General features: G+C 42.9%; 1 protein-coding gene across 3 annotated transcripts; it reads right to left on the reverse strand.

Moving 5' to 3' along the window:
* Positions 1–23096: 23096 nt before the first annotated feature.
* On the reverse strand, positions 23097–86685 carry LOC124006712 (tenascin-like). 3 transcript variants are annotated; one of them, XM_046316820.1, is made up of 23 exons: positions 86668–86685; positions 86220–86477; positions 60364–60919; positions 57560–59524; positions 56873–57136; positions 56433–56548; positions 55410–55563; positions 54137–54406; positions 53749–53934; positions 53449–53538; positions 51597–51860; positions 48238–48513; positions 30819–30941; positions 30317–30460; positions 28383–28502; positions 28061–28204; positions 27574–27704; positions 27354–27486; positions 27063–27214; positions 26704–26800; positions 23918–24079; positions 23588–23751; positions 23097–23319 (listed from the first exon to the last, which is right to left on the reverse strand). In XM_046316820.1, the coding sequence occupies exons 3-23, from the start codon at positions 60845–60847 to the stop codon at positions 23209–23211; spliced, it is 5550 nt and encodes a 1849-aa protein (XP_046172776.1). In that variant the 5' UTR covers positions 60848–60919; positions 86220–86477; positions 86668–86685; the 3' UTR covers positions 23097–23208. The 3 variants fall into 3 exon arrangements, with proteins under 3 accessions (XP_046172776.1, XP_046172777.1, XP_046172778.1); XM_046316821.1 differs by lacking the exon at positions 86668–86685 and having other exon boundaries at positions 57560–58419; positions 58606–59524; positions 86220–86547; XM_046316822.1 differs by lacking the exons at positions 48238–48513; positions 86668–86685 and having other exon boundaries at positions 86220–86546.
* Positions 86686–144179: the final 57494 nt, after the last annotated feature.

The raw sequence follows: 144179 nt of genomic DNA on the forward strand, positions 1-144179 counted from the left end.
TAGCGTCAGGAGTTTCCCTTAACTTGTTCCTGGTCAGTTGACATGGACATGGAAAACAAGAGATCAACGGTAGCCTGGTGGTTAGAGCGTTGGACTAGTAACCGGAAGGTTGCAAGTTCAAACCCCCGAGCTTGACAAGGTACAAATCTGTCGTTCTGCCCCTGAACAGGCAGCTAACCCACTGTTCCTAGGCCGTCATTGAAAATAAGAATTTGTTCTTAACTGACTTGCCTAGTTAAATAAAGGAAAAATAAAAAACGGTCCCTCACTCAAACTGTCGGGCTAGAGTAGAAACTAGCATACATCAGCTCAACCTCTGCTCAACTTTACATCGCTGATGCCCAGATAGCCAACAACCAACTCTGTCACCTGTCATAATAAAATAGAATTAAAAGGGGAATTAAGATGACTTCAGAACCAACTCACATGCTTGTAATAGAACGCATGCTGTAAATGTTCCTATAGAGTGAAGTGTTTATCGTGCTGACATGGCAGCGTTTTCCCGAAGCTGTAGGTTACATAGTGTCTGTCTGGTTGGTGCCGTGATAGGACACACCCCTTTTTGACTGCTAACCATTTCATAGGGCAACAACCCAGGGGAGGACGGCTCATAATAATGGCTGGAATGGAGCCAATGGAATGGCATCAAACCCATGTAAACCATGTTTTCGCTGTGTCCTCCACTATTAACTTTGACGGTTGATGATTGGCAGTTGGACCAGTAGCCACTTGAATAATTGCAGATGGATATTTAAGACAAAAAGAAACATCTATCCAACAATCTTTAGGTTTCTTTGAAATCAAAGCCTTCTGACGGTTACCTAATTTCAATTGCTTGGAGGACATGTCGTTTCAAAGTCAAAGCCACCATGTATCACTTCTCTGAAAAGGAAGTGTTTTGCGGGTCATAGATGAACAAAATAATGATATATGAGCTCTTCGTGGATAATTGATGCCGCGTTTTAATTAGAGATCGATATGGGGGAATAATATCATACTTTCTAAGGGATAAAAATTGTAAACCTCTGTAATGCTGTAATGTAATTTTGGCTACAGGTGATCTCAAGATACCCAGCATTGGTGTTTTTAATTCACTTTCACTGAAAGATTACAGTCCACAAGTGGGCCTGAATATCTAATTGCGCGCGACTGATGGATACAGTACAGCAGGGATCTTTCTCTGGTCTCTGGTAATCAAATAGGCTCTGTGGAAATGACAGAGATGCCATTAGCTCTGATTAGTGAGAGTGAGTTGTAGCACTGTATGAAACACGAGTGTGTCGCCATAAATTACGTTTGGTTATGGCGTAATGCATGCATTTCACAGGGCTGACCCGAGATCAACGTGTGCATTGAACAGGACAGAAGCTTTGCTGTTGTCCTACGGTGTTGTAACGTCTGCTTAACGTCTGCTTCCTGTTTTAAGGGCCGCAAATGATTTTATTGGTCATGTCCGATTTGGAGAATCAACCAGGCTTTTGCAATGACCCTAATTCACAAAGGATCCATAATGTCTAGGAGTAATATAATAAATAATAATATAATAATAATATAATATAATAATATATGCCATTTAGCAGACGCTTTTATCCAAAGCGACTTACAGTCATGTGTGCATACATTCTACGTATGGGAGGAGTGATATCTTAAGGACATAGATCCTTATGTAACCTACCCCAGACACAAACAAATCATCCTACAACACATTTAAGACTGTGTTGAAATTGAACAAAGTAGAATTTCATGATTGCATGGCGTGGGATTTCTTGGCTTTAGTCCCCTGCTGGTTTCATGAATTGAGCGCAGACACGGGTTAAATTGGGATTATGGATTAATCGTAGCTGCCTCCACCCAAAAAGGCTGGTTCTTCAAGATACATTTTGAACTGACAGTTTTGTATTCAACTGTCACCGTAAATCAGTTTTCTCCATCAGAAAGTGGCTCCGGATAGCTATCCTCCCCTCCAAGTCAACCAAGACATGGGGACAGGGCTGGGGCTTAGGCGTTGACTATAGGCAATGGTTCTTCTCTGCATGTACACGTCTAAACTTTTACATTTCTGAGACATTTGCAAATTGCCAAAGGCTGTAGGTCTAACCTTTAAGGAAATGTTGGAACTTTGAATATGAAGGAGGGCGATAGGTCATCAACAGCAGAAGGATCCATGATCAATATACCAACATTCTCCGACCATAACATTAGTATATGGTAAATGATCTCTAAGCAGCTGTCACGAACATCTGAGCTACCCAAAGTCCAATATAGATGTCCTATATTTGCTCTGCAGTATTACAGTATCTCTTACAGAACGGCAGGCAGGCAGGCAGGCAGGCAGGCAGGCAGGCAGGCAGGCAGGCAGGCAGGCAGGCAGGCAGGCGGCAGGCGGCAGGCGGCAGGCGGCAGGCAGGCAGGCAGGCAGGCAGGCAGGCAGGCAGGCAGGCAGGCAGGCAGGCAGGCAGGCAGGCAGGCTCCCCATCGTTATGCACACCCGCGCCCCATCGTTATGCACACCCGCGCCCCATCGTTATGCACACTTCCACTTTATTTAGTCCTCAGTAGCCTCAGTCTTCAGGCAGTATTGCTTTTGTTTCCGTTCAGTACGCTACTCCTGTTTTGATATCTTCACGTTTCTTATTATTAAACTCACCTTCTGCACCTGCTTCCTGACTCCCTGCGTATACGTTACAGTATGTCAGAGCATACAATGCTGTGGAGGTCTATCCCAACCTTCTACCGTGCTTATAGGCAGCAATCTCTACCTACTGAGTAATCAATAATCCCTTCAATGACCAGTCCTCACAGACCTGTTTTACTGAATCCAGTGTTGCCTTGATTGGTCATCTTGTCTCTCAAGGTGAACAATAGCCTTTATAAACTATACCTCAACTTGGCACCTCACATTTGAACCCCTACACACCTATCTGCATTCGTACATGTTTCACCATCACTCAGTATGTTTTCAAATAATTATTTCTTAAAGGGAACGTTACTGCGATTTGAAATGTATTTCTCTTCACTAAGTGCTGTACTATATATCTTTTGGCGTCTTTAAGTGAACATCTCTTATCCTCCATTAACATGGAGACACACTGAAATGTGACCAGTGGCAGAAGGGAGTTAATTGGCTCCTAAAATAAACTAGTTCCGCCATAGTGAGTGCTCATTGGTCAGTCGTCAGTCTCCGTATCCAACCACACCAGCGGAGTCTGCTGAGGGGAAGACGGCTCATAATAATGGCTGAAACGGAGTCAATGGAATAGTATCAAACGCATCAACGACGTGGTTTCTATATGGTTGATACCATTCCATTGACTCCGTTCCAGCTATTATTATGAGCCGTTCTCTCAGCAGACTCCACTGAACCACAACCATTACCGTCAATTACTATCCCTGGGGGGGGAAAGGCAGTGATTATGAGTGTTCAATTTAAAACCAGTAAAAGGTGTAATCAGAAATATGAAACTGCATCTTCTTTATTTATAGATGCAAAGCCTTGAGCCATCGTTAGCTGTGTGTTTAGAAGCCCCCTGAATATGCACTGATTAATATAAAATAGAAATAAAATAAAACTGCATTTATTTTCATCGAACTTAACATGTGTAAATATTTGTTTGAACATAACAAGATTCAACAACCGAGACATAAACTGAACAAGTTCCACAGACATGTGACTAACATAAATGGAATAATGTGTTCCTGAAAAAAAGGGGGTTCAAAATCAAAAGTAACAGTCAGTATCTGGTGTGGCCACCAGCTGCATTAAGTACTGCAGTGCATCTCCTCCTCATGGACTGCACCCGACTTGCCAGTTCTTGCTGTGAGATGTTACCCCACTCTTCCTCCAAGGCACCAGCCAATTTCCTGGAAATTTCTGGGAGGAATGGCCCTAGCCCTCACCCTCCGATCCAACAGGTCCCAGACGTGCCCAATGGGATTGAGATGTTCGGATGTACCGATCCTGTGCAGGTGTTGTTACACGTGGTCGGCCACTGCAAGGACAATCAGCTGTCTGTCCTGTCTCCCTGTAGCGCTGTCTTAGGCGTCTCACATAGCAATTTATTGCCCTGGCCACATCTGCAGTCCTCATGCCTCCTTGCAGCATACCTAAGGCACGTTCACGCAGATGATCAGGGACCCTGGGCATCTTTCTTTTGGTGTTTTTCAGAGTGAGTAGAAAGGCCTCTTTAGTGTCCTAATGATCTTTGAAAGCCAGGCTCCTGAAAAGGGGACATTTCTTTTTTTGCTGAGTTTATATAACAGTGTCCTAGGTCTGAAGACAACTATATCCACAGTTTAACTCAGCAACTACAATACCCCCTAACTAAAGCATTCTTCCCTGATGTCCCAGCTGTATGACAGTTGATCAGATCTATATTTAGCCTGTATCTCTCTCTCCTAGAGCCCATGCTGTTGCAGCTTTTACAGTAGACCTGTAATGTCCCAGCTATAGCTGAGAGAGAGAGCGAGAGAGAGAGAGAGAGAGGAAGAGAGAGAGAGAGAGGAGAGAGAGAAGAGAGAGGAAGAGAGAGAGAGAGAGAGAGAGAGAGAGAGAGAGAGAGAGAGAGAGAGAATGCCTAGATCTTGAGCTAGGTGGGGGCAGAACATTTGTTTTTTTTCCTAATGCTAACGACCCTTTAAAAAAAATCTGCTATGTGGTTCTCGGTAACGGCCGAACGGATCATGACGAGTTGATTTGGGAAGTTTAATCGCCATTGGTGTCATTTTGGCTTAGATGTGATTGAAGGAAGATTTGCTGTTGCCCCCACAATAATGATGGTGTTGAATTAGAGAGCTTGTAATCAGTGGGAATGCTCTAACATGGAAATTAGGTCAGAAAGGTCACTGCCCCAGATGCCAACTGCGGGACACATTCTGTATAGAAACAGATTGAGGTTGTGAGCCTCCAATGGACTAGTTTTCTGTTATTGTTGGACTCGTAACTATCTGCATGTCATGCTCCAGTTGCAATCCTCTTAGGTAGGCTAACTCTATATTATGTGCATCATGTACAACAGTACTTTGAAGGGCACGTCACACGACATAATATTTGCCTGATTTTCCTGATTTCGTATTTTTTTGCACGTCACACTTAAATGTTTCAGATCAAACCCATTTTAATATTACACAAAGATAACCAAAGTAAACACAAAATGCAGTTCTTAAGTGATAATTTGATTTATTATGGGAAAAAAAGCTCTCAGAACTTTCATGGCCCTATGTAACAAAGTAATTGCCCCCCCCCTTCTTAAATCATGCATTTCCCGTGGTTAATCACATTTTTGGGAAAGCTGAGTTCAATTTCACTAGCCACACCCAGGCCGGATTATTGCCAGACCTGTTGAATCAAGAAATCACTTCAATAGAACCTGTCTGACAAAGTGAAGTAGGCCAAAAGATCTCAGAAAGCAAGACGTCATGCCGCGATCCAAAGACATTCAGGAACAGATGAGAAACAAAGTAATTGACACCTATCCATCTGGAAAGGGTTACAAAGCCATTTCTAAAGCGTTGGGACTCCAGCGAACCACGGCCATTATCTGCAAATGGAGAACATTTGGAACAGAACCTTCCCAGGAGTTGCCGGCCAAGAGCACAGCGACGACTCATCCAAGAGGTCACAAAAGAACCCACAACAACATCTAAAGAACTGCAGGCCTCACTTGCCTCAGTTAAGATCCGTGTTCATGACTCAACCATAAGTTCCAAGGCAAAAACCACTGCTGACCAAAAAGAACATAAAGGCTCGTCTCACTGTTGGAGAAAAAAAAAATCTTGATGATCCCCAAGACTTTGGGGAAAAATATTCTGTGGACTGACGAGACAAAAGTTGAACTTTTTGGAAGGTGTGCGTCCCATTACATCTGGTGTAAAAGTAACACAGTATTTTAGAAAAAGAACATCATACCAACAGTCAGATATGGTGGTGGTGGTGTGATGGTCGGGGGGCTGCTTTGCTGCTTCAGGACCTGGACGACTGACTGTGACTGATGGAACCATGAATTCTGCTCTCTACCAAAAAATCCTGAAGGAGAATGTCCGGCCATCCGTTTGTGACCTCAAGCTGAAGCCCACTTGGGTTCTGCAGCAGGACAAGGATCCAAAACACACCGGCAAGTCCACCTCTGAATGGCTTAAAAAAAAAATGAAGGTTTTGGAGAGGCTTAGTCAAAGTCTGGACTTGAATCCGATTGAGATGCTGTGGCGTGACCTTTTTTTGCAGAAGTTAGTGGTTAAATACCAATCGGATTAATGTCATTGTTTATTTCAAGATATGTCTTTATTTTTTCTGAACTGCCCGATCTTTATTTGCAAATATAAAACTTACAGGATATCATGGCAGCCAATGTTTGTTTTAGCCTCTGTACCTTGATTTATTGCTGCTAGAAGTAGCACTCAGGTTAGCATGTGGCTAGCTATAGCTACCAACAACAGAGTTTTAGCCATTTTGGTTATAGACGCTTAATTCGACTATAAATGGTAACGTTTTATCTTGATTTTAGTTGCGCACGCGTTGGTTTTCTTGCTAAACAACCAATCCTGTTTTGTTAGACTTCAGTGCGGCTGTTGACGTTGTCAATCATAATCTGCTACTGGAAAAACATGTGTTGTGGCTTTACATCCCCTGCTATTGTTGCGAAAGAGTGCAATACTTAAGAGCTGCAGGTAGTTTCAGAGTGAGTGGCAAGGAATAAGTTAGTCCTAAATATTTCAAAAACTAAAGACATTGTATTTGGGACAAATCATTCACTAAACCCTAAACCTCAACTAAATCTTGTAATGAAAAATGTGGACATTTGTCATAATCGTTTGCATAGATGGACCAAGGCTATGCATGTATGTTAAGTTCAACATAATTATTTAAGAGTGAAACTTAGCAAAACAAACAAAACAACAAACCCTGACAACAGAGGTGCTACATGCACTAACTCAAAACAACAGAGGTGCTACATGCACTAACTCAAAACAACAGAGGTGCTACATGCACTAACTCAAAACAACAGAGGTGCTACATGCACTAACTCAAAACAACAGAGGTGCTACATGCACTAACTCAAAACAACAGAGGTGCTACATGCACTAACTCAAAACAACAGAGGTGCTACATGCACTAACTCAAAACAACAGAGGTGCTACATGCACTAACTCAAAACAACAGAGGTGCTACATGCACTAACTCAAAACAACAGAGGTGCTACATACACTAACTCAAAACAACAGAGGTGCTACATGCACTAACTCAAAACAACAGAGGTGCTACATACACTAACTCAAAACAACAGAGGTGCTACATGCACTAACTCAAAACAACAAACCCTGACAACAGAGGTGCTACATGCACTAACTCAAAACAACAGAGGTGCTACATACACTAACTCAAAACAACAGAGGTGCTACATGCACTAACTCAAAACAACAAACCCTGACAACAGAGGTGCTACATACACTAACTCAAAACAACAGAGGTGCTACATGCACTAACTCAAAACAACAGAGGTGCTACATGCACTAACTCAAAACAACAGAGGTGCTACATGCACTAACTCAAAACAACAGAGGTGCTACATGCACTAACTCAAAACAACAAACCCTGACAACAGAGGTGCTACATGCACTAACTCAAAACAACAGAGGTGCTACATACACTAACTCAAAACAACAGAGGTGCTACATGCACTAACTCAAAACAACAGAGGTGCTACATGCACTAACTCAAAACAACAGAGGTGCTACATACACTAACTCAAAACAACAGAGGTGCTACATGCACTAACTCAAAACAACAGAGGTGCTACATGCACTAACTCAAAACAACAGAGGTGCTACATGCACTAACTCAAAACAACAGAGGTGCTACATGCACTAACTCAAAACAACAAACCCTGACAGAGGTGCTACATACACTAACTCAAAACAACAGAGGTGCTACATACACTAACTCAAAACAACAGAGGTGCTACATGCACTAACTCAAAACAACAAACCCTGACAGAGGTGCTACATACACTAACTCAAAACAACAGAGGTGCTACATACACTAACTCAAAACAACAAACCCTGACAGAGGTGCTACATGCACTAACTCAAAACAACAGAGGTGCTACATGCACTAACTCAAAACAACAAACCCTGACAACAGAGGTGCTACATGCACTAACTCAAAACAACAAACCCTGACAGAGGTGCTACATGCAATAACTCAAAACAACAAACCCTGACAGAGGTGCTACATGCAATAACTCAAAACAACAAACCCTGACAGAGGTGCTACATGCAATAACTCAAAACAACAAACCCTGACAGAGGTGCTACATGCAATAACTCAAAACAATATCCCATAAACACAGGTGATGAAAAACAGCTACTTAAATATGATCCCCAATTAGAGACAATGATTACCAGCTGCCTCTAATTGGGAATCATACACAAACACAAACATAGATAAACAAACCTAGAACCCCACAGAAATAATAAACCGGACTAACCCCAAGTCACGCCCTGACCTACTCTACCATAGAAAATAAAGGCTTTCTATGGTCAGGACTTGACAAAATTGAGCAAGTTGAGGTGACTCAACTGCTTGGAGTAACCCTGGATTGTAAACTGTCATGGTCAAAACATATTGATACAACAGTAACTAAAAATGGGGAGAAGTCTGTCCATAATAAAGTGTTGCAATGCCTTCTTAACAACACTATGAACAGGGCAGGTCCTAAACGCCCTAGTTTTGTCACATCTGGACTACTGTTCAGTTGTATGGTCCAGGTGCCACAAAGGATTTAGGAGAATTACAATTGGCTCAGAACAGGTCAGCTGGCCCTTAAAAGTAGACGGGGAGCTAATATTAGGGATATGCATGTCAATCTCTCATGGCTCAAAGTGGAAGAGCGATTGACTTCATCACTACTTGTGTTGACAAGCTGAATGTACCGAGCTGTTTGTTTAAACTACTAGCACACAGCTCAGACACGCATGCATACCTCACAAGACATGCCACCAGAGGTCTCTTCACAATCCCCAAGTCCAGAACAGATTATGGGAGGCGCACAGCACAACATAGAGCCACGACTACATGCAATTCTATTCCACATCAGGCAACTGATGCAAGCAGTAGAATCAGATAAATAAAAAAAACTGGTACAAATACATAATTTTGAACAATGGGGACTGTGAAGAGACACACACAAAGGTACAGACAAACACATACACACACAACCGCTAGCACACGCACTCTACACACACGTACATTGCAATGTTGTTGTATGGTGGTATTATACATTTTGTATTGTAGATATGTAGATAATAATGTTATATGATGTGCTGTATTTTATTTTGTTTTATATATAATATAAGTGGGGCGACAGGTAGAGTAGAGGTTAGAGCGTTTGACTGGTAACTGAAAGATTGCAAGATCGACTTCTCAAGCTCACAACATAAAAAAACTGTCATTCTGTGTTATGCAGGTGAGTGAGGACCCAAAAGCGACTTAACAGAAACAGAGTTTATTCAAGTCCAAAACAGAAAACGACAAATCCTGAATCCTTAACAGAAAATGTCCAAACGGGGAATAACAGAAATCCTCTAGTCTGTAGAGGGGAAGGACAGGAGAAGCGGCCATAGACTGCAGGTCCCTTCGGGTAGGCGCAGGCCGTAGCTGACAGAGACACCTGCTCACACGCAGCATCTGATGAAGGCAAAAACACGACAGGACGGAACAAGAACACAGTACAGCAAACAAGGATCCGACAAGGACAGAAGCGGAAACAGAGGGAGAAATAGGGACTTTAATCAGAGGGCAAAATAGGGGACAGGTGTGAAAGAGTAAACGAGGTAGTTAGGAGAATGAGGAACAGCTGGGAGCAGGAACGGAACGATAGAGAGAGAGAGGGATAGAGAGAGGGAAAGAACCTAATAAGACCAGCAGGGGGAAACGAATAGAAGAGAAACCACAGGGACAAGACATGACAATCTATGACAAAACATGACATTCTGCCCCTGAACGTGGCAGTGAACCCACTGTTCCTAGGCTGTTATTGAAAATAAGAATTTGTTCTTAACTGGCTTGCCTAATTAAATAAATGTTTTTTAAAAAGTGTTTGGACCCCAGGAAGAGTACCTGCTGCCTTGGCAACAGCTAATGGGGATCCATAATAAATTCAAATTGGCTGCTTGTGTAGTGTGTCTCTTTACACTTTTCGACATGACTTTGATCAAATTCAGATCAAATAAAACTTGAATAAAATATCAATTTCTCCCAATACTCAAATGTAAAGTGATATGTTGTATTAGGACTTTTAGTTGGAAGGATGAAACAATAAAAATGTTTAACATGCTACTAGCCCTGATATCAATGTGTGGTATAAAGAAATTGTGGTTGTGGCCCTACAGTATACAGTGCATTTTGAAAGTATTCAGACCCTTTTTTTACTTTTTTCAAATGTTTCTATGTTACAGCGTAATTCTCAAATGTATTTTTAAAAAAGTTCAACATCAATCTACACACAATAACCCCAAAAAAACGCAAAAGGTGGCGCTACAAAGTATTAACTTAAGGGGGCTGAATAATTTTGCACGCCCAATTTTTCCGTTTTTTATTTGTTAAAAAAGTTTGAAATATCCAATAAATGTCATTCTACTTCATGATTGTGTCCCACTTGTTGTTGATTCTTCACAAAAAAAATACAGTTTTATATCTTTATGTTTGAAGCCTGAAATGTGGCAAAAGGTCGCAAAGTTCAAGGGGGCCGAATACTTTCGCAAGGCACTGTACCTGCTGGAGTGCCTGCTACGGGTGGGTGTTGTTATCGTGACCAGTGATCTAAAATAAGGTGGTGCTTTACCTAGCATAGACTTATAGATGGCCTGGAGCCAGGGGTTTGGCGACGAATATGTAGTGAGGGCCAGCCAACGAGAGCATACAGGTTGAAGTGGTGGTTAGTATATGGAGCTTTGGTGACAAAACGGATAGCACTGTGATAGACTACATCCAGTTTGCTGAGTAGAGTGTTCGAGGCTATTTTGTAAATGGCATCGTCGAAGTCAAGGATCTGTAGGATAGTCAGTTTTACAATGGCATGTTTGGTGACATGAGTGAAGGAGGCTTTGTTGTTTACAAAGAAAAGAGTCTGCCCGAGAATTGAACCCTGTGGCACCTGAACTCTATCTGAACTCTATCTGAGAAGTAGTTGGTGAACCAGGCGAGGCAGTCATTTGAGAAGCCAAGGCCATTGCGTCTGCTGATAAGAATGTGGTGATTGACAGAGTCTAAAGCCTTAGCCAGGTCGATGAAGACAGCTGCACAGTATTGTCTTTTATCAATGTCAGTTATGATATAATTTAGGTCATTGAGTGTGGCTGAGGTGCACCCATGACCAGCTCTGAAACCAGATTGCATAGTGGAGAAGGTACGGTGGGATTCAAAATGGTCGGTGATCTGTTTCTAAACTTGGCATTTGAAGATTTTAGAAAGGCAGGACAGGATGGTTGTAGGTCTATAAGGGTTTGGGTCTAGAGTGTCTCCCCCTTTTAAGAGGGGGATGACCGCAGCAGCTTTCCAATCTTTGGGGATCTCAGATGATACGAAAGAGAGATTGAATAAGCTAGTAATAGGGGTTGCAACAATTTTTGCAGAGAGGGTCCATATTATCTAGCCCAGATTGTCTAATCCAGATTTTGCAGCTCTTTCAGAACATCAGTTGTCTGGATTTGGGTGAAGGAGTAGCGGGGAGGAGATGGGGACTTGGGCAAGTTGGGGTCGCCAGGTGGAAAGGGGTTGGGGTCGCCAGGTGGAAAGGGGTTGGGGTCGCCAGGTGAAAAAGGGGTTGGGGTCGCCAGGTGGAAAGGGGTTGGGGTCGCCAGGTGGAAAGGGGTTGGGGTCGCCAGGTGGAAAGGGGTTGGGGTCGCCAGATGGAAAGGGGTTGGGGTCGCCAGGTGGAAAGGGGTTGGGGTCGCCAGGTGGAAAGGGGTTGGGGTCGCCAGATGGAAAGGGGTTGGGGTCGCCAGGTGGAAAGGGGTTGGGGTCGCCAGGTGGAAAGGGGTTGGGGTCGCCAGGTGGAAAGGGGTTGGGGTCGCCAGGTGGAAAGGGGTTGGGGTCGCCAGGTGGAAAGGGGTTGGGGTCGCCAGGTGGAAAGGGGTTGGGGTCGCCAGGTGGAAAGGGGTTGGGGTCGCCAGGTGGAAAGGGGTTGGGGTCGCCAGGTGGAAAGGGGTTGGGGTCGCCAGGTGGAAAGCGGTTGGGGTCGCCAGGTGGAAAGGGGTTGGGGTCGCCAGGTGGAAAGGGGTTGGGGTCGCCAGGTGGAAAGGGGTTGGGGTCGCCAGATGGAAAGCATGGCCAGCCGTAGAAAAATGCTTAATGAAATTATCGATTATCGTAGATTTATCGGTGGTGACAGTGTTTCCTATCCTCCAGTGCAGTGGGCAGCTGGGAGGATGTGCTTTTATTCTCCAACTTTTTGGAATTAGTGCTACACGATGCAAATTTCTGTTTGAAAAAGCTAGCCTTAGCTTTCTTAACTGACTGAGTATATTGGTTCCTGACTTTCCTTAAAAGTTGCATATCGCGGGGGCTATTAGATGCTAATACAGAACGCCATAGGATGTTTTTGTGCTGGTCTAGCGCAGTCAAGTCTGGGGTGAACCAAGAGCTATATCTGTTCTAAGTTCTACATTTTTTGAATGGGGCATTCTTATTTAAGATGGTGAGGAAAGCACTTTTAAAGAGCCACCAGGCATCTTCTACTGACGGGATGAGGTCAATATCCTTCAAGGATACCCTGGCTAGATCGATTAGAAAGGCCTGCTCGCTGAAGTGTTTTAGGGAGCATTTGACAGTGATGAGGGGTGGTTGTTTGACCGCGGACCCATTACGCGCGCAATGAGGCAATGATCACTGAGATCCTGGTTGAAGAGAGCAGAGCTGTATTTAGAGGGCATGTTGTCGGGGATGATATCTAAGAGGGTGGCCATGGTTACGGATTTAGGGTTGTACCTGGTAGGTTCCTTGATAATTTGTGTGAGATTGAGGGCATTTAGCTTAGATTGTAGGACGGCTGGAGTGTTAAAAACCTCTTTGGGCAAGGGGGCAGTATTTTCACGTACGGATGAAAAGTGTACCCAAAGTAAACTGCCTGCTACTCAGGCCCAGAAGCTAGAATATGCATATTATTAGTAAATTGGATAGAAAACACTCTGAAGTTTCTAAAACAATAATGTCTGTGAGTATAACAGAACTGATTTGGCAGGTGAACCCCCGAGCACAATCCATCCAGGGAACATTTTTTTTGAGATCAATGTGATTAGTTTTCTATGGTAAGCCCTTTTTAATAGGAATCTGTTTGCAGTTCCTATGGCTTTCACTAGATATCAACAGTCTTTAGAAATTGGTTGTAGTCCTGTTCTTTCCATGTGTCACTCAGATGGACTCAAGTCTTTTGGTGCGTGCAACCTGGAACGCGCTTCACTTTGTTTTCGTCCGGTATTGACCACAGTACATCCCATCTTAAATTTGAGCAATTATTTACATTTTAGGATACCTGAGGTTGGATTAGGAACGTTGTTTGAAATGTTTGGACCAAGTTTACAAGTAGCTACTTTGTAGTCATGTTGAGCAAGTTGGAACCAGTGTAAATTGACATTTTGGGGATATAAAGAAGGGATTTATCGAATAAAAGGACCATTTGTGGTGTTTCCGGGACATCTGGGACAACAGAAGAAGATCTTCAAAGGTAAGGTATAAATTATATTGTTATTTCTGACTTTTGTGTCGCACCTGGCTGGTTGAAATATGATTTTCATGTGTTTGTTTGCGGGGTGCTGTCCTCAGATAATCGCATGGTCTGCTTTCGCCATAAAGCCTTTTTGAAATCTGACACTGCGTCTGGATTAACAAGAAGTTAAGCTTTATTTTGCTGTATTACAAATGTATGTTTTGTGAATTTTTATTAGGAATATTTCTGTTTTTGAATTTGGCACACTGCAATTTCAATGGATGTTGTGAAATCAATCCCGTTACCGGGATTCGAGCGGGAATGGGGGTGAAGTGATCCCTAAGAGTTAAGCATGTACCAATTTAGGTCACCTAACAGTACGAACTCTGAAGATAGATGGGGGGCAATCAATTCACATATGGTGTCCAGACAACAGCTGGGGGCTGAAGGGGGTCTATAAAAGTAGCAATGTTGAGAGACTTGTTTCTGGAAAGGTGTATTTTTTAAAGTAGATGCTCCAATTGTTTGGGCACAGACCTGGATAGTATAACAGATCTCTGCGGGCTATCTCTGCAGTAGATTGCAACTCCATCCCTTTTGGCAGTTCTATCTTGTCGGAAAATGTTATAGTTAGGGATGGAAATTTAGTTAGGGATGTTATAGTTAGGCATGGCCTTCGGAAGCCAGGATTCAGACACGGCTAGGACATCCGGGGTGGCAGAGTGTGCTAAAGCAGTGAATAAAACAAACTTAGGGAGGAGGCTTCTAATGTTAACATGTGTGAAACCAATGCTTTTTCGGTTACAGAAGTCAATAAATGAGAGTGCCTGGGGAATGGGAGTGGTGCTGGGGACTGCAGGGCCTGGGTTAACCTCTACATCACCAGAGGAACAGAGAAGGAGTAGGATAAGGGTACAGCTAAAGGCTAAAAGAACTGGTAGTCTAGTGGGTTCGGAACAGAGTCAAAGGAGCAGATTTCCGGGCGCAGAAGAATAGATTGAAGGCATAGTGTACAGACAAGGGTATGGTAGGAGATAAACCTAGGCATTGAGTGACGATGAGAGAGATTTTGTCTCTAGAGGCACCATTTAAGACAGGTGAGGTCACCGCATGTGTGGGGGACAAAAGGCATATTGAGCAGGGCTGGAGGCTCTACAGTGAAATGAAACCGTAATCACTAACCAAAACAACAATAGACAAGGCATATTGACATTAGGGAGAGGCATGTGTAGCCGAGTGACCATGGAGTCCAGTGAGTAGCTAGGCAATTCAGAAAGCTAGCAGATGGGTCTCCGGGGGACTGGGCCTCCGGGGGACTACCTGCCCTCCAGGACACATGTCACAGGAAGGCCAAAAAGATCATCAAGGACAACAACCACCCGAGCAATGGCATGTTCACCTCACTGTCATCCAGAAGGCGAGGTCAGTACAGGTGGATCAAGACTGAAAAAGACTGCAAAACAGCTTCTATCTCAAGGCCATCAGACTGTTAAATAGCCACCGCTAACACATAGAGGCTGCTGACTATTTACATAGACTTGAAGTCACTGGCCGCTTTAATGCATGGAACACTAGTCACTTTAATCATGTCTACATATCTTGCATTACCCATCTCATATGTATATACTGTATTCTATACTTTTCTACTGCATCTTATTCTATGTCGCTCTGACATTGCTCGTCCATATATTTGTATTTTCTTAATTCTATTCCTTGTATATTGGGTATATATTGTGTAATTGTTTGATATTACTTGTTAGATATTACTGCACTGTCGGAGCTAGAAACACAAGCATTTCACTACACCCGCAGTAACATCTGCTAAACACGTGTATGTGACCTATATCATTTGATTTGATTTGACAGCCCACTTGGAGTTTGCCAAAAGGCACCTAAAGAACTCTCAGACCATGAGAAACAAGATTCTCTGATCTGATGAAACCAAGACTGAACTCTTTGGCCTGAATGCCAAGTGTCACGTCTGGAGGAAACCTGCCACCATCCCTATGTGGTGGTGGCGGCATCATGCTGTGGGTATGTTTTTCAGTGGCAGGGACTGGGAGACTAGTCAGGATTGAGGGAAAGATGAACGGAGCAAAGTACAGAGAGATACTTGATGAAAACCTGCTCCAGACTGGGGCAAAGGTTCACCTTCCAACAGGACAACAACCCTAAGCACACAGCCATGGCAATGCAGGTGTGGCTTTGGGACAAGTCTCTGAATGTCCTTGAGTGGCCCAGCCAGAGGACTTGAACCCGATTGAATATCTCTGGAGAGACCTGAAAATAGCTGTGCAAGCGACACTCCTCGTCCAACCTGACAGAGCTTGAGAGGATCTGCGAATCTGTAGAGAAGAATGAGAGAAACTCCCCAATACAGGTGTGCCAAGCTTGTAACATCATGCCCAAGAAGACTCAAGGCTATAAACGCTGCCAAAGATGCTTCAACAAAGTACTGAGTAAAAGGTCTGAATACTTATGTAAATGTATTATTTCTGTTTTTTTCTTTGTCGTTATGGGATACTGTGTGTAGATTGATGAGGGGAAAAAAACTCTTGAATCCATTTTAGAATAAGGCTGTAACGTAACAAAATGTGTAAAAAGTTAAGGGGTCTGAATACTTTCCGAATGTACTGTATGTATGACCCTCCCATGGACTAGATTCTCATCAGTAGATTGTCATTTAGGCCTACAGTAACTGCATGCCATGCTCTTCTAATACAGTTGTAATCTTCTTAGGCCACAATCCAACATATTCAATTCAAGTACAGCACTTTATATATAATGTACTAGGTCAGCTATGTCATCACCTTAGATTCAATATCGGAAAATGCTTTTATAGAGTCAATGAGTTGAGTCAGGGTACTTTAGGGTACAATGGCATTTAGGTTATGGCCCTGCTGTGTGTAACCCTCAATGGACTGGTTTCTTCATGTACAGCAACTCCATTACACTTTCCTTTGCAAAATGTTTGACTTTATGTGCTCCTTTTTCAGCACATCAAATTTTTTCCATCACCATAGAATATTGGATGTAGTAGTATTAAGGTATTTTATTATCATACATCCTGTAGTACAAGCAGGAATATTACTTTCACTAGTGCTGTTGTACAACCTAACAAAAGGAATATGTATACCAATTCAACCAGAACAAAAAGATGTGTGTGTGTGGTCACTAATACTCTCAGCCACACTGATCATGCAAGGTCTACTCTTATTTTCGTACCCATAATTACGAGCACACATTTGTTATAAATATCCATTTTAAATCTCCAATATGTCAACAGAGGTGATCAGGGGTAATACGTTTGCAATTTTTATAACTAGGCAAGTCAGTTAAGAACAAATTATTTTTTACAATGACTGCATAGGAACAGTGGGTTAAGTGCCTTGTTCAGGGGCAGAACGATTTTTACCTAGTCAGCAAAATAGTCCTGTAAAATATTCCTCATGGCCCTTTGTGTATCGTGGACAAATTGTCTCATGTTCTCTGTTATCGATTCTTAAGTATGGGAATGGAAAAGCCTTGATGAAAGATAGATACTGATCATGAAACGCTAATGAGAGTGTGTATTTTTAATGTAAAATGTCATATCCTAGCATGTTGTCAGATCATCTTTCACCTATGCCAGCCTATTGATTGCATTATTACTGCACTCTGCCCTTGTAAAACACTCAAACCATCACAGATAACCCTGACTATAAAGCTCCTAGAGACCTCTTTATCTCCAAATACTCCCCCCTTTCATCTGGTGTCTGTTTCTGGTTGGACCAGGATGTCTTTGGGTTGAACATGGGCTCCACCCATCAACACAAAGGATGGGCTGGTGATTCTTGGCAGAGACATGTGAATTGAATAAGTGAGTTCCAAGAAGCCAAATAGTCTTCCTAGATGGCAAATAGTGAGTTCCTTGAATGCAATCATTTCCAACTGGATCCCCAGGCTCAGGCTGTCTTCATGCTCAAACCTGCCATCTATGTTATATATCATTTCAAACATGATGGATGTAGTTGTTAAGATTGGGAGATTTAGCTTTGGCTTCAATTCCAACCTAGCCTGTCTAACACTTTCTCGAAGGGGCACGACAGTGTTCTAAATGAAATATTTCGTTTTAAGCCTTTATGAAGGATGAAATGGAGTATTCCCTGTCTTATTTAGATGTCTTAAAAAATGTCTTACAGTAGTGTGGAAAGTGTGGAAGTACAGTGACAGCCCTGTGTCAGATGTGTTGGGCCACAGTGTCAGGGACTCTGGACTGTGAGAGCACAGCCAATTCAAATATAACACAGACATACAACAAACTGTTGGGAAAAGATTTCCTTGGAAAACGTGATTAATGACAATCCAATGAGTTCCACTGAGGACACATGGGATGGCCAATATAAACAGGTTCCCTCCAGACATAAGCTAACCTTTGCACAATGTGGACTAGTACAATGTGGAAATGTGGAACTACTTCTTCATTGCCCATTTGATTCAATAGGATAAACGATGAGAGCGAAATAGCCTTTCATAGCACAACCTCCGGCAATGCATGGGGGGCCCACGAGCTTTTATAGATGAAAACAATTTATTTTGTTGCATTATTTGAGCTTAAAATTTACATTTAGGGGAATTTTATAAGGGAAAAGATTTTCTTTTGGAATTTTCTAAATATTTTAAATATTATTCATTTCCATGTCGGCTCTATGCCTGGAAAGGCCTTTGTCCGGAGCAAAGGATCCCCATTCCAAGCTCTCCAAAAATAATGAATATTAACTGAAAAATGTTCTAATGTAGTTTCTTGTAATAGCCCTCTGTGACTTTAAAGCATATTTCTCTCAAAAACGTGATTCCTAAAAGATGTGTCTGGAGATTTGGTCAACTCTGTCAGATTTGTCTAAAATCCTAAATGAGTCAGGCCTGAGCAGGGTCAGCTATACCATAAGGACCCCTTATTCATGTCCTCAGTACATGAAGCGCAACAGAGTTCTCTACTTTGATAGATTTAAACAAACGATATTGGAATCACCATGGTCATAACCATAAACTGTCAACTCCATCTGCCTGATACATTAAGATAGTTGGACCAAAATTCCTATTCTATGTTACATTAATTGAGGTTTTAGAGTCATAAAGCAACCGAGGAAAGAAACTATTGTACACACCACTTGAACGAAGACATTTTTTTCGTCAACTCCGTAAAACATCAACTCTGTCAGATTTTGTCGAACATCAGAGTGCTGAATTGATCTGGTAGAATGGTTATGGTTTTATTGGGGATTATCAAATGAATCATTTTCCATATTTTACAAATGTTTGAATTGAACTCTTATATTTAGAGGTAAATATATGTCCGTTTTAAGTATCTGTTGTCAATGTTTTTTTTTGGTCAATATTCTGAAAATAGATTTGAATCACTGTTCTGCAACATATGCTTAAACAATTGAAGTATTTGCTGTGCCGGAACTGCATACAAAGTAGTTTACCACCAATGATAATGTCATCACTAATTTGCTTTTGATGAAGAATGGAAAATATGTACATTATTATTTGACATGTGAAAGCAGAACAAACTACCAGGCGTTGAAACTGGGCTTTCTGAAAAAGCACCACTGTTAGGTTGCTTAGGTCATGAATTACATTACATCCGTAGGAACAGCTTGTGTAATAGACTCTTTGAGCAAATAAGGACATAACTCTGAGTTAACATTGACAGGCACAATACGCAGCGGCGCCACCACGGTTCCTAGAATCATTTTTCTAATGTTATATCACATCCGTTGTATATATTGTGTTTTAGAGTGTCCTGAGGGGCCTAGAGCCTTTCAGAGCGAGGCCTGCCTCTGTGAATGACCTAAGGATGACCTTTTGAAGGTGAGACGTTGCCAAACAAATGCGCTTTGTTTCAGGGAATACAGGGTCAATCGGAAATTACACCCTATTTCTCATATAGTTCCTTGTTTGACCACAGCCAAGTCATAAGTAGTGCACTCGATGGGGAATAGGGTGTCATTTGAGCAGCCATTTTTAGTATAATTATCATGTGTACAATATAATAGACATTACTATCAAATTTAAAGACTGCAATTACATACTGCAAATACCATGTTGTTAGTACAGTGTGGCAAGTAGCCTAGCTGTTATCCTTCGTCTGCGTTTCTGGACTGCCCTCTTCAAGTCAAACCACAGATTTCCAATGAGGTTCAAGTCCGGAGACTGAGATGTTGATTTAGTGGTCAATTAACCATTTCTTTGTGGATTTTGATGTTTGCTTGGGGTTTATTGTATTGCTGGGAGATCCACTTGCGGCCAAGTTTCTGGCGCCTGGCAGAGGCAACAAAGTTTTTGGCTAAAATGGCCTAGTACTGGATAAAGTTGTTGATGCCGTTGACCTTAACAAGCAAAATAGCGTCACAACATCAAAGATCCACCCGTACGTAGAATGTATGCACACATGACTGTAAGTCGCTTTGGATAAAAGCGTCTGCTAAATGGCATATATTATTATTATTATCCAGTATGTATGGGGTTCTTTTCTGCATATGATTCCTCTTTTGGACACAAACCCACCACTGTAGTGCGTGGGGCTATTTAGCTTCCACTGGTTCTGGGGCCATTAAGGTCAACGGCATCATGAACTTCCAATCAAAGTGCCAATGCCGTTTATCAAACTCACACAGGCGGTGCTATGGTCAGATTACATGAAAATAGAGGTTTATAGCCACGCAAAACCAATGCAGAAAAGTACCTCATGCTGACTGTAAAATATGATGGCGGATCTTCGATGCAGGATTATATCTTTCTATCTAGCTGGCTGGTCTGAGTGGACTCACATTTCTCATGACCTAGATTGGGATGACAGGAATCAGGTCAGGGCCCAGCTTCACCCAGATTACAATGCAAACACAATGACAAGGATCAAGCAACAGCAGAAGAAAGACATTGGAGGTGATTGAGGCCTGATCAGTAAGTAGGACATGGTGTGGTACAGAAGTTATGACTCTATGAGAACTGACCTGTCCACAAAAAAAAGTATAGTTTTTTTTGTTGTGTGTCCAATTCCTTGTTTGATCTGCCAGTCTGTTGGTATCATCAGAAAGAATAGTGGTTTGGTTCATCACGCTTGCTTCCTAACTCTTTACTAAAGCTTAATTTGCCAATATCTAATTTAATATTGTAATAGTGTCTGGGCCAGTACATATGCCTTCTACATACACAAATTACTCATCATACAAAATACATCTGCAAGACTAACCACCTCCTCTAATGACCTGGTTCCATCTGCACCTTTGTTTGAGAAACTCAATATCTTGTCTAGTTATGACATCATTGTATGCCAATTATTCATTTTCATCTACAAATATTCATACCTCCCAGGCAGTCTACCTAAACCCTTCCATGGATTCTTCCAGGTTCATTCTGAAGTCCATCTATATAACACAAGACACTGTGATAACCTTCACCCTCTCCACTGCTGCACCTCACATAGTCAATTCACTATCAGATACAGAGGTACCATACTCTGGAATTCTTATCTTCAAATTGCAAAACCTCATCATCCCTCAATAACTTTAGTATTTTTTGTATTTTATTATTTAACCTTTATTTAACTCGGCAAGTCAGTTAAGAACAAATTTTTATTTACAATGACGGCCTACCCCGGCCAAACCCGGATGATGCTGGCCCAATTGTGCGCCGCCCTATGGAACTCCCATTCACAGCCGGATTTGATACAGCCTGGATAACTTCAAGCCTTGATGAACCAAACCACACTCACATCCACACATGCACACACACATTTAACATTTTTGGGGTGATTGCTGATTGGTTAATTTGTACATTTAAGATTATCGGGTTTTGTTCTCTGTTTTAACAAACCTTTTATTTAGTTGTTTTTATCTGTATTGTTGTTCAACACTTGTTTTCTTTGGCGCAAATAAATTAAACCTAAACATGAGATGACAGTGATAAATCCTTGGCATGGATATCTTCTGTGGTTCTTAGATTTTTTTTTGCAGTCCCCAAAAATATTTTTCATGTATTTATTCTCCTAAACAATTAATCCTTTTGATTTCCCGCTATTGTTTATTTTTTTTTGTTTTTGTTTATTTTTTATTATGGTTTATTGTTTATTTTTTATTGTTTATTTTCTATTGTTTATTTTTATTGTTTATTGTTTTTTTTATTGTTTATTGTTTATTTTTTTTACTGTTTATTGTTTATTTTTATTGTTTATTTTGACGTCGCACACTGATTAGTACTTTTGTTATGATATAATAATGATATATGCCATTTAGCAGACGCTTTTATCCAAAGCGACTTACAGTCATGTGTGCATACATTCTACGTATGGGTGGTCCCGGGAATCGAACCCACTACCCTGGCGTTACAAGCGCCATGCTTTACCAACTGAGCTACAGGAGGATGAAGATATGACACATGAAGACTTAACACTGCCCTCTGCTGTTAATGGAAAACTGGTACTGTATATAAAGGGTACTGGTATTATGGGTACTGTATATAAAGGGTACTGGTATTATGGGTACTGTATATAAAGGGTACTGTATATAAAGGGTACTGGTATTATGGGTACTGTATATAAAGGGTACTGGTATTATGGGCAGCCCAAAAAAGGGCTGACAGCTTTTAACAAAGTATCTTTTATTGTGTCGAGGGTTTACATATAGACATCTGTTTTTCATTCAGTTGAAAACAAAATCAAAGCATAATTTAAACTGGTATTCAATTATATCCCTGGTTGAAACCCCTACCATGATCTTCTCAAGACCAGTTGTCACACTTTGTTGAATATGTGGACATAATTCAAATCGGTTGGAAATAATAGAAAATGTCATTCTAAATATCAATCACTCAACATGAAACAAATTAGGCCTAATTTAGTCGGTCTTTCCCTCAAGTCTGTTGAAGGATTTACTGTATGAATAGAGGGGAACTTTGTTCACCTGTATAGCTTTATTTTCTACCTCCTTGGGAAGACTGAGGGACGTGGCATCAAGCCACATTATTATTGTCACGTTTCTCTGAAATTTTGCTAGTTCAACTGTGCTGTCCACAGTAATGTACAATGGGTTCTGAATGCTCAGACGGTTTTTCAATCAATTGCCAGAGAAAGAACGTGAAAGTGTGGGAGATTAGCAAAAAGAGTAACTGAAATCCCCTTTCATTGTTTCACATTTCATAATCAATCTGCCTTATTGCTAATTGGTATATTGAAATATCTTTGGACCTATAAGGAGCCATGATTTGCTTGTAAATTTTCCAATGAACACAAACAATGTAATAAATCAAACACACAAAAGTCAGATTGTGACGTTTCTGGTATAACGTATCCATCCCAATATTGACAGCTAGTTGGATAAAAACACATTCAGTAACATGATTGTCCTTGCTTGATGTGTGACTTGGTGAACTGAAGATTGAGGGTCAAAAGAGGGTCAAGGGGTGATGCTCCTGGGAGGGTGGGGGAGGCTTGGAGAGAGCTAGGGGGAGGAGGGCAGTATAAAGTCTATGATCTTTTCCTTCGACTTTCAAAGTTTCTGAAGTTGACTGGTCTAATCTTCATTTCGGCGAACTGTATTGAATGCTCGTGTCCCTTCCAATGGAACCAGTTGATACCCTGAAAAGATAATAATTTTTTTACACACCGCAGTATAACAACAAGCCTGCAATAATCTTGTTTCACACTCTGGCCAGAATATAATACTCCCGCACACACACACACACCCACACACACACACCCACACCCACACACACCCACCCCCACACACCCACACACACCCACACCCACACACCTCCACACACACCCACACACACCCACACACCCACACACCCACACACACCCACACACATGTTGATTTTGTTAAGCAGAAAGCTGGCTTCCGTACCTTGCTGTGGCTATCGTCACCATATCTCCCCATAAGGTTGACACGATGGCAGTTTTTGTACCAGAAGGCACCCTTATAGGACAGGGCACAGTTGGTGACAGCGATGTCATTGTCATTGTCATACGTGGAGAAGGGTCGGCCCTGGTGATAAGTCATAGAGTCACCTAGGAAATAAGTGGCACACAGTGTGAACAAATGTGAATAGGTCAATCAGAGTTGTACAGTTTAAGGTAAAGTGTATTGGGATATTTAAATGGAGTTGAACAAAATCCAGATTATATTAGATGTTCTATTCAGGAACACTAAAGCTATTATCATCATTGTCCTTACCTGCTGTGCCGCTGTACCCTCCTATGTGGATCTTGTAGCGGCTACGGGGTTCTGCGATCGTGAATTTGTCATACTGAGCATAGGCCGACTCCCCGTTGTCCCTCAGGTCCACACGCAGCTCGTACTGGCCTGCTGTTGTCATCTTGTGGAGGTTGGCCAGACCTGCAACAACAGGAAATGACATCACAGTACCGTTCCGTGGTTCCTGGGTTGGGGCCCTAGGTCTGAACCCCACCCTGTGCAACTGGGTCCTGGACTTCTTGACTGGCCGCCCCCAGGTAGTGAAGGTAGGAAACAACATCTCCACTACGCTGATCCTCATCACAGGGGCCCCACAAGGGTGCGTGCTCAGCCCCTTCCTGTACTCTTTGTTCACCCATGACTTCATGGCCACGCATGCCTCCAACTCAATCATCAAGTTTGCAGACGACACAACAGTAATAGGCCTGATTACCAACAATGACAAGACAGCCTACAGGGAGGAGGTGAGGGCCCTGGCGGAGTGGTGCTAGAAAAATAACGACAACAAAACAAAGGAGCTGATCGTGGACTTCAGGAAACAGCAGAGGGAGCACAACCCCATCCACATTGACGGGTCCACAGTGGAGAAGGTGAAAAGCTTCAAGTTCCTTGTTGTACACATCATTGACAATTTGAAATGGTCCACAGATTCAGACAGTGTGGTGAAGAAGTCACAACAGAGCCTCTTCAAACTCAAGAGGCTGAAGAAATTGGCTGGTCCCCTAAGACCCTCACAAACTTTTACAAATGCACCATTGAGATCATCCTGTTGGGCTGTATAACCGCCTGGTACGGCAACTGCATTGCCCGCAACCGCAGGGCTCTCCAGAGGGTGGTGAGGTCTGCCCAACGCATCACCGGGGACACACTGCCTGCCCTCCAGGACACCTATAGCACCCTATGCCACAGGGAGGCCAAAAAGATAATCAAGGGCATCAACCAACCGAGCCACGGCCTGTTCACCCCCCTATCATCCAGAAGGCGAGGTCAGTACAGGTCCATCCATTGTTGTGAATTCTTATACAGTGGGGAGAACAAGTATTTGATACACTGCCGATTTTGCAGGTTTTCCCAGCTGTGAGAGATTGAATCTAAAACAAAAATCCAGAAAATCACATTGTATGATTTTTAAGTAATTAATTTGCATTTTATTGCATGACATAAGTATTTTATTCATCAGAAAAGCAGAACATAATATTTGGTACAGAAACCTTTCTTTGCAATTACAGAGATCATACATTTCCTGTAGTTCTTGACCAGGTCTCTTGACCACTGCAGCAGTGATTTTGGCCCACTCCTCCATACAGACCTTCTCCTGAGCCTTCAGGTTTCAGGGCTGTCGCTGGGCAATACGGATTTTCAGCTCTCTCCAAAGATTTTCTATTGGGTTCAGGTCTGGAGACTGGCTAGGCCACTCCAGGACCTTGAGATGCTTCTTACGGAGGCACTCCTTAGTTGCCCTGGCTGTGTGTTTCGGGTCGTTGTCATGCTGGAAGACCCAGCCACGACCCATCTCCAATGCTCTTACTGAGGGAAGGAGGTTGTTGGCCAAGATCTCGCGATACATGGCCCCATCCATCCTCCCCTCAATACGGTGCAGTCGTCCTGCCCCCTTTACAGAAAAGCATCCCCAAAGAATGATGTTTCCACCTCTATGCTTCACGGTTGGGATGGTGTTCTTGGGGTTGTACTCATCCTTCTTCTTCCTCCAAACACAGCGAGTGGAGTTTAGACCAAAAATCTATATTTTCATCTCATCAGACCACATGACCTTCTCCCATTCCTCCTCTGGATCATCCAGATGGTCATTGGCAAACTTCAGACGGGCCTGGACATGCGCTGCAGGATTTTCATCCATGACGGCGTAGTGTGTTACTAATGGTTTTCTTTGAGACTGTGGTCCCAGCTCTCTTCCGGTCATTGACCAGGTCCTGCCGTGTAGTTCTGGGCTGATCTCTCACCTTCCTCATGATCATTGATGCCCCACGAGGTGAGATCTTGCATGGAGCCCCAGACCGAGGGGGATTGACCGTCATCTTGAACTTCTTCCATTTTCTAATAATTGTGCCAACATTTGTTGCCTTCTCACCAAGCTGCTTGCCTATTGTCATGTAGCCCATCCCAGCCTTGTGCAGGTCTACAATTTTATCCCTGATGTCCTTACACAGCTCCCTGGTCTTGGCCATTGTGGAGAGGTTGGATTCTGTTTGATCGAGTGTGTGGACAGGTGTCTTTTATGCAGGTAACGAGTTCAAACAGGTGCAGTTAATACAGGTAATGAGTGGAGAACAGGAGGGCTTCTTAAATAAAAACTAACAGGTCTGTGAGAGCCAGAATTCTTACTGGTTGGTAGGTGATCAAATACTTATATCATGCAATAAAATGCAAATTAATTACTTAAAAATCATACAATGTGATTTTCTGGATTTTGTTTTAGATTCCGTCTCTCACAGTTGAAGTGTACCGATGATTAAAATTACAGACTTCTACATGCTTTGTAAGTAGGAAACCCTGTAAAATCGGCAGTGTATCAAATACTTGTTCTCCACACTGTATATTACTGCACTGCTAGAGCTAGGAACACAAGCATTTCGCTCTACCCGCATCTGCTAAATTTGTGTATGCGACCAATAACATTTGATTTGATGGCTCAATTGGTTGGAGCATGGCGATGCAACACCAGGACTGTGGTTTGATTCCCGCATGGGCCACAAACGCTGAATAAAAAGAGAAACACAAGGAGGCGTGGAGAGATGTGGACTCACCAAACCAGAATTCAGTAGTAATGTCCCCAAAGCCACCAGTGTAATTCTTCCAGTTCCTGAAGAACTCCAGCTTTCCACTCTGGCGCCTCAGGAACACCTGCAAAGAGAGTTCACAGGACCTGTCATACCCTGGTGTCTTTGGCTTTCACAAACATGTAAAGGTAAATCCAATCGAACCTGGTGTTTAGACCTGTGTGTGTGTGTGTGTGTGTGTGTGTGTGTGTGTGTGTGTGTGTGTGTGTGTGTGTGTGTGTGTGTGTGTGTGTGTGTGTGTGTGTGTGTGTGTGTGTGTGTGTGTGTGTGTGTGTGTGTGTGTGTGTGTGTGTGTGTGTGTGTGTGTGCGCGCGTGTGTTCCTCACCATCCATCCTCCTCCGTCGGTGGTCATGTCACAGTAGACCTGGATGGGCTGACTCTCGTCCCCTCCCAGGTAGATGGTGTAGATGCCAGAGGTGGTGTCTCCATTCAGCAGAGCCTGTGAGCAGTCCTTAGGGTATCTGTACAACAGTCCGCCTACACACGTACGTGCAGGCGTGCACACACACACACACTTGTCAAAAACAGTACACTGGGCAGTTGTCAAATTATATCCTATTTCCTATGCAGTGCAAAGCTGTGAGGAGAAGTAAATGGTGTGTAGCAGTCTACTTACTGGTGGTGAAGACGGTGGTGACGTGGCGGCTCCGCTGGGCTCCAGCGATGGCCTGTAGCCTGACGTTGTAGTCGGTAGTGCCACTCAGCTGAGTCATGCTGTATGATGTGGCTGTAGGGCTCAGGACCACTTCCTGTATTCAATTCAAATCAAATCCATCTTTATTCATCGTGATTGAATTGAAGCCAGAGTGTGCTGACTCATATAAAGACCTACGTACCCGGACTGTGCTGTCAGATGAGGTGAAGGTGAGGACGTATCCGGTGATGTTGGCCCGCGGGGGCTTCCAAGTGAGAGTGGCACTGTCTGTCTGGACGTTACTGGCTACCAGGTCGCGAGGAGAATCCACATCTACAGACAAAAAAAGCGAGGAGGAAGGATCCTATACAGTACGTGATACGTAACACATGTAAAAGGGAACATCCACTCAAAACGATCTTTTGGTATGTTTTTCATTAGTCCACTGTTGACACAGCAGCAAAGTGTTTTGCATGTGAGCAGTCAAGTTTTCAACATATTGGGCTTTCAAGGGGTCAAAATGTCACCAGTCACATCATCGTGTTGCAAAATGCAAAATAATAATTTGAGTGGATTTTATTATTACTTTATTATTGAATTTATGGACAATACAATACTGCACAGAGTTAGATTTTTGATTGAAAATCAAACCCAATGCTCCCGTATAAAGCATCCAATTGGAGCATTACCTGTGGTGAATTCGGTGGTGGTGGTGCCACTCTTCAGTGCCTCCCTCATGGCGTATACCCCAACTGTGTAATGGGTGGCAGGGACCAGAGAGCCCATCTCAAACTCCACTGTGTTCCCAGAAACATGCTCCATCACTGGGGACCCTGCAGACAGCAGAGGACAGAGAACAGTGTTACCACCTGGTTACCACTACCAACACTCCTGTTGTGCTGTGTCTATTTTGGCTAATGATGAGGGATACCTTTGATAGATACATCATGTACACAAATACAGGTCAGCTCCCTGGCAACCTGTGCCTTGGGACTCTTGCGAAACACACACCTGAATCTGCACTGTAGGTGATGACGTAGCCATCGACAGTGGCCCGACTGGGTTGCCATAGCAGCAGGGCGGTCGTGTCAGTGACGTTGACAGCAGAAAGACCCTGAGGTCTGTCCAGAGCTACGGAGGAGGAAAACGACACACAGGCTTGTTACAGACAAGGGCCAGCAGCCACAACAGCTTCAGCAAACAAACGTGTACTGACAATACTGTGACTTGCGACTGCCTGGGCCTGTGGCGGTCATTAAATTTAGTCGGCAGCTTCTTGCCATGCAAACGACTGCCGGTCTCACGCTGATTTACCGTCAATTAACATAAATATGTTTAGCATCTACAGGCCTCCACCCATACAAGTGCCTTTGGAACATCTACATTTAAAGAATATATCATAAATCAATTGAATGTAGACTACATCATCACAATAAATCCATTATTTATTTTTAGTCAACTCTAAAGAAACATTGTGATTGTGAAAATGTATTTCAGAAGAAAATAATATGACTTGGCTTACTATAGGCCTATGTTACAGTATCGGTCTATACTCCATGACATAGGCTGTAGGTGAGTTCATTTAGCTGACAAGATACAGTATGCTTATAAATCCTGCTGCCACCCAGTGCTTAATTTGGGAAACCAAATTAAATCTGTTCGGGATCATCGATAGTAAGATGTTTTCGCAACGAAACATATTTCACGAAACTGTCGACAGCCCGCCTGCGCGCTCGAGAAAGTAATACAGGAGAGAGAGGAAGAGATGAAAACGTATGAAGGTGAGCTATTCCGTAGGCCTATAGCTAACGGTAATGTGTCACTTAATGAATAATGAAAAAAATATATTTTTAAATGCCCTATAAATAGACTATTCATGATCAAATACAAATGCACTAATTGTAGGCTACCTGTAAATCACCCTGCGCAATCAATGAACCAACCGCATGGCCTGGGGCTATACGTTCTCTCACAGACTCATGGATCTACATGTTGGAGCTTAGCACAAGGTAACCAGTCCATCCAGTATGCATAATAACACAGTTCACACTCACAGGCAATTACTCAAATTGGTTTGATTCTGGAGTATAGGCTAGACCAATTATGTGCCAAAGACATCTTAAATCAGTTTTGTTTTCTGTTTTTCTGCCATGCATAATATGCAGTAGGCTATGTATTGTATAACGGCACAATCATCATTTTAATACAGTATTTTTTTTAGGGCTCATAAGCCTATGTATGTGCATAAACTATAATATGCATATGTGTGTGTTTTTGAATGAATCGTTACCTTAGAAAGCGCTGTCCATTACATTGTGTTGGGCTTTGGAACAACATCCACAGCGACCATGTTTTACACCGTTTCAACCTGCTGGTGAACTTCTTTCTTTAAATTGATCGTCACGGCGAGGTGAGTTTTAAAAGCACTGTGGGCCTACTGTGTTGATGATATGTGTTTGATATGATTTTCAAAAGCATTTGCATCGATGTCAGATTGGTTAGAGGGACAATAGAGCCCAGAGTGCCAGGTGATAAGGACCCGATGGTCGTTGGCAAATTGGATACTCACTACAAAAGCATGTCCAGAGTGCATAAAGGAGATTATCGTGACTCAATGGTCACGTGGAATTTTACTGCAGTCATGACTCATGACTGCCTGTGTGTCGGTAATATGGTTTACAGCAATGGCACTACGACCGCCTCTATACAGTGATGTGATACTTTATCATGGAATAATTGACTGGTTGGTACAAGTAGAGAAGTACAATATCTGCTACTGAGTAAGAATGTATGAAAGCTAATGAATTATGAAAGGCTCATAATGTCTATTCTCATCATAGCACTGTGGCTTTAATGTAACTGTATATGTATTTTCATGTATTTAGTAAAAGGTCAATTCAGATTGATATAAATGTAGGCTCAACAGAAGTCACACACACACACACCTGTGGTGATGGTGTCTGTCCCTGGGTCACTCTCCTCCAGGCCCTTCATGGAGAATATGGTCACCTGGTAGGTCACCCCTGGCAACATGTCAGGCAGCAAGGCCTGGGTCTCAGTCCCATCCGCAAGCACCGTCATTGGGCTACCTGTTGATGAGAGAAAATATAGCATTTTTGTCACATTACATTCTTCTACTCAAGAGTCAATCAATTTTCATAAACAGATTTCATTTTTGTTCAATTGTACTGTTAAATCCACTTCAAGTGAATAGTCTCCTTTCTCTCCCTTGGTAGCAGTTGGAGAGACTACTGTGATTGTGTGAAGAAGCCTATGGTCCACTAGAGGGAGTGCTTTGTCCAATTAGAGAGAAAACTAGAGAGACAATTCCTCCTAACCCATCCAACATTAGGCTCTTTTGAGGCCAAAAGTACTATATCAATGCAGTTCAATATCCTTATTAGAATTGGTAGACTTCACTGTCACTATTGAAGCCTGTTCACTCACCTCCTTGGAGGGGCACATAGACGATGCGGTAGCTGTCCACTCTGGCACGAGGCATGGTCCAGTGGACTATGGCCGAGGACTCGGTCACCTCAGAGAAGCGGATGCCCCTTGGAGCGCCCAGGCCTGGCACAGCGATGGGTTCAGGGTTAAAAAAGGCAAGCACAAAAACAACAAAAGTTAGATTGATCTGTTTGAGTTTGGCTTTTGATCAGGAATCGATTCTACTGAGGTCAGTTTATTTATTTGATGCAATAGTCCTATTGCCTGTGGTAAGTCAATATGCGCAGTGAGAAATCAGAAAAGCACACAAATGTACTCAAAGACTTTGCTAAAATGAAAGACATGAAATTCCAGTGAGAAAACACAGTACCTGAAAACGTACAAAGGCCCACCATAATCACCCTCAGTCAGAGTAGGTTTGAAACATGTGCTGCAACCCACAATGTACATATCAACAGTGGTGATATGTGTGATCATACATCCCTATTATAGGCTATGAAGGGGAGTCCATTTAATGAGTACATTTCGATGCATGAATACCAATACATTCAACTTTTTTCGAACATGCAGCAAAAAGCTCATATGTTTGTGTCTTTAACTCTTTAACCAGTTTAATCAGTAAAAATGTATAGGCAATGAAAATGAATCTACAATGGGCATCAAAACACATGGAATTTGATCTGCATTTCAAGTATAAGAAGCACCACAGATCAAATGCAAGATGGTGTCTCCATATTCCTGAAAATAATATCAAATGGGGAAAAAGAAACATGAAAAACCAATGGTCATGCCCCTTAAACCCCGAAGTATGCTCAGCAGGCCTAGGATTATTAGCACATCAAAGTATGATCAGTGGCAATTAAGGCATTTCCCTGAAGGCATATACCTCTTGAGAAAATAAAACCAGTCACAACAAAATGCATGATCAGAAAACCCAGTCAAACAAAGAACAGTAGCCTATTGTTTCTTGTAGACGCCCGTTTCCAGAGAAACCAGACAGTTAAAAGTTGAGATATAGACCACATTGTGCTTTGGCACAATAGATCCTCTATTAAAATATCTGTTCGAGCAACACCGGTAATTTGGAGCTCCCATTCCAATGTAACACCGTACAGCCCAATTTTACACCCGGTGCCTCCGGTGAGTCCTGTTAAATTTAAATCTTTGGTTCCCTCATCACCGAGGACATTTCATTCTCGTGGATGCCCAAACTTTGTGGAGTCCCTAATTTTGATCACAAGTCTATCAAACATTTCTTCATCAGCAATCCAGGCCTGGTGTAAACTGTCTGTGATGTCCGAGACAAACATGTGCTCCACTTCTGGCTCAGGCTCTGGTTGGAAACGCAAAACACTTCAATTTGTCGAGAAACATACATCGAATTACTAGAAAGCATAATTGAGGAAGGCATCCTTTCGGCGATCAGACGGAAAAGGTGAGTACACATACCGGTTGTTGGTTACATTCTCATAAACTTGCCGCCACTCTGCCATGCTTTCAAATCGTTAGCGTGCGGTCACAGTCACGGTGCTTTGCATTCCTTTGATATAGACATAGACACGCTCATGGTTGTGGAGACATTTATTGAAGTCAGTTAGCAAGTTGACATCCACTTACAGGCCCACTATTCTCCATTATTGTTGCATCAAGCCAAGGATGTTGGCTAAACAATCCATCCACACCCGCATGCGTCCATAATGCCAGTTCTACATTCAGTGCATTCGAAGGTAAAGAAACAAATGACTGGATAGGTCAACTGACTTTTCATGCTGAAAATGGCACGTTGATTTGTCTGTGTTTTCCTGGTCCAAAGGCCTAACTAGCTATAAAAAATATTGCCTAGTCAGACCGTTACTCTGTTTAAGCTGGTGAATAGGCATTATTAGATAGGTACTGTTCAGCATAGCACAGATCATTTTCGACCAACCTTAACTTATCGATACTTCCTCAATTCCTGACTTGGAATTACAACCAATGTCTTCCAAATGTCTGTGTCTAATTGCACGGGGTTCGATTGAATTTAGAAAATTGAGAGAAGAGCAACACCGGTTTTGAAGATAGACAAGATGACGGTGTAGACATGGTTGGATTACCTCATGAAGCAAAACATTTATTTCATTTTCTTGGGGGGGAGAAGAAGATGGCGTCGAGTGCAGACAATAATTTGTCTTGCTCGGAGTAACCTTAACTTTTATCCCTCTCAAACTTACTTAAATGTAACAAAACTCGGTTTTTAGGAAACACAACAGAGAACAACGCTCAGTAGACTGCTAATTTGATCTGAAACTTGGTGGAAGAAAATAAAGAGCAAAGGGAGGAGAATGCAGTCACTAGCTGACCACTCATAAACCAGAGAGAAACCGCCACCTGAGTCGTCAGGGGAAGAAATTGAGGTATCTGGAAAGTCAGTTGATTCAGAAACTCCACTCAATAGCCTTGCACCCAAAAATACACAGAAAAAAAATAAAAATAAATGTCTTTGTGCAAACTCCAGGTCAACATAATCGAAGCGGTCACTGCAAAGATAAATGAAAGAGCCGATGGTTTGGAGAAAATCATACACGAAAACACATCAAAAATCGGTGACCTCGAGACCTCTGGATCATGCATAAGAGAGTATCGAAGATCTTAAATGTGTCCTGCACAGGAGAAGACCATGGCTGACATGCAAGAACACTTGTTGGAAGCAGAGCGATACAGGAGAAGGTGGGTGCTATGGCTTTACGGTGTCCCCGAGGACCAGGGTTAGAATGTAAAGCGCAAAGTAAGTGACATTTGTAACCGTGTGGCCCCGGACTTCCCCGAAGGATATATGTACATGGCTGTGAATGTCGCTCATTGTTCGATTTCCGCACAGCAAGAGATGCAGTTTGGAAGAAAGCAAAGGAAAGCACCTTTCTGAAAGAGAGCACTTAAATTCGGTGAGGACCTGACTGCAGTAGACAAGGCAGCAAGGGGAAAGTTGTGGCCTCTCGTCCCGACAGGGCCGAAATCGAGAAAAGGTGGACACTACAGGGGAATCTGACACTTTTTCTGTTGACAGGAAAATGTATTTGACCTGAGTGATTTGATCCGTCATTAGGCTAACAAGGTAGCCCCTTCCCCAACAACAAACAGAGTATTCTAGTTTTGAATTGTGCTGCTATTGTTTACGAGGTAAGACTTCTGTTAATACATTTATGAAGCACCTTTTTATAGGAGAGGGTAGAGTAGAGATTGCATAGGATTTCCCTTTCTATTTTGTATATATGAACATGAAGTTTATGTCAATCAATGCCAGGGGGATACGAAACCTGCTGAAGTGGAACGTATTTATTTATTTTTTGTAAGGACTGCAGCGCAGATCTTGTATTCGTTCAAGAAACACATTCGTGCAAAGAGGACTATCTTCTTTTTTAAAATCTGTGACATTTTCTTGGCCTACGGAACTAATCACTCAGCTGGGGCTATAATTTTACAACACAATTTCACTGGGCCATTTTTGTTTATTCAAATGGACACCAATAGACATTGGGTAGTAGCGTTCATCAACCATATGGACAGATTATTTGTGTTGTGTAATGTATTTGGATTACTGTTCTTGTCTTCCAAATGACTTACATATAGAAGCAATTGAGGAAATTCTTAAAAGTCTTCTGAGAAATTATCCATCCAATCAGATTATAGTTGGTGGGGATTTGAATATGGTTAATTATAATGAGACTGATAGATTGCCCCATAGGCCTAACATTGGTGTGAACAAATTGGGGAATGTCTGCCAAAGCCTGGACATAATTTACTTACGGAGAGTTAAAACCCCTGGAGAGAAACAAACAGTACACATGGAGTAATAGAGATTTTTCAGTACAATCAAGAATTGACTTGTGGGTGATAACCTCTAGCCTTGAGCCCAACACTGTAGAGGTAAAAATAGTGCCTGCAGTCCTGACTGATCATAAAGTCATATGGCTGACTGTAAGAATATGTATTAATGATGAAAATAAATACTCTGGTGGTTATTGGAAATGTAATAACCTATTGTTAGTTCATGATGATAGAATTTTTTAAAATTCAAGAATCAATTGAGTTTTTACTGGAATTTAGCTACCTCTAATGCAGAAATGGGAAATACTGGGAACTGCTGAAATGTAAAATCCGTTCAGCCTGTATTGCTTATGGGAAACGGCTTGCTTTAAGGAGGAGATTAGGTATCTGAGCTTTCTAAGTTCATTGCTGATATCACAGAAATTGAGCATCTTGATCTTAATGAGAAAGCTAAATTGAATGATTTACAGAATCAACTAGATACATTTTATGAGGAAAACGCTAGAGGAGCCTTTATAAGGTCCAGAAAAACTATGGCTTGAAAAAGGCGAAAACAGTAGATACAGTTGAAGTCGGATGTTACATTCACTTAGGTTGGAGTCATTAAAAGTCATTTTTCAACCACTCCACAAATGTCTTGTTAACAAACTATAGTTTTGGCAAGTCGGTTAGGACATCTACTTTGTGCATGACACAAGTCGTTTTTCAACCACTCCACAAATGTCTTGTTAACAAACTATAGTTTTGGCAAGTCGGTTAGGACATCTACTTTGTGCGTGACACAAGTCATTTTTTCAACAATTGTTTACAGACATTCATCTGTACAAACAATAGTACGCAAGTATAAACACCATGAGACTAAGCAGCCGTCATACCGCTCAGGAAGGAGACGTGATGTGTCTCCTAGAGATGAATGTACTTTGGTGTGAAAAGTACAAGTCAATCCCAGAACAACAGCAAAGGACCTTGTGAAGATGCTGGAGGAAACAGGTCCCAAAGGTATATATTTCCACAGTAAAACGAGTCCTATATCGTCCTATACCTATAACCTGAAAGGCCGCTCAGCAAGGAAGAAGCCACTGCTCCAAAACCGCCATAAAAAGGCCAGACTACGATTTGAAACTGCACATGAAGACAAAGGTCATACTTTTTAGAGAAATAGATGGAATCATGAGGGAGGAAAATTCTGTGGAAACAACTCTCAAGAAATCAGTCAGGTAGTTAAAGTTTGGTTGCAAATTGGTCTTCCAAATGGACAATACTTCCATAGTTGTGGCAATATGGCTTAAGGACAACAAAGTCAAGGTATTCATCACAAAGCCCTGACCTCAATCCCGTAGAAAATGTGTGGGCAGAACTGAAAAAGCGTGTGCGAGCAAGGAGGCCTACAAACCTGACTCAGTTACACCAGCTCTGTCAGGAGGAATGGGCCAAAATTCATCCAACTTATTGTGGGAACCTTGTGGAAAGCTACACAAAATATTTGATCCAAGTTAAACAATTTAAAGGCAATGCTACCAAATTTTCATTGAGTGACCCACTGGGACTGTGATGATAGAAAAGAAAAGCTGAAATAAATCATTCTCTCTATTATTTTCACATTCTTAAAATAAAGTGGTGTTCCTAATTGAACTAAGACAGGGAATTTTTAATAGGATTCAATGTCATGAATTGTGAAAAACTGAGTCTTAATTTATTTGGCTAAGGCTATTCTGGAACATCTGCTATTGTAAGCGAAATCCAGGTGAATGGCATAGGTATACTAGATAAGAAATTCAACAATCGTTTTATTAAGGTATATTTTCTTCTGTAATTCTATTCCTTCTGCTATATTTTGTTGAGCTTCATCATTTGTGGACTGGCGCCATGCTTGGCTCACTCCACTCAGATTTATAGTGACGAATAAGGTAAAGGAGATCTCCTTTAAGATTATCCATAGATTATATCCGTGTAATAGCTTGATTGCTAAATATATACCTGATGTTACCAGTTAATTCAGTTTTTGTGAACTAGAAACTGAATCTATTGAACATTTATTTTGTAATTGTTTAAATTGTGAGGTGTTCTGGACTGATCTTGGCAACACGCAGGGTAGCCTAGTGGTTAGAGCGTTGGACTAGTAACCGGAAGGTTGCTAGTTCAAACCCCCGAGCTGACAACGTACAAATCTGTCATTCTGCCCCTGAAGAGGCAGTTAAACCCACAGTTCCTAGGCTTAACTGACTTGCCTGGTTAAATAAAAATGGATACAACCATTGAAATATCAAAGTTTGCCATTTTATTTCACTACACTGATTCCACAATCGAACACCAGTATGCTGTAAATCTCTTTATTTTATTAGAAAAATGTTTCATACATCAACATTTCTGAAGAAAAAACACTTTTTTTCTGATTTTTAAAGCGATTTAAAGTATTTAAAACGTATGTATTTTTTGTTATGTATTTCTGTAATCCCTCTGGCTGTTCTGTTTTTTTGTGTTTTGCATGTTACTGTTTAATAAATACTAATATATATATATATATATATATATATATATATATATATTTAATTTTCTTAATTCAAACGAACCCCCTTCAACTAGACGTGGACGTTTTGAAAATTGAGGTATTGAGGAAGTATCGTTAAGTTTGGTCAGAAATTCTCTGCTATGCCCATAGACATTAAATCCAGGAGATAATGACTCCAAAACAATTGCTAAGAATCATGATGAAAGTGGCCGTAACTAACAAAAGGGTCATGGTCAATGTAGTTGTTTTCATCCTGCCTGAGAGAGCCAACCCGGAGCCTCCTCTTAACCTGCCGGCCCGTGATTGGTCTGTGTCAGCACATTGTCCTCAGAATGGATCATTATTTCATTAAATATCTCAATTTGCATCAAACTTTTAAATAATTCACCATGGGGATCGAACTTGATCATAGTAAACACATTTTAGAGCCCAAAATGGCCTCCTAAAAAATGTTTGAGTCTGTTTTGGCAATCAGAATTTACATAGGCGTTCTAGGGCAGACCAGGACTTCTGGCACCACTAGGTTTCTATGCAGAAGCCAACAAGCAGAATTCCTGACTTCACGCTCCAGACTGGACACTAAGACATGCCTATGCCAAACAGTACCTAACAAAACCTAACCTACCTAAGGTCGTAACGAGCTAACTCCTTACCATCCTCTGACGTTTTCAACTGGAAACAAAGACTGGTTTTGTTAATGCCTTATCAATCTAATATTTACAGGTGAAACTTAGATATTGCTTGATTATGTCAAGCAATTCTTAGTGATGTGACAGTGATGTGTCAGTGATGTGACAGTGATGTGTCAGTGATGTGTCAGTGATGTGACATGTGACATGTGACAGTGATGTGACAGTGATGTGACAGTGATGTGACAGTGATGTGACAGTGATGTGTCAGTGATGTGTCAGTGATGTGTCAGTGATGTGACAGTGATGTGACAGTGATGTTTCAGTGATGTGACAGTGATGTGTCAATGATGTGACAGTGATGTGACATGTGACAGTGATGTGTCAGTGATGTGACATGTGTCAGTGATGTGTCAGTGATGTGACAGTGATGTGACATGTGACAGTGATGTGACAGTGATGTGACATGTGACAGTGATGTGTCAGTGATGTGACATGTGACAGTGATGTGTCAGTGATGTGACATGTGTCAGTGATGTGACAGTGATGTGTGATGTGTCAGTGATGTGACAGTGATGTGTCAGTGATGTGACAGTGATGTGTCAGTGATGTGACAGTGATGTGTCAGTGATGTGACATGTGACAGTGATGTGTCAGTGATGTGTCAGTGATGTGACAGTGATGTGTCAGTGATGTGACATGTGTCAGTGATGTGACAGTGATGTGACAGTGATGTGTCAGTGATGTGACAGTGATGTGTCAGTGATGTGACAGTGATGTGTCAGTGATGTGACATGTGACATTGATGTGTCAGTGATGTGACAGTGATGTGTCAGTGATGTGACATGTGTCAGTGATGTGACAGTGATGTGACAGTGATGTGACAGTGATGTGTCAGTGATGTGACATGTGACAGTGATGTGTCAGTGATGTGTCAGTGATGTGACAGTGATGTGACATGTGTCAGTGATGTGACAGTGATGTGACAGTGATGTGACAGTGATGTGTCAGTGATGTGACAGTGATGTGTCAGTGATGTGACAGTGATGTGTCAGTGATGTGACATGTGTCAGTGATGTGACAGTGATGTGACAGTGATGTGTCAGTGATGTGACAGTGATGTGACAGTGATGTGACAGTGATGTGTCAGTGATGTGACAGTGATGTGTCAGTGATGTGACATGTGTCAGTGATGTGACAGTGATGTGTCAGTGATGTGACAGTGATGTGACAGTGATGTGTCAGTGATGTGTCAGTGATGTGACATGTGTCAGTGATGTGTCAGTGATGTGTCAGTGATGTGACAGTGATGTGTCAGTGATGTGACATGTGACAGTGATGTGTCAGTGATGTGACAGTGATGTGACATGTGTCAGTGATGTGTCAGTGATGTGACAGTGATGTGTCAGTGATGTGACAGTGATGTGATAGTGATGTGACATGTGACAGTGATGTGTCAGTGATGTGACATGTGACAGTGGTGTGTCAGTTATGTGTCAGTGATGTGACAGTGATGTGACATGTGACAGTGATGTGACATGTGACAGTGATGTGACATGTGACAGTGATGTGACATGTGACAGTGATGTGACAGTGATGTGACAGTGATGTGACAGTGATGTGACAGTGATGTGACAGTGATGTGTCAGTGATGTGACAGTGATGTGTCAGTGATGTGACAGTGATGTGACATGTGACAGTGATGTGTCAGTGATGTGACATGTGACAGTGATGTGACAGTGATGTGTCAGTTATGTGTCAGTGATGTGACAGTGATGTGACATGTAATGACAGTGATGTGTCAGTGATGTGACAGTGATGTGTGATGTGTCAGTGATGTGACAGTGATGTGTCAGTGATGTGACAGTGATGTGTCAGTGATGTGTCAGTGATGTGACAGTGATGTGACAGTGATGTGTCAGTGATGTGACAGTAATGTGACAGTGATGTGTCAGTGATGTGTCAGTGATGTGTCAGTGATGTGTCAGTGATGTGACAGTGATGTGACAGTGATGTGTCAGTGATGTGACAGTGATGTGACAGTGATGTGACAGTGATGTGTCAGTGATGTGTCAGTGATGTGACAGTGATGTGACAGTGATGTGTCAGTGATGTGACAGTGATGTGACATGTGACAGTGATGTGTCAGTGATGTGACAGTGATGTGTGATGTGTCAGTGATGTGACAGTGATGTGTCAGTGATGTGACAGTGATGTGTCAGTGATGTGTCAGTGATGTGACAGTGATGTGACAGTGATGTGTCAGTGATGTGACAGTAATGTGACAGTGATGTGACAGTAATGTGTCCACTGAAAACAACATCCTTTAGACCGTAAAGTTTAGCGTCTCATTATGATGAATCTGAGGAAAAACATAGTTTAAAATATAAAAACACGTTTTCATATTTTGGAGAGAGGACAAAGCAGAGCACGTCGCACTTCTTCACTGTAACAATTAAAACTTCAAAATGAAAACACAAGCAAAACCTCGAGGAGAAGGAAGAGGATGAAGAAGAGATTAAGAGTAATCAGATCACTCTGGAAAAGGATGAGAAATGTTGGAGGTCGTGAGTTGGGTTGAGGGTTCTCCACCAAAGCAAGGAATTTATGGCATCAATTTCTTATCCTTTCTCAGAAGATTACAGTGTAAAGGCTACTCATTTTGTGATAGGCCTACAGTAAAAGTTCAAGTTGGGAATCAATCACCCCATTGAATAGGTCAATAAAGTCTAATGACTTAATTGTCATCAGAATCAAAACAGTAGGCTAAGTCAAGTCCACCTGTGTTTTCACTACAACTGAATGGTGACCGATCCCACAAGCTGTCCCAATGACACCTCACTGTGATGGAGAAGCACCTTTGTACAGGGCCAAATCCTCGAGGGATAGGACACCCAAATGACAAAATGACATACTGTACTGGTTTCCTTACCCTGTAAGCAGTCTATAGACAAGGTATAACAGCAATCCATGCCTTGGTTTAGTTTAACTGGCACTGCTTGCAAATGCTAATGTTTTAGCATTTGTGGCACAAATCTCATTGAAGTCATGGGACCGATATTCGTTTTTTTCTCACCAAAGTCACACATGACATCTGAAAAAATGCTAATATCGGTCCCATGACTTGGATGGGATTTGAGCCACAAATGCAAAACCATGTGTCTGTCCTTTTGTAATTTGGGTGAACTATCCTTTCAAGTTACTTGTGTTACTTGAGTGTATCTCAGAATTTGGCCTACAGTGTGTAGTGTGGTCAGAGCACCAAATTCAATGTATTTGATTGAATTGCGTGTGAAATAATCTATATCTTTTTATCCTACAAATTGATCAAATTGGAAGGGGGCTAATAACCCCTAATTTTGAACGGCAATGCCGCCTCTGTGGGTGGTACCAGTCACTGCCACTGTGGTCGGGAGACCAGCCCAGAACTGGACACCCCAGTAAGCCTGACCTCATAGGCTATGCCAGTGATCAGGCCCCAGATGTTCAGGAAGCTCTGCTTGCCAGGGACAGTGAACTCCTTGGGCCTCCAGTAGCCAGCCTGTCTGACAGGCTGTCTGAAGCCAACAGTAGAGGGAGCCCCTTCCTTTTGTCGAGGATGAGGTGGCTCCCAGGACACAAGGAAGCCGAATGAGGTGATCTCTAAAATAGTAAAGTTTTCGACTTTGGGTAATGATGCTAAAGGGAGTGAGAGTTGTTTTGGGGGGGAGGGGTGGTTATGGTCGGGTAGGGGGAAGGATAAGACGTGGTTAGAATACATATGGTAGTTGAAGTGTGCAATGATTGCAAAGGTAACCCAAATTCAATAAGCAGAATTTAGTCATGCACATAGCGTAATTGATTGATATCATGTTTAGAAATGAGTGATACATTCACAATAAAAACTGTCAAATGTCATGCAGACAAGGGGGTGTTGAAACACTAAAGTGAAGATTCTCATCCAAGAATATTGTGTCCAGACAGACCTTTTTGTAATGTTCACTGGAACACTATATCCACATCTTGCATATTAGTCCCTCTTAAACTTGGCTGTGTCCCTGGAGAGGTCATCATCTATTGTTTTGCTACTGGGGCACACATTTCTGCCTTGTCAGTGTTTCAAAAGGTCCAAAGTTTAAAAAAAAAAAATCTCATATCAAATTATTTTTAACAAAAAGGTCCAATTAAAAAAATGCAGCCGTTTAAAAAAAAATCTCATATCAAATTATTTCTGGGTAACAAAAAAGTACCGTACTATGATTGTTTTGCATGTTGAGCAAGGAAAAACAGTTACACCAGCTCTGTCAGGAGGAATGGGCAAAGGGCACCAGCTCTGTCAGGAGGAATGGGTGATTTATCTGTCCTGACTGTTACACCAGCTCTGTTGGGCCAAAAATTCATGAAGCCAATTCAGTTACACCAGCTCCAGGAGGAACCTCCAAACCTGACTCAGCACCATCAGGAGGAATGGGCCAAATTCAGGCTCCAGAATGGGCCAAACCTGACTCAGTTACACCCTCTTCTGGGGGGCTCAGGAGGAATGGGCCCCGACTCAGTTACAATCAAAATGAATGACTGCCCAGCTCTGTCAGGAGGAATGGGCCAAACCGACTCCAGTCTACCAGAATCCCAGCTCTGTCAGGAGAAGCGGCCCGATGCAAATTTAAATAAATATATAAATGTCTAAACTAAAAATGCATGTGTGAGCAAGGAACCTCCAAACCTGACTCAGTTACACCAGCTCTGTCAGGAGGAATGGGCCAAACCTGACTCAGTTACACCAGCTCTGTCAGGAGGAACCTCCAAACCTGACTCAGTTACACCAGCTCTGTCAGGAGGAATGGGCCAAACCTGACTCAGTTACACCAGCTCTGTCAGGAGGAATGGGCCAAACCTGACTCAGTTACACCAGCTCTGTCAGGAGGAATGGGCCAAACCTGACTCAGTTACACCAGCTCTGTCAGGAGGAATCTGTCAGCTCTGGAGGAATGGGCCAAACCTGACTCAGTTACACCAGCTCTGTCAGGAGGAATGGGCCAAACCTGACTCAGTTACACCAGCTCTGTCAGGAGGAATGGGCCAAACCTGACTCAGTTACACCAGCTCTGTCAGGAGGAATGGGAGGAACCTCCAAACCTGACTCAGTTACACCAGCTCCAGCTCTGTACACCAGCTCTGTCAGGAGGAATGGGCCAAACCTGACTCAGTTACACCAGCTCTGTCAGGAGGAATGGGCCAAACCTGACTCAGTTACACCAGCTCTGTCAGGAGGAACCTCCAAACCTGACTCAGTTACACCAGCTCTGTCAGGAGGAACCTCCAAACCTGACTCAGTTACACCAGCTCTGTCAGGAGGAATGGGCCAAACCTGACTCAGTTACACCAGCTCTGTCAGGAGGAATGGGCCAAACCTGACTCAGTTACACCAGCTCTGTCAGGAGGAATGGGCCAAACCTGACTCAGTTACACCAGCTCTGTCAGGAGGAACCTCCAAACCTGACCCAGTTACACCAGCTCTGTCAGGAGGAATGGGCCAAACCTGACTCAGTTACCAGCTCCAGCTCTGTCAGCTCTGTCAGGAGGAATGGGCCAAACCTGACTCAGTTACACCAGCTCTGTCAGGAGGAATGGGCCAAACCAGGAGGAATGGGCCAAACCTCAGTTACACCAGCTCTGTCAGGAGGAATGGGCCAAACCTGACTCAGTTACACCAGCTCTGTCAGGAGGAATGGGCCAAACCTGACTCAGTTACACCAGCTCTGTCAGGAGGAATGGGCCAAACCTGACTCAGTTACACCAGCTCTGTCAGGAGGAATGGGCCAAACCTGACTCAGTTACACCAGCTCTGTCAGGAGGAATGGGCCAACATTCACCCAACTTATTGTGGGAAGCTTGTGGAAGGCTACCTGAAACATTTGACCCAAGTTAAACAATGTAAAGGCAATGCTACCAAATACTAATTGAGTGTATGTAAACTTCTGACCCACTGGGACTGTGATGAAAGAAATAAAAGCTGAAATAAATCATTCTCATTCTCTCTACTATTATTCTGACATTTCACATTCTTAAAATAAAGTGGTGATCCTAACTGACCTAAGACAGGGAATTTCTATTAGGATTAAATGTCAGGAATTGTGAAAAACTGAGTTTAAATGTATTTGGCTAAGGTGTATGTAAACTTCCGACTTCAACTGTATATAGTCAGTACTGGGCCTTAGCCCGGTGATTACATGGGACATTGCATTCTGGGAAATGCTATATTCATCTGGCTTCCTCAACCAGTTAGAATCAATCATATCCAGGACATAACCGGCAAACTCTCCCTCAGTGCCAGTCCAGGAGATGGAGAAAGTCTCAGATGTTAAGTAAGATACATACAGATTGCCAACCGCTTGTTCGCTCACTAAAGGGAGAAACACTTATTGGATTTCCAAATAAGCTCAAATGTGCAATACAATATGCCTATGTCACACTGTTGGCTATAACATACTCAATTATCTATTTAAGGTGAGGAAAACAGATTGTAGATGATTTTGCATATCAAAGATATGAGAATAATAAGTGCAATTTCACATGGCACTCGCCTCCCACCTGCCATTCTCTATAGCCTTTGAATATATATACAAAAATGTATTACATGAACATTTTCATTTTGACAATACAACAGGCAAGCTTTTGGGGGATGTGGTGAAGAATGACGATCATGCAGTGGTCCTTCTGTAGCTCAGTTGGTAGAGCATGGCGCTTGTAACGCCAGGGTAGTGGGTTCGATCCCCGGGACCACCCATACGTAGAATGTATGCACACATGACTGTAAGTCGCTTTGGATAAAAGCGTCTGCTAAATGGCATATATTATTATTATTATTATTATTATTGTCGTGAAACAAATCAGAACTGATCATAATGTGTCACATGAATAACAATGACATGTGGCATATAAGTGCATCATCATTATCCCAATTTGAGCCAGGTCAGGACCAGCTTCTATTCTAGCATTTCGCTACACTCGCGTTAACATCTGCTAACCATGTGTATGTGACAAATACAATTGGATTTGATTTGATTTGAGAATCGATTTGTAGCCTAGGTTTTGTTCAGTGCACAGACAAGACACAGAGGAAGACACTTGACACAAACCGGGAGAGTGACAGATAGACAAAGAGTCGGAGAGAGAAAGAGGACAGGACAGGGAATCAATGACAGTAAAAGTGTGCTTTGGATTTGCTAGACTTGAGGATTATGGTTGACAAAACTGTACCGTTGAATTCAGGAAAGGGTTTCCAACTTCAGCGCTGGACGGCTGCTGAGTGTGTAATGTCGGGTTTTGTTCCAGTACAACACATCAGTTTCAAATAATTAACTATTCACCTGTCCTTAGTGCTGGACTGGAACAAAAGCCGGCAAGCCCACTAGCTCACCATGACAGGATTTGGATATTTGTTGTTGACATTTTTGGTTTTACGCCTCCTGACCAATTACGCTATTTACATATTTTTTTGCAATGATCTTAACTTTATTTGTACACAATGTTTCCGCCTTTGTTTAATCGGCAGAACAGAACGGCAGCTCTTTGTTCACAACACCTGATGCACAATCTATAATATTAAGGAAGTCTTGAGGTTCTGCTCGTCCGAGTTATAATACCTCTTGATAAGCCGTAGACCATTATATTTACCAAAATAGTTTTCATCTATATTTTTAATAGTTGTCTATTTACCACCACAAACCTATGCTGGCACTAAGACCGCACTCAACCATCTCTATAAGGCCATAAGCAAACAAGAAAATGCTCATCCAGAAGTGGCACTCCTAGACGCCGGTGATTTTAATGCAGGAAAACTCAAATCTGTCTTACCTCATTTATAACAGCATGTCACCTGTGGAACTAGAGGTGAAAAAAACTCTAGATCACCTTTACTCCACACATAGAAACACATACAAAACTCTCCCTCACCCTCCCATTTCTGACCATAACTCTAGACTCCTGATTCCTGCTTACAAGCAAAAACTTAAGCAGGAGGTACAAGCGCTCAATACAGAAGTGGCCCAATGAAGTGGATGCTAAAACCACAGGACTGTTTCACTGGCATAGACTTGAATATGATCCGGGATTCATTCGACGGCATTGAGGAGTTTACCACATCAATCACCGGCTTCATTAATAAGTGCGTCAACGATGACGTCCCCATAGTGACCGTACATACATATCACAACCAGATGCCATGGATTGCAATCAACATCCGCACTGAGCTAAAGGCTAGAGTTGCCACTTTCAAGTATTGTGACACTAATCAAGATGCTTATATGAAATCCTGCTACGCCCTCCGACAAACCATCAAAAACAAAGCATCATGACAGGACAAAGATTGAATCCTACTTTACTGGCTCTCATGCTTGTCAGATGTGGCAGGGCTTGCAAACTATCACGGAGTATTAAGGGAAACCTAGCCATGATGTGCCCAGTGACATAAGTCTACCAGATGAGCTTAATGCCTTTTATGCTCTCTTTGAGGCAAGCAACACTGAACCATGCATGAGAGCACCAGCCGTTCTGGACGATTGTATGATCACGCTCTCCATAGCCGATGTGAGTAAGACCTATAGACAGGTTAACATTCACAAGGCTACAGGGCCAGACTGATTACCAGGACATGTACTCAGAGCATGTGCTGACCAACTGGCAAGTGACAATGATATTTTCAACCCCTCCCTGACCCCGTCTATAATACCTTCATGTTTCAACCAGACCACCAAAGTCCCTGTGTTACCAAGAATGCGAAGGTAACCTGTCTAAATGACTATCGCCCCCCGTAGCATTAACCTTGATAGCTAATTTGCCTGTTGGAGTCATGCCTTAACTGAGTGACCAACATGTCCCAGGTTACTCAGTCGCTCTGTCCACTCAGTTAAGGCATGGACTCCAGCAGGCAAATGAGCTATCAAGGTTAATGACTCAGTCTATGAAGATTGGGGATGTTGATGGTATAAGGATGAATGGACGCTGTTTAAGGTGGAGGGGTGGGATGTTGATGGTATAAGGATGAATAGACTCTGTTTAAGGTGGAGGGGTGGGATGTTGATGGTATAAGGATGAATAGACTCTGTTTAAGGTGGAGGGGTGGGATGTTGATGGTATAAGGATGAATGGACGCTGTTTAAGGTGGAGGGGTGGGATGTTGATGGTATAAGGATGAATAGACTCTGTTTAAGGTGGAGGGGTGGGATGTTGATGGTATAAGGATGAATAGACTCTGTTTAAGGTGGAGGGGTGGGATGTTGATGGTATAAGGATGAATGGACGCTGTTTAAGGTGGAGGGGTGGGATGTTGATGGTATAAGGATGAATAGACTCTGTTTAAGGTGGAGGGGTGGGATGTTGATGGTATAAGGATGAATAGACTCTGTGGTATAAGGATGAATAGACTCTTAAGGTGGAGGGGTGGGATGTTGATGGTATAAGGATGAATAGATGCTGTTTAAGGTGGAGGGGTGGGATGTTGATGGTATAAGGATGAATGGATGCTGTTTAAGGTGGAGGGGTGGGATGTTGATGGTATAAGGATGAATGGATGCTGTTTAAGGTGGAGGGGTGGGATGTTGATGGTATAAGGATGAATGGACGCTGTTTAAGGTGGAGGGGTGGGATGTTGATGGTATAAGGATGAATAGACTCTGTTTAAGGTGGAGGGGTGGGATGTTGATGGTATAAGGATGAATGGACTCTGTTTAAGGTGGAGGGGTGGGATGTTGATGGTATAAGGATGAATAGACTCTGTTTAAGGTGGAGGGGTGGGATGTTGATGGTATAAGGATGAATAGACTCTGTTTAAGGTAGAGGGGTGGGATGTTGATGGTATAAGGATGAATAGACTCTGTTTAAGGTGGAGGGGTGGGATGTTGGTTGTTTTTCTTTTGCATTTATTGCAGCACATCAAAACTCACCACAATACATCTAATGGGAGGAGGGGAGGGCTTCATGCATGAAATGTGAGGATGGGGCAAGGAGAGACAGGGTCAGGTTGGTAACTTGCGGGCAGCTTGTCTGTTTTGGTTAAAGGGTTTGTGTGGGTGATGCCCAGAACCCTGCCCTGTGGTGACAAGACTGACACAGTGGCTGGAGCGTAAGAAGGGCACATGGCATGGTGTTGGTAGAATGGAGCATTGTCATTGGTGATAAAAAGCTCAATTGAAGGGGGTTATGTCAGTGATCTCGCTTGCTTGCTAGGTACAGTGCTGTGTGTGTGTGTGTGTGTGTGTGTGTGTGTGTGTGTGTGTGTGTGTGTGTGTGTGTGTGTGTGTGTGTGTGTGTGTGTGTGTGTGTGTGTGTGTGTGTGTGTGTGTGTGTGTGTGTGTGTGTGTGTGTGTGTGTGGCTCACCACAGATCCCAACTGGAATAGATAAAAACCGGTCAAAAGGCACAGGGAAGAAAGATAAAGAAGTAAGAAAGAAAGAGCGATAAGGACAGAACCCTGGGGAACACCTCCATTCGCAGGTACCTGTAGTGACTTCGGTATACACTGGCTCCTGGAAGGAGCCCTTGTGGAGCCCGTACAGGCCAATCCTATACGAGGTGTTAGGACTCAGGCCAGAAATGCCCAGGCTGAAGGCATCACCAGACAAGGTGAGGTTCTCGCTCTCTAAACCTTCCTGTAAGTTTGTCACCTCAATGACAAAGCTCTCAAACTCCCCGTCCTCGGGAGTCCAGGACACATTGAAGCTGTCCCATGTCACGCCAGAGACTGTGAGGTTGGCCACCACAGGCCTCAGGTCCTCTAGCAGAGAAACAGATCATGGTAGAGTCAATTAAATATATGTGAAATATATCCTAAATAGATTTTTCACATCATATTATATTGTATATCCCATATACAGTATGTTATATTAACATTTCACATCAACTATACAATGTATTGCAGGGATTAAACTGTCATGTGTTTCAGCAGAACATTCTTAGTCAGTTTGGATGACATGGAACACATGAATACAAAGGCATGTGGATGAATCAGAGGATGTATGAAATGAATACGGATGGGATGGGATGGAGAGAGCGAGAGATGACCAATGGCTATGGATGACTATAGCAAAGAATCACTGCTATGTGTACCTGTATTGACATAAGCATGACGAGGTAGAGACTGCTCCCCCTCCAACTTCCCATACAATGAAACCTAATATCGTGTCCAAGGGGACAAGCCTTCTATATCGGCCATCTTGGCACTTCCTGGTACCTTGGTCACATGAAATTGTGCCATCCCTGACAGAGCATTCACCTCCACCAAAAAGCTATCAATGGCTTCATCTGGGGTTGACCAGGCGGTCCCCTAGAATCTCCAGGCTGGAGCTGCAGCCCTCTGGTTCAGGTTCAGCCCCAGAGAGGAGGTCCCCTGTGGAGAACAGAGATGGAGATGGAGGCCCCTCTGTGATCAGAGGAGCCAGGGGGAGGACTGTTGGAGGAACAGCTCCTGTGTCAGGAGGCTGTGTCGCCTGAGCACTTTTGACATTCAGAGCGACTACATCAGGTTGAGGTAGACTTGGGTGGTAAATCAAAGTACATCCAAAATGATTAAAAGTGTAACCTGTAACCTCTAGAGGGGCAGAAGAAAAACAAAAAGAGTGGTTAACCTGTGTGAAGAAGATCTGGATAGAGGAAATAACTGGTGGCGTAAAAGCTGAAACATAAATAGCCACACAAACACAATGATTGATTACAGTAACAAAAGGTTCATTACCTTTTGTCTAACTTTCTCCTATTGAGGTTTGGAAGTGATAATTCTGCCTTCATCACCATGTTCTCTCTATGGCACTGTGCAGGTTCCTTTGTTGTCAGGGACCATAAACATCCACATGCATCAGAGATGTACGTTTACACCGAGCAGCTAATGCATTAATGGGCCCATGAACGAGGGCCATTAATTGTTGAAGGTTCCGAGTAGTCCACCGTAGTGACAGTACCCAGTACACTTCAAACAGATGAAGAAGCCATGCACTGCCAAGGTTATCCTACGGCTATGTCTGCGTTCCAATATCTATACATACAGTGAGCACTATGTGGTATGCTAATGTCGATAATGCAACAGGACCCTGGTCAAACACCGCAGGGTTCAATTTGAGTCTTGTTGCCGCAGGTCCTGTACAGTTGGTTCAAGATGCAAAGGACACTATAACATTATTCTTCGCAAGTAATACCATGAACATTTCTGGATGAAAATGTCATGTGAATGGGGGCGCAAGCAATGACAATGAAGTGGATGGATTTTTCCAGAACTTGGCATATACCTACAGAGAGCAAGTGGTTGCTTTTGAAATTGCAAATGAAGGAGTAAATTGGTGTGCAAATGTAGTCTACTCAACTTTTGTGAATGACATGCTGATCTGCAGGGAAACAGTGGACCACTGAAATAGCCATCCCGGGGAAGACGGGTTTTCTTAATGTCTCTTCAGCTAAGGTGTCAACTTTTCTACTTTCACAAGGTGTTTTTAAACAACCCATACGTATTATTGTTGCTGACATTAAGTTGTAAAAAATGATGCCCTGCGAATTACAGCATGTACAGTCACGGTATGCATTGCTATATTTGCTATTACCAATTTTAGTGATACCCTTCATCTGAATTTCTATGGAATAGAAATGGCATGGATTCCTCTTCATAGTTTGAAAGCAACACTCTCTGTTTAAGGAATGCCACCCTCAGCATGCAAGAAGTGACTAGATGGAATGAAGCCAAATGGCCATTTTGTAAAGAATTGCCATGCGCACTGTCTGCTCCATTGCAGTTCAAAATTGCAATACCATCATGCAAAACACAAAAGGATTGATTTTGAACTTCGCAAATTTTTCGTTCAAATCCTAACTTTGTTATCCAAGGTAGACTTAAAATGAGAGATCTTTCAACAACAAAAGGATATCTATCAGTACTGAAGGCATGCAGACCAAAAGAAAAGCACACAGTATACCTGTAACTGTGACTGCTTCAAGTGTCAAGGATCTTTGCTTCCTCCATATGGATTCCCTCAGGCCTCGATTTTTCTAGAACCGGTGGCATCTCCACAGAGATGGACCTCTTTTAATACCCATAATCCCAGAGTGTCTCTATATTCTACAGTATAACTATCATATACAACATGTGCCTTTGGTTCCCACCAGAAATCAAATCCTTTGGACGTTACAACTGAGACGGCCAGATCCTCCAGCTCAACCCCACATCCCTGAGGTCTGTCGGTCTGGGTTTCTGGTGTCTAACAGACACAAAGCTAATGATATTGTCCTCCGAACATATGAGAGTGGTAAACTCAGGGACCGGGTAACTAAAATGTTAAAGATGCCTCAACAAAAACAAAAAGGCACAAATTCAGATAAGGGAGCTTTTAGCGGTTGTGTCTTACTGTACTGTTGACCTCAGTGTCTCACTGCACTGTTAACCTCAGTGTCTTACTGCACTGCTACTGTTGACGGCAGTGCTGTCCATTTCTACCCTCCAATTAAAGTAAGTTACAGCCTACATCTTCCGGACCGTTGCCCTCAGTAATTCCACATTTTTCTGTCAAATATTGGTATGTATCTGAGAAAGAGCTTGCGTTCTGACATATGTTTGGATTGGTGAAGCTAGTGCATCCCAAGCCAGAAGAGCAGACATCTTTCTTTTAGGATTATAAAATGCCATTCAAAACTGTTAGCGGGTGTAAAAGGATCCTTACATTTAGCACTCAGTATGTTGAATGTTTGCCACCTGATACTATGGTTTTATCCATGCCTGGAACAGAACTAAAACTATTTTCTTGGCGGATCACCCACACATATTTAAGCCTTGCAATATGAGGGTGGAGTCAGTTGTAGAGATCTTGTTTGAACCCTCACCTGTAGATGCGGACAGGGTTACGGGTGTGCTCTTCTTTGAGCCCCTCTCAGCGACCAGGGAAATGGTGTACAGCATACCGGGGGTCAGGTTGGACAGGACATAGGTGGTGGCAGTTCCAGGGACATCCACCTCCTCCCTTCGACCGTCCCTGGAGATGTACACCAGCCTGTAGATGGTGATCTTGGCTCTGGGTCTCCTCCACACCAGGGTCATGCTTGTCTCTGTGGACTCGCTCACTTCCATGTCCTTGGGCCCATCGAGATCTGTGGGGGAAAGTGGTGAAGTTATCAATCAGCAATGATCAAGCCTTTAGTAAAACGTATAGGATAGTGAAAGGCAAAGTGTTAGTGTTGGATAGCACAGTTCTTTCATATTTCATATCTGCTCCATGTATTCCTGAGGTTTTAACTTTCTTTTTACAAGTTTCTTTGCCAAACCACGTGGAAATATCAGAACCTTCAAAATCACCAATGTTTGCCTCATATTGCCTCAAATTGTTGCCTAACTTTCACCACCTACATCCTGACCAACCTGACTAAACACCTCCCTCTGCAACTGGATCCTGGACTTCCTGACGGGCCGCCCCCAGGTGGTAAGGGTAGGTTACAACACATCAACACAGGGGCCCCTCAGGGGTGCATGCTCAGTCCCCTCCTGTACTCACTCATGACTGCACGGCCAGCCATGACTCCAACACCATCATTAAGTTTGCCAGTGACACAACAGTGGTTGTCCTGATCACCGACAATGACGAGACAGCCTATAGGGAGGTCAGAGACCTAGCCATATGGTGCCAGGACAACAACCGCTCCCTCAACATGATCATGACAAAGGAGATGATTGTGGTCTACAGGAAAAGGAGGACTGAACACACCCCCATTCTCATCAAAGGGGCTGTAGTGGAGCAGGTTGGGAGCTTCAAGTTCCTTGGTGTCCACATCACCAACAAACTAACATGTTCCAAGCACACCAAGACAGTTGTGAAGAGGGCACGACAAATCTTACCCTCAGGAGACAGAAAATATTTGGCATGGGTTTTCAGATTCTCAAAATGGTTCTACAGCTGCACCATCGAGAGCATCCTGACTGGTTGCATCACTGCCTGGTATGGCAACTGCTCGGCCTTCGACCGCAAGGCACTACAGAGGGTCGTGCATGCAGCCCAGTACATCACTGGGGCCAAGCCTCCTGCCATCCAGGACCTCTATACCAGGTGGTTGCAGAGGAAGGCCCAATAATTGTCAAAGACTCCAGCCACCCTATTTATAGACGGTTCTCTCTTCTACAGCACGGCAAGCGGTTCTGGAGCACCGAGTCTAGGTCCAAGAGGCTTCTAAACAGTGTCTACCCCCATGCCATGAGACTCCTGAACAATTAATCAAATGTCTACCCAGACGGTTTGCATTGCCCCCTCCCCCCTCTTTTGCGCCGCTGCTACTCTCTGTTATTATCTATGTATAGTCGCTTTAATAACTCTACCTACATGTACATATTACCTCAATTACCTCAACTAACCGGTGCCCGCGCACATTGACTCTGTACCGGTACACCCTGTGTATAGTCTCTCTATTGTTATTTTAGTGCGGCTCTTTAACTACTTGTTACTTTTATTTCTAATTCTTATTCATATTTTGTAAACTACATTGTTGGTTAGGGGCTCGTAAGTCATCATACACCTGTTGCATTCAGCGCATGTGACTAATATAATCTGATTTGATTTGATCATGATGTGTTTGTATTGAAAGTTGAACCTACAGCTGCAGAGTGTGTGTGGCCACTGTGGTGGTGGGTCCCTTGGACAGCTGTTGAACAGTGGCTATCCAATGAGAATGTGTTGGCGTACGCTCTCACCAGTGGCTGCGTTTGTAGTGGCAGGCAGGCTCTCCCTCTCGTTCTTCACGGCAGTCACGCCTATCCCGTATTCTGTACCCGGTTTCATTCCTATAATTGGGGAGAACAAATATGGATTTGACTACATGATTAGTTTCAGCCCAGTAATCGAGAAGAACATAGATGGATTTCAGTACCTGATTTGATTGACATTAAGAACAACAGTGTTGTGATTGTCATAGCAAATCCTAACGTGCGAAAACCCTTAAACCTTCTACTGACATAATTGCATGTTAGGATTTGGACATGGTTAACCCTCACCAGTGATGGTGGCCTGAGTGCTGTCTCCTGACCCACGGGAGAACACCTCCTCGCCATGGGAACCCCCAGAGATGGGGCTGTACTTCACCCTGTAGCTGTCAACATCTGCCCGGCTGTTCATCCACTCCAGTGTGACACTGTCGTCTGTCTGGCCCAAGGGCTTCAGGTCTTTGGGGGCGTCCAGGTCTGTAATAATTCAAGAAGAAGAAAGGAGTATAAAAGGGACTGTTTACAGTCAACCCTTGACAAATCCAAGCACTAAACCAGAGCATGCTGTCATCAGGAACACTTTAAAAAAGGGACTTGGAAGTGGAATTGGGACTGTTAAAATGTTGTTTAATCAAACACAGTTTACACTTATCAGGATTGGATATAATCATGCCCCTACCTGTGGTGAATATCTCAGAGACTGGCTCACTGGTGTAGTCTCCCCTCCTGGAGATCAGGGACACCTGGTACTCAGTGTCTGGGCTGAGGCTGTCGATGCTGTACTGTTTGTCTGAGGTGGACAGGTCCACGCTGGTCCTCTCTGTGGGGTGGGAGCTGGGGCCGTAGGACACGGTGACACCGTCCACCTGGGCCACGGGCTGGAACCAGGTGACCAAGCCTGAGCAGTCCGTCACATCACGCACCTCTACCTGTCTGGGGCCATCAATCCCTGGGGAAGAGACACAAGGAGGATGACCGATCTGTGCGTAGGCTGTTATGTTCTCTTTGTTATGGACAATAATCCCATGAATTTTTAAGTGATCACTTAGGGCAAAAGACACATATTTTAAATACATTTAAAGACCGGCACAACATGTTATAATTATGGCATAACAAATATCATTAAGTTTGGTTCCTCTGACTGTTTGGTTGTGATGTCACTGTTCTGTGTTCTGATTGGACCTTTGGTAAGTTCATGTACTTATTTTCACAGTAGAAATTGCGAAATTCTGTGCTGTGGTGACATCAGTGTGTGGTACAGGCCATATAGGTTTATATAGCCTAAATCACCAACTCTATTATTCATTATTCCTGAAAACTGTGCTGATCTTAAGCCTGCAAATACATTATGGAGGAGTCAAAAGGAGAAGATATTTACAGGGTCCATCCATCATTGAAGAATTGTAAATTAAATTAATTTTCCATGCACAAGTTGGTAGTTCATGATAGAAAGAAATTCCTTTTCCATGAGTTAAGAGGAGAATTTGACCGTAATGTATGGAGTAACAGTGTGCAGGAACTGCTACGGTAACCCCCCATCAAGAGTTTATGGCAGGGCTCCTTGAAAAATACAAAGACTCTATTGCAAAATGTTGGTTGGCCTGAAATTCAGCGTATTTCACTTCTGAAAAAATGCTTACATTTAACTGTGTAAAATGACAATGGGAGTTTAGCCACTTTTTCCATATAGACCTAATACTATGACGGAAAGTTAAATTCATCGATTCAGTTGTTCCTTTGTCTGCTTGTGTGTTTGGTGAGGTGTAAGGATTTTCCTTATCTAACCCATGGGATATGTGTAGTCGCCAGGATGAATGGGAGTAGCCTGGTCCAGATTCATTCATGTAAGGCATGACAATATCAGAAGAGTTAAGTCTTCAGCTGGGAAATGCAGATTTACACCGGGCTGGGAAAAAGCACATCACACACATTCAAATGTGGTGTAAGCTTACTGGTGGTAATGATTTTAGTAGACTGAGGTCCTCTGGTATTGTTCTTGATGACGCCCACTGAGACCTCGTACTCCTGACCAGGACCAAGCCCTGACTGCTCATACATAGTCTGGGAGGATGGAAGGGTTGTCAGGATCTTACCATTCTCCTCTTTCTGAAAGGTCAAAGACATATACGCTGTTAACACAACACTACTACTGGAATCATACACAGCCTACTTACATACCCAACAGTCTGAGGTAAGCCACATCAATTTTTCCTTCGGATCAAGGAAATAAATCTTTCACACAGTTAATGTTGACTTAAACAATACCAATTATTACAGTATTTCATTTTTTTTGCAGCAGAATTTTTCGTAAGTCTTTGATTGCTTCACATAAGAATGCTGCAGACAAAACCCATTTGGCCCATGGGGATAGTGATTAAGTGCTGACCATCGATTACAGGTCCTTCCATTTGATGTATGGGGGCAATAAAGCCAAAGTGCACGGGAGAATGGGTTAAGGACAGTGAAAGGAATAAACACCACTGAGAATGTCCTGGCGTCCCGAGACCTCCACGAGGAGTGTTAAAATGAGGTTTACACAGCCCTTCGTAAAAATGTACTCATGGACAATAAGAAGGGCTTTATGGTTGCACAGACCTTTGCCATATTGCAGCTAAGAAGATTTGTGATTTGTTATTTTCCATGTACCGGTTCACATCAACATCATTGTGTAATGTGTAAAGTACAGCACACTTTGGTGGTGTGATGGCAATTTGTGGTTTGTTGTGTGTGTTACATTTTTTGACTTTGTTATTCTGAGTTTGCTGAATTGAAAACTGAACTGACCTCGACCCTGATAGCTATTGCTACTTTGCTGGACACGATAACTAGCCAAGCATGCCAAGATCTCACTAAAAGAGCAGCTTGTGCATATCTGTTGTCTTGTCCCTGAGGTTTAGGAAAATCCTAGGCAAGACCTAGCAGGGATCTCTTGCATAGAGATGGATAAATTGCCAGAGAGAGAAGGACAGACTGACCGTGTTACGGACATAGAGCTCCCAGGCATCAAAGGGAATGTCCAGCTGATCCCACAACACCTCGACTGAGGTGTCCCTCACCGATTTGAACTTCAAGCCGTCTGGCTCCGGTAGATCTGACAGGACAGAGTGAGACAAAGGAATATATTATAACTGATCCCAAAATATTGTATGTTGAGACAGTGTTGGGTTTTAAACGTTGTGAAGCATCAATGAAATGTCGTATTTATTTTATTTATTTGATCACCTATTCTAAAAGGAAAGCCTTGTGTTAACATTGTGCTGTGAAAGTTTCTCCACTGTACCGGATAGCATTTTGATTATGGTTAATATGTGCAAATGGTCTTTTCCTGACAGTTTAAAGAGGAACACATTCCCATGAACGCAGGCTGCTCAGCGAAGTCTTCAGATCTGAGCTCCATTAAGAAGGTATGACCTACTTGTGGCCACCCTGGCACTGATTGGGATGCTCTTCTTGTTGCTGAGGATGGCATAGACGTTGATCAGGTACTCGATGCCGGGCTCCAGCTCGCTGACTGTGGCAGCAGTCTTGTCTCCGGGCACTCTGAACTCCTGGTACAGACCCCCAGGACTAGTGGGCACATATGCAATCAGATACTCTGTCACCAGCATCTCATTGTTCCAGGTCAGATCCACTGTCTCAGTGGTGACCTCTGTTACAGACAGGTCCTTTGGAGGTGAAACTAGAGAGAGCGAGAAAGAAAGAAAAAGAGAGAGACAGGAAATAGTCTGACCTTTCTATTGTCTCAGACACTTGGTTTCCCATGCCCTCATCCACTAACAGTCCTCTACACAAAGAAAATGCATTCCCCAGACTTACATCTGGCAGTGGTCTGGACTGCCAAAGATCTTTAAGACAGAGATAGAGACTTAAATGCACAGCTTTTGGAATCAGAGGAAATCATAATGGAACTTTTAATCCTTTTCTCAATCTCTTTTAAAATAATTGAAACCGTTTCTCATTATTTTGAGATTTGATTAAGGTTTGGATTTAATGTGTCATTCAGCAAGCACTGGGAATATCAAACAGAACAATTAGTGAAATGAACTGAACTCAATTATCCATACATAGTTTATTTTTCTCAGTTGAAAGAAACCGTTCTTACCTTCTGAGCAGTCTTCTCCGATGTATCCCTCATCACAGAGACATTGTCCATTCACACAGCGGCCCATGTCCTGGCAGTTGTTGAGGCAGCTCAGCTCTCCACAGTTGTCTCCCATGTATCGCTCCTCACACATGCACTTCCCATTAACACAGTGCCCCTTGTTGTTGCAGTTATCAGGGCAGGTGAGTTCAGAGCAGTCGACACCCGCATAGCCCTCCAGGCAGACACATTTGCCATCCACGCAGTATCCCCTGTCCAGGCAGTCATTGGGACAGTGCTTCTCAGTGCAGTCTTCCCCTGTGAAGCCCTCGTCGCAGACGCACTGCCCGTCAATGCAGCGTCCGCGGTTCAGGCAGTTGTTGGGGCAGCTCAGCTCGCTGCAGTCCTTACCGGTGAAGCCAGCATAGCAGACACACTGGCCATCCACACAATCTCCACTGCCATAGCAGTCTGAGGGGCAGATCTTGATGCTGCAGTCCTCACCACCGAACCCTTCATCGCACACACACTGTCCGTTGACACAGCGGCCCCGGTTGAGGCAGTTGTTGGGGCAGGAGAGCTCAGAGCAGTCCTCTCCCTGGTAGCCTACATTGCAGATGCACTGCCCGTTGACACACTGTCCCCTGTTGTGGCAGTTGTTGGGACAAGCCAGCTGGCTACAATCCTCTCCTTGGTAGCCAGCATTACAGATACACATGCCGTTGAAGCAGACACCTCTATCGTTGCAGTCACTGGGGCAGGTGAGCTTGGAGCAGTCCTCTCCAGTGTAGCCAGCGCTGCAGACACACTGGCCGTCCACACAGAAACCATTTCCCAGGCAGTCACTTGGGCAGGTTTTTTCCCCACAGTCCTCCCCGGTGAATCCTTCTTCGCAGTAGCAGGTTCCATTGACGCAGCGGCCGCGGTCGTAGCAGTCGTTAGGGCAGATGAGTTCAGAGCAGTCGTAGCCCGTCCAGGGCTCTTCACACACACACTCCCCGTCCACACACTTTCCATGGCTTAGGCAGTTGTTCAGGCAGTCTGTCTGAGAACAGTCCTCTCCAGTGTAACCCTTGGCACAGACACAGACCCCACCAATACATTGTCCGTTCCCACCGCAGTCCACTTTGCAAACCTTGAGTGAACAGTCATCCGTGCCAAAGCCCTCAAAGCAGATGCACTTCCCATCGACACAGCGACCTTGGTCCTGGCAGTTGTTGGGGCAGGAGAGTTCAGAGCAGTCCTCTCCCTGGTAGCCTACATTGCAGACGCACTGCCCGTTGACACACTGTCCCCTGTTGTGGCAGTTGTTGGGACAAGTCAGCTGGCTACAATCCTCTCCTTGGTAGCCAGCATTACAGATACACATGCCGTTGAAGCAGACACCTCTATCGTTGCAGTCACTGGGGCAGGTGAGCTTGGAGCAGTCCTCTCCAGTGTAGCCAGCGCTGCAGACACACTGGCCGTCCACACAGAAACCATTTCCCAGGCAGTCACTTGGGCACGTTTTCTCCCCACAGTCCTCCCCGGTGAATCCTTCTTCGCAGTAGCAGGTTCCATTGACGCAGCGGCCGCGGTCGTAGCAGTCGTTGGGGCAGATGAGTTCAGAGCAGTCGTAGCCCGTCCAGGGCTCTTCACACACACACTCCCCGTCCACACACTTTCCATGGCTTAGGCAGTTGTTCAGGCAGTCTGTCTGAGAACAGTCCTCTCCAGTGTAACCCTTGGCACAGACACAGACCCCACCAATACATTGTCCGTTCCCACCGCAGTCCACTTTGCAAACCTTGAGTGAACAGTCATCCCTGCCAAAGCCCTCAAAGCAGACGCACTTCCCATCCACGCAGCGACCTTGGTCCTGGCAGTTGTTGGGGCATTCAGACTCGGTGCAGTTGGGTCCCTTCCAGCCAGGTTCGCAAATGCAACCACAGGTGTCAGCACTGTAGTTGCCATGGCCATTGCAATAAGGCTTGGTCCCCACCTCACCTAAAAGAGCAGAGTTTAGAGATTATAACCCTCTGAATCATAATCCCTGTCTTCCTCCTTTTCACTAAAGACATTTCATTTTAAAATATTGTAATCAAGACAGGACTGTAATCATAGTCAGGACACCCACTTATGTTCTGAATAACGCCCTACAGTACTAATCCGTACAGAATATGTCTATGCCTCTATGTTCATTCCCTTTCCCTGTGGTGTAAAAGAGAAAGTACTGTTAAACCCAATCCCACATTCAATTCCATTGATGCTTCCTAGAGGTTGAGTAAAATAGATGTGCCTCTGAAGGAAGGAGAGGTGATGTGTATAGAACGACAGATGACTCTAGTGCCAAAAAGTCCATTGCAGCTTTGTAGGGCTGTGCCATTCAAGACATTCACCATTTTGAAGTAGTCAACTGGGTGGGACTTCCTATGGGTTAAGGAAGGACCACATAATTCCATCCAGGTCATCAGGAGGGATCAGCCAATTAATTATACTTGTGAGCAAACATTCCATAACTGCAGGTAGCAGTAAATCACTGGCTTTATAACTGTTGAAACACACTCCAGGTGGCAGTATGCACCATTTCAGTTTGTTTACCAACTCATAGAAGTAGTAGAAGAAGAACATGTACTACTTCAAAATGGAGATGGCATCAATGGCACTGCCCTTGTGCTCACAGATGCCATAATGGGACAGATGCCATAATGGGACAGATTCCGTAGTTGTCCTTAGTTTTGAGTCTTCTATCATTCTCTATAGCATACTAAGTATGCTATACTAGGAGAGGGGATGAATGAGCCAATCAGAAGCTGGGTTTGGTTAGGTTGACATGTATACAGTACCTGTGACTGGCTGAACGCTGCAGCAGCCAGCGTCTCCACTAGCGCATTGGTCTCTCAGCGTGGACACCTCTCCCTCCAGCATCTCCAATCTGCTCAGGAGGTCCTTCAGATCCGGGAGCCCATCAGTGCATGCACACTCCTGCTGAGGAATGTTAATGCGGTGAGTGAAAACTATCTGGTTCTGCCCATCCAGGGTATGTTCGGTGGTGCGGAGGCTTGAAGGCGGAGCTGCGTCCTGGGGCTCGAGGCTGGTGCTTCCTAGGGCGTCCAGGTCCACTGAGCATAGTGAGCTGGAAGGGACGTTGATGTTGTAGACGTGGTTGAAGACCACTGGTTGCTCAGCGCTGGTCAGGGTCACATTGTTTCCGCCAGGGGTTGTCAAGGTCGCCCGTTTATCCCTAAGCAATTTTCTCACCAGCCCAGCTTGGCAGAGGTTGAGAAGGAGAGTCAGGAAGACACACCCTAAAATGCTTTTAGTTCCCATTTTTGTCTTTCTCAACTGGACTCCTCGGACAAAGCTTGGAAGTCTGGCCAAATCTGGATAAGTGTAGGGGCCCTGGAAGTTAAACAAAAAGACATCGAGTCAAAGACAGCCCCAGTAATGCACGTGGATAACTACAGTGGGGCAAAAAAGTATTTAGTCAGCCACCAATTGTGCAAGTTCTCCCACTTAAAAAGATTAGAAAGGTCTGTAATTTTCATCATAGGTACACTTCAACTATGACAGACAAATTGAGAAAAAAAATCCTGAAAATCACATTGTAGGATTTTCTATTAATTTATTTGCAAATTATGGTGGAAAGTACATTTTCACACAGTCACTCTGGGGAGACGTCCATGCCTGTAAAATTTGCAAAGGCAGACAATAACCTGTGAATTACAAGATGGCAAAATGGGTCAGCATACATAGTCAACAAAACGTTATAACTTCAAGCGTTCAGACTAACACCCTCAGTATATTTTCCCGCCCAGAAATGTGACCACACACTTACTGTGAGCCACAGTAAGCAATTGAAAGTCAGTGAATTTGTACCTAAACCCTAATATACTATACATACTGAAGGTTGCTTTCGTCTTTGGAGACTTTATGAAAAATGGAGTGTCAGCTGGATGTTAAACGATTGTGGGGCGGCAGCGTAGCCTATTGGTTAGACCGTTGGACTAGTAACCGGAAGGTTGCGAGTTCAAACCCCTGAGCTGACAAGGTACAAATCTGTCGTTCTGCCCCTGAACGGGCAGTTAACCCACTGTTCCCAGGCCGTCATTGAAAATAAGAATATGTTCTTAACTGACTTGCCTGGTTAAATAAAGGTTAAAAAATAAAATTAAAAAAAACCTACCCATAGCACTCTGGTAATTGACATCACAAACTAATAATATAAGCCATTTAGCAGACGCTTTTATCCAAAGCGACTTACAGTCATGTGTGCATACATTCTACGTATGGGTGGTCCCGGGGATCGAACCCACTACCCTGGCATTACAAGCGCCATGCTCTACCAACTGAGCTACAGAAGGACCACAACTGAGCTCCATGTAGCCATTAGCCCTTGAAAGACTGTCCTACAAAGCACCATTTCCTTGCATCAACAATTATATATATACTTCAATAAATATATACACTTGGCCTATGTTTTTGGCACTCTGAACCCCTGCTACGTGTGTTCCTGTGCAATATATTTTGTGTGCAGTCCGTTATGGCCACACTGCCCCACAGAGATTAGAACCTGCTTTTTCCTACAAAACAGTTCAAGAAAAGATTATATGTGTTAACATATGCAGATATATATAATGTTATTACTAGTATGGCCTCAAAAAATGACATCACCCTACCTGAGCCCTAAAATAACTCCCCCCTGCTGAGCCAAAGACCCTGACCGTTTCTAGTTTTATGTTGCACCTCTGTACCCATCAAAAATGAATATGTAGCAGGCATTGTCACAGCAAATAGCTAAATATACAGTGAGCTCCAAAATGATTGGAACAGTGACACGTTTTCCGTAGTTTTCATAATAAATAATAATAATATGCCATTTAGCAGACGCTTTTATCCAAAGCGACTTACAGTCATGTGTGCATACATTCTACGTATGGGTGGTCCCGGGAATCGAACCCACTACCCTGGCGTTACAAGCGCCATGCTCTACCAACTGAGCTACAGAAGGACCACATTCGCTATCTCCTTGCTTATTTTACGGTCAAGATATAAAGATAGAGCACCATATGTTAGTCTAGAGATACCTTCAGCCTTGGTTATTAGGACTCTACCTTTTAAAGATAAGTCTGTACTGAAGTACTTTGGATTTGGAATTATACAATGACTACGAGGTTAAAGTACAGGGTATTTTTATTCATATCGTGTGAACCGTTTACAAATGAGAGCACTTTTTGTACATAATCCCCCCATTTCAGGGGACCAAAAGTACCGGGATAAATACACTTAAAGTGCCTTTGGGAAAGTATTCAGATCCCTTGACTTTGTCCACATTTTGTTACGTTACAGCCCTATTCTAAAATGTATAACATAAAACATTTTCCTCATCAATCTAACCACAATATCCCATAATAACAAAGCAAAAACAGGTTTGTAGAAGTTTTAGCAAATGTACTCAAAATAAAAACTGAAATACCTTATTTACATAAGTATTCAGACCTGTTGTTATAAGACTCATAACTGAGCTCAAATGCATCCTGTTTCCATTGATCATCCTTGAGATGTTTCTAAAACTTGATTGAAGTACATTCAATTGATTGGACATGATTTGGAAAGACACACACCTGTCTATATGAGATCCCACAGTTGACAGTGTTAGTGTGAGCAAAAACCAAGCCATGAGGTCGAAGGAATTGCCCGTAGAGCTCCGAGACAGGATTGTGTCGAGGCACAAATCTGGGGAAGGGTACAAAAAAAATGTCTGCAGCATTGAAGTTCCCCAAGAACACAGTGGCCTCCATCATTCCTAAATGGAAGATGTTTTGATCCACCAAGACCTGGCCAAACTGAACAATCTGGGGGAAAGGGCCTTGGTCAGGGAGATGACCAAGAACCCGATGGTCACGCTGACAGAGTTCCAGAATTACTCTGAAGGACACCCATCTCTGCAGCACTCCACCAATCAGGCCTTTATCAAATCAAATCAAATCAAATTTATTTATATAGCCCTTCGTACATCAGCTGATATCTCAAAGTGCTGTACAGAAACCCAGCCTAAAACCCCAAACAGCAAACAATGCAGGTGTAAAAGCACGGTGGCTAGGAAAAACTCCCTAGAAAGGCCAAAACCTAGGAAGAAACCTAGAGAGGAACCGGGCTATGTGGGGTGGCCAGTCCTCTTCTGGCTGTGCCGGGTAGAGATTATAACAGAAAATGACCAAGATGTTCAAATGTTCATAAATGACCAGCATGGTCAAATAATAATAAGGCAGAACAGTTGAAACTGGAGCAGCAGCACAGTCAGGTGGACTGGGGACAGCAAGGAGCCATCATATCAGGTAGTCCTGGGGCACGGTCCTAGGGCTCAGGTCCTCCGAGAGAGAGAAAGAAAGAGAGAATTAGAGAGAGCATATGTGGGGTGGCCAGTCCTCTTCTGGCTGTGCCGGGTGGAGATTATAACAGAACGTGGCCAAGATGTTCAAATGTTCATAAATGACCAGCATGGTTGAATAATAGTAAGGCAGAACAGTTGAAACTGGAGCAGGAGCATGGCCAGGTGGACTGGGGACAGCAAGGAGTCCTCATGTCAGGTAGTCCTGGGACATGGTCCTAGGGCCCAGGCCAGTTGAAACTGGAGCAGCAGCATGGCCTTTATGGTAGATTGGCCAGATGGAAGCCACTCCTCAGTGAGGATCTGCAGAGAAGAATGGGAGAAACTCCCAAATACAGGTGTACAAAGTTTGTAGTGTCATACCCAAGAAGACTCGGGGCTGTAATCTCTGCTAAAGGTGCTTCAACAAAGTATTGAGTAAAGGATAATTATGTAAATTTACTTATGTAAATTTGATATTTCAGTTTGATATTTTTTATACATTTGCAAAAATTTCAAAAAACATTATTGGGTTTTGTGTGTAGATTGATGAGGGGGAAAAAAACAAGTTAATATATTTTAGAATAAGTCTATAATGCAAAAAAATGTGGAAAAGGTCAAGGGGTCTGAATACATTATGAATGCACTGTATATGCTTATTAAAGTAGTAAAAAGTTAAGTATTTAGTCCAATATTCATAGCACGCAATGACTACATCAAGCTTGTGACAAACTTGTTGGAAGGATTTGCTATTTGTTTTGTGTTTCAGATAATTTTGTGCCAATAGAAATGAATAGTAAATCATGTATTGTGTCATTTTGGATTCACTTTAGTTGGAGAATAACAAATAATAGAACATGTTTCTAAACACTTCTGCATTAATGTGGATGTTACCGTGATGATGAATAACCCTTAATGAATCATGTAGAATTGTGAGTGAGAAAGTTACAGACAAATATCATACCCCAAGACATGCTAACCTCTCATCATTACAATAACAGGGGAGGTTAACATTTTTTTTTTGGGGGGGGGGGGGGGTATGATATTCGTGAGTCTGTAACTTTCTCACTCGTCATTATTTGACATCAGACAAGACAGGACATAACTGACGTTTTTATCTGACACGGCTGAGATGCTCCCTGCGTTACTCCTGTCCCTCTGACACCAATATCATTCTAGAGTGTCGATAACGGGTTTGTATGAAACATTTCCCTCCACACTGTACATTACATGTTGAAGTCTAACCAGCTGTTTCATGCATTAAACCGATAACTCATGAACAATGCATACCCGCACACAACCCACACATAACTTGAGAAATGCATGTGTAACCGAACTTGAGTTAATCATGCATTGGGAAGATAGCCAAAGACTGCCAGAAGTGGAGTTCCTTTGTTGCTGGCCTATCCACCAGCTGCCGTGATGGGTATGAGCGAATGAGTGGTGCATTGGGAGCTATAAGCAACAGTTTGTTACTTGTACACATTATCCCATGTTAGGATTCAGCCAAAACTCAACATTTCCACCGGGCCCATTCAGATCACTCTGATGACTTCATGCAAGAGCCCTGTAATTTGTGGGAGACACGGCGTGGGAAACAAGTCAGGGATGACTCTGAGTTTGGGGTTTCCAATGGTTTGATGGGTGGGTGTGAGAGGAGACACAAATGTAGCAAGACCCTGGTTGATCCATTGAATGTATGTGATACCACAGATCTGGTAGGATGAATAATGCCCAGCCCTATATCTCCTAATTCACAATAGACTGCACATTCTGCAGGTGACAAGGAGAGTTACATTCTCCCCCACTGATTTCCACTTTAACATAATAAACCGTACTTGGCAACAACGGGTTAAGTTACAGCCCACATGCTTTCACAGCATTCCTGATCTAAGACAGGTAAATTTTATATGTACCTATAAAAAGCCCTCAGGTGAAGCAGAAGAGGCCTGACTAATCAATCAATGGTATAGTGGCTATCAAATCCCTACAGGTTTGAAAAGAATTGAAGAGAAAACATCCATTGCAACTGCGTATCCCATCAGCGATACGTAGCACAGTAGACTCTGCAAAGTTGACACCTCATATGACAAGGGAACAAAGGTTCACACAGAGTGGCCAACCAATGTAAGCTTACTTTACACTCCCTCTTTTAGCTCTTTTGAGAAAGACCATTCCAGAGCATCTCTTTTGCTACTCTCTGGTTTCAGTGGAAATAAAGTTATAGCAGGCCCATGGTCCAGTCAGCAGTCCACGTGTAATGACTATTCCATCTCTCCTTTTCCATTCCTACCTTACCTGCATCTCCAGTTCTCTCATCTCACTGTCTTGCAATGTCATGAGCTACAGTGGCCATTTCTCCGCACTCCAGCTCATTGGAGGACTCATTGTATTTTGGGTGATGTTAGTAGTGGATGTCCTGTATACTATTTTAGAATAGCAGGTTAGTATACACACATCACAAATTGACCCCATAGCTTGCTAGTGTCATTTACCACATTTTTAGGTAAATCCTTCACCCCTTTAGTTTACCCAGAGATTGTGAAACCAATGACCTCTGCTTCAATATGGAGTCTGTGTTGGTCAGTTCCCAACTCCAACATGCAGTTTATCTATTATGGGCGTGTGATTACAATGACCTTTATTATTCCCTGGAGACAGGGATAGTCTTTCATCTAAGACTCGTGATGAATAGCCTCGGTGGATGATGAGTGGCCCACATACACTGTATATATAGTTTCCTAGTTTGTACGTCCTAAATACCCAGAAATCTCAGAGTTTAGCAACTGACAGCTGGAGTGTTACCTATCTTGGTTGCTTTTCTAGAAAGGGTTAGGCACCTGTGATGGATGACCTCTTCCCTGGTGAGGGTGATAATGGTGGATGAAATGGGGAAGTCCCCATTAGCTGCTTGCTTTCCATCAGGTACTCATTTACTCCCTGGGGCACATTTCTCTCCTTCTTTTCCTCCCTCGTTCATGAGGGATGACCTCAATTTTACCATCGTGCCGTCTGCAACTCCCAAAGGACTGGATGATCCACAACATCTAACATCTCTCTTTCTATCTCCCTCATCCTGTCCCTCCCATTGATGTCCTCAGTCTGCCTCCCCTTTGCTTTTGAAGCACAGGTATAAAATCCAGCTTGGGTTTCATTTTCTGTCTCACATTTGGTGGGAAGCTAGATAAAGGTGGGTCAGGGTTTGGGTCGTAAAGGGCTTGGGAGAAATAGGCTTGCAACCTGTTTCTGACTTTTCTCCAATAGACTTTACGGAGAAGAGTGAGTCAGCACGTCTCTAGACATAGGATAAAAGAAGTAGTAACTGGTTTTTAATCAACCAAAGATATATTTTCTATTTAGTTTCTGACAGCATGTCTCATCAAAATTAAACCATGGGTTTCATATTATAGGATTTGATTCATTAGTAGAGTGGGGTTTCGGTGTGTTTGTGTATGAGCAGCGGAGAGCTGCGGAGAGGTTTTCCCTGTCCTTGGTCCTAATCTCTTGGAGATTATGGGAGGATGTTCAAAGCAGTAAATATTCAAAGTATTTGTGTGTGTGTGTGCGTGTGTGTGTGTGTGTGTGTGTGTGTGTGTGTGTGTGTGTGTGTGTGTGTGTGTGTGTGTGTGTGTGTGTGTGTGTGTGTGTGTGTGTGTGTGTGTGTGTGTGTGTGTGTGTGTGTGTGTGTTTGTGTGCGTGTGCAGTGTGTGTGTGTGCGTGCGTCAGTGTATGTGTGTGTGTGTGTGTGTGTGTGTGCGTGCGTGCGTGCATCAGTGTGTGTGTGTGTGTGTGTGTGTGTGTGTGTGTGTGTGTGTGTGTGTGTGTGTGTGTGTGTGTGTGTGTGTGTGTGTGTGTGTGTGTGTGTGTGTGTGTGTGTGTGTGTGTGTGTGTGTGTGTGTGTGTGTGTGTGTGTGTGTGAGAGAGTCGTGTGTGAGTGCGAGTGTGAGTGCGAGTGTATGTCGGTATGTGTGCGCATGTGTGTTTTGGGTTTGAAATTGTTTGCAGATCTAAAAATGTAATGGATTCCATTTCTACCTTCTAGGATAGAATCTCAGTGGAAGGCTTGAAGTTAACTTCAAGAGTTGGGCAGAAATGTTACTGATATTCACAGCCACTGAAAAAAAACTTGAACAAACTATATTATAAGAGTTTTATCATTTGGACATGGGACACCTAGCCGCGATAAAGGACACATAATTCAGTTCAGAATGGGGTTGATCAAGGACATCTCGTTTCACAATGGGACTTTGGGAGACATTTGTTGAGAAAAAAAAGGAAAAAAATCTGTGTTTCTTTCAACTCTAATCCAGAATTACTTTAGCTTTATTACTCTTCCCCCGTCCTGGCATGGTCAGGGAACTTTCCCACATGGAAAACGGGGACGAGGAATCTTGGCGCTAGATTCGGGACATCTGTTTTGTCTAGCCCAAGCCCAAGGCATTGATGGATGAGCCAAATGTCCAGACTGGGGCAGCCTTTAAGCGCAAGAGGAACTTTCTCTGCAGGTCCAGAGGGGTATACTATGAATATAGCTAGATGGACACATGATTTTCTGAAATTAGCTAGCTTCAGTTAGCTTTACATTCCAGCTCAGGATACATCCATATTACCAAGGTGGATATATTGATTGTGCACCTGCCGCTTACTCAAGCCTGCTCGACCTAGGCTTTACAACTGCACGTTCATTTTGCACTTGTCTAGTCGAATGCCGAACTCTTCGTTGAGACAAAGCTAAAACATAAATCGATGTGCGAATCAGTGATATGTTTTCATTTGTGGCTGTAAGGGGGACCGCCCTAGTGGTGGATTGGTCTGTGAAGAGGCAATAATGCAGAGCTGATTATCTTGTCCAGGGTGAGGCTGGAGATAATAGCTGGTGACTACAATATATATATATATTTAAAAAAAGACAAAAAGCGTGATGAACAAACTTAACTTAATCAACTAGAACAAATCAAAAGAAACACCAGGCTTCGGTAAATCCCTTTTAAACCGGCAACATACAAACCTTACCTTACCTTGTCTCTTTCCCAAAAATTGGGAAAGCAATGTTTAAATAGTCTACCCATCATGCCTCTGACCAATGAGAAGAATACATAACACAATGATCAATTAACATTGAAAGGGAATAATTACAATACACACATGTTCAGGTCATAAACATACAGTTGAAGTCGGAAGTTTACATAAGTTTACACTTAGGTCACAAGTCATGAAAACTCGTTTTACAACAACTCCACAAATTTCTTGTTAACAAACTATAGTTTTGTCAAGTCGGTTAAGACATCTACTTTGTGCATGACACAAGTAATTTTTCCAACAATTGTTTAACTTCTAATTCACGATATCACAATTCCAGTGGGTCAGAAGTTCGCATACTCTAAGTTGACTGTGCCTTTAAACAGCTTGGAAAATTCCAGAAAATTATGTCATGGCTTTAGAAGCTTCTTATAGGCTAATTGACATCATTTGATTCAATTGGTGGTGTACCTGTGGATGTATTCCAAGGCTTACCTTCAAACTCAGTGCCTCTTTGCTTGACATCATGGGAAAATAAAAAGAAATCAGCCAAGATTTCAGAAAAAAAATTGTAGACCTCCACAAGTCTGGTTCATCCTTGGGAGCAATTTCCAAACGCCTGAAGGTACCACGTTCATCTGTACAAACAATAGTACGCAAGTATAAACACCATGGGACGACACAGCCGTCATAACGCTCAGGAAGGAGACGCGTTCTGTCTCCGAGAGATGAATGTACTTTGGTGTGAAAAGTACAAATCAATCCCAGAACAACAGCAAAGGACCACAGTATATCCACAGTAAAACGAGTCCTATATCGACATAACCTGAAAGGCCGCTCAGCAAGGAAGAAGCCACTGCTCCAAAAACACCATAAAAAGCCAGGATTACGATTTGCAACTGCACATGGGGACAAAGATCATACTTTTTGGAGAAATGTCCTCTGGTCTGATAAAACAAAATTTGACCGTTTGAAGGAAAAAGGGGGGAGGCTTGTAAGCAGAAGAACACCATCCCAACCGTGAAGCACAGGGGTGGCAGCATTATGTTGTGGGGGTGCTTTGCTGCATGAGGGACTGGTGCACTTCACAAAATAGATGGCATCATGAGAGAGTAAAATTATGTGGATATATTAAAGCAACATCTCAAGACATCAGTCAGGAAGTTAAAGCTTGGTCGCAAATGGGTCTTCCAAATGGACAATGACCCCAAGCATACTTCCAAAGTTGTGGCAAAATGGCTTAAAGACAACAAAGTCAAGGTATTGGGAGTGGCCATCACAAAGCCCTGACCTCAATCCTATAGAAAATTTGTTGGCAGAACTGAAAAAGTGTGTGCGAGCAAGGAGGCCTACAAACATGACTCAGTTACACCAGCTCTGTCAGGAGGAATGGGCCAAAATTCACCCAACGTATTGAGTGTATGTAAACTTCTGACCCACTGGGAATGTGATGAAGGAAATAAAAGCTGAAATAAAGCATTCTCTCTATTATTATTCTGACATTTCACATTCTTAAAATAAAGTGGTCATCCTAACTGACCTAAAACAGAGCATTTTTACTAAGATTAAATGTCAGGAATTGTGAAAATCTGAGTTTTTAAATGTACATGGCTAAGGTGTCTTCAACCCTACATATTACCATTTGCAACCACTTCAATAACGGTGCTCACATGTTTTAAGAATAGATAGAACATGGGATAAACACACACTGAATGTACAAAACATTAGAAACACCTGCTCTTTCCATGACATTGACCAGGTGAATCCAGGTGAAAGCTATGATCCCTTATTAATATCACCTGCTAAATCCACTTCAATCAGTGAAGATGAAGGGGAGGAGGCAGGTTAAAGAAGGATTTTTAAGCCTTGAGGCATGGATTGTGTATGTGTACCATTCAGAGGGTCAATGGACAAGACAAAAGATGAAAGTGCCTTTGAACGGGGTATGGTAGTAGGTGTCAGGCACACTGATTTGAGTGTGTCAAGAACTGCAACACATCTGGGTTTTTCACCCTCAACAGTTTCCTGTGTGTATTAAGAATGGTCCACCACCCAAAGGCCATCCAGCCAACTTGACACAACTGAGGGAAGCATGGTACTTTTGACACCATGTAGAGTCCATGCCTCCACAAATTGAGTCTGTACTGAGGGAAAAAGGTGGTGCAACTCAATATTAGGAAGGTGTTCCGCATTTTTTGTACAGTATGTGTATACTTTACAATCAAAAAACTATGCTCTCAAATGCACCCACTGTTTAACTATATCTAATATCCGACCAGGGAGCAAGACAGACCCCTTTTGAATTATTAATAATAATTATTATAAACAAGGAAAACATTTCTTTAGATTTGCCTTCACGTTTTTTTTCTATTCTTTTTTTTTTTTTTTCTTACATTTTTTATGTTACAATTTTTTTGTAATTATTTAATTGAATATCCAAAACATACAATATACTTGCAGTGAAGCCGCTCAACAACTACACCACACCAGTCATCCAACAGACTCCCATTCAGAGCGACACACAGAAGCATCCAGGGTCAATGCCCTGCTCAAGGGCACGTTGACAGATCTCCCATCAGGCCCAAAAAACTGGGACCCGAACCCTCCAAGATCCCCCCCACAGTTCCCCAATAGCTGTCCCTCAACCATCCGAGACCTCTCCCACAGCCCCCCCCGAAGAAAAATTGATTTAAAAAATCTATTTATTTCCATTTCCCAGCCCCAAGAATCCCCCAATGCACCAACAACCAAGAAAATGAACTAAAGAGAAAAAAGGAAAAGACAAAAGAAAACAGCAAAAAACAAAGCAAAAAACAAACAAACAAAGGACATCAAGGACAACTTAAATCATAACAGCAATGCCAACTGTATATGTTTGAGTGCATGTCTGGCACTATTACATGTGTGTGAGTCCGTGTATGTGTGTATTTGAAAGAGTGTGTGTGTATACGCATGTGTACCAACACCTGCATGACATCAGCCTCAGGCAAACCGGCATTAGCTGTAAAAACACTGCCCCTCAGTGTCATTCAAACTTACTCTTTATTATGTTTTAGTTTGACTTTATTTGTAACTTTATATTACCTCAGTCACAGGCTTCATCAATAAGTACATTGACAATGATCGTCACAGTGACCGTACATCCATACCTCAACCAGAAGCCATGAATTACAAGCAACATCCGCACCGAGCGAAAGGCTAAAGCTGCCGCTTTCAAGGAGCGGGACACTAATCCGGACACTTATAAGAAATCCCGCTATAACCTCAGACGAACCATCAAATAGGCAAAGCGTCGATACAGGATTAAGATTGAATCATACTACACTGGCTCCGACGCTCGTCGGATGTGGCAGGGCTTGCGGAATACAACTATTACGGACTACAAAGGGAAACCCAGCCGCGAGCTACCCAGCGATGCGAGCTCACCAGACGAACTAAATGCCTTTTATGCTTGCTGCGAGGCAAGCAACACTGAAGCATGTATGAGAGCAACAGCTGTTCCGGATGACTGTGACCACGCTCTCCGTAGCCCATGTGAGGAAGACCTTTAAACAGGTCAACATTCACAAAGCAGAGGGGTCAGACGGATTACCAGGACGTGTACTCAAAGCATGCGTGGACCAACTGCCAAGTGTCTTCACTGACATTTTAACCTCTTCCTGACTGAGACTGTAATGTTTCAAGGTGACCACCATAGTCCCTGGGCCCAAGAAAGCATAGGTAACACGTAACGCTCACATCGGTAGCCAGGAACTGCTTTGAAAGGCTGGTCATGGCTCACATCAACACAATCATGTTGTGGAAACCCTCCAATTTGCATACTGCCCCAACAGATCCACAGATGACGCAATCTCAATCTCACTCCATATCTTTTCCCACCTGGACAAAAGGAACACCTGTTCATTGACTGCTGAATGCTGTTCATTGACTACAGCTCAGCATTAAAAAGCTCATCACTAAGCTAAGGACCCTGGGACTAAACACCTCCAACTGCCACTGGATCCTGCACTTCCCAACGGGCCGCCCCCAGGTGGTAAGGGGAGGCAACAACACATCTGCCAAGCAGATGCTCAACACTGGGGCCCCTCAGGGGTGCGTGCTTAGTCCCCTCCTGTACTCCCTGTTCACCCACAACTCTGTGGCCAAGCACGACTCCAACACCATCATTAAGTTTACTGACGACACAACAGTGGTAGTCCTGATCACTGACAACGATGAGACAGCCTATAGGGAGGAGGTCAGAGACCTGTCAGTGTAGTGCCAGGACAGCAACCTCTCCCTCAATGTGAGCAAGATAAAGGAGCTGATCGTGGACTACAGGAAAAGGAGGGGCGAACAGACCCCCATTAACATTAGAGCAGGAGCAGGTTGAGAGCTTCAAGTTCCTTGGTGTCCACATAACCAACAAACTAACATGGTCCAAGCACACCAAGACAGTTGTGAATAGGGCACGACAAAACCTATGCCCCTTCAGAAGACTGAAAAGATTTGGCATGGGTCCTCAGATCTTCAAAACGGTTCTACAGCTGCATCATCGGGAGCATTCTGACTGTTTGCATCACTGCCTGGCATGGAAACTGCTTGGACTCCGACCGCAAGGCACTATAGAGGGTAGTGCATACAGCCCAGTATGTCACTGGGACCAAGCTTCCTGCCATCCAATACCTCTATACCAGGTGGTGTCAGAGAAAGGCCCTAAAAATTGTCAAAGACTCCAGCCACCCTAGTCATAGACTGTTCTCTCTGCTACCACACGGCAAGCGGTACTGGAGTGCCAAGTTTAGGTCCAAGAGGCTTCTAAACAGCTTATACCCCCAAGCAATATGACTCCTGAACATCTAATCACATGGCCACCCAGACTCTTTGCATTGCCCCCCTCCCCCCTTTCTTTTACACTGCTGCTACTGTCTATTATTATCTTCGCATAGTCACTTTAATAACTCTACATACATGTGCATATTACCTCAAATGACTCTGTACCGGTGCCCCCTGTATATATCCTCGCTATTGTTATTTTACTGCTGCTCTTTAATTATTTGTTACTTTTATTTTTTTATTCTTATTCCCTTTTAATTTAATTTAATTAAAAGTTTTAAACTGCATTGCTGGTTAGGGGCTTGTAAGTAAGTATTTCACTGTAAGGTCTAACCCTGTTGTATTTGGCGCATGTGACAAATAAAATGTTATTATTAATATTTATTTATTATTATACATTTTATTTTATGTTGATTTACCTGCTTTAAGGAATACTTAGGATAGGATAAAGTAATCCTTCTCACCCCCCCTTAAAATATTTAGATTCACTATTGTAAAGTGGCTGTTCCACTGGATGTCATAAGGTGAATGCACCAATTTGTAAGTCGCTCTGGATAAGAGCGTCTGCTAAATGACTTAAATGTAATGTAAATGTAAAGTATGGTGGCGGATCTTTGATGTTATGGGGCTATTTTGCTTACACTGTTCCTGGGGCTCTTGTTAAGGTCAACGACATCATTAACTTTACCGAGTACCAAGTCATTTTTAGCTAAAAACCTGGGAGCTTGGCCGCAAGTGCATCTTCCAGGAATGCAATAACCCCAAGCAATAATCAAATTCCCCACAGTAAGAAAATATTTGTTATTAATTTGCCAGTTGACTTTCTTTGTCTCAGACTGTATATATTATTTTTCTGAGCAAATTAATCCATATGTGCAGCCTTGTAGCAGAAGAAGCATTTTGTCTTTCAGCTTGTCCAAAATAACAGTTGGTCAACACTTCAAATGTGCCGTCACGGGAGATCTAGATATCACGACCCTTCTCTTTTTATTCCCGTCTCATTATCCAGTAGACACTGTAACACTGTCTTTTGTATCTCTAACTCTATTAATTGATTCATTGGAAGTTGAGAGAGTCCATTGTCACTAATCCCTACCCCATACACACAGACACAGTCGATTTACTGTATATCGCACAAAGAAACGAAGAAAATTTAAAGAAAATCAAGCCAGTATGATCTGGTGTCTATAGCGTCTTCAGTACTAGCACGGAAATTCATAACATCATATAACCATTGGAAATGTTGGATGCAGCGTGGGAAGGTGTACCTCTTATGGAAAATGGTCACGAGAGGCGTAAACAGCGTGTCAGGACTTTAAAAAATTATAATTGTGATGCCATTAAGTAGTAGTAAACTTAACTCTACTTCACCCTAAGGTGAGTTTGAGATATGGCCTGCATTGCAGGGTCATATTGTAATGAAACAGCAGGTCTCGAAACCTCAACCTTCGAGCCCGAGGTCCGGCGCGCTATCGACTGTGCCGCAAAAGCATGCTCAAGCGGCAGAGTCGATTTCCTCGCTTATAAACCCAGGGTCGTCACAATATATTTCCTATATGATCTGAGAGGTCACATTATGTTCACAATGCACACCCAATGCAATTGAAAACCTTCACCTCTGAATTGTATCAATTTACAAATATCCACAAAATAAATCCCACAAAGAAGTGACAAAATAATATGGAAGCTCAACTGCAGTTGACAATAATGAGGATGCACATTGCCTCATGCGTTTTGTTTTAGTAACGTGTCTTTTTTTTTCTCTGCAGTAGATTTACTACTATTTGCCTCATTGGCAGATCCTCAAGAAAGTGAGAACAGTGAATAAAAAAGCTGGACATTTTCACTGGCCATTTGGAATCGTCTGCACCATGAGTCCCACGCGCAACTCGTTCCACAACCCCGTCTAGATGCCCCAGCAGATTTGTAGTGCAAAGCCCTGATATCAAAGTCTGTATGCGCTCGCTCTCTGACACAGATTCTGCATATGTAGGCAAAACTCCTGCCCCACACATGGCTGCATGGGTATTTTTAGATTATCAAATAAAATCAATGAATCCCTCCTCGTTATATCAGTTCATATGAGTAGTGCAGTCACGTTTTGTGTTTTTCCATACAGTGATGTCATTACATTATTCATTAGGATGTTGATCACAGTGACAAGCAGTCAGGGTAAGTAGGGTAGGCAGTGCTTACACTGTGATAATCTAAATAAACAAAGCTGATAGAAAATGTGTGTATACAGTTGAAGTCGGAAGTTTACATACACCTTAGCCAAATACTTTTAAACTCAGTTTTTCACAATTCCTGACATTTAATCCTAGTAAACATTCCCCGTCTTAGGTCAGTTAGGATGAACACTTCATTTTAAGAATGTGAAATATCAGAATAATAGTAGAGAGAATTACTTAGTTCAGCTTTTATTTCTTTCATCACATTCCCAGTGGGTCAGAAATGTACATACACTCAATTAATATTTGGTAGCGTTGCCTTTAAATTGATTAACTTGGGTCAAACATTTCAGGTAGCTTTCCACAAGCTTCCAACAAAAGGTTGGGTGAATTTTGGCCCATTCCTCCTGACAGAGCTGGTGTAACTGAGTCAGGTTTGTAGGCCTCCTTGCTCGCACACACTTTTTCAGTTCTGCCCACACATTTTTTTATATGACTGAGGTCAGGGCTTTGTGATGGCCACTCCAATACCTTGACATTGTTGTCCGTAAGCCATTTTGCCACAACTTTGGAAGTATGCTTGGGGTCATTGTCCATTTGGAAGACCCATTTGCAACCAAGCTTTAACTTCCTGACTGATGTCTTGAGATGTTGTTTCAATGTATGCACATAATTTTACTCCCTCATGATGCCATCTATTTTGTGAAGTGCATCAGTCCTTCCTGCAGCAAAGCACCCCCACAACATGATGCTGCCACCCCCTGTGCTTCATGGATGGGATGGTGTTCTTCGGCTTGCAAGCATCCCCCTTTTTCCTCCAAACATAACGATGGTCATTATGGCCAAACAGTTCTATTTCTGACCAGAGGACACGTGAATCAGACCTTCATGGTCGAATTGCTGCAAAGAAACCACTACTAAAGGACTCCAATAAGAAGCACGGAGGAGGTGTAATGTGTGGGGTTGCTGTAATGTGTGGGGGTGCTTTTCTGGTGAATTCTAAATAAATCAGTGATTTATTTAGAATTCAAGGCACACTTAACCAGCATGGCTACCACAGCATTCTGCAGTGATACACCATCCCATCTGGTTTGCGCTTAGTGGGACTATCATTTATTTTTCAACGGGACAATGACCCAACACACCTCCGGGCTGTGTAAGGGCTATTTGACTGAGAAGGAGAGTGATGGAGTGCTGCATCAGATGACCTGGCCTCCACAGTCACCCGACCACAACCCAATTGAGTTGGTTTGGGATGAGTGAAGGAAAAGCAACCAAAAGGGCTCAGCATATGTGGAAACTCCTTCAACACTGCTGGAAAAGCATTCCAGGTGAAGCTGGTTGAGAGAAGAGTGTGCAAAGCCGTCATCAAGGCAAAGGGTGGCTACTTTGAAGAATCTCAAATATAAAATATATTTTGATTTGTTTTATCACTTTCTTGGTTACTAAATGATTCAAACCAAATCGGGGTGGCAGGGTGGCCTAGTGGTTAGAGCATTGGACTAGTATCCGGAAGGTTGCAAGTTCAAATCCCGAGCTGACAAGGTACAAATCTGTCGTTCTACCCCTGAACAGGCAGTTAACCCACTGTTCCTAGGCTGCCATTGAAAAATAAGAATTTGTTCTTAACTGACTTGCCTAGTTAAATAAAGGTGTAGACCTTAGAGTGAAATGCTTACTTACAAGCCCCTAAACAACAAAGCAGTTAAAAGAATAAGAAATAAAAGGAACAATTAATTAATTCTAGAGCAGCAGTAAAATAACAATTGTGAGACTATATACAGGGGGTGTACTGGTTCAGTGTGTGGGGGCACTGGTTAGTCAAGGTAATATGTAGGTTGAGCTATTAAAGTCACTATGCATAGCTTTTAACAGAGAATAGCAGTGGTGTGAAAGAGGGCGTGGGCAATGCAAATAGTCTGGGTTGCCATTTGATTCAGGAGAAGCTGATTAGAAGCCTCTTGGATGTAGACTTGGCACTCCAGTACTGCTTGCCGTGTGGTAGCAGAGAGAAAGTCTATGACTAGGGTGGCTGGAGTCTTTGACCATTTTTAGGGCCTTCCTCTGACACTGCCTGGTACAGAGGTCCTGGATGGCAGGATGCTTGACCCTAGTGATGTACTGGGTCGTCGCACTATCCTCTGTAGTGCGTTGCGGTCGAAGGCCGAGCAGTTACCAAACCAGTCAGGATGCTCTTGATAGTGCAGCTGTAGAACCTTTTGAGGATCTGAGTCTAGGTCCAAGAGGCTTCTAAACATATTTCATATGTGTTATTTCATAGTTTTGATGTCTTTACTATTATTCTACAATGAAGAAAATAGTAAAAATAAAGAAAAACCCTTGAATGGTACTCTGTATAATAAAAAAATCTTTATTTTTTTTATGCTCAAAATCCCAAAATGTGCTGAAACAGCATTAAAACTTCAGGACAGGCACCAGGGAATTCATGTCTTCATTTCCATCCATTCAAATCTTTCACGCATGCGTCTGTTCCTGACTCCAGTCATTGTTAATGGACAGGGTCAGCACAGGCTGCTTTGCGTGTCTTGATGTAGATTCATTTGTTGCATTGTGTCGATTTCATATTTTGCGCATGCATATTGCCTAAACATGTTGCGTTGGTAGACTTGGGGAAAGCTCTGCACATTTGGGCATGTCTACATCATTTTGAACTTGCATCCCTTGAACTCAAAACAACCAGACAAATGTCCACTATACTGCACCTCAAACAATTTTCCAAGTTGGAATTATGTAAAACGCCGTTTGGAGGGTTCGAAGATTGGAACGTCAACTATAATGACAGTTAAGACCAGACAGAGGCAGCGAATCTACAAGATTCAACTTTATTCATGACAGACAACCACCATCTCCCTCACTGCTAGCTGTCGGGAGAACAGTGAGTACTGGACTGTCCACTTAAACGTCTTTACCAATTAGTACTTTTTACCAGGACTTTTGCACATCTTGGACATTTACTTTTGTATTTACGTAACGGTAATGGGGCTTCTCCCGCCACTCAATGTGGGCCCAAGCCTTGGCTTCTACAAGATGGCTGCGACTAACAACAACGATTCTCTAAGTGTGTGACTGCATGAGGGTGCATGAGGATTCTGCTCTCCGACCGTCTGAATGCCCTAATGGGTGGAGCTGCCTGTATTTTGCATGGGAGAACTCTGCTACCAGCTACTGTTTGTGTGTGTATGACTTTTAGTGAAAATGAAACCAAAGGAGACCTTGGGAATGCGTCTCCCACACGACCGTGGGCCGTGTCCATGCAGAATAAAATAACGGACGTGGTTCCGCTGTGACTTCTACATTGCTGTCAGCAAGAGGTTCACCCTGAAGGACAGACGAATGGACTTCATTTACCTAAATTCATTTTCCTTTGCAATTTGCGGGTTAGTTGTTGAATGAACATGAGAATAGACAACACCCCTTTGATGCATTTCATTTATCTATAGTTACATTTGAACGAGACACCTTTTTGACGTTTTGATTGGCATTTTTCAGTCATTTTGATTGTTGATATGGACATTTCGTTAGAACGTTATTTATTATTATATGTGTGTAAGAATATTTCACATAATATTATTGTGTGTGTGTCATTCTGGTTGTTGGGGCTATCTGTTCTATGGTGAACTTGGGTTTCATCAAGGTTTATTTGTGTGTAAATCTGACTTTGCAATTCAGCCACCAACATCACCGCACGTCACTGGTATATCAAAGGTTCCGGTTTCGTTCTCTGGTAAATCTAAGGCGGATAAACAGTAGAGAAGGATGAGATGAATTAAAAATACCGATTTTCACCTGAATTGTGTTCGCCTGAATCTACATGTTGAACAATAGTTTGAAAGAGAGCATACAGCAGGCTAGACATGATTGCATATGTACCAAAAATCTAAAGCACCACTCACCAAAAATGTTTAGCTCATCTAACAGATTTACACTGCTAATGGTAAGTAATGGTAACCAGAGACAAAAACTGCATATTTGAGGTGTCAAGTTATACCGTACCTATTCTCTCTTCTGTACTGAGTGGAGTTCAAACTGAGAGGGTAATACCTTCTCCAAAGGCAGGACGGACCCTGAGGCAAGGGGCCGGTCACTAAACCAGCTGTCTCCCTTGCAGAGGTCTGTCCATCCCCATCACCCATCCCGCCCAACAGAGGAATTTCCCCATTCTCTCTGTTATAGGCTGACAGCAAGGATTTTGAAATGTACTAAACAGTTAATTGACTACTGTAAAACTTAAATTAAACACGTAAATTAAATGCAGTCTGTCCCCTTTAATAGCCAGGTGACGGCACACATTTAAGCAAATAAATGCCTGTTTCAAATAAATGCAGAGTTTAAAGGAATTGTTTATGAGATTACCATTAATTACCATGCATTGTTTACAATGTTTCATGTTTGATTTATTACATTAAATAATTCAGTATTGACACACAAAAAAAGATGTCAATCATCTGTTTTTATCAAGAAACTGCTAGCTATAGGCTGCTAACAGAGGAGAACTGCTAGCTATTGGCTGCTAACAGAGGAGAACTGCTAGCTATTGGCTGCTAACAGAGGAGAACTGCTAGCTATTGGCTGCTAACAGAGGAGAACTGCTAGCTATTGGCTGCTAACAGAGGAGAACTGCTAGCTATTGGCTGCTAACAGAGGAGAACTGCTAGCTATTGGCTGCTAACAGAGGAGAACTGCTAGCTATTGGCTGCTAACAGAGGAGAACTGCTAGCTATTGGCTGCTAACAGAGGAGAACTGCTAGCTAACTGTCAAGCACATAAACAGTCAACTTCGGAAGTACAGACCCCCAGAAAAAGTATGATTACTCGAATGGCTAAAGTAAGAACTGTCGAAAATGCACAGGCTTCTGTCAAGGATTATTATTATTTTTAAATAGAAGCCTACTAAGACTAAAATAAATGTGACAAAGTGTGTAAACGATGACAAATTAGTGCAGGAAATGAAGAAATTGTTTAAAATGCCGGAAGTGAATGCTGGAATTAGACAATTAACTATGCAAATGAGCAAAAGCTGTGTGCATTAAGCCAAGGAAATAGACGCCTACCTCAAATAGAAGCCTGTCTCTAATAAGCACCTGTTGTGTTCAGTGATTTAGTAAATAAACACCTGGGCTATTATTTAAAGTTTTATGTTAATAAAGCGATTATAGTGGATATAGTGGAGTGATTAGTAGATTATTTAGAACACTGCTGAGAACAGTTCGTATTATTATTACACAGCCTTAATGTGTCCATCAGGACCACAGAGTGTAAACCCGAGAGGAGCTGTAGTTCATGAAAATCAACCACTCACACAGCATGGAGGGATTTCAATTAAGCGGAGCAAATGGATTTGGAAATAAATGGACAAGCGGTGTGCCTGTTTTTATCTCACAACTCACACTGGAAAAGAGAGCATCAAAGGCTGCTGCTCATGCTGCGTAATCTAATATAAAATTAGACCATCATTGCGTCGCCCACAGATGGACAATTATTCACAAGACAGCAAAGATTGTATTCAATTGTATTTTTTTGATGCATGGGAATTATAATAATGGTAGGCTAAGAAAAACATTAAAACATAGGCCTAATGATAAAACCGATGCATTTGCCGTTGGTAAGGAGTTCCCATAGCAGCATGTAGCCTAATATGTTTCTTTAACTTGTATTATTCAGACCTTTAGCAGGATATGTCTCTCCTTTTCTGACATTATTGGTTTATTCGCGCTACTCAACAACTATTAGGCTACCGTTTATCCATCGCTCATTCAATAGACAAGCATGCTCGAAAGTAAACAGACTGGTAGCCTATTTAAAACATGTGACAGTGTGGGTAGGCTACAGAATTGCTGTGCGATAGGAGCGCGACATCATACCCTATTTAATCTCAGATCTTATTTTTTATATTTTTTATTTCACCTTTATTTAACCACGTAGGCCAGTTGAGAACAAGTTCTCATTTACAACTGCGACCTGGCCAAGATAAAATCAAAGCAGTGCGACAAAAACAACAACACAGTTACACATGGGATAAACAAACGTACAGTCAATAACACTATAGAACATCTGTAAACAGTGTGTGCAAATGGAGTAAGGAGGTAAGGCAATAAATAGGCCAATAGTGGCGAAGTAATTACAATTTAGCAATTAACACAGGAGTGATAGATGTGCAGATGAGGATGTGCAAGTAGAAATGCTGGTGTGCAAAAGAGCAGAAAAAGCAAAAAAAACAAATATGGGGATGAGGCAGATAGTTGGTTGGATGGGCAATTTACAGATGGGCTGTGTACAGCTGCAGCGATCGATAAGATGCTCTGACAGCTTGAAGTTAGTGATGGAGATAAATATCCAGATTCAGTGATTTTTGCAATTTGTTCCAGTCATTGGCAGCAGGCAACTGGAAGGAAAGGCGGCCAAAGTAGGTGATGGCTTTGGGGATGACCAGTGAAATATGCCTGCTGGAGTGCGTGCTACGGGTGGGTGTTGCTATGGTGACCAGTGAGCTGAGATAAGGCGGAGCTTTACCTAGCAAAGACTTATAGATGATCTGGAGTCAGTGGGTTTGGCGACGAATATGTAGCGAGGACCAGCCAACGAGAGCTTACAGGTCGCAATGGTGGGTAGTATATAGGGCTTTGGTGACAAAACGGAATGCACTGTGATAGACTGCGCCCAATTTGCTGAGTAGAGTGTTGGAGGCTATTTAATAAATGACTTCGCCAAAGTCAAGGATCCGCAGGATAGTCAGTTTTACAAGGGTATGTTTGACAGCATGAGTGAAGGAGGCTTTGTTGTGAAATAGGAAGCCGATTCTAGATTTAATTTTGGATTGGAGATGCTTAATATGAGTCTGGAAGGAGAGTTTACAGTCTTGCCAGACACCTAGGTATTTACAGTTGTCCACATATTCTAAGTCCGAACCGTCCAGAGTAGGGATGCCAGTTGGGCGGGTGCGGGCTGCAATCGTTGGAAGAGCATGCATTTAGTTTTACTAGCATTTAAGAGCAGTTGGAGGCCATGGAAGGAGTGTTGCATGGCATTGCAACTCATTTAGAGGTTTGTTAACACGGTGTCCAAAGAAGGGCCAGATGTATACAGAATGGTGTCGTCTGCATAGAGATGGATCAAAGAATCACCCGCAGCAAGAGCGATATCATTGATATATACAGAGAAAAGAGTCGGCCCGAGAATTGAACCCTGTGGCACCCCCATAGAGACTGCCAGAGGTCCGGACAACAGGCCCTCTGATTTGACACACTGAACTCTATCTGAGGAGTAGTTGGTGAACCAGGCGAGGCAGTCATTTGAGAAACCAAGGCAGTTGAGTCTGCCGATAAGAATGCGGTGATTGACAGAGTCGAAAGCCTTGGCCAGGTCGATGAAGACGGCTGCACAGTATTGTTTTTTATTGATGGTGGTTATGATATCGTTTAGGACCGTGAGCGTGGCTGAGGTTCACCTGTGACCAGCTCAGAAACCTGATTGCATAGCGGAGAAGGTATGGTGGGATTTGAGATGGTCGGTGATCTGTTTGTTGACTTGACTTTCGAAGACTTTAGAAAGGCAGGGCAGGATGGATGTAGGTCTGTAACAGTTTGGGTCTTGAGTGTCTCCCCCTTTGAAGAGGGGGATGACCGTGCCGCTTTCCAATCTTTGGGAATCTCAGACGATACAAACGAGAGGTTGAACAGGCTGGTAATAGGGGTTACGACAATGGCGGCGGATAATTTTAGGAGGAGATGGTCCAGATTGTCTAGCTCAGCTGATTTGGAGGGATCCAGATTCTGCAGCTCTTTCAGGACATCAGCTTTTTGGATTTGGGTGAAGGAGAAGTGGGGCGGGAGGGCATTGAGTTGTGGACTGCTGTAGCCTTTCATCTACATTTAAATAGTTCAAGGAGACAATCAATCTTGCAGAGTGAGTGGCCAGTGTTTGGGACTCTCTACAGGTGGGTTCATGCATTTCCTGTTTGAAAAAGTCACTGCAAAATATGAAAACATTCTGCCCACACCTCTAAAAACGCTTTTGTTTAAAAACTGTCACGGCCCTGTTCCAACATCTCCAAATCATACAGCAAATGAGGACGTTTTTGTTACCACAAAAGGTGAATGGAGGGCGCTTTCCAGGCGGGTTGTAAATGCCTGTTCACGAGCGCACAAATATAATATGGCTTTGATTTATCAATGAAAACATGTGTATACTAAATGTTGTGTGCAACTGTTTGATCAATCCCATTAATATGTTGTACACTCAAATCTTAGAATCTCCACTTACGCCAGAATTTAGTGAGAAATGTACGGTTGCTAAATGAGTCCCCAGGTGATCAAAGGTGTGCATGTTCTATCACTCATCAGTCAGTCAACGCAGCTAATGCTCTCCTCATTCTGTCTGTCTTCCAATCCTCCATCTCTATCACGCAGACCCAGCCTTGGTTAAAACTGGTAAACCCAGAAGTTGCAGCATGCATAAGGAATGTTAATATCATTCCCTATAAACCATAATCGGTGCCCTTTAGCGAGCAATGAGAGCCGTCTTTCACTAAATAAAGAACAGAGCCCGGCAGAAGGAAAACAATAAAGCTGCAGTTTTTGGATAAATATTATCACAGGACTGAATACTTATTGAGTTCATTCTGCTTCTTGCCCATTTATTGCCAAAGTACATTGGCTTCATAGAATGAATTAGTAAATGTATGATAAATTCATTATTCCACATCTGTTTATTCATATTCCATACACAACGTGCAGGTAGCCTATCAATTGGAGCATTGGACCAGTGGCCTAAAGGTTGGTAGTTTGAATCCCAGAAGCAACTAGGTGAAACATCTGTCGATCTGCCCTTGAGCAAGGCACCTCACCCTAATTGCTGCAGGGTTGTCGTTAATAATGGCTAATCGCCAGTGCTGGAATAAGTACCCAACTGTCATACTTGAGAAAAAGTAAAATGACCTTAATAGAAAATGACTCAAGTAAAAGTAAAAGTCACTTGAGTAAAAGTCCAAAGTATTTGGTTTTAAATATAGTTAAGTACCAAATGTAAATGTAATTTATGCAATATACTTAAGTATCAACATATAAATCATTTCAAATTCCTTATATTAATAAATCAATTAGGCACATTTGGGGAGTCTTGACTCAACATTTTGAACAGATATGCAATGGTTCATTGGATCAGTCTAAAACTTTGCAAGTACACTGCTGCCATCTAGTGGCCAAAATCAAAATTACGCCTGGGCTGGAATAATACATTATGGCCTTTCTCTTCCATTTCAAAGATGATGGTCAAAAAAACACGTTTTTTTCTTTTACCAGATCTAATGTGTTATATTCTCCTACATTAATTTCACATTTCCACAAACTTCAAAGTATTTATTTTAAATGGTATCAAGAATATGCATACTCTTGCTTCAGGTCCTGAGCTACAGGCAGTTAAATTTGGGTATGTTATTTTAGGCGAAAATTGAAAAAAAGGGTCAGATTCTTAAGAGCAAACCAGACGGCACCATTTTCTTGTTTTTTAAATTTACGGATAGCCAGGGGCACGTTCCAACACTCAGAGATCGTTTACATTTTTATTTATATTTTTTATTCTTCCGTTATTTAGAGGCAGATCAGAGGCAGTAGCGATGACCAGGGATGTTCTCTTAATAAGCTTGTGAATTAGACCATTTTCCTGTCCTGCTACGCATTTAAAATGTAACGAGTACTTTTGGGTACCATGGAAAATTTATGGAGTAAAAAGTACATGATTTTCTTTAGGAATGTAGTGAAGTAAAAGGAATGTTGTGAAGTAAAAGTAAAAGTAAAAGTAAAACTAGTCAAAAATATAAATAGTAAACATAAGTAGTACTTTCAAGTATTTTTACTTAGGTACTTTACACCACTGCTAATCCCTGGCCATGACCCCCCTCTCTGAAAGTGTCTCGGGGGAGTAGGATATGCAAAAAATTCAACATTTCCATTTCACACCACACACTTGTACTTTTTGACGTTATTCAAATACCTTTAAAGACGTCAAAATGAATTAGACAATTTAATTGAGTATGATATGAAGGGTTTGACCTTAATAACCCCCCAAAAAATCAACAAATAATGTAATCTAATCTCCAGGAACAATTAAACACATTCCTTTTAAATCTCACATGGTTTGAGCACGTCATCAATAACCACAACTGTCAAGAAGATGGAAAAGATCTCATTTGCAATTTCAAAATAAGGACACAGTAATCATTAGTCACAAACTATCCAAATAATAGCAGCAACTCATTCAAAGATCCAAGATCAGTTTCATGCAGATAAATCAATCAATCTCTCATTCTTACCTTTAGCAGACCAGACAGTTCAGAGCTACTACACCACAGCCTTTGGCAGCTCACACGAATTGCCTCATTGGAACCCAACACTTTCAGCAAAGGGGGATGAAAGGATGTCCACCTTGAAGGCAGTTCCGCCACCTCTCTCCTTGTTTTCTAACCAGATGACACTTCTATTCCAAAAAAAAATCAATTTTCTCACTGTTTCTTCTGCCCTGACAGCTCAGCCTACTGCTCTTGTCACCGAGTCTGAGCACCGAATCAGAGCTAAAGAGAGAGAGAGTGGGAAAGAAAGAGAGAGGAGGAGAAAATGCCTTTTAAACTGAGAGAGGAGCCTTCTGTTCAAACCCCCATTCCTCAACTACAGCCCTTAAATAGCAGACACGTTCCCTCCCTCCCTCCCTCCCTCCCTCCCTCCCTCCCTCCCTCCCTCCCTCCCTCCCTCCCTCTTTCTTACTGTTGGATGTAGCTGGACTGCTGCCTTGAAGTGGGATGCCGTTGTTCCTACTGGCAACGCCATACAAAGAGTGAAAAAGAGGGAGAGAGTGACTGTGTGGAAGAGAAAATTAGACGGAGCAAGACAGGGGAATGAGGGAAGGAGGGAGGAAGTCATTATTTTGAGGGGTCACAGTAAAGACGTAGAGCAGTACTACTGTATAGGCAAAGTTAGTCCAAATTCAATCTGGTAACAAATACAAAGGGGTTATTAAACGTGTCTGATGAATATCTAAGACACAAAGCAACACATCTATGAATGCATGATTGTCCTCCATTCATTATGTTGAAAATCCTACCCATGACACACCAACTGCCTCATTGACCTGTGACAAAGCAGGGCTTTCAATGGCGCCGTGGCAACTAGTGTCCATTCCCACTGACCACAGGTCGCCAGGCAATTCCTCAAACACAAAAACAGACAGACAAACCGGCCGACAGACACACCAGGCGGCAGCCAAGGTTGGTTCTCCCTCTGACACGCCCACTGCTCATCTTCTCCCTCCTTGGTGTGTAGCTGCCCCTTATAAAACAACCAAAATCTATCAGGACAAAATCAGGTTAAAATTATAGGTGATTTTCTTCCCTCGTCATCTCTGGTCCTGAGGTGTTTTCTGTCTGACAGAGTTAGACTTTCATTAATTTAACAGATGCTGTGTGACTGAAGAAGGCAGGAAACAGACACATTTCTAGCTGTTTTGTCGAAGCATCGGGGAATGGGGTAAAAGCCGAGTTTATGGGAATATGACTGGTGTTTGGTGTCGGTGATTTGGGCTGTAAAATGCAACCCAGCCAACCCCCATATACTGTATAAGTCCACATCCGATGGACACAGTTAGTTGACATGTAAAATGCTGGGTAGGTCACATGCCATTAGGACAGTATATAGTATTGTAAATGTAGGCTAAGTCTTAGGAGGGTCACTGTAGTTCATTTATACTGTAGTTTATTTATTTATACAGTATATTTAGGAGGGAGACATTAGGCAAAAGGAGATTGAAATGTAATTGATAACTTTTACTTGTGTATTGGGTGTACACATCTCATCATCATCCACTCCTATAGGTATATACTGTATAATAATTATTATGGCAGTATGCTGCTCTTGTACAGTAAAGCTTCACATTTTTGATATGGTAAAAAAAAAAAAAAGCTGTCTCAAATTGACACGCTTGTTAACAGAGGACTTCTGCGTGTAACGCCAAGCCAAGGGAAACAGCGAATGCCCCAATAATGATCTCCAAAAAGGGAGCCAAATTCCACACTTCACATTATATTGTGCATTTATTCTCCGTAATTAACATAACAAAGTCGGTAGCAGAACACATCCCTGAGGATTTATTTTTCCCTCGGGTTCATCTGATAATCGTAGTATCCAAAAGCATTGTGATCTAATCAATGGCACCTTTTTGAACGTAAACGCTGCAGCAATTGATCATGAAAAAAGACCCCGTCAACCTGCTAACGATAACTGACTGACTGTCATAGGTCTCGAATAGCCATTGTCATAAACTTGACATCTTTATTTGGATAAGATGTTCATATATGAAGACAGATTGACATTGTTTCCATAGACTCAGACAGACGTTTCCATCCACTCTAGATACAAACCTCTGTCCGGTTCCTCATCAAATAAAACCGAGTCATTCACAGCTGGGTGCCCATGGCATTGACCCATTTTCCACAACCATGTCTGGTTGAGAGGTATGGACAGAGAGATCTATATAGTCATCGGAATTATGCCACATGCAGTTCTCCATTCAAAGCACAAGGTCTCAGTGAACTTGTATATAGAGTTTCATTTCAAAATGAAGCATTGCAAAGAAAACCTGGTCAACTAGACATGAATTGATGGCTTGTGATTTATGTACCACTTAAAAGATCCCAAATGCACCACTATGGCTGCATTTACATGGGCAGCATAATTCAGATATTTTTTTTTCACTAATTAGTGTTTTAACTAATCAGAATAGCTCTGAAAAAGATCTGGGCCCATATCCACAAAGCATCTCAGAGTAGGAGTGCTGATCTAGGATAAGTTTAGCCTTTTTGATCATAATTAATAAGATTATATAGAAACATCCTAGACCACACTCCTACTCTGAGACTCTTTGTGGATACGGGCCCTGATGTGAAAAGATCTGATGTGATTGGTAAAAAAAGAAAATCAAAATTGGGCGGACGGTGTAAACGCAGCCTATTTACTTGCACAATTAGCTGCTGTCGCTCCTCACAGGGTTCAGTAAGTCGCCCTAATGCCCATCACACTGTAGGGGGCAACACAATAGAGAGGTGTCATCAATCATCTTTTAAACCTATCCAACTCCTACCATCTCCTACCTGGGTGTCATGTTGTAGCATTTGAGACTTCCAACATGTCACGTCCTGCTAATCTCCAACAGTTAGCCCGATTAGTTCTGTATGTTGACAAATTTACAACACACACACACTTTTTTCTTACAGTATCTTCTCACAAACGATATAAAGAAGCCATTCATTTAAACATATGCTGTAGAGTATAACCTTTTTTAAGTGCTACAATTAACGAGAACACATTACTTCCATTGCCAAACTGGACCTCCTAGTGGCTATCAAGTGGAGATCTGTCACTGCATTTTACTCAACCTTCTCTCTCATAGATACAAGTCTCTCAACTCTTTGGGGACGACCTTTTCCTCAGTATTTAATGGAGCTTCTATTAATGCACTGTCACTACGTAAACTCAAACAAACTTCAATTAGACACATGACTTGTCTCTGCACCCAACTACCCTCTTTTCTGCAAGTGGAAGCATTGGATGCGTGTATCACAAACGCAAACACAACATTGGAAACAGAAGCTTTAACCCAAGACCGCAGAGGACGCTGACACATGTAATCTTATAGTAGTTTTGCTCGATTCCAACTAAAGAAAAACACATTGGGCTCTGGATGTGCTTTTCTTTTGTGTATGTTTAGGATTTGTCTGGAATTACTGTAAACTACAGTATAGTATTGCAAAAGAGTTTGACATTGGGCCATAATAAACATTTACATGTAATAAACAAACAGTGTCACATAAATTATGTCCCCCTTGGCTGCCTCAGCACAATGGGGATACAGTCTGTTGGAGAGACCTAGAGAGGGGGACGGTCCCTGTGGACATGGGAAGTTTATTTGGTGATGAGGTTAGGGGGTTACGCCGTGGCCTCTTTTACTGAACAGAGGTGAAGGCTCCGTTGACATCACAACAGTCAAGACCCTTGTTGTATGTATTTTCAAGGTGAGCATGAAACAAACCCTCATACCACTACAATAACTGATATCATTGAATGTTGGTTGCTATCCAAGGTTTGGGATTCATTGGGGACCCCCACGGTGTGCACACGTTGGTTCCCACACATTTTTGTTTTAGCCCAGCACTAACTGACTTGATTAAGCTCATCACCGCTTGATTGGTCGAATCAGATGCGGGAGTGCTGGGTTAAAACAAACATGTGTGGCGTTTTCTTCCCCCCTAATTCCAATGAGGCGTAATTCCAATGAGTGTGATTGTTTCAAAAGAGATTGCCACTCTATTTATTATTTTTAAAACATCAACTGCTGGTATTGTTTGCGTTAAACAATCATTACTAAAACAAATTATTATGCTGTACAATTATATATACAGTACCTGTCAAAAGTTTGGACACAACTTTTCATTCCAGGGTTTTTCTTTATTTGTACTATTTTCTTCATTGTGAAATAACACATATGGAATTATATAGTAACCAAAAAAGTGTTAAACAAATCAAAATAGATTTGAGATTTGAGATACTTCAAAATAGCCACCCTTTGCCTTGATGACAGCTTTGTACATTATTAGCATTCTCTCAACCAGCTTCATGAGGTAGTCACCTGGAATGCATTTCAATTAACAGGCGTGTCTTGTTAAAGGTTTGTGGACTTTCTTTCGTTCTTAATGTGTTAAAGCCATCAGTTGTGTTGTGACAAGGTATGGGGGTGATATACAGAAGATAGCCCTATTTGGTAAATACCAAGTCCACATTATGGCAAGAACTGCTCAAATAAGCAAAGAGAAATGACAGCCCTACATTACTTTGTCATAAAGGTCAGCCAATCCAGAACATTTCAAGAACTTTGAAAGTTTCTTCAAGTGCAGTCAAAAAAACCATCAAGCGTTATGATGAAACTGGCTCTCATGAGGACCACCACAGGAAAGGAAGACCTAGAGTTAACTCTGCTGCAGAGAGTAAGTTCATTAGAGCTACCAGCCTCAGAAATTCAAGTAACAGACACATCAACTGTTCAGAGGAGACACCATGAGTCAGGCCTCATGGTCAAATTTCTGCAAAGAAACCACTTCTAAAGTATACAAATAATAAGAAGAGACTTGCTTGGGCCAAGAAACACGAGCAATGGACATTGGACAGGTGGAAATCTGTCCTTTGGCCTGATGAGTGGGTGGCAGGCAAGCCTGGAGGAATATGCCCTCTCCAGAACGTCGAGTGGACAGCGTCAAGCACAAACATCTGGTTATCTTGGGCCCCCCCGGTGTTCGGATGGGACCGTTGCACCTCCCGGACCTGTTTCTCTATATCCCGGCTGAGTGTTGTCACCAGCTGGAAGGATGGTCTCAGGGGTGGTAACTGTGGTGCAATATCGGTGACACTGGGCATCCGGCTTGATGTTCTTGGACCCCGGCCGGTAAGAGAGAGAAAAGTTGAACCGGGTAAACAGCAGGACCCATCTCACTTGCCTGGAGTTGAGGCGGTTGGCAGTGCGGAGATACTCCAGGTTTTTGTGGTCGGTCCATACAATGAATAGATGTTCAGCCCCTACCAGCCATTGCCTCCATTCCTCCAATGCCATCTTCACCGTGAGAAGCTCTCGATTCCCCACACCATAGTTCCTCTCCGTAGCATTGAGGCGATGGGAGAAGGAGGCGCAGGGATGCAGATTAAGGTCCAGGTCAGAACGTTGGGACAGGACAGCCCCCACTCCGACATCCGAAGCATCGGCCTCCACCACAAACTGACGGGAAAGGTCAGGAAGAACCAAGATGGGAGCAGCGGTGAAACGGTGTTTGAGGTCCCGGAACGCCCGGTCAGTGGCAGAGGAACATGTGAACGGAACCTCGGCCCGGAACGCCCGGTCAGCGGCAGAGGACCATGTGAACGGAGGCCTTGGCCCGGAACGCCCGGTCAGCGGCAGAAGACCATGTGAACGGAACCTTGGCCCGGAACGCCCGGTCAGAGGCAGAGGACCATGTGAACGGAACCTTGGCCCGGAACGCCCAGTCAGCGGCAGAGGACCATGTGAACGGAACCTTGGCCCGGAACGCCCGGTCAGCGGCAGAGGGCCATGTGAACGGAACCTTGGCCCGGAACGCCCGGTCAGCGGCAGAGGACCATGTGAACAGAACCTTGGCCCGGAACGCCCGGTCAGCGGCAGAGGACCATGTGAACGGAGCCTTGGCCCGGAACGCCCGGTCAGCGGCAAAAGACCATGTGAACGGAACCTTGGCCCGGAACGCCCGGTCAGCGGCAGAGGACCATGTGAATGGAACCTTGGTAGAGGTGAATGGGAAGCCAGGGTGCTGTAACCCCAGATAAAGAGAAAATAAAAGTTGGCAAACCCCAGAGAACATTGCAGATGCACCCTGGATGTAGGCTGAGGCAAATCCACCACCTCTCTCACCTTCCCGGGGTCCATCTTCAAATCAAATCAAACTTTATTTGTCACATGCGCCGAATACAACAAGTGTAGACTTTACCGTGAAATGCTTACTTACAAGCCCTTAACCAACAGTGCAGTTCAAGAAGAGTTAAGAAAATGTATTTACCAAGTAGACTAAAATAAAAAGTCAAAACAAAAAGTAACACAATAAGAATAAAAATAACGAGGCTATATACAGGGGGCACCGGTACCGAGTCAGTGTGCAGGGGTACAGGTTAGTTGAGGTCATTTGTACATGTAGGTAGGGGTGAAGTGACTATGTATAGATAATAAACAGTGAGTAGCAGCAGTGTACAAAAGGGAGAGGGGTCAATGTACATTTTCCGGTGGCGATTTTATTAATGGTTCAGCAGACTTATGGCTTGGGTGTAGAAGATGTAGAGGATACTTTTGGTCCTAGACTAGGCGTTCTGGTACCGCTTGCCATGCAGTAGCAGAGATAACTTGGGTGACTGGAGTGTCTGACAATTTTAAGGGCTTTCCTCTGACACCGCCTATTGTATAGGTCCTGGATGGCAGAAAGCCTAGCCCCAGTGATGTACTGGGCCATTCACACTACCCTCTGTAGCGCTTTATGGTCAGATGCCGAGCATTTGCCATACCAGACGGTGATGCAACCCGTCAGGATGCTCTCGGTGGTGCAGCTGTAGAACCTTTTGAGGATCTGGGGACCCATGCCAAATCTTTTCAGTCTCCTGAGGGGGAAAAGGTTTTGTCGTGCCCTCTTCACGACAGTCTTGGTATGTTTGGACCATGATTGTTTGTTGGTGATGTGGACACCAAGGAACTTGAAACTCTCGACCCGTTCCACTACAGCCCCGTACATGTTAATGGGGGCCTGTTCGGCCCGCCTTTTCCTGTAGTCCACGATCAGCTCCTTTATCTTGATCACATTGAGGGAGAGGATGTTGACCTGGTCTCTCACCTCCTCTTTATAGCCCGTCTCATCGTTGTCGGTGATTACTGTTGTGTCATCAGCAAACTTAATGATGGTGTTGGAGTCGTGTTTTGGCTACGCCGTCGTGGGTGAACAGGGAATACAGGAGGGGACTAAGTACACACCCCAGTGTTAAGGATCAGCGTGGCAGACGTGTTATTGCCTACTCTTACCACCTGGAGGCGGCCCGTCAGAAAGTCCAGTCCCGTTGCAGAGGGAGGTGTTCAGTCCCAGGGTCCTTAGCAATGAGCTTTGTGGGCACTATGGTGTTGAACGCTGAGTTGTAGTCAATGAACAGCATTCTCACATAGGTGTTCCTTTCGTCCAGTTGCGTAGGTGTCACAGGTGAGAAAGGGCAGTGTGGAGTGCGATTGAGATTGCGTCATCTGTGGATCTGTTGGGGCGGTATGCGAAGTGGAGTGGGTCTAGGGTGTCCGAGAGGATGCTGTTGATGTGAGCCATGATCAGCCTTTCGAAGCAGTTCATGGCTACCGACGTGAGTGCTACAGGGCGGTAATCCTTTAGGCAGGTTACCTTCGCTTCCTTGGGCACAGGGACCATGGTGGTCTGCTTGAAACATGTAGGTATTACAGTAGAGGTCGACCGACCAATCGGAATGGCCGATTTCAAGTTTTCATAACAATCGGATATCGTTATTTTTGGACGCCGATTTAGCCGATTTTTGGGGAATTTATTATTAGAATATTTTTTAATACCTTTATTTAACTAGGCAAGTCAGTTAAGAATGCATTCTTATTTTCAATGACGGCCTAGGAACGGTGGGTTAACTGCCTTGTTCAGGAGCAGAACGACAGATTTTCACCTTGTCAGCTCGGGGGATTCAATCCTGCAACCTTACATTTAACTAGTCCAACGCTATAACCACCTGCCTCTCGTTGTGGAGGCTGCCTATTACGTGAATTCAGTAGAATCCGAGGTAAGTTGCTAGCTAGTATTAAACTTATCTTATAAAAAACAATCAATCATAAAGACTAGTTATAACTACACATGGTTGATGATATTACTCGTTTATCTAGTTTGTCCTGTGTTGCATATAATCGATGCAACGCTGGGGGATGATTTAACAAAAGCGCATTTGCGAAAAAAGCACAATCGTTGGACGACTGTACCTAACCATAAACACCAATGCCTTTCTTAAAATCAATACACAGAAGTATATATTTTTAAACCTTTATATTAAGCTAAAATAAATCCTAGCAGGTAATATTAACCAGGTGAAATTGTGTCACTTCTCTTGCGTTCATCCCATGCCGTTAGATAAAATACCAAACGGTTCCGTATTTCACTGAAATAATAAACGTTTTGTTTTTGAAATGATAGTTTCCGGATTCGACCATATTAATGACCAAAGGCTCGTATTTCTGTGTGTTATGTTATAATTAAGTCTATAATTTGACAGAGCAGTCTGACGGAGCGATGGTAGACAGCAGCAGGCTTGTAAGTATTCATTCAAACAGCACTTTCGTGCGTTTTGCAAGCAGCTCTTCGCAAGCACAGCGCTGTTTATGACTTCAAGCCTATCAGCCTAATGGCTGGTGTAGCCGATGTGAAATGGCTAGCTAGTTAGCGTGGTGCGCGCTAACAGCGTTTCAAACGTCACTCGCTCTGAGACTTGGAGTAGTTATTCCCCTTGCTCTGCAAGGACCGCGGCTTTTGTGGAGCGATGGGTAACACTGCTTTGAGTGTGGCTGTTGTCGATGTGTTCCTGGTTCGAGCCCAGGTAGGGGCGAGGAGAGGAACGGAAGCTATACTTTTACACTGGCAATACTATAGTGCCTATAAGAACATCCAATAGTCAAAGGTATATGAAATACAAATGGTATAGAGAGAAATAGTCCTACTATATTAACTACAACCTAAAACCTCTTACCTTGGAATATTGACGTCTCATGTTAAAAGGAACCACCAACTTTCATTTGTTCTCATGTTCTGAGCAAGAAACTCAAACGTTAGCTTTTTTACATGGCACATATTGCACTTTTACTTCTCCAACACTTTGTTTTTGCACTATTTAAACCAAATTGAACATGTTTCATTATTTATTGGAGGCTAAATAGATTTTTATTGATGTATTATATTAAGTTAAAATAAGTGTTCATCCAGTATTGTTGTAATAGTCATTATTACAAATAAATAAATACAAATCGTACGATTATGCAGTATCGGCTTTTTTTGGTCCTCCAATAATCGGTATCGGTGTCGGCGTTGAAAAATCATATCCGGTCGACCTCTATATTACAGACTCGGTCAGGGAGTGGTTGAAAATGTCAGTGAAGAAACTTGACAGAGCATGCTTTGAGTTCACGTCCTGGTAATCCGCCTGGCCCAGCGGCTTTGTGAATGTTGACCTGTTTAAAGGTTTTGTTCACATCAGCTACCAAGAGCGTTATCACACAGTCATCCAGAACAGCTGGTGCTCTCATGAATGCCTCAGTGTTGCTTTCCTTGAAGCGAGCCTTGAAGGCATTTAGCTTGTCTGGTGGGCTCACATCACTGGGCATCTTGCGTCTGGGTTTCCCTTTGTAATCCGTAATGGTTTTCAAGCCCTGCCACATCCAACGAGCGTCACAGCTGGTGTAGTAGGATTCAATCTTAGTCCTGTATTGATGCTAAGCATCCGGATTAGTCTCCTGCTCCTTGAAAGCGGCAGCTCCACCCTTTAGCTCGATGCAGATGTTTCCTGTAATCCATGGCTTCTGGTTGGGATATGTACGTACTCTTCACTGTGAGGACGACGTCGTCGATGCACTTATTGATGAAGCCGATGACTGAGGTGGTGTACTCCTCAAAGCCATTGGATGAATTCTGGAACATATTCCAGTCTGTGCTAGCAAAAAAGGCCTGTAGTGTACCATCTGCGTTATCTGACCACTTCCTAATTGAGCAAGTCACTGGTATTTCCCGCTTTAATTTTAGCTTGTAAGCAGGAATCAGGAGGATATAATTATGGTCAGATTTGCCAAATGGAGGGCGGGGAGAGAGCTTTGTATTTTCATCTCTGTGTGTGGTCTAGGATTTTTTCTCTGGTTGCACATGTGACATGCTGGTAAAAATGTGGTAAAATGGATTTAAGTCTGCCTGCATTAATGTCCCCGGCCACGAGGAGCACCATTTCTGGGTTAGCATTCTCTTCTTCGCTTATATACAGATGAGATCTCTTGGTAGATAGTGTGGTCAACAGCTTATCATAAGGTGCTCTACCTCAGGCGAGCAATACCTCGAGACTTCTTTATATTAGACTTTCCACACCAGCTGTTATTGACACCCCTCGTCTTACCAGAGGTAGCATCTCTCTTAATATAATAATAATAATAATATAATAATAATATATGCCATTTAGCAGACGCTTTTATCCAAAGCGACTTACAGTCATGTGTGCATACATTCTACGTATGGGTGGTCCCGGGGATCGAACCCACTAACCTGGCGTTACAAGCGCCATGCTTGGAAAATCCCGCTAGCTCTATATTGTCTGTATCATCGTTCAGCCACGTCTCGTGAAACATAAGATGTTACAATTGTTGATGTCCCATTGGTAGGATAATCTTAATCGTAGGTCATCCATTTTTCCCCCAATGATTGCACGTTAGCAAGAAGAACACATGGAAGTGGGAGTTTACTCGCTCGCCTATGGATTCTCAGAAGGCTGCCCATCAGTGTCCCCTTTTCCTGTGTCTTTTCTTCACGCAGAAGGCGTGGCTCTGGGCCTGTTCCAGTGAAAGCAGGATATCCTTCTCATCGGACTCATTAAAGGAAAAATATTATTTCAGTCCACGGTGAGTAATCGCTGTTCTCATGTCCAGAAGATATTTTCTGTCATAAGAGACGGTAGTAGCAGCATTATGTACACAATAAGTCAAAAATAAATTCCACAAAAGGCTAAAAAACGACCAAAATATCACAATTGGTTGGGAGAATGTAAAACGTCAGCCATGATCTTTGGCCGTCTTCAAAACTCTTGACACTCCCAGCAGAGATGATGTAACCCAGAAAGGGGATGGTGGAGCAATGGAACTCGCACTTCTCCTCCTTCACAAACAGCTGATTCTCCAGATGGCGTTGAAGAACCTGCTGGACGTGGCACATGTGTTCTTGGGGGCAGCAGGAGAAGATGAGGATGTCATCAATGTAGACAATGTCATCAATGTAGACGAAGACGAACCGGTTCAACATGTCGCAGAGAACATCATTTTCCAGATCCTGGAACACAGCAGGGGCGTTGGTGAGGCCAAAAGATATGACCAGATACTCATAGTGGCCGCTGGCCATTTTGAAGGCGGTCTTCCACTCGTCCCCCGCACCATGTGGTAGATGTTCCGTAGATCCAGCTTGGAAGAAGACAAAGAGTACAGTCGTCCTCAAGGTGGTGTGGTGCTAGGGAGAAGGTTAATCCCGCAGTCATAGGGTCGGTGTGGTGAAGCGAAGTGGCACTGGCCTTGCTGAACACCTTCCAAAGGTCCTGGTACTTCGCAGAAATGGCGGAGAAGTCCGGCGCACCTTTCCGAGCCCCCAGGAAGACGTCTCGGGGCAGGTGGCGCTGACTTCAGACAATGGGCGTGGCAGAACAAACTCCAGCCCATGATGGCACCCGTGGACCAGTTGATGAGGGGATTATGTCGCTGGAGCCAGGATAATCCCAAAACCATGGGAATTTGAGGAGACTTGATGAGCAGAAATGTAATAGTCTCGCTGTGATTCCATGACACACGTAAGTTGATGGGAGTGGTATTATGAGTGACCGTCCAGCACTCTAACATCCATAGGAATGGAGAGGGGTTGAGTGGGGATGTTTAGCTCGGAAGCCAGGGTAGCGTCCAAAAAGCTCTCATCGGCCCCAGAGTCAATGAGGACTCGGAGAGATTTAGATAAAAGAGGTGCAAGCAAGTGAAGCAAAAATGCTTTCCATGTGGCCCACCAGAGTAATCACTCCTACCGTTTAGCCTGATCTTTTTAAAGGACACAAAATGACCAAGAGTCCCGCAATACAGACAACTCTTTGTGTTGACCCTGTATTGCCGTTCCGCTGGCGACAGCCCAGCTCTGCCTAGTTGCATAGGCTCGGGAAGTGGTGACTCGGCTATCTTCGGCGACTTTAAGGGGGTGGTCAGGAAATCTTGGGTTGTCTCGGCAACGGGCCCGTCAGGGACTTCCGGGATGACTTGGAGGCAAAGGTGGAATCCCTGGACATGCGAGTGAAATCGAACTTGCTCTCCCTCCATCGTTCCCGTAACCGCACATCAACGCGATGAGGGCATCGAGATCCGTAGGTAACTCCCGAGCAGCAACCTCGTCCTTGTCCTCATCCGAGACGCCATTCAGGAACGTATTGAACAGCACTTCTCGCTGCCAACATGTGGAAATCCACTGCATCAACTGCCACGCTGTGGGAGTCCTGCCGAAGCTGGATTAGCTTCCGGGCAGCTTCTCTCCCAGAGAATGGGGCATCAAAAACCTTCTTCATCTCTTCCACGAACCCCTTCAGCTGTTATTCCCATACAACAGTAGCCCACCATCCGTGTGATGATTTGGGCTATCATGGAGCAATCCGTGTAGGGAAGGAGGATTACTGAAGCTCGAAGACGAGGGCACACTGAGATAGAAAAGCCTGACAGGTGCTCAGCTCTCCATTGAAGCGTTCCGGGGGAGGCAAGCTGGGTTCCCGAGAAGGTGGAGGGACCGGTGAGGCGGCGCTGCTAACTGCTGAGTTACTGTGAGGCCTGGGGGGTTACCACCGTAGTAGGCTGTCTCCCAGACAACCCGCAGAACTGCTCCAGCAAAATGTCCAACGCCCAGGCATGGCGTTCAGCCAACGTTATAAGGCCACGAAGCAATTCCTCGTGCATACCGATGGTGGCTTCCTGGGAGTAGATGGCGTTGCTCAGCTGGCCTGGGTCTGTTGGGTCAGTCATGGCCAGTTTGTACTATCACATTTAGGCTAGGACCCAGATGCAATCAACGTCGAATTAACAGTTTAATAATCCAAAAAACAGACAGATAAGTGGACGGCAGGCAGGCTCAGGGTAGGCAGAGGTCAGTAATCCAGATACAGTTGAAGTCGGAAGTTTACATACACTTAGGTTGGAGTCATTAAAACTCATTTTTCAACCACTCCACAAATTTCTTTTAACAAACTATAGTTTTGGCAAATCAGTTAGGACATCTACTTTGTGCATGTCACAAGTCATTTTTCCAACTATTTTTTGCAGATTATTTCACTTATAATTCACTGTATCACAATTCCAGTGGGTCAGAAGTTTACATATGGGAGCAATTTCCAAACGCCTGAAGGTACCACGCTCATCTGTACAAACAATAGTACGCAAGTATAAACACCATGGGACCACGCAGCCGTCATACCGCTCAGGAAGGAGATGCATTCTGTCTCCTAGAGATGAATGTACTTTTGTGCGAAAAGTGTAAATCAATCCCAGAACAACAGCAAAGGACCTTGTGAAGATGCTGGAGGAAACAGGTACAAAAGTATCTATATCCACAGTAAAACGAGTCCTATATCGACATAACCTGAAAGGCGGATCAGCAAGGAAGAAGCCACTGCTCCAAAACAGCCATAAAAAAGCCAAACTACAGTTTCTAACTGCACAGACAAAGATCACACTTTCTGGGGAAATGTCCTCTGATCAGATGAAACAAAAATAGAACTGTTTGGCCATAATAACCATCGTTATGTTTGGAGGAAAAAGGGGGTGGCTTGCAAGCCGAATAACACCATCCCAACCGTGAAGCACGGGGGTGGCAGCATCATGTTGTGGGGGTGCTTTGCTGCTGGAGGGACTGGTGCACTTCACAATATAGATGGCATCATGAGGGAGTAAAATGATGTGGATATATTGAAGCAACATCTCAAGACATCAGTCAAGAAGTTAAAGCTTAGTCACAAATGGGCCTTCCAAATGGACAATGACCCCAAGCATACTTCCAAAGTTGTGGCAAAATGGCTTAAGGACAACAAAGTCAAGGTATTGGAGTGGCCATCACAAAGCCCTGACCTCAGTCCTATAGAAAAGTTGTGGGCAGAACTGAAAAAGTGTGTGCGATCAAGGAGGACTACAATCCTGAATGTCAGGAATTGTGAAAAACTGAGTTTAAATGTATTTGGCTAATGTGTATGTAAACTTCCGAATTCAACTGTAGGTTGTGCAAAGGTGCAGCACAACAGTCAGGCTCAGGGTCATGGCAGGCAGAAAAGGTCAAAACCAGGAAAACTAGAAAACAGGAATAATTGAGAGACAGGAACAGATGGGAACCGCTGGTAGGCTTGACGAAGGAAAACAATCTGTCAACAGACAAACAGAGAACACAGGTATAAATACACATGGGATAATGGGGAAGATGGGCGACACATAGAGGGGGTGGAGACAACCACAAAGACAGGTGAAAAAGATCAGGCTGTGAAACTAACTATTAAGGGATATTAACATCTTAGTGTTGTTACATGGAATTACACCATAACAACAGCACTACACTTGGAACACTTATATAGTTCCAACTCTAATAAACAAATACAAATGTTTGTCTACAGTAGCAGGCAGATAAATTGCTCTAGCCACTTTATGTTCAGCATAAACACATGCAATTGAAGTAGCATTCGCTCAGATACATTTCTCATTGACTTTGAGGACATGGTCGGAAGGCTACGTTGACAGAGACCAGATGTTTTAAGTATAGAGTGCGAAAACGAATACTTTGGCCAATTGAGTTCCAGCTCCAGTCTTTCAATCACCAACACACTGCAATTAGAACAGTGGAAACAAAAGGCATCTGACACAACCTCAGGACCAAGTTGTCATTATCAAGCAGCATTGGTCGTACAGGGTGTTCCACTCCTGTCATTGGTCGAATGAGGAGATACTGAACACCTGTACGACTTGTGGTAAAACAGTGCAACATAAAGGATTTATTAACACAACCAGCATAGATTATCTGTGAAAACAGTTGACTCTTGAAACACAGAGTTTTGCCAGATTCTTGGCCAATGACTCTGTCCAGAAGGAAGACTAACTGTAAATTACCAAAAAAATAACCAGTTATTCATGAACAATGTGACACAGGGAGTCAGATAGAGAGAAATCACCTTGCCAAGAAGCAAGTCATACAACAATATAAGGAACATGTAGAGAAAGAGACAAATCTCAAACTTGGTATCTGTATTAGATGTGCGACATGATGGATTTTAGAAAGTTCTAATAACTAAGACAAATTGTTGAAATGTTGAGATTACAATTGGGTGAGGTCCAAAATCCTCAGTGTGTCACTTTCATAGTAAAGACAAAGAAATATGACACACATTCCCAGAAACCTGTTATGACATCATATCGAGAACACAACACATAAATCTCATTATCAAAATTTACTGTGGGTCATAAAACTGTAGCAGGAAGGAGCAGAGGGAAAAAGAACGAGCAAGGGGAGCTTCAACGTGTGAAAAACTAACAAAAGTGCCTTCCTGGAAGGGGGAATATACTATAAAGTGCATTCGGAAAGTAATCAGACCCCTTGACTTTTTCCACATATATTTTACGTTACAGTCTTATTCTAAAATGGGTCAAATACATGTTTTCCCGCATCAATCTACACACAATACCCCGTAATGAGGAATTGAAAACAGCTTTTTAGAAATTTTAGCAAATGTATTAAAAGAAAAACATAAATTCCTTATATACATAAGTACTCAGACACTTTGCTATGAGTCTCAAAATTGATCTCAGGTGCATCCTGTGTCAATTGATCATCCTTGAGATGTTTCTACAACTTGATTGGAATCCACATGTGGTAAATTCAATTGATTGGGTATGATTTGGAAAGGCACGCACCAGTCTATAAAAAGTCCTTACAGTTAATAGTACATGTCAGAGCAAAAACCAAGCCATGAGGTTGAAGGAATTGTCCATAGAGCTCCGAGACAGGATTGTGTCAAGGCACAGATCTGGGGAAGGGTACCAAAACATTTTTGCAGCTTTGAAGTTCCCCAAGAACACAGTGGCCTCCAACATTCTTAAATAAAAATACGTTTGGAACCACTGAGCTGGCAATCAGGGGAGAAGGGCCTTGGTCAGGGAGGTGACCAAGAACCTGGGCCAAGATTCACAAAACCTTCTTAATTACACTCAGGGCAGTGAGAGAAAAAATCTCATGAAAGCAATTGAACATGTTTAATTCACACACAAACTTCATCTGAACATTTCAGTATGGACTTTTTTCAACCCAAGAACATGTTTTAGAACAGTAATCTCAGTTGGAAATTTGCTAACATGATTGCCATTGCCAGCTAGATAGCTAGCTAAATCGGTTGCCTAGCAACAAACAGCTTAAGAAGATACATAAGAATATATTTGAGGAGTTCATAAGAAAAATATTACATCTTAAGATATTGTTGAGGAATTGCACTTTTTTTTCTTAAGCAGCTTCTTATGTTTTTGCGTAAGAAGTGTTTTGTGAATCTAGGCCCAGATGGTCCCTCCGACAGAGCTCTAGAGTTCCTCTGTGGAGATGGGAGAACCTTCCAGAAGGACAACCATATCTGTAGCACTCCACCAATCAGGCCTTTATGGTAGAGTGGCCAGAAGGAACTCACCCCTCTGTAAAAGGCACATGACAGCCCGCTTGGAGTTTTCCAAAAGGCACCTAAAGACTCTCAGAAACAAGGTTCTCTGGTCTGATGAAACCAAGAACTCCTTAAATTATATGTTTTTAATTTAACTAGGCAAGGCAGTTAAGAATAAATTCCTATTTACAATGACTGCCTACCTACTCCAGCCAAACCCGGACGATGCTGGGCCAATTGTGCACCAGATGTGATACAGCCGGGATTCAAACCAGGGAATGTAGTGACACCATTTGCACTGAGATGCAGTGCCTTAGACCGCTGGGCCACTCGGGAGCCAATGAGTGTATGATGTATGTATAAATATGGAGGAAGTGGGCGTAAGGGAAATAGAAAGTTAACGTAAAGGAGAGAGAACGACAAAGATAGAGAGCAAAAGCTGAATTGAGTGAGAGCGAAAGATACACAAAAGGAGAGACGAGGCATTCTTGCATTATGACGATTCAACTACAACAGTCAAACACACTGACTCATCTGCAGATGCTGAGCAGAGCAGTGGTGACAGAACCTGCATAAACATGAACAAATATGGGTCTGAAGCCACCAGTCTCCCTCCCTCCCAGGTCACACCCAGACCTGTAAACGTGCCAGCACGTTTACTTCCCATTTCCACCAATGGCTTCTGGTACCCAAGACTGGCATGCTGTCTAACCACCCTCCAAAACAAAAACAATGAGTTTGAAATGGGCACAAAAGTTCCTCTGAGCTTGGCATGATTACAGTTGAGGTCGGAAGTTTACATACACCATGCCAAATGCATTTAAACTCAGTTTATCACAATTCCTGACATTGAATCCTCGTAAAAATTCATTGTTAGGTCAGTTAGGATCACCACTTTATTTTAAGACTTATTTCAGCTTTTATTTCTTTCATCACGTTCCCTGTGGGTCAGACATTTACATACACTCAATTAGTATTCGGTAGCATTGACTTTAAATTGTTTAACTTGGGTCAAACATTTTGTGTAGCCTTCCACAAGCTTCCCACAATAAGTTGGGTGAATTTTGGCCCATTCCTCCTGACAGAGCTGGCATAACTGAGTCAGGTTTGTAGGCCTCCTTGCTCGCACATGCTTTTTCAGTTCTGCCCACACATTTTTTATAGGACTGAGGTCAGGGCTTTGTGATGGCCACTCCAATACCTTGACTTATTGTCCTTAACCCATTTTGCCACAACTTTGGAAGTATGCTTGGTGTCATTGTCCATTTGGAAGACCCATATCTGACCAAGCTTTAACTCCCTGCCTGATGTCTTGAGATGTTGCTTCAATATATCCACATAATTTTACTCCCTCATGATGCCATCTATTTTGTGAAGTGCACCAGTCCCTCCTGCAACAAAGCACCCCCACAACACGATGTTGCCACCCCCATGCTTCATGGTTGGGATGGTGTTCTTCAGCTTGCAAGCCTCCCCTTTTTCCTCCAAACATAACAATGGTCATTATGGCCAAACTGTTCTATTTTTGTTTCATCAGATCAGAGGACATTTCTCCAGAAAGTATGATCTTTGTCCCCATGTGCAGTTGCAAATCGTAGTCTTGGCTTTTTATGGTGGTTTTGGAGCAGTGGCTTCTTCCTTGCAGAGGTCTTTCAGGTTATGTCGATATAGGACTCGTTTTTACAGTGGATATATATACTTTTGCACCCGTTTCCTCCAGCATCTTCACAAAGTCCTTTGTTATTATTCTGGGATTGATTCTCACTTTTCGCACCAAAGTACGTTCATTTCTAGGAGACAGAACGCATCTTCTTCCTGAGCGGTATGGCTGTTTAACGGCACAGTCAACTTAGTGTATGTAAATGTCTGACCCACTGGAACTGTGATGCAGTGAAACAAGTGAAATAATCGGTCTGTAAACAATTGTTGGAAAAATGACTCGTGTCATGCTCAGAGTAGATGTCCTAACCGACTTGCCAAAACTATAGTTTGTTAACAAGAAATTTGTGGAGTGGTTGAAGAACGAGTTTTAATGACTCCAATTTAACTGTATGTCAACTAAGGTCATTGTATTCCTAAAGTGAGAGCTGCTTGATCACAGCTCCTTCCAAGACTACTCTTCATTAGTTCTAAGAATATTACAAAGCAAACTCTCTACCAAGTCTTTCCTTAAACACCAAATCAGTGACACTCATGACTGGCAAAGTTTGGCTATGAAATGTGGTGCATTAATTGTCTGAAAGCCACACCTCACATCTGTTCCTCTGTACTTTGGATGGCCTGGTCTTTCCTGTAAATAAACACTTCCATTTTCCATAGTAATTACTGTACATGTTCAACATCTTCCCACAGTCCCAAATAGAAGGTTTGGACATCATCTCTCGGAGTCTCTGTCATTGGTCACCAGTAACATAACACCAAGGCTGTGCACAGACCTTTCAAGGGGACCTTGTGCTAAAAATGAAAAAAGGGGATTTTTTACTGATTGTGATTTATCTTCAACGCTCTTAAAAAATAACTTCTTAATAATATTTGCATAATCTTACAACTCAGGATATACAGTGAGTATCTTAAAAGTATTCAACCCCTTGGATTTTTAAAAACATTTTGTTGCTTTACAAAGTGGGATTGAAATGGATTTAATTGGAGAAAAAATATTGTCATGGATCTACAAAAAATTTGCCACAATGTCAAAATGAATATAACTCTCCATATGTTTACAAATGAATACAAATGAAAATGAAATAACTAAAATATAGCTGTTGCATAAGAATTCACCCCTTTCTTTAGGCAAGCCTAAATTAGTTTAGGAGTAAAATGTGGCTTAACAAATCACATAATAAGTTACATGGACTCTCTGTGTGAAATGATAGCCCCATAAAGAATGGCAGTGATTGGTAGATGGGTAGCAATAAAAACAATCTGACATTGAATATCTCTTTGCTGTATTAAACTATCAAGACACAACAAAGACACAGTCGTCCTTCTGAACTGAGTGGCAGGACAGGAAGGAAACTGCTCAGGGCTGTGACCTTGAGGCCATTGCTGATTTTACAATAGCTACAGTTTAGAAGCTGACGTATATAATTGTTTTAAGAATTTTAGCACCCCTTCGGGTATCAAAATAATATATAGAAAAAATGGTGGTCATATTAGTTTGCAGGCCAAACCATTCGGACGCCACAGCCATTTTTCGCAATGTTTCACAGTCTGACAAACACAGCTGTGGCTCGGCCACCTTCCACCACTGCCACCATAGGTGGATGCGTTGGATTGAGATGCCGCCCTCGCAAAAGATATCTCTAGCTTCAAATTACAGATTTCTACCAGGATGTTTTAATTGTATTACTTAGATTGACGCACCTGTGGTCTGGGCACCGTCAATAGACTCTACTGCGTTTTGACAGCTGTGATAGGAGAAAACTGAGGACAGATCCACAACATTGTAGTTACTCCACAATAACAATACAAATATAAAGAATACTATAATACTATATTCCAAAACATCCGTCCTATATGCAACAGTATAACGTGGCAAAGGAATACCCTTAAGACAAAGCCTTATGTTTGGGGCAAATACAACAGAACACATCACTGAGTAACTGCTTCCTTATTTTGCAGCTTGGTGGTGGCTGCATCACGGTATGGGTATGCTTGACATCGGCAAAGACTGGGTCGTTTTTCCGGATAAAATAAATGAGATTGAAGCTAAGCACACGTAAAATCCTAGAGAAAACACGATTCAGTCTGCTTTACACTAGACACTGGGAGAGGAATTCACCTTTCAGCAGTACAATAACCTACAACACAAGGCCAAATCTACACTGGACATACAGAGAATGTTCCTTATTGGCCAAGTTACAGTTTCGACTTAAATCTGCTTGAAAATGTATGGCAAGACTTGAACATTGCTATCGAGCCGTGACCCACAATACTTTGACAGAGCTTGAAGAATTTTGAAAAGAATAAATGGTAAAATACTGCACAATCCAGGTGTGCAAAGTTCTTTGAGATTAAACCAAGAAGACTCACAGCTGTAATCGCTGCCAAAGGTGTTTATAACATGTACGGTGCATTCAGAAAGTATTCAGACCCCTTTACTTTTTCCACATTTTGTTACGTCACATCCTTGTTCTAAAATTGATTAAATTGGGTTTTCTCCTCATCAATATACACAACATACCCCATAATGACAATGCAAAACATGTTTTTAGACATATTAGCAAATGTATTAAAAATAACATTTACATAATTATTCAGACCCTTTACTTAGCACTTTGTTGAAGCACCTTTGACAGCGATTACAGCCTTGAGCCACTACAAGCTTGGCACACCTGTATTTGGGGAGTTTCTCCCAGATCAGGTTGAATGAGGAGTGTTGCTGCACAGCTATTTTCAGGTCGTTCAATCGGGTTCAAGTCTGGGCTCAGGCTGGGCCACTCAAGGACATTCATAGACTTGTCCTGAAGCCACTCCTGTGTTGTCTTGGCTGTGAGCTTAGGGTTGTTGCCCTGTTGGAATGTGAACCTTCGCCCCAGTCTGAGGTCCTGAGCGCTTTGGAGATGGTTTTTATCAAGGATCTCTCTGCACTTTGTTCCCTTCATCTTTCCTTCGATCCTGACTAGTCTCCCAGTCCCTTCCGCTGAAAAACATCCAAACATCATGATGCTTCCACCACCATGCTTCACCATAGGGACGGTGCCAGGTTTCCTCCAGACGTGATGGTTGACATTCAGGCCAATGAGTTCAATCTTGATTTCATCAAACCAAAAAATCTAGCTTCTCATGGTCTGAGAGTCCTTTAGGTGCGTTTTGGCAAACTCCAAGTGGGCTGTCGTGCCTTTTACTGTCGTGCCTTTGGCCTCCATCTGGCGATTTTACCATAAAGACCTTATTGGTGGAGTGCTGCAGATATGCGTGTCCTTCTGGAATGTTCTCCCATCTCCACAAAGGAACTCTGGAGCTCTGTCAGAGTGACCATCGGATTCTCGGTCACCTCCCTGACCAAGGCCCTTCTCTCCTGATTGCTCAGTTTGGCCAGCTCTAGGAAGTAGCTTGGTGGTTCCAAACTTCTTCCATTTAAGAATGATGGAGGCCACTGTATTCTTGGGGACCTTCAATGCTGCAGCACTTTATTTTTACCCCTCCCCAGATCTGTTTCTTGACACAATCCTGTCTCGGAGCTCTACGGACAATTCCTTCAACCGCAAGGCTTGGTTTTTCTTCTGACATGCACTGTCAACTGTGGGACCTTATATAGACGGGTGTGTGTCTTTCCAAATCATGTCCAATAAATGTAATTTATCACAGGTGGACTTCAATCTCAAGTTGTAGAAACATCTCAAGGATGATCAATGGAAACAGGATGCACCTGAGCTCAATTTCAAGTCTCGTAGCAAAGGGTGTGAATACTTATGTAAATAAGGTGTTTATTTATTTAGAACAAATTCTAAAAGCCTGTCTTCGCTTTGGGGTATTTTGATGAGAGAAAAATGTATTTCATCCATTTTAGAATAAGGCTGTAACGTAACAAAATGTGGAAGAAATCAAGGGGTCTGAATACTTTCTGAATGCACTGCATTCAGAAACTATTCACACCCCTTGACTTTTTCCACACTTTGTTGACTTACAGCCTTTATTCAAATTCAGGCTGTAAGGCTGTTCTAGGACATTTGTGGCCAGGCCTGTGTTTACATACACTGTGGCTGGTGTTTGCATTTGTTTGTGCTCTGCTGTTGATAGTGCAGTTCTGGACAGGAAGTCAGCTACATTTAGTTATTTGCCTTGTTTGTATTGCAGATGGAGTTGGTATCTTTGTAGCCTTAGCAACATTCTCTGCAGTCGCTTGGGTGTTGTGAGTAAGGATTTCTTGAAGATTGTCCCGAGCGGTTTGTGGTTGCTGTGCAGATACTGGTCAAACTTGTCACATGCAAAAACAATGTGATTTGTGCATATCTCTGTTCGGGATATGCACTTAAATTGGATATTCCTTCTGTAGATGCTCTACAGACTATCATATACATGTCAACTATCTACTAACCATAACCATAACTTATACTAAACCCTTATTCTAAACCTAACCCTAACCTTGGCAAGCAGTTGCTTATCAACAGATAGTTTGTTGATAGTATGACCATCTGTAAAGCATCTACAGATGAAAAATCTGAACCATCCAAATAAAGTGTGGCCCCCTGTTCTGTCTGAGTCAATGTTTTGGAGGCAAATGCCACAGGTTGTCCTTTCTGTAGAAGGGCTGTGTCCAGATCTGCCTCACTGGCGTCACATTGCAGTGTGAGTTCATCATTCAGGTCGTAATATTTGAGCACTGGTTGTTCTGCGACTAACTGTTTTATAGTCTCAACTTCTGCTTTATGCTGTGGTAGCCACGTCCATGCAAATACATTCAATGTCTTTGTCTGTCAGCCTTGTTATTGGCTCGCACACATCACATAGGTGGGGCATGAATTTTGCAAGATAGTTCACAAACCCCAACATCCGCTGTAGTGACTTGATGTCGGTCGGTGTCCCCACTTTCTGAACGGCTGTTATCGTCTTTGGTTGGTGTGGTGAGAAGATGACCCATGTAAGTCACGCTAGATAGCTTTATCCTGAGTTTCTTTTTGTTCAGCTCCAGGTTGGATAGCTCTTGCACTCTGCAGGAGAGCTGTACGGTTTTTGTCATGATCTGCCATCGCCTCTTCGTTTGTGTCGCCACATACGTAGAGTAGAATGTCATCTGCGATCACACTCACTCCAATTTGTACCTTTAGCGCTTCACACTGTCTGTGCTGGTATTCTTCAGCTGCTTGCTTGATTCCAAATGGCATTCACAGCCATCTATACCTGCCCACAGGTGTGCTGAAAGTTAGATAGCTACTCGCTTCATCAAGTTTGACTTGTCAATATCTATCTTTAGCGTTGAGTACAGAGAATACCTTTCAGTTGGATATCTCTGGTAGAATCTCTTCTAAGGTGGGAGAATCTGGAAGTGCGATCTCAGTAAGGCTTTGTTGAGTGCGCTGGGGTCCATGCATACTCAATGACGACCATGTTGCTGATCCACAGGGTTGGCTCTGTGACTTTCGTGATGACGTCTGCATTGTCCATTGAATGTATGGCCTTTGTGATCCTTTTCTTCAGTGGAATATAGGTATCAGTCTTGGTGGCTACTGCACAGACTGGGCTGCGGTGTCTACTTCTAGGTGTAGCTCTCCAGGAAGGCAGCCAAGCCTGTCTAACCTGTCACTGTACTTGGAGATAGCTGTGGCTGTAGTTTACGTGTAGTAGGTTGGGTCTCTTACACGTGTCAACTGACAACAGAGGAATATGGGATGTCTCCATGACCTGAAACTTGAGATTACATTTTTTTCCATCATGATCTGCTTTGAGATTGCATTCTCCTGTTGGCTTTATCAGTTTGCCATCATATATCCGTATCCGTATCCGTACCCATTGGATGCAGTGATCACAATATAGTGGCTATATGCAGGAAAGCCAAAGTTCCAACAGCTGGGCCTAAAATAGTGTATAAGAGATCATACAAAATATTTTGTTGTGACTCTTATGTGGATGATGTTAAAAATATTTGTTGGTCTGATGTGATTAACGAGGATCATCCAGACGCTGCACTTGATGAATTTCTGAAATTGCTTCTTCCAATTATTGCTAAACATGCACCTGTTAAGAAACTGACTGTTCGAACTGTTAAGGCACCATGGATTGATGAGGAATTGAAAAACTGTATGGTTGAAAGAGATGGGGCAAAAGGAGTGGCTAATAACTCCGGCTCCACATCTGACTGGCTTACTGACTGCAAATTGAGACATTATGTGACTAAATTCAACAAAAAGAAGACGAAACATTACTATGAAGCCAAGATCAATGATACAAAGAACGATGGGAAGAAACTTTGGAGAACTTTAAATGAAATTATGGACAGAAAGTCAAATTCAACTCCCATCTTTCATCCAATCAGATGGCTTATACGTCACAAAACCGTTTGATGTTGCCAATTATTTTAATTATTATTTCATTGGCAAAGTGGGCAAACTTAGGCAGGAAATGCCAACAACGAACAGTGAGCAATTGTATTCATGCATTAAAAAAAATGTATGGAAGGAAAGCATTGCAAGTTGAATTTTGTAAAGTTAGTGTGGGAGAGGTGGAACATTTATTGTTATCGATCAACAACGACAAACCTGGCATGGACAACTTAGATGGAAAGCTACTGAGGATGGTAGCTGACTCTATAGTAATTCTGCTACCTAAGAGTGGTAAAGCGGTCTTTACAGGTTCTAACAGCATACCTATACGTTTGCTGCCAGCAAACTGTTGGAAAAAATTGTGTTTGATACAATACAATGCTATTTCTCTGTAAACATATTAACAACTGACTTTCAGCATGCTTATGGAGAAGGGCACTCAACATGTACAACTGACACAAATTACTGATGATTGGTTGAAAGATTGTGGGAGCTGCCCTTTTAAATTTCAGTGCATTCTTTGATATTATTGACCATAACCTGATGTTGAAAAAACGTATGTGCTATGGCTTTTCAACCTCTGCCATAATGTGAATTCAGAGCTATCTATCTAATAGAACTCAAAGAGTTTTCTTAAATGGAAGCTTCTCTAATGTCAAACATGTAAAGTGTGGTGTACCGCAGGGAAACTCTCTCGGCCCTCTACTCTTTTCTATTTTTACCAATGACCTGCCACTGGCATTAAACAAAGTATGTGTGTCCATGTATGCTGATGATTCAACCATATACGCATCAGCAACCACTACTAATGCAGTCACTGAAACCTTAACAAAGAGTTGCAGTCTGTTTTGCAATGGGTGGCCAGTAATAAACTGGTCTTGAACATCTCTAAAACTAAGAGCATTGTATTTGGTACAAATCATTCCTTAACTGCTAGACCTCAGCTGAATCTGGTAATGAATTGTGTGGCTGTTGACCAAGTTGAGGAGACTAAATTACTTGGCGTTACCTTAGATTGTAAACTGTCATGATCAAAACATTGTAAAGATGGGGAGAGGTCTAGCCGTAATGAAGAGATGCTCTGCTTTTTTGACACCACACCCAAAAAAGCAAGTTCTGCAGGCTCTAGTTTTGTCTAATCTTGATTATTATCCAGGCGTGGTCCAGTGCTGCAAGGAAAGACCTAGTTAAGCTGCAGCTGGCCCAGAACAGAGCGGCACGTTTTGCTCTTAATTGTAATCAGAGGGCTGATATAAATACTATACATGCCAGTCTCTCTTGGCCAAGAGTTAAGCAGAGACTGACTGCATCACTTCTTTTTATAAGAAACATCAATGTGTTGAAAATCCCAAATTGTTTTCATAGTCAACCTACACACAGCTCTGACACACACACTTATCCCACCAGACATGCCACCAGGGGATCCAGAACAAATTCAAGAAAGCGTACAGTATTATATAGAGCCCTTATTGCATGGAACTTCCTTCCATCTCATATTGCTCAAATAAACAGCAAACTTGGTTTCAAAAAACAGATATAGCAATCTCGCGGCACAACGCCTCTCCCCTATTTGACCTAGATAGTTTGTGTGTATGCATTGATATGTAGGCTACAAGTGCCTTTACAAAAATGTTATGTAGTAGTGTCCTTGAGCTGTTCTCGTCTATTTATGTTCTGTATTATGCCATTTTGTATTATGTTTCATGTTTTGTGTGGATCCCAGGAAGAGTAGCTGCTGCTTTTGCAACAGCTAATGGAGATCCTACTCCAAATACCAAATACCACATTGCGTCTGTTGTTTAGTTATCTGACTCATTGTCTTCCTTGACTAGATTGAGTTGAGGTTTGTGCTGTGCTTGTTTACAAACTCTGGCAAAATGGTTTTGTTTGCCGCATGTTTTGTAGGTGATACTGTGCATTTGGCTTTGGCATGTACTGAACTACAGAAATGACGGGGTAGGTTTTTTTGGCAATCTATTTGTATTAGTATCCCCTGTAAACTCTGTCTGTTTACAACCATATGTTTGGCTTTTTGATTCTGAAAGTTGCTCACGGTAGTTAAAATGTACAGCCTCTGGTTCACCTCCACCAATTTTCTTGATTTGCATTTGTGGTTGTTCACTTGAACAACATGTCTATGGCTTAGTTCAGAGTGAGGTTCGGTTCTCTGAGCATGCTCATTAACAGGTGGCATTCCTTTCCAATCACTGTTAGCAGAGTTGCTAAGCGGACTACTGCCTCCTTGTTGTCGAGACCGGTACCGATCTCATAGTTTTCTCCTTGTGCTTAACTTGTTTTCCAGTTGTTATTGTATGTGTCACCTTTCATGTCCCTCTGGGCACAGACATCATATCAACATCTAGTTTTGATATGCGTGACGACCCTCCCACTCTGTCTGCCGAATTCTCTCTCTTTTGCTCTTGTTTTCCTTAATAGGATGTCGGTGGAATGAGCCGGGAGGGTCGTCAGTGAAATGTGAATTCCACATGAAATCAACCAAAAATATGAAATTCCCTTACGTTGATGACTTTTTGCAAATCCAATCAGTTTTTTCACTTTCATTGAAAGTCATTGCATTCAAACAGTTTTAGCCCAGTGGATAGGCTCCGGCACGGGAATTAACAGGTAAGCCATATTTTTTGCTTTCGTCGTAGCTGGCTAGCTAGTGGGCAAGTCTGTTCCTAGAGAGTGCTCTTCTCGGTGTATTCTTTTGATTCAACGACATACCTATTTGGTTCTGACTTCTGACATGTTTTATGGACTGAATATTCAATACAGAGCAAGGTAATGTTTATAAGAATGTATTTACTTCAGCATCATTGGTTAGCATGCATACAGCTCCCTTAAGTGCATAGTAGGTAATGCCTAAGTTGGCTCATTGATACAGAGAGTACCACAACAGCAGCGCCATCCATTGGCTTGGTGACATCTCATCACATAGTCCAAGATGGCGTAGCAGTCAGACGTCTTGTCGTGTCGTGTCCCTTGTATATATCGTTTTTTTACATATTTTTCTTCGCATATCTTTTAAAACATTTTGCTAAACCTCAACATCTAAATACTCTCCTGCAACCCACCTCACCCAATGTAGCGTGGGTCTGCTTTTTTAATTTAAAAAAAAGTATTTATATTTACTTCGGATCCGGAACCCCTCAACTGAAGCTAGCCAGCTAACTACCAGCTACCAGTCAGCAAACCATTGCTAGCGGTCATCAGCTAACCGTTCATCAGCTAACCTTTAGCTCGGAAAGCTCTCGCCGGTGCGAACAACGCAACTCTAACCAGAGCATAACGGACCTATTATTTTTATCCCGGATTCCCACCGCAAACGGAAAATTTTCATCTGGATCTTCACAACTAGCTAACTAGCTAACCGCAACCCCGGATGACTACTCCTGGCTAGTGTTTCCATCCACTTAGCTTGAAGCTAGCCTGGCCAGAGCTCCTGTGCTACCACCGAAGCATACTCCTGGGCTACAATATCCGGACCCACGACCGGTCTATTGATGTTACCGCATGAAGAGGCATAAACAGACTTAACCCCATTGCGACATCCCCCAAAGGCTAACTTTCTAGCCCTTGCTATCTGCTTGCTTGCTAATTCGGCCTGCTAACTGCTAGCTTGTTTAGCCCCGGTCTGCTAACTGCTAGCTTGTTTAGCCCCGGCCTACTAACTGTTAGCTTGTTAGCACAGGCCTGCTAACTGTTTGAATCTGCGTCCCCAGCCAGCCCAACCACTCACTGGACCCATATTTACTGTCAATCTCTTTTCGATTTTTAATTCGATTATACCTTCCGGTAACCTGCCTCACCCAATGTGATACGGAATTGCTATTATTTTTAATTTTTAGAACGCATTCAAGAACCTCCAGAAGCTAACCAGCTACAAGCTATTTAGTCATTGTTAGCCACTGCTAGCGGCTTTTACCTTATGCACAGCCAGCCAGTTTTTTTTAGCCTGGATAATACTCGCCAGTCTAGCTTCCCTGTCCCATCCACCACCGACCCCTGGACACTGTGATCACTTGGCTACATAGCTGATGCCTGGACTGTCCATTAATCACGGTACTCCATTCTGTTTGTTTATGTTTTATCTGTCGGCCCCAGCCGCACTCAGGCTCTGTGTGTAGTTAATCCGACTCTCTCTGCCTAGTCAACGTCATTTTACCTGCTGTTGTTGTGCTAGCTGATTAGCTGTTGTTGTCTCACCTACTGTTTTAGCTAGCTCTCCCAATCAACACCTGTGATTACTGTATGCCTCGCTGTATGTCTCTCTCAAATGTCAATATGCCTTGTATACTGTTGTTCAGGTTAGTTATCATTGTTTTAGTTTACAATGGAGCCCCTAGTTCCACTCTTCATACCCCTGATACCTCCTTTGTCCCACCTCCCACACATGCGGTGAACTCACTCATTACAACCAGCATGTCCAGAGATACAACCTCTCTTATCATCACCCAGTGCCTGGGCTTACCTCCGCTGTACCCGCACCCCACCATACCCCTGTCTGCGCATTATGCCCTGAATATATTCTACCATGCCCAGAAATCTGCTCCTTTTATTATTTCTCCCCAACGCTCTAGGCGACCAGTTTTGATAGCCTTTAGCCGCACCCTCATACTACTCCTCCTCTGTTCCGCGGGTGATGTGGAGGTAAACCCAGGCCCTGCATGCCCCCAGGCACCCTCATTTGTTGACTTCTGTGATCGAAAAAGCCTTGGTTTCATGCATGTCAACATCAGAAGCCTCCTCCCTAAGTTTGTTTTACTCACTGCTTTAGCACACTCTGCTAACCCTGATGTCCTTGCCGTGTCTGAATCCTGGCTCAGGAAGGCCACCAAAAATTAAGAGATTTCCATACCCAACTATAACATTTTCCGTCAAGATAGAACTGCCAAAGGGGGAGGAGTTGCAGTCTACTGCAGAGATAGCCTGCAAAGTAATGTCATACTTTCCAGGTCCATACCCAAACAGTTCGATCTACTAATTTTAAAAATGACTCTCTCCAGAAATAAGTCTCTCACTGTTGCCGCCTGCTACCGACCCCCCTCAGCTCCCAGCTATGCCGTGGACACCATTTTTGAATTGATCGCCCCCCATCTAGCTTCAGAGTTTATTCTATTAGGTGACCTAAATTGGATATGCTTAACACCCCGGCAGTCCTACAATCTAAGCTAGATGCCCTCAATCTCACACAAATCATCAAGGAACCCACCAGGTACAACCCTAAATCTGTAAACAAGGGCACCCTCATAGACGTCATCCTGACCAACTGGCCCTCCAAATACACCTCCGCTGTCTTCAACCAGGATCTCAGCGATCACTGCTTCATTGCCTGTATCGGCTACGGATCCGCAGTCAAACGACCACCCCTCATCACTGTCAAACGTTTCCTAAAACACTTCTGTGAGCAGGCCTTTCTAATCGACCTGGCCCGGGTATCCTGGAAGGATATTGACCTCATACCGTCAGTTGAGGATGCCTGGTCCTTCTTTAAAAGTAACTTCCTCACCATTTTAGATAAGCATGCTCTGTTCAAAAAATGCAGAACTAAGAACAGATATAGCCCTTGGTTCACTCCAGACCTGACTGCCCTCGACCAGCACAAAAACATCCTGTGGCGGACTGCAATAGCATCGAATAGTCCCCGCAATATGCAAATATTCAGGGAAGTCAGGAACCAATACACGCAGTCAGTCAGGAAAGCCAAGGCCAGCTTCTTCAGGCAGAAATTTTCATCCTGTAGCTCCAACTCCAAAAGGTTCTGGGACACTGTGAAGTCCATGGAGAACAAGAGCACCTCCTCCCAGCTGCCCACTGCACTGAGGCCAGGTAACACGGTCACCACCGATAAATCCATGATTATCGAAAACTTCAACAAGCATTTCTCAACGGCTGGCCATGCCTTCCTCCTGGCTACTCCAACCTCGGCCAACAGCTCCACCCCCCTGCAGCTACTCGCCCAAGCCTCTCCAGGTTCTCCTTTACTCAAATCCAGATAACAGATGTTCTGAAAGAGCTGCAAAACCTGGACCCGTACAAATCAGATGGGCTTGGCAATCTGGACCCTCTATTTCTGAAACTATCCGCCGTCATTGTCATAACCCCTATTACCAGCCAGTTCAACCTCTCTTTCATATTGTCTGAGATCCCCAAAGATTGGAAAGCTGCCGCAGTCATCCCCCTTTTCAAAGGGGGAGACACCCTGGACCCAAACTGTTACAGACCTATATCCATCCTGCCCTGCCTATCTAAGGTCTTCGAAAGCCAAGTCAACAAACAGGTCACTGACCATCTCGAATCCCACCGTACCTTCTCCGCTGTGCAATCTGGTTTTCCGAGCCGGTCACGGGTGCACCTCAGCCACGCTCAAGGTACTAAACGATATCATAACCGCCATCGATAAAAGACAGTGCTGTGCAGCCGTCTTCATCGACCTTGCCAAGGCTTTCGACTCTGTCAATCACCATATTCTTTTCGGCAGACTCAGTAGCCTCGGTTTTTCGGATGACTGCCTTGCCTGGTTCAGCAACTACTTTGCAGACAGAGTTCAGTGTGTCAAATCGGAGGGCATGCTGTCCGCTCCTCTGGCAGTCTCTATGGGGGTGCCACAGGGTTCAATTCTCGGGCCGACTCTTTTCTCTGTATATATCAATGATGTTGCTCTTGCTGCGGGCGTTTCCCTGATCCACCTCTACGCAGATGACACCATTCTGTATACTTCCGGCCCGTCCTTGGACACTGTGCTATCTAACCTCCAAACGAGCTTCAACGCCATACAACACTCCTTCCGTGGCCTCCAACTGCTCTTAAACGCTAGTAAAACCAAATGCATGCTTTTCAACCATTCGCTGCCTGCACCCGCACGCCCGACTACCATCACCACCCTGGATGGTTCCGACCTAGAATATAGGTACCTAGGTGTCTGGCTAGAGTGTAAACTCTCCTTCAAGACTCATATCAAACATCTCCAATCTAAAATCAAATCTAGAGTCGGCTTTCTATTCCGCAACAAAGCCTCCTTCACTCACGCCACCAAACTTACCCTAGTAAAACTGACTATCCTACCGATCCTCGACATCGGCGATGTCATCTACAAAATAGCTTCCAACACTCTACTCAGCAAACTGGATGCAGTTTATCACAGTGCCATCCGTTTTGTTACTAAAGCACCTTATACCACCCACCACTGCGACCTGTATGCTCTAGTCGGCTGGCCCTCGCTACATATTCGTCGCCAGACCCACTGGCTCCAGGTCATCTACAAGTCCATGCTAGGTAAAGCTCCGCCTTATCTCAGTTCACTGGTCACGATGGCAACACCCAACCGTAGCACGCGCTCCAGCAGGTGTATCTCACTGATCATCCCTAAAGCCAACACCTCATTTTCCGCCTTTCCTTCCAGTTCTCTGCTGCCTGTGACTGGAACGAATTGCAAAAATCGCTGAAGTTGGAGACTTATCTCCCTCACCAATTTCAGACATCTGCTATCTGAGCAGCTAACCGATCGCTGCAGCTGTACATAGTCTATCGGTAAATAGCCCACCCAATTTTACCTACCTCATCCCCATACTGTTTTTATTTATTTACTTTTCTGCTCTTTTGCACACCAATATCTCTACCTGTACATGACCATCTGATCATGTATCACTCCTGTGTTAATCTACAAAATTGTAATTATTCGCCTACCTCCTCATGTCTTTTGCACACAATGTATATAGACTCTCTTTTTTATACTGTGTTATTGACTTGTTAATTGTTTACTCCATGTGTAACTCTGTGTTGTCTGTTCACACTGCTATGCTTTATCTTGGCCAGGTCACAGTTGCAAATGAGAACTTGTTCTCAACTAGCCTACCTGGTTAAATTAAAGTGAAATGAAAAAACAAGTACCAACACAATACTATAAACCTCTGCAACCGTATTTTATTGCCATAATCAGAGAGGGTATAACTGAAGAAATGTAACAATTTTGGCTGTATTCACTGCTTATCTAAATTATCTTTGTTGTTTGAGAAGCAAAGTTCTGTGAGAAAACTGTTATAAGTTGGATTCAATTTGACCGATGTGCAAAAATACATGGACGAATTCTATAACCCTAGTTATGTGATAGTGTGTTAAGACATGGCCAGAGGGCAGAGACTTACTTGGGGCAAAGTAAAGAACTGTCTCAGTGTCATGTGTGACAAATTGATATAATTGGATTGTCTACTGCAGTGACATGTGGCGTGGCGTCGCTGTGACAATGTGCTTTTTAAGGTATGAGCAGAAGTAGTTGGCTGTAGTCATGGTTACAGTGCATCACATTTGTGTGTGGGACCGTTAACAAGAGAAAGAAATCTGGCCATAGAATGCATTTTTCTAGGAAGTTTTTTGCATGCAATTGCGGGTGTTAGACATCTTGCAGGTGATAGATTGTGTTGAGTGATGCCTCCCTCGGTCCCCTACTAGCACACAAGCTGTGCTGTTTCCTACCACTTAATGTTTACCACATTTACTTCTCTCTGAATTTGCTAATCAAGCACCCTGGTGAACAAAGACTTTTAAGTATAAGTGAAGTATATTAAGTGTTCATATGTTAAAGTGTTCAAGTGTTCATCTCCTCTTTTTATTATTCGCTGTGCTGTACAATCATGCATCTTCTTGTGTTGAACATCATAGACCCAGACAAGATGATGATGATTCCCAGGAGTCTACTGTAAGTCTATCCTGCTGTCTACGGAAACAATGTTCCCTCGCCATCTTTTGACAGCTAGAAATACATCTGCACTCTGTGTTTATCTTAACTTGATATATGTCCTATTTACATATTTTGCATTCAAGGGAGCTTTGCCATATACAAATCAGCTAACACAATATTGTTTGGAATAAAAATGATTTACCAGTGGCCTTTCCCACAGACACAAGCGCACAACCTTTACCCACGCTTTGTGTACAGTGTGTTTACCCTCTCCCCGATTGTATTACATCTTAAACGCCATTAAATTCACCCAAATCAATCTTTCATGCTACCTAAATAACCCTGTTACCATGACATGAAAAGCCCTGTCTCACAGAGTTTAGCCCTTTCACAACCTCTACATGTTCTAACATATGCTTCTCTGGATGCTCATAATAATATTCCTCTTCGTTCCATTGTGATCTTACATTTAAGAAGTTAGACAAATGTCCTCGGCTTGGGGCACGAGGACAGGCCTAACTCTGTGTACCATAATTCTCCACATACAGTATGCATGAGTCTTGTTTAATTAGACTTCCGACAGTGTTTCATAACGTTCCAGCAGACCTCCACAGTTTCTCCTAGCTGCTGTGGTACAGTACTCTGCAAGATTGGGAACTCCTTGTAAAAGACCTCACTTCAGTGAGAAGGTCCCGTCTTTCACTCCCACACATTTTCCATCCATATGTCCAGGTCTCCGAGTAGTGTTACTGCAGCTGCGAGCGTAAAAGTGCTGAGTAGCTGCTAACCACAGCCATGTTGTGGAGCCTTCTCTGAAGGCCGGCCATCTCTCAGTGTAGGGAAATGTCAGATGGATGGTATTAACTAAGCAGGCCTGGAGCAACCTGGGATGGAATACAGAGAGGCCTGCCTATACAACAGAGCACACTAGAGAGCTGCATAGACTTGTGGTTACAACCAAACTGTATGGTGCCGCAACCCACCCTGAAGCTTCTTGAATTGTTTGTTACAAAACAAACAATCAAAGTTTCAGGACAGAATTTATATTGGTTTATGGCAAGACCTGGTCCCGAATCACTGTTTGGGAAGCACTGCTGTAAACCACCATAATTCAGACCTTCATCTAAAAGTGCTCAGTATATGTGGGAACTCATTCAAGACTGTTGGAAAAGCATTCCAGGTGGAGCTGGATGAGAGAATGCCAACAGTGTGCACAGCTGTCATCAATGCAAAGGGTGACGATCACAAATATAAAGTATATTTTGATTTGTTTAACACTTTTTTGGTTACTATATGATTCCATATGTGTTATTTCATAGTTTCCATGTCTTCATTATTATTCTACAATGTAGAAAACAGTTTCTTTTAAACACAAAATAAGCTTGAATGAGTAGGTGTTTTAAAACTATTGACCAGTAGTATATATCAGAAAATACTATCATTAATATGACCCATGGACAAATAACTTCACCATTTCCATACTTCAAAAGCTGAATGGAGTTTTAAATTCACATTGTTAATGGATAAATCCGAATCGTAATTTTCTTTAAACCTGACAGACATCACAGCATGGGTTCATGTGTAGATCAGATGTTAGTCAATGCAGAAAATACAATAAAATAGCAGATGAACGCATGTTCCGGCCACCATGGATCAATACAGTATGTTTTGTTTTAAGTTCATTCAAATTTAGTCATTGTACCACTGTTCCGCAATGTACCATATCAGTGTTGTACCATTCATTCCAGATGCGTCTTCTTACAAGCAGATGTGGATACAGTGAGGTCACCCACAAAGACACTGCTGGTGCTATTAAATGTGGGGAACTGCATTGTGGCAGAGAATACCACAAAGATGAAAGATAAAGTCATAGTAAGATTCAAGTGGACATGAACGTCATCCACACCCAATTGATGGATTATGGTCCCGTGCATCGATTTAAAAACAAATAGTCTTGAAAGCGTACCACAAGACAACCATGTTGACACATTCTTCTTCTGATCATGCTGACAGTTTCCTGTCTTGGGGGAATTAGTGGGATATAACCGCGTGGATGGCGCTGTCCAACACTTTCAAGGGGACAATACCCATCCTTTGTCTTGTTCAGAGCCCAAAGCTAAAAGATTCCTCAGAGGAAAACCCCATGTTGTCTCCGTGCTTTGGGTAAACTTGGATTCTGCTTGTCAGCTACAAGGCATCAAAAGGGAATCCATAACAATAGTCAAGAAACTGGACATTTCAATAGGGATCACACTTGAATGTGACTGTGTTGAATGAATGTTATTCATTCTTTGCCTTCAGGGCGTTAGCGTTTGGAAACGCTACCGTATGGTTGCCGTCTTGTGATCTCCGACCTAACTTTTGTATATTTGTGACTTTTTGGGCATTTATCTTAACTTTCTTTTGCACGAAATGTATCCGTTATCATTTCTTATGATCGACAAGAACTTTTGAACATCGGATTGGCAGTTTCTAACCTCTATTCCGGCTTCAAATTCGACTCATCTGCTCTGGGCTCAATCATGAAGTTCTTTGAATGGCTGGTTATGGCATACATCAACTCCATCATCCCAGACACCCTAGACCCACTTCAAATTGCAAACTTCCCTAACAGATCCATAGGTGGCGCTCAATTGGCCCAGCGTCATCCGGGTTTGGCCGAGGTAGGCCGTCATTGTAAATAAGAGTTCTTAACTGACTTGCCTTGTTAAAGGTTAAATACATGTTTGTTTTTTAAATAGACGATGCAATCTCACTCCACACTGCCCTCACCCACCTAGATAAGAGGAATAACTATGTAAGAATGCTGTTCGATGACTACAGTTCTGCGTTCTACACCATAGTCCCCTTCAAGCTAGTCACCAAGCTTGGGGCCCTGGGACTGAACACCTCCCTCTGCAACTGGTTCCTGGACATCCTGATGGGCCGACCCCAGGTGGTGAGGGCAGGCAACATCACCTCCCCATGCTGACCCTCAACATGTGGGCCCCACATGGGTGTGTGCTTAGTCCCCTCCTGTACTCCCTGTTCACCAATGACTGCATGGCCACGCACAACTCCAACACCATCAAGTTTGCTGATGACAAGATGGTGGTAGGCCTATTTTCACAGATTCTAGCTCAAACAATATGGCCACCAATGATCTTGTATTAATGTTTTTTTTCTCGTCCAACAGCACCACCATGGGGCTGTGCACCTCCCAGAGAAAGTGTGCCAAATTCCATGACTTTGAGTCAAACAAATCAGGAGAAAATAAATATGTGCCCGATATAGTGCCCCCCATATGGTCAATCTGAATGTGTTTGTATATATTGAGTCTTGACAGTTTTTTTTGTATGTGTATCAAGTTTTGTTACAGTAAAAAGTAACTTTGATTTATATGACTTTTTTTGCCAGCCTACGTGAATGTTCATTGGTCCATAGTGGCCCTATTGTTTGAGATACTAAGCTGGAAAATATTGAGTTGAGAGACCTTGGCCAATAAATGTTATATATCAAGTTGCGTGCACATCAGTCTTTCTGAGTTTTAAGAGTAGCATATTAAAAATAGTGGAAAATCTATCTTGGCGGACCTTCTGGGTCCTTGAGGCAAATTTGTTCCAAGTGAAGAGAGGTGCATCGAATATCATGACTTTAAGTCTCATGGGTTGAGGGGCGAGACCTTTCAAAGTTTCCATCTTCAATTATTTGTTATTGTTCAGGACCGACGCTGGAGATGGGAAGCAAGAACAAGGAATTAACATTTAATGGAAAACTGACAACAAAACAACAGTGATGACAATAATGCTGACACGGGGAACATAAGTGAGGAACAGACAGATAGAGGGAGCAATCAACAACGTGAAGGAGTCCAGGTGAGTTCAATGAGCGCAGATGCGTGTAATGATGGTGACAGGTGTGCGTAATGAAGGGCAGCCTAGAGCCCTTGAGCACCAGAGAGGGGAAGCAGGAGCAGGCGTGACAGTCTCTCCCCCCACCCAGGGGCACCTGGGCGAGTCTGACGGGCTAGCCGTGGCATGGGAGCTGGACTGGCCGGCTGAGGCGTAGAAGCACGACAAGTTGGCTAAAGCATGGGAGCCCGACGAGCCGTCTGAAGCGTGGGAGCCCGACGAGCCGTCTGAAGCATGACAGCCCGACGAGCCATCTGAGATGTGGGAGCGTGACGAGCCGGCTGTGGTGTGAAAGCCTGACGATCCCGCTGAGGCGTGGGAGCCTGAAGAGCCAGCTGAGGCGTGGGAGCCTGAAGAACCAGCTGAGGCGTGGAAGCCCGACGTGCCAGCTAAGGCGTGGAAGCCCGACGTGCCAGCTAAGGCACCCCCTGTTCCATCGGCGGAAGCACCCGGACCAAACATCACCACCAAAAACAAAAAACAAGAACTCCCTGATGCTTCAAATAGTGGTGTCAGCATTCTGTCAGGACCAACGCTGGAGACGAGAAGTAAGTACAGGGAGTGAGCGTAGCCTAGTGGCGGCAGCGTAGCCTAGTGGCGGCAGCGCAGCCTAGTGGTTAGAGCATTGGACTAGTAACCGAAAGGTTGCTCGATCAAATTCCCGAGCTGACAAGGTACAAATCTGTCATTCTGCCCCTGAACACGGTAGTTAACCCACTGTTCCTAGGCCATCATTGAAAATAAGAATTTGTTCTTAACTGACTTGCCTAGTTAAATAAAGGTAAAAAAAAAATGTAATAGAAAACGGACATCAAACAAAACAAGAACAGCATCTGGACAAGGGGAACAAAACGACATGATGACAATAATGCTGACAAGGAGAACATAACTGAGGAACAGACCGATATAGAGGGAGTAATCAACAGCGTGAAGGAGTCCAGGTGAGTACAATGAGCGCAGATGCGCATAATGATGGTGACAGGTGTTCGTAATGAAGGGCATCCTCGAGCGCCAGAGAGGGGAAACAGGAGCAGGTTTGACAGTTCGAGCCACCATATGGCTAATTGACATGGCATTGCATCAGAGGGTTTGGCCCTTGGCACTTTAGCATCATGCAAGGTTGCATCCTCTTAGGCGTTATCTCACAGCAATTAGCATTTTCCCTGAATTGGCGGAAGAAGGAAGATAATGAACACAAACAAATACAATAGGGTTTCTCCGAGCATTGCTTCTTGTACCCCGCTAATATTCCCAACCCCACTAACACTCATTCGCCTGCCTGTCTGTCTGGTTAGCCTTTTTATGAACTTAATTTATATGGTGTCTGAGAGACCATATGAAGGCTAATTTATCTCTTCTCCCCTTTTGGTTTGTAATTAAATGTTGCCCCTGGGAATATATTTTAATTAGTGGCACGCTTGGTTTTCTGGCTACGGTTGTCCTTAAGCAGAGGTTTAGGATCAGTTTACCCTGCCCAGTTTCTAAACGTAACCATTAGGTAGACAAACAGAAACCAGCCTTAGATCCGTGTCTGGGCCCTAGGGGAATCTAGTTAACGTTAGCTGGCTGGCTCCCTAGCTGACGTTATTATTTGTTTCCGATAGCTGTTTGCTTTTCTAGTCAGGGCATTGTTGCCATTTTGTTCATTGTTGTTTAAGTAGCTAACTTTAGCTGGCTGGCTCGTTAGCTAACGTTACGTGACATGTGTGATCTTAAATGTTATTTACCTAGCTAGGTTCATTGTTTAGCTAGCTAGCTAACGTTGGCTGACTGGCTCTCTAGAGGACTTTATTATTTGTTTCCCAGAGCAGTTTGCTTTTCTAGTTTGCTTTTCTAGCTAGCTAACATTGAACCTGGTTGGTTAGCTCCCAGCACTGTGGCATTGTTGGCATTTTGTTCATTGTTGTTTAACTCGCTAACGTTACCTGACTACCTCATTAGTTAACGTTATGTGACGTGTGTACAACGCCCATTGAATATGGCCGGTGTCAGTAAGCGTCTGCAAAAAAACGTGTGCGCTCCGAGGGCGAAACGAGTTGGCTGGGGCTAAAGTTTAAGAGAGTGTGAACGATGCTGAATGGCTGTAAGGAGATTTTCTTAAAAGTTAGTTTACAAGTTGATAAGCTTTCAAAGCAGAATTACTTTCCCATTGTTCCTCAAATGCAGTGTATGATATACCATTCTGTAGCTCTGAGTCTCCACTTTTTATCGAATGTAAAAAAACACTTTCACATTTCACAAAATCAAATCCAGGTGGTAAGTCACATGGTTTGCACTAGAAATATTTGGCTTTGTCAGTTCTATGATGAACAGTCCAGTATCCCCATTGGAAAATTACTTGGATGGGATGGATGGGATCTTAAAAAACAGTCCAGGGGGAGGTAGCTTCTCCTCAAATCCCTTCTAATATCTATTTAACTTTTATTTATCCAGGTTAGTCTCTTTGAGATTACATATATTTTGCAAGAAAAACCTGATCCAAGATATTAGATCTGGTCCAAGATAGTCAACCTCTAAACCATTGCCATAAGAGCACCAGGGTCAGCAGTGTTACAAATACTTTACTACTCAATCCTCCTAGGTCACTTAGGTTCTCCCAGCTTCTGCGGATGTACGGACTATGGAGAGGACATGGCTTTTGTTTTAGAGAGACAGGAGAAAGTGGGCTCTTTCTGACAGAGCTGTCCAAAATCCAGGGCCCTGTCAACAACGCACGCTCCATAGCTGCTCTGTTGTCTAAACAGCACCACTCCATACATCGGAGAGGATGGTGATGTCATCATTGTTAAGCTACTGTATCTCAGAGGTTGGTCAGAGTTGGAATGAGATAGACATAACACTTTCAATGTATCTATTTCAATGTCCCCCTACTTTTTCCATAACTTTCGAATGAGCGACTAAACCTAAAAGAACCTTGACAATTTTCAATGCTAACATTTCTCTGAGCCAAACCATGCCGCTTTGAAAGGAAGGAAATGCAGCTGAACCAGGATACTGCGTATCATGCGTTGCGGCGAGCACCAAACCCACTTTTCCACATTTCACTCTCTCGAACACGAGTGAGGCTTCTCCAGAGATGATGTCAGCCTGCTGAGTAACCAGCCCTGCAGTCCTCGTGGTGTGCCTCAGCTTCACCATGGCCAACTAGCTCAAACGGTGACATTACAAACAGCTGGCACATCACACACTCTCCTGCTGGCACAGGGTGCCCATGGCAGTATCCCCTCCTCACTGAATTCTCCAAGTGACTGAGAGCAGAGCGGAGCAGGCTGGCGAGGAGAGAAAAAGGTACAGGCACCAGACATCGCAGTGGAACACACACTTTGCAAATATAAATTCTATGAATACTGACAAAGTGAGACCTGACGGACAATCATATCTGTTCTAAATAATACATCTATATCTGATCAGTCTTCTGAATAGGCCACAGGTCATAAGTGTAGTCTGTACAAAACAGAGCATCCAAGGAGGTGGGTTTTATCTGTGGAGTCAGCAGAGTAGATGTGAATAGTGGCTCTGCAAAACAAGCCAATGAAAGTTGTGCCATGGAAACTTCACCCTGCAAATTAAACCATTGCCATGAATCTCTTTCTATGAGGTAGCCTACTATTTGGATTGATATACTGTACATGCTAAATTCAAAAATCTTATATATTGCTATCTATATGCATCTGTACATTATATCCTTGAGACAGATATAGTGAGGTCGAGCAGACCTGTTTCCAAGACTACTAAACTCCCTCTGCCTCTCTATCCAGTCTCTGTCAGAAGAACCTATATCCTCACATTTCCTCTCCCCCCTCTAGCAGTAACACATATTTTTGAGAGATGCCAGAAAACACTTGATTTCTGCTTTACCTTCGGAACCCAGATCAGGTCCAATCGTGGGATGTCAAGTGGAGATGTCTTGACTAGGGCTGTGGCAGTCATGAAATTCTGTCTGCCGGTGATTGTCAAGCAAATAATTGCCGGTCTCATGGTAATTGTCCGTTAATTAACATAAACACATTTAGCATCTCCTGGCTGCCACGTGTAGTCGACAAGCCACTGATGTAAGACCTTTGGAACATCTACATTTTAAAAAGTCTAATAAAACCATGTAATATAGCCAACACCATCAGAATAAATCCATTACTTATTTTAGACAGCTCTAAAGAAACATATGAAAACAATGTAATCTATTTCAGAAGAACAGAATACTCTCAGTTGTCCTTAAATTAGGCCACAATCTGGCTATGCCATGTGGCTGTGGGCTACACTAGTTCATTTAGCAGACAAGGTTTGCTTAGAATTATGTGGCATTATTTTATAGTATGAAGAATACAATTGAACATAACTGAAAAAAATAGAAAGGTGTCACGGGCGTTGTAAGAAAGGGACAAAGGTGCAGCGTGGTCAGCGTACATATTCCTTTTTATTAGAATGTCGCCAACAAAAACAATACAAAACGACCGTGAAGCTTAACAGGGCTATGATGCCTCTAACAAAGTTAACTACCCACACTGAAAGGAGGGAAAAAGGGTACCTAAGTATGATTCCCAATCAGAGACAACAATAGACAGCTGTCCCTGATTGAGGACCATACCTGGCCAAAACATAGAAATAAAGAAGCATAGAAAACAAAACATAGAATGCCCACCCCACATCACACCCTGACCTGAACCTATAGGGGAGGGTCAGGGTGGGCATCTATCTGTGGTGGCAGATCTGGTGCAGGACGTAGACCCCGCTCCACCTCTGACTGGGGACAGAGTGGGCCCCGGACTAAGGACCCTTGTTGCGGGCCCCGGACTGGGGGCCCTCGTTGCGGGCCTTGGACTGGGCACCCTCGTTGCTGGGCCCGGACTGGGCACCATCGTTGCTTAGCCCGGACTGGGCACCCTCGTTGCTGGGCCCGGACTGGGCACCCTCGCTGCGGACCCCGGACTGGGCACCCTCACTGCGGGCCCCGACCTGGAGGCCGTCGCTGGAGGCTCCAGACTGGAGACCGTCGCTGGAGGCTCCGGACCGGAGGCCGTCGCTGGAGGCTTCATGCCATGACTCCTCACTGGAGGCTTCATGTCATGGATCATCACTGGAGGCTTCTTAACATGGATCATCACTGGAGACTTCGTGCCATGGACCATCACTGGAGGCTTCATGCCATGGATCCTCACTGGACCGTGGAGACGCACTGGAGGTCTGGAGAGCAGAGCTGGCACAACCCATCCTGGCTGGATGCTCACCCTAGACCGGCAACTGCAGGGGGTTGGCACAGGACGCACTTTGTTTCTCCTTAGCTGTGCCGTCAATGCCCTCTCCACGGAACCCACACTGCCTTTCCAATCCAGACTGCCTCAACTTCGTCACCGACCCACCGCGACTTTCCATCTCCATCAGTTACATTTTTGCTTGTTTGTTGTTTTACTTTTTTTTATGTGAGATTCTTTAAAAAGCACTATACAGGTTAAAAACTATTATTAGTTCTGTAACCCGAAGTATGCTTTTTTGTCATCCTCGATGATTTTAAAAGTGTGGCTGTATTATTGTGTTTTAAATGATCTATCTATCAAATCTATCATATCTATCTTATCTTATCTTATCATCCATTGTTCTGGGAGGCTGCTGCCATAGTGATAACCTGTGTACGGCACAATTGGAACGCCGTGGCTGTACAGTAACATGCTATAAACCAATCTGTTCCCTTTCAATTGATACCATGCTTATGCATATGCATTTCATATTTCTTCTGTAAGAAACATTTCATATAGTGTGTAAAGGGTTCAAAAGGAAAGACACAGGGGTCATTGTCCTCTGGCACGGTGCTTTATTGAAATCTTGCCAGCAGAATGCTCTTAAGCGTACACACCAGGGCAAGAGACAATGAATGTAATATGGTCAGAAGATGGTTTGAGTTACAAAAGATTAGGCTGAGTCCTATTTGAGAACTCAAACTGACATCAATGCAAGATGTAGCCTGCGTGAAAGGCTGAGTCCAAGAATAAGTATACTGACAAGTTAGATTATTCCAAATTGGAGCTAAAAGGCTGCTATACTGTGGGTCATTCCGAGGAAAGACAGCTTGAACCGATTCTGGTGTTATTACATCATGCAGAGTGAAATCATGCCAAAACAAGGATTTGATTGGATAACAGAGGAAACTATCTTTAGTTCATGAAGTGACTCATCCCTCTCAGTATTTCGCGCACGTTGTTTCAAGGTGAGACATTCTCCACTACATCCAACTCAACGGACAATTAAACTGAGATTTCAGACAGAATTATTGGAGTCCACAGGGTTTCAAACCAATAAACGTAACCCATTTTTTCTAAACATACATATTCACTGTTCTGGTATGGTTATTGAGGCAGTTGAACATAATGGATTTGATAAGAGGCAATTATTCCAATGGGTGTAAGTACTGTTTAATTGCAATGAAGCACTTTCCATTGCAACAACCAAGACGCTGAATGAACAATAGAAATGGGTCCTCTTGTTGCTTCAGGAGGGAGAGGGAAAAATCTGATGACAAAGCAGAGAAGCCACCGCTCGTAAAGAAGGAAGCCTAAAACCAAAACCAACCAAAACAATTTGGTGTCTCTATGGTAACTGCACCATCGCCCCTTAGATGTGGAGACCAGAGGGAGGTGGAACATTTATGAAGGTCTAGCTCATGGTTTATCCTCCTCACTTATATGCCCTCGGTGTGAACACGCACAGAAAATGTGCAGAGAAATTTGGTGTATTCTATTACCTCCAAATGGTTTCCCTCTCTTACAGAGATGAGTCAAATCTGGCAGGCTATATCAAGCCAACTCCATTGAGTGCTTTCCAGAAGTATACTTAAACCTGGTTCTAAATCCTTTACAGATGGTACTGTACCTAAACGTAACGTTTCACCCAACCTACTTGTATTGTTCTCCATCACTGAGTTAAAGATGTGTATTAGTCTAGACTACTGAGAGGTCTGGAGGCAACCGTCCAGTGACCTCTAACCCGTGTCAGTCTTTGTCAAAGACACACTTCTCTGGTGGTAGTTAGCGTCCATCTTTGTCTAGAGCAAGTGGCTCCTGTCTTTATCATTTTGTCCCCCAGCCAGCCAGCCTGACAGATGGCCAGGCGGACGACTACACAAACCTGCCAGCTGCCGTTCTGGCTTTACCTCAACAATCCTGTCTGACAAAAGCTGGGAAAACACTTGACTGGGTCACCTACTTTTCACCTTGTCGTTGATAAATTATTATTGACACTAAAAACATAGTGAGAACAACACATTCAATGTCCGATAAGGGAAATATAATTATGAATGATGAAATAAGCTATTTGTAATCTGAATCACAGACATATTTGGTAGTATTCTGCCAGAACAACGAGGTTTTGCTTGTACACTGACAGTTACATGAATTTGGCTGCCACATGAGGTCTTCATTTGAAATATTACATGTGAATTCACTGTCTCTTTGTGATTGTACAAGTTTAGTCCAGCCTGCCTAGCTCCACGAATAATTCACTAACAAGGCAGTAATAGGGACATACGTTTTTCCTGGCCAAGTGACCAGAGTAGAAAAACAGTAACTACGCTATAGGACCCAGCATTTTTCATAGTCAGATGACACTGTCAGTAAAAACCTCTGGCCCTTTAATTACTGATCTGAAGTATTTTAATATTCAATACTGTTCCAGTCCCTGTAAAGTGAGTCACAAATCACCTTTTCAGTAGCCATGTTTCCCCATCCACCATGATCATTGTGTCAATCATGGGCGGACTGGCCATCTGTCATTTCGGGCAAATGCCAGATGGGCTGGTCCATCTTTAGCCCAGTGGGCGTGTCTAACTTGTATTTTTTGTGTTCAATTATCTTTATCTGGCTAATAATGGGTGCCTCAAGGGGAAAATGGTCCAATAATACTACAGATTTAACATCCAAAGTTTGAATGGATGTCAAATCTGTAAAGATCTATGCCACAACACTGGAATAAAGTCAAAATCTTTGAGCCTGAAGTTCATGTAAATCCGCTAGGTCTGGGAGGAGTATCCTATCAAAAATAACTGTGCCGGGTATTTCCGGCCTCCCTGGCTATCCATTATTCCCTGGATCTATATCACGCCTGGGAAAAATGAACCATTTCACCCTTCGTAAATGAGCAATAAGGTGCTTACTTCTTGTCATAAGCATGAACCAGATTTGCACTTTGTCCCAATTTGTGGCTAGCTGATTTAGACATAATGTGCTTTTTTATTCAGCAAAAATAAAGACATCTAAAGCTTCAACGCTTTAAATATGGCCTTCAATCAGTCAGTTATGTTAATCCTGACTAAAACAGTAGATTGTCCCATTGGCATGTTGAATACATATTTGCATTGCTTGCTCACATAGATATTCACATACAACATGCTTACAACAATATGTACAGTAACGAAAAATGTTGAAACAAACCTCTAAGCAGTTCAACTCGTTCAGCTCCAGTGAGCCACTACAGCTGTCTACACCGCAGAGCCCCAGCGTGACCAGACAGACACTGCATGCTTCTTGAGGTCACAGCATCCTTCTTCCTTCCCAGTGGGATGCAGGGGATGGCCCTCTCATGTCACAAGTATATCCTGGTGTCACTTCATGAAACGGCCGGCAGCCATGTTGTAAACCAAAACGTTGTCAGCCATAGATGAGAGTTCACAGAGTTTTGAATCCAACACTTTCAGAGGCTTGACGATCGGCTGAGTCAACTCAAACCCATATGTCTGACTGCTGCAGACAGCATAGCTAATACTTATCCTTCTGCAGACAATGCAATTCAGCAATGGATGATTCCAATGGCTTATTGTAATGGCAATCTGTCTCTCTGCAGGGAGTCCCCAACAAAGGTGCCAAAATCAATACAGACAAATCAGACGTCGGTCGCACAAATCAGTGGCACGAAAGAGGTCAGTGCCTCCAGACATACTGTATAGATGTCGGGGTTGAAAGCTACCCTTCTGTCTGAACAATTGTGTAGTGAAAAATAGTCATGTGTATTGTCAAATTGTAGAACAAAAGTAACATTTGTGATTGGATAATATGTGCAAATTCTAGCAAAGGCCCCGTAATAGGGATGGGGCAGACTGAAATCCTCGACTAAGCCATTTCTAGCTACGCTAGTGTGATTTTAGCAGTACAGTATCCAAGAGGGATACTTGTACAGTGTAGTAATCTGTAATACAAAACCAGTCCCCGCCAAACAGCCTGTCTCTATTTAGGAACCAAAACGTTGTATTCATAATAGTCGTGGTGATTCCTGTTTTGGCACACATTCTCCCGGTTTCCTTCCATCACCATGCGTCTCCATCTCTTCTATCTTGGTTATGGCAGTGTTTGAGTGTAACAGGGCTTGTGAGTGCTGAGTGCCGCCCTGCCTAGGCTCACCACAGCCAACCAGACAGTGACTAATCCCCCTCAGGCCTGCGTCCATCACAGAGATAAAAGCCTGGGTGTGAAGTCTAACAGGGAAATATCTGTCAGAATTAGTCTCTCCCCCCCCCCTCTCTCAGAGTTTCCAGACAGCAATTGAAGAGGACTGACTGACAGCATGGTGAAACCACGCTCTCTGGGGAAATATGATAAGAGTATGGGTTGGAGTGACAATAGGTTCTACTGTTAAAAAGAGGAGCCTGTGCTTGTGACTTCCGGTAATGCAGCGATGTGGCATGAGCTCATCTTTTCCCCTGTGTCCTTGGAGTGAGTTGTGTTCTAACCTGGAACAAGAAAACAGTCTGAAAACATCCAAGTCAAAAAAGGAAATGTACAGTTAATTGACTGTGTGCTACAATGCATGTCTTTAAAGTAGCGTACAGTGGAGTATATCCTCAAAGGCATGTAACCAATTAAACAGCAGTCACATCAATTCTTCATGACCTGTCCAGAGAAGATCACATTGGATTGATCTGGCCACCTTATCTGCTTTCTGTTTGCAGGAAAATAGTTTGAATAGCCATAATAGTCATACTCCCTTTCACACACGGACCGGACCGCTCATCAAAATGATCGCGAGAATTTACTTCATCGTCCAGTCCCCAACTTATTTCAAGGTTGCATAACAGTTCATTCAAAACGCTAACACAACCCAAAATGAAGAAAGACATTCATTTTTATGATAGGAAGGCAGTAGAGGTGCGTGGGTAAAACTACCGGGGAAGCCAATCCAGGAAATAGCCATATTACAACCTAAGTGTTGTGATCATTGGGTTGTCTGCTCTATAACCTGTTAGTTCATATGCCTTGACACTGATATATAGGCCTCAGGCCGAGACAATAAGAAGACACAGTGGCAGAATAAAATCAACCACACATTTGTTTCATTATAAAACCAGAGAGCAACAGTGAAGTCCACAAAACATATTGCATGTAACAAACAGTTACATGACCTACAGCATGGTCAAGCAAGGTAATTAAGTAAAAACACATGTCCAAATCCCTATCTCCATTCATGGCTAATTTAGGAAAGGGCCAATTTAGCTAGCTAGCCACCGGAGGACAACTGTATCGGTTGTCGTCGGGAGAAAGAGAGGACCAAGGTGCAGCGTGGTAAGTAATTCATTGTAATTTAATAAAGAATGAATTCTGCAGCAATAACAATACACGACAAACGAACAGTCCTGACCGGTGCAACAAAACACAGCACAGAAAATAAACACCCACGAAACACAGGTGGAAAAAGGCTACCTAAGTATGATTCTCAATCAGAGACAACTAACGACACCTGCCTCTGATTGAGAACCATACTAGGCCGAACACAGAAACCAACATAGAAAAACAAACAGACTGCCCACCCCCTCACGCCCTGACCATACTAAAACAAAGACCAAACAAAGGAACTAAGGTCAGAACATGACAACAACATCACAACGAGATGTAACAATTCAAAACGTTTTCTGTATTTTTATTTTTTTCTTGGTAATTTTTTTGTGGAAGCCTGGCTTCCCTTGGCATCCATGAATACATGCCACTGTAGGAAGGAGCGAGTTTAAAATATATATCAAGTATATTGGTTGTTTTTTAAACAGTTCCCAGATCAGAGGTTGAAATGAACAGCTTCCTGGGGTTCTTTGATCCTGTTTCTAACAGAGCTGCCTTGGAGGCATCCGGAGAAAGCTAATCATTGGCTCGCTGATTTACGACTGCATGAAAGAGGAAAGCTATTGGGCAATCCAGAACTAGTGCCAACACTAACACCTATCCAAGCCTAAACTGAAAACAAGGATTTCTCTCTCTATATATAAAACTGTTTCATGTGCGAGCCCATAACAGCCTCTCCTCAGGGTTTTGGAAGGGAGGGTTTAAGGGAGGGTTTAAATGAAATAAATATTAGGACTTGTTAGCAGCTGCTCCCTCTACCATTGACGTAAACTGTAAAAGAGATAATTCATTCAAGACTTTTGGGTCTATCCATTACAGACTGTCTCACATGCTTCCTGTTTCACACCATACAGAACATCAACATCTGACAGGTCATATCGTAGTAGTGAAACCAGTGCCACTTAGCATTTTGATCAGAATCCCAATATTCCAATTATCGAACAGCCGAATGTATTTGTTGCTAAACAAACTCATTGATGATTTCTATCATGAATGTTGATAGAGTATTGCATTATTATAATGCATTATCATCTCTGGTCGCTATCCCTCTAAGCTGTTGATCATAAGACAAAGGCCCAATGATTTTCTAAGGGCTCGATTCAATCTGTACCGCTGAAGTTCAGCGCTACAGTATAGCGCAGTTGAAATTTAAAGGCAGTGTTCCCCCATTCGTGGAGACTGCATTCACGGTAAACACTGCATATGTCGGCTCTTCTCGGAAAATACCTTCAAATTGTTATTGTGATATAGTGCTGAATTTCCACGATACTAATTGAATCGCGCCCTACAATCATAGATAACTAGATACATTTTATTCCCTACTTCAGCAAATCCTATAATCAGAAGTTACTTCTCAGCAGCTCTACCCTTTAGCTCAGCGCGGATGTTTCCTGTAATCCATGGTCTATGGTTGGGGTATGTACGTACGGTTACCGTGAGTACGACTTATTGATGAAGCCAATGAATGATGTGGTGTACTTGCCATCGGAAGAATCCCAGGAACATATTCAAATATGTGCTAGCAAAACAGTCCTGTAGCTTAGCATCTGCTTCATCTGAAGACTTTTTTCAATGGTGCTTCCTGCTTTAATTTTTGCTTGTAAACAGAAATGAGGAGGATTGAATTATTACTAGACATCAAGAAATGACCGGAACGAGAAACTGGAACAGAACCATTAGTATGATTATACTACTTTAATTAAAGTTATCCCTGTGGGCTATGCAGCACTGAAATTAATTCCTGATTTTTCTAATAAATAATTTGGACCTAATCAGCGTTAAATGCTGATTAAAGCCTGATGAGGACCTCTGGGTCAAAAGCATTGCTCTCAATAACACTGTGGAAAATTCAACAGTGTGCAGACATCTGTCTTTCTTTCAATGACTTTTCTTTTAGTACCCTGCACCTGCAAGTAACGGATGTGTGTATTCTACTTCTAAATGAGTGGATGCTGATTATGTCATCCGCTTTACTCAACGGTCACTACCTTGACTAATGTTCTATTCACAGTGCCTGACCATGTCTGGACACACTGGCTTGAGCATTGCTGGTACTCAACATCTGTGCAGCCTGGTGATTAGCTGGCTCCACTTCCTTTTTCAATAGCAACAGTAAGACTATTATTTAAAGAGAAAAGTTCACTCTTTGATTGCACCTCTTACACCCATAAAGACAATCCATAAGGCTCCATCAATTATGGGCAGAAAGGCAAATTCAACTTATTAATCACAAAACCATTTGATGTGGAGAATTGTTTTAATGATTGCTTTATTGGCAAAGTGGGCAAACTTAGGCACGAAATGCCAACAATGAACAGTGAGCCATCGTACTCGTGCATACAAAACACAAATAACGAAATAAAGAACTACATTTTGTAAAGTTAGTGTGGGAGGAGGAAAAATTCAAGGGTTTTGCTTTATTTTCTACTATTTTCTACATTGTAGAAAAATAGTGAAGACATCAACTGTAACAGCTTTCTTCTGTGAACATGTTTAATAAAAGACAATAAACGTGAACACTACAAAATACCAAAACAACAAATGTGAAAAGTCCTATCTGGTGCATAGACACAAAGACAGAAGACAACCACCCACAAAACCGGCTACCTAAATATGGTTCCCAATCAGAGACAATGACCAACACCTGCCTCTGATTGAGAACCATATCAGGCCAAACATAGAAATGGGAAAACTAGACACACAACATAGAATGCCCACTCAGCTCACATCCCGACCAACACAAAACAAAGAAAACACAAAAGAACTATGGTCAGAATGTGACATCAACACTATGAAATAAGACACATGGAATCATGTAATAACCCAAAAAATGTTACATTTATCCAAATCTTTTATATATTTGAGATTCTTCAAAGTAGCACCCCTTTGCCTTGATGACAGCTTTGCACACTTAATAGGTGTGCCTTGTAAAAAGTTAATTTGTGGAATTTCTTTCCTTAATGCGTTTGAGCCAATCATTTGTGTTGTGACAAGGTAGTGGTGGTATACAGAAGATAGCCCTATTTGGTAAAAGACCAAGTCCATATTATGGCAACAACAGCTCAAATAAGCAAAGAGAATCGACAGTCCATTACTTTAAGACATGAAGGTCAGTCAACGTGGAAACTTTCTAGAACTTTGAAAGTGTAGTTGTTTAAACCATAAAGTGCTACGATGAAACTGGCTCTCAAGAGGACTGCCACAGGAAAGGAAGAACTAGAGTTACCTCTGCTGCAGAGGATAAGTTCATTAGAGTTACCAGCCTCAGAAACTGTAGCCCAAATAAATGCTTCACAGAGTTCAAGTAACAGACACATCTCAACATCAACTTTTCAGAGGAGACTGTGTGAATCAGGCCTTCATGGTCAAATTGCTGCAAAGAAACCACTACTATAGGACACCAATAAGAAGAAGAGACTTTCTTATGCCAAGAAACATGAGCAATGGACATTTAGACTGGTGGAAATCTGTCCTTTTGGTGTGATGAGTCCAAATTTGAGATTGTTGATTCCAACCTCTGTGTCTTTATGAGACACAGAGTAGGTGAACGGATGATCTCCACATATGGTTCCCACCGCGAAGCATGGAGGAGGAGGTGTGATGGTGTGTGGGTGCTTTGCTGGTCACACTATCGGTGATCTATTTAGAATTCAAGACACACTTAACCAGCATGGCTACCACAACATTCTGCAGAGATACGCCATCCTATCTGGTTTGCGCTTAGTGGGACTATCATTTGTTTTTCAACATGATAATGACCCAACACCTCCATGCTGTGTAAGGGCTATTTGGAGAGCGATAGAGTGCTGCATCAGATGGCCTGGCCTCCACAATCAGCCAACCTCAACCCTACTGAGATGGTTTGGGATGAGTTGAGTGAAGAGTGAAGGAAAAGCAGCCAACACGTGCTCGACATATGTGGGAACTCCTTCAAGACTGTTGGAAAATCATTAAAGGTGATGCTGGTTGAGAGAATTTTAAGCTACTTTGAAAAATCTAAAATCTAAAATATATTTGGACTTGTTTAACATTTGTTTTGGTTACTACATGATTCCATATGTGTTATTTCATAGTTTATGTCTTCACTATTAGTCTACAATGTAGAAAATAGTTTTTTAAAAATTTGAATAAATACATGTGTACAAGCTTTTGACTGCTACTGTATGTGTAATGGCTTTTTCACCTGGATTTGGAGCTATCTATTCAATATAACAGAGGGTTTTCTTTAATGGAAGCTTCTCTAATGTCAAACATGTAAAGTGTGGTTTACCGTACGGCAGCTCTCTAGGCACTCTACTCTTTTCTATCTGCCACTGGCATTAAACAAAGCATGTGTGTCCATGTATGCTGATGATTCAACCATATACGCACCAGCAACCTCAGCTAATGAAGTCAATGAAACCCTTAACAAAGAGTTGCAATCAGTTTTGGAATGGGTGGCCAGTAATAAACTGGTCCTGACCTCAGCTGAATCTGGTAATTAACTGTGTGGCTGTTGAACAAGTTGAGAAGATTAAATTACTTGGTGTTACTTAAGATTGTAAACTGTCATGGTCAAAACATATAGATTCAAAAGTTGTAAAGATGGAGAGAGGGCTATCTGTGATAAAGAGATGCTCTGCTTTTTTGACACCACACTCCACAAAGCAAGTCTGCAGGCTCTAGTTTTATCTTATCTTGATCATTGTCCAGTCATATGGTCAAGTGCTGCAAAGGAAGATCCAGTTAAACTGGCCCAGAACAGAGTGTACAGTTGAAGTCGGATGTTTACATACACCTTAGCCAAATACAGTGGGGGGAACAAGTATTTGATACACTGACGATTTTTCAGGTTTTCCCCCGTACAAAGCATGTAGAGGTCTGTAATTTTTATCATAGGTACACTTCAACTGTGAGAGACGGAATCTAAAACACAAATCCAGAAAATCACATTGTATGATTTTTAAGTGATTACAGTGCCTTGCGAAGGTATTCGGCCCCCTTGAACTTTGCGACCTTTTGCCACATTTCAGGTTTCAAACATAAAGATATAAAACTGTTTTTTTTGTGAAGAATCAACAACAAGTGGGACACAATCATGAAGTGGAACAACATTTATTGGATATTTCAAACTTTTTTAACAATTCAAAAACTGAAAAATTGGACGTGCAAAATTATTCAGCCCCTTTACTTTCAGTGCAGCAAACTCTCTCCAGAGGTTCAGTGAGGATCTCTGAATGATCCAATGTTGACCTAAATGACTAATGATGATAAATACAATCCACCTGTGTGTAATCAAGTCTCCGTATAAATGCACCTGCACTGTGATAGTCTCAGAGGTCTGTTAAAAGCGCAGAGAGCATCATGAAGAACAAGGAACACACCAGGCAGGTCCGAGATACTGTTGTGAAGAAGTTTAAAGCCGGATTTGGATACAAAAAGATTTCCCAAGCTTTAAACATCCCAAGGATCACTGTGCAGGCGATAATATTGAAATGGAAGGAGTATCAGACTACTGCAAATCTACCAAGACCTGGCCGTCCCTCTAAACTTTCAGCTCATACAAGGAGAAGACTGATCAGAGATGCAGCCAAGAGGCCCATGATCACTCTGGATGAACTGCAGAGATCTACAGCTGAGGTGGGAGACTCTGTCCATAGGACAACAATCAGTCGTATATTGCACAAATCTGGCCTTTATGGAAGAGTGGCAAGAAGAAAGCCATTTCTTAAAGATATCCATAAAAAGTGTTGTTTAAAGTTTGCCACAAGCCCCTGGGAGACACACCAAACATGTGGAAGAAGGTGCTCTGGTCAGATGAAACCAAAATTGAACTTTTTGGCAACAATGCAAAACGTTATGTTTGGCGTAAAAGCAACACCCTGAACACACCATCCCCACTGTCAAACATGGTGGTGGCAGCATCATGGTTTGGGCCTGCTTTTCTTCAGCAGGGACAGGGAAGATGGTTAAAATTGATGGAGCCAAATACAGGACCATTCTGGAAGAAAACCTGATGGAGTCTGCAAAAGACCTGAGACTGGGACAGAGATTTGTCTTCCAACAAGACAATGATCCAAAACATAAAGCAAAATCTACAATGGAATGGTTCAAAAATAAACATATCCAGGTGTTAGAATGGCCAAGTCAAAGTCCAGACCTGAATCCAATCGAGAATCTGTGGAAAGAACTGAAAACTGCTGTTCACAAATGCTCTCACCTCACTGAGCTCGAGCTGTTTTGCAAGGAGGAATGGGAAAAAAATTCAGTCTCTCGATGTGCAAAACTGATAGAGACATACCCCAAGCGACTTACAGCTGTAATCGCAGCAAAAGGCGGCGCTACAAAGTATTAACTTAAGGGGGCTGAATAATTTTGCACGCCCAATTTTTCCGTTTTTGATTTGTTAAAAAGGTTTGAAATATCCAATAAATGTCGTTCCACTTCATGATTGTTTCCCACTTGTTGTTGATTCTTCACAAAAAATACAGTTTTATATCTTTATGTTTGAAGCCTGAAATGTGGCAAAAGGTCGCAAAGTTCAAGGGAGCCGAATACTTTCGCAAGGCACTGTAATTTGCATTTGCAGTGAGAATGATTTATTTCATCTTTTATTTCTTTCATCACATTCCCAGTGGGTCAGAAGTTTACATAAATTCAATAAAATTTGGTAGCATTGCCTTTAAATTGTTTAACTTGGGTCAGACGTTTCGGGTAGCCTTCCACAAGCTTCCCACAACAAGTTGGGTGAATTTTGGCCCATTTATCCTGACAGAGCTGAGTCAAGTTTGTAGGCCTCCTTGCTCACGCACACTTTTTCAGTTCTGCCCACAAATTGTCTATGGGATTGAGGTCAGGGCTTTGTGATGGCCACTCCAATACCTTGACTTTGTTGTCCTTAAGCCATTTTGCCACAACTTTGGAAGTATGCTTGGGTCATTGTTCATTTGGAAGACTCATTTGCGATCAAGCTTTAACTTCCTGAATGATGTCTTGAGATGTTGCTTCAATATATCCACATCATTTTCCTATCTACAGTATTTTGTGCATTTTCCCACCAGTGTTGTGTTGTCACCTAATGAACGTGTGTGGATAAAAATCTGTGTGTGGTGCTGTAGTGCACACAAAATGTACTTTTTCCCTTTAGATTTAAACTAAATACATGAAAACTTAAGTTCAGTGTTTTTCCATATCGTTTTCAACTCTACCGATAGTTTTGTCACAAAAACTGTTTAAATAGCAAATGTGCCTACTCTGCTTTTGCCACGTGTGCTCCAGCCAACAGCTTGCAGATACAGTGCGGGTAGGATATGATATTATCATGGATAATAGTGAGAATGTTTACATCTGTCAAATGGCAGTAAAGCATCGATCATCATGTTGCCAGAATAAGACCCTCGATATTTATTGAAAAAGACTATCAAGATCATCACCGTGCACTTTCACAACCCTGTGAAGGTATAAGCTATAATTTATATTATAATTTATTTAATTTGTAACCTAATAAACTGCATGGTTTCCCGAGTCGTAGTGGGAGGACTACACACCATATTTATTTTTTATTTTATTTTACCTTTATTTAACCAGGTAGGCTAGTTGAGAACAAGTTCTCATTTGCAACTGCGACCTAGCCAAGATAAAGCATAGCAGTGTGAACAGACAACACAGAGTTACACATGGAGTAAACAATTAACAAGTCAATAACACAGTAGAACAAAAAAACAGAGTCTATATACATTGTGTGCAGAAGGCATGAGGAGGTAGGCGAATAATTACAATTCTGCAGATTAACACTGGAGTGATAAATGATCAGATGGTCATGTACAGGTAGAGATATTGGTGTGCAAAAGAGCAGAAAAGTAAATAAATAAAAACAGTATGGGGATGAGGTAGGTAAAATTGGGTGGGCTATTTACCGATAGACTATGTACAGCTGCAGCGATTGGTTAGCTGCTCAGATAGCAGATGTTTGAAGTTGATGAGGGAGATAAAAGTCTCCAACTTCAGTGATTTTTGCAATTCGTTCCAGTCACAGGCAGCAGAGAACTGGAATGAAAGGCGGCCAAATGAGGTGTTGGCTTTAGGGATGATCAGTGAGATACACCTGCTGGAGAGCGTGCTACAGGTGGGTGCTGCCATCGTGACCAGTGAACTGAGATAAGGCGGAGCTTTACCTAGCATGGACTTGTAGATGACCTGGAGCCAGTGGGTCTGGCGACGAATATGTAGCGAGGGCCAGCCGACTAGAGCATACAGGTCGCAGTGGTGGGTGGTATAAGGTGCTTTAGTAACAAAACATCGTGTGACTCCAAGTTAACTTCGATATGATGGTTATTATATCAATACTTGTACATAAAATACATTTCCACCGCATAATACATTTCGCAGACACAAAAAGATCCCACCATGTCGAACGAACAAATGATCTGTCGGCATTTATACAATTTTCCCAAAACTTCCTGTCTCTATCACAGCTATTGTGATTTTTTTTTAATACAGTGTTTTTAGAATATGGTTACTGACAGGAAAAGACATTTAAATGTGTACAAAAAACTATACTATGTTATGTAGTATTATGTAGGATTAACATAACAAATTCTGTTATTACATGTATCACCACATTTGTAGACATGGTTTGCGAATTCCAGGTTGTTTTAACTTGACGGGAGGGAGTCCCCAAATCCAAATGTATACAGTGAGAGATTAAAGCGATCGCCACCATGCATGATCTGATGAAAGCTTCTCAAGTCATCACAACATGCTACATTCATTCACATCAGCTCCCCAACATCTGTCTAAATATGATCAAATGGTCACAGCTCAGTGCACATGTCACATCCTCAGTATGTCCTGGGGTGTTCACTGGCTGGGATATTCCCAGAAGTTCTCTCTCATTCTGCAGTATGCCTTTGATTCCAGTTATCTGTACAGTTTAAACATCAAATTATGTATATATGTATTCATGTATTCATTATACCTATTTTTGTGCATTTTTTATATTCTTGGGAAAATCCTAACTTAACTTTACACATGTATAAATGCAGACTTTTGTGTGAATCATCCATTGATCACTATGGGTGGCTTCCGTGGATATTTGAGTTGCTGTCAAGTTAGGATTCAAGCCTGCAGGCTTTACACTTTGATTTAATTAATTGATCCCCGTTCTCAATTAAAGATAACAGTTCTTCTGAATTGACATCCTCTTATAAGACCCAAACCATTTCCCACTCCTTATATCAGATGATAATCTCGTTAATAGCTCAACTGATATAAAACCTCAGAGTAAAAAAATTCCTCTGTCTTTGTTATGCCAAGAACTACTCCCGGGGCCCCTGGATGTCCTCGTTTCCTGTCAGGAAGTTATCGAACACCGTTCCCTGTTCCAAGATCCCCCATAAAACGCCCCGTGCTCTCCCGGAAGTGAGCCTTGTGTAAGGTGAACCTTTACTTCTTCTTCTAAGCAATCCTGCTGATCCATCATTTACTGTACCTGTGTTTGGGATGCATCGGAGCTGTTGAGACTGCGGGCATAGAGGTGATTTCCGGACAATTATTGACTTCCCATTCATGGTGTATGAGGCCGTGTAGAGTTGCATTTGTCTTAAACAGTGGTAAAGCAATAAGATGTGGCTACAGGCTTGATATCAGAGTCACAGATCATAACAATGCTGTTCTCATATCCTGTTTGAGATATTAGCTAATTACATGACTGTTGTAGCCTCTGGGGTTTGTACAGTACCTTCAACAATGTGCACCAAGGGTTGAGCTCTTCTTTGAAATACTAAGGCATAATTCTAAACATTTTAAGATATGTTAAATTAAAGGATTACCATCATGATGATGTCCATTCATCCTCGGTAAAAGATGGATTAATGGATTAGAACGACTGGGAATGTGCTGGATCATTGAGAATATTTCATGTGACTCTCCGAACAGGGTCTCACCCAAGAAGACGTTCCTTGTGGAATCTGTTGGACGTCCAGTATACACAAGCGTACACTGAATCCACCCATTTTTTTCAGACAGGGCATATTGTTGAGATAACAAACTCACAAGAGCAGGATATCGCTACAACAATCAGATTAACCCCAGTTGATAGCTGTCAGTCCTCAGATTA

This window comes from Oncorhynchus gorbuscha, linkage group LG20 (assembly GCF_021184085.1).
Source record: "Oncorhynchus gorbuscha isolate QuinsamMale2020 ecotype Even-year linkage group LG20, OgorEven_v1.0, whole genome shotgun sequence".
In the NCBI taxonomy this organism is placed as follows: domain Eukaryota; kingdom Metazoa; phylum Chordata; class Actinopteri; order Salmoniformes; family Salmonidae; genus Oncorhynchus; species Oncorhynchus gorbuscha.

Coding starts and splice junctions, on each gene's coding strand:
- LOC124006712 (XM_046316820.1), bottom strand. CDS start 60,847: ATGGGAACTAAAAGCATTTTAGGGTGTGTCTTCCTGACTCTCCTTCTC. Junction 53,935..54,136: donor CTCTGAGATATTCACCACAG/GTAGGGGCATGA, acceptor GAATTATTACAG/ACCTGGACGCCCCCAAAGAC. Junction 28,503..30,316: donor GACAGACACCATCACCACAG/GTGTGTGTGTGT, acceptor CCTCCTCCGTAG/CTCTGGACAGACCTCAGGGT.